We start from the raw sequence: 144,179 nt of genomic DNA, 5'->3' as shown, positions 1-144,179 counted from the left end.
GGGCAAGCTGCTCAACTTAGAAACCTCAGTATCTAAAATGCAGGAGATAGTGATAGTACCTTACCTTTTAGGGTCAGTGCAGGACTTAAATGAGATATTTCATATAGCGCTCTTAGCTCAGCACCTGGTCCAAGAAACAAGGCTTATAAATTATTACTAATACTACAGCAAGTCTTATTTTAAGGAAACTATGGCAACTCACTAGTTTCTTCATTTACAGCCTTATAAAGAATCATTTTGTGAAGGAAAAGATTTGTTTTACAAACAAGAAAATTGTGCCCTTATTAATTGTACATATGGATTGGGGATGGGGTGGGACAAAGGATGACTTCATTGTTTTATTAGTAAGTTTTACCTAAGATATTTGTGTGTGCGCGCGCACACACACACACACGTACTATACACACATCAGTATTGTATGTGTGTACATATATATCTATATATATATATACACAATTTTTTCTTTATATTGAATCAAATATCAGTGCTTCACAAGTTGGAAGATCTACTGAGGACACATACCAATGTTTTTCTCTTCTCCAAAGATCCCAAGAGGGGAAATCCACTTACTTACTAATTCATAACGTCCTGTACTGCAACACTCCAGGCTCACTTCCAGAAGATGAAGTTTAGTGACTCGTATGTGTCACCATTACTCTTTCCACAGCCTCAGCTTGTAACTACCTCAACAGACAGTCACTGTGGGCACAAGCCTTCCAAGTCTACCAGCAGGGCTGCGTGGAGTTCCAGCCTCCCCTACATGCTCAGAGCATAAATCATCATTATGTTGACTTGAACTGATTCACACTGAGCAGGACTTCTCCCTTATTGAGTAGTAGTCCTTCAAAAGATCAATAAGGTTCTTTATTTCTCTCTTCTTCTCTCCTCTCCCTTGGGTCCTGCAATACCTCCAAACATCATACATCTTCCATTTCTCCATTTCATTCTATTCTAACCAGACCCCATCAAACTGTGTTCTAACGGAGAGCTTTTTTTTTTTTTTCTTTTCAACAACAACACAACAACAAATGTGGAGAAACAGAAACTACAGACAGGACAACATAACATTCTATCTAATATGCTTTTCCCTCTCTGGTTAGGATTCGTAAAGGCTTGGTCATTGGGATTTTGGGGTAAGAACCAATTTCAGCTGACGTATATTATATATCCACATTGATGTGGACCCTGTCTCATCTGTGAGTAGAGATTTGATTCAGGAACTGCCATCATTGGGTTCAACATGAAAACTGAAATGGTTGCTCTTCTTCCTCCAGTTCAGGATCCACTTAAGCTTCAGAAGAAAGAAGAGAATGGAAGAGAAACGGAAGGGAAAGAAAACAGAGAGGTAGATAGGAGGAGAAGCAGTTTTCCTGTCGAATTAAGGCAAAATTAAAGATAGTAAAGGAATCGAAGCCCTGCCTAGTCCCAACTTCAAACCTTATCTAAAACGGTCCCCACCTGCCTTCTAAACCATTCACTTTGACTGAGCACACTCACCCATTGCCTGATAGGCTATTATTAATTAAATAGAGAATGTTTCGTCTTGAATATAAATTTGTCCATACATTTCATTCATCCTTGGTTCATTCGTCCTTTGAATAAAATCCTTCTTGTCCATTAAGTTCAGTAGGCTACAATAGCCTTCTCAGTGTCTTGAATTTCCCTTCCTGTGGATGCTGGCTCCCAGTCTTTGAAATAACAATTAAAAGCCGTTAATTTAATTGTAAAAATAACAATGAAAAGCACTCATGTCTTGTTATTTGGGCCCTTAGCAACAGCGATCCCCTGGCTTGTGTAAGGGTGGGAAAGGCTAGGGAAAGGAGAAGAGAAAGCAGAAACCCACTGGGCGTTATTCTAATCAGGGTTCTCTGGTTGGCAGCAAGCACAGACCAGCTCCTGTTTTGCAGGGCCGTTATCCCCAGGGTGCTGGAGAGGAGAATAGCAAGGCAGAGCAGGTGCCGAGCCCTCCCTCCTCACCATTCAGGAAGGTTTCCTTTGCTCTGTGCCAGGAAGTTGGTAGGCCACTAATGAAACTCTGAACTTGCTATGGGTCATGTTCAAGTAGTAAAGCCAATGGGCTGTCAGTGCCTCCAGATCGGGCTGAGGGTAGTAACCTGAGAAAAAGCTCAAAGAAACAAGAATCTTGGTCTGGAGAATAGAATGGCTATTTAGTCAGTAGCTGGCTGAGGAATGACTTTCCCTCCCTCAGCCAACCTCATGAGTTTGGAGGCATATCTCCAAATGGATGATACCAGAGAGCAGAGATATGTGTATGGAAATGGACATTCATCAATCACAATATGGCAGGCTATCAACGGCTCCGCTGAGGGCCTGGTTCTCACAGAAGGATTCCCAAATCCTTGCCACAAAGGAGCAATCTGAACGTGACCTTCTTTCTCTACATGACGTGAAAAGAGCCTCCTTGCATGAAAGCACAGAGGGAAGTTTCACAGGACCTTTTTTTTTTCTTTTTGGTCAAAGGTCTACTCTTGCTAGAAGAGGGGAAATCTGTTGCTTCATGAGGATCATGAAATTAGTGTGATAGCATGGAAAAAGTGGAAAGGGTACATGGAATGGGAATCAGGAGACCTGGAATCTTGTCATAGCCTCAGAGGACACATCATGTAATCTCAAGAGATCTGTTTTCTCAACTTCAAAATATGACAGTTAGATCTGATTGGCCCAAGACTCCTGCCATTGTGAGATTTTGTGCCTTATGACACTTTGTTGTCAGATACTGACACTTTCTGCAATAGAGCTGTACTGGACATCACACTTGGATGGACAGATTGTGGGCCCAGATTCTCTGAGGTTTCTCTCCTTCATCTGGAACAATAGTCAATGCAATAAAACAAGCAAACAAACAAAAACAAAGAAAAGGAAGTCGAATTAACTGCCATTAGTTAGTAGCTCTTAGTTGAATTGTTCATGTTTTCATAAAATGATAGTCTGAGAGGGAAAATTAAGACATCCATATAAACAGAATTAACAGAGAGCATTAAACAAATTTGTTATTAAACAATAACAAATAAAACTTATAATTAATAGTGTATGAAGGCAAAGGATTAGCAAGAAGTGGTTAATGGGAAAAGGGTGGCAAGATGGCAGGCATCTGATATAGGACTTACTGGCAAAGTAGAGAGAATGATATAAACCAACTGGAAAGCTTAACAGAAAATCTTGCTTTAAAAGTTACTAACTGGTTGCAGTAACTTTGAAGGGTACTGAGTCTGCACCTCAGTTCTGTGGAGTCAGTATCTTCTCAATAGTAACCATATTGGGATGCCATATTGGGAACTTAGAGACACTTAGTCACTTTCCCTCCATCTGGAAAGCCGGGTCAGGTTCACTGAGCAAGAACCCCTAGAGGTCCACTGGACTAAGTGTAGATACTGGGTGGAAAGCTGCCCGTTTGAATTTCACCTCTTTCCACACCTGCCTTGTCCTCTGTTATATCCTAGTACTTAGCACAGTGCTGACACACACAGGACACTCAGCAAAATTTATTGAATACATTTGGAAACTAAACAGGTGTGTAATCATCCCTTTATCTTTTTAATTTTTGTCAGTTATTTGCTACTCATTTATTCAAAAGTGATGAATCAACTCCACTAGTAGCTGAGGATAAGATGTTATCTAAGCAGACATCCTTTCTCTTTACGGTGGGCTGTAGAAGAGGTTGACATTAGCCAGACAACCACCCCAAAATGCCATGTGTAAATACAAATGACAATACTTACCATAAAGGAAAAGGTAGAGCAATGAAAAAAAGAGCCCCGACTTGGTCCTGGTCAAGGATGAGAAGGCCTGTTCCAGAAGCTTCCATGCAGCAGTGACTGTTGAACTAATGTCTGAAAGGTGGGTAGTAGCCAACCAGGCAAATATGGAAAAGAGCAATTTGGACACAGGGAACAGTGTGAGGTAGAAACGAGCATGGCAGTTTGGAAGGATTTTGACAGAAGATTGTGGTAGCAGAGCACAGAAAGTGAGAAGGCGCCAGTGCTGGTGTGGCATCCTGCAGGCCCTTAGTAACCACATTAAGAGTTATCATTGCTGAGCAGATACTTTGTGTAGGATACTCTTCTATGAGGTGAGTCCACCAAGAAGGTAAGGCTCTATCCCTTGCCCCACTCAAATAGAACTCTAGTTTATGAAAATACAATGTTTTTTACATGATAAAAAAGTTAACAAGTATCTCCTGCCGCGATCCAAGAGAATGGGTGACAGACGTTCAAAGGAGAGAGAGCTCTCTGCACTTGGGAAGTTGAGAGATGCAGGGAGTCAACTCAGACGAAGAAGAACTTGAAAGAACTGAAGAGCAGGACAAATTACATAGAATTTTCAAGGATGAAGACCAGGGGAGGAAATTTACAAGAATGCTTGGGGAGACATCCTAAGATGCCTCCAACATGACTTGATAGTGTAAACTCAAATGAAAAGAGGAGCGTCGGACAAATCTTCACATAAACACCCACATGAATGCCTGTGTGAATGATTTCAACTGAGTTTTTCCCCTGAATTCCATCAAAACAGAGAGTAGATGACATACACCAATTTGTCTGCTTTGTGTATGTATTCCACAAAGATTAGTTTAGCAAAGACAAAGTCTGCATGTAAATTTTTCCATTTGCAGCAGAAGGAAAATGTATCTGTTCCTACCAACTTAACCCAAGACTAAAGAGAATGAACCAGCAGAGAAGGGAAATGTGCTTAGACATTGGTACTGTGTCTCCAGGAATCAATGAAGCACACGTCCCTATACTTAGATGTTTGTCTTTCAAACCAGTTTCAATTGCTTCCTTACTACACAATAATGTTAGTGTGTTTCTGGAAGATTTTAAGAACTTTACATGTATGAACTCATTTTATCTTCACAACTACCTGAATGCAGTTAGTACTGTTATTAATCTGCATTTCACATTTGAGGAAACCGAGGCACAGGGGGGTAGCTGACTTAACCAAGGCCATAGATGGTCAAGAGGGGATTAAGATTTGAACCCAAGACATCTGGATTCAGATCTACACTCTTACCCTTTACATTAAACTGCTTCCCTAATATACATAAACCTGGGGCCAGCAAACATTTTCTAGAAAGGCCCAGATAGCAAATGTTTTCAGCTTTGCAGGCTGTACACCATCTACGACTCTAGTATTTCACTGTTGCAGTGCAAAGGCAGTCACAGACAATATGTAAACAAATGAGCATGGCTGGATTTGACCCATGGCAGGCCTGACCAACCCTTGACATAAGCTGTCATTGCAAATAAAAAAAGGATCGCATTTCATAAATTACACAGTATGAAACAGATTTCACTTATTGGTCTTTTTAGTTTCAATTTGTACATATTCATTTATTCAACCAAAATATATTGAGTGCATACTCTGTGCTAAGCACTTCTTAGTCTTAAAGAGACATTAGCTAGACAGATAGTGTCTGCCCTCCTGGAACTATGCTCTGGTGGAAGAGACAAGACAATATATAATCAATAAAGATATGCTGGACATCTATAGAATGTCATGCGATGATAAATGTAATGAAGAGGAACAACGTAGGACAAGGACCTAGGGACTGACCTTGGCAGCTACTGCTGAGATTGTGTTCAGGGAAAGTCGCCCTGATGGAAAGATTTGTGTACAAGCAGTCCTTGAAGTCTGGAGGCTGAGATCACATAGAAAGTACGTACAGCTTGAAAAGAAAAGATGTCCAAGGACCAAGCTCTGCAGTCCCCCAACTTTTGAAAGCTAAGAAGTGAGGGATTCAGCAAATACTGAGAAGGGGTGGCCAGTGGGGTAGGAAGAACTTGGGACACTGATATCAAGAATGCAAGTAAGGAGGGGCGCCTGGGTGGCTCAGTCAGCTAAGCTTCTGAATCTTGATTTCAACTCAGGTCATGATCTCGCTGTTGGTGACCTCAAGCCCTACATCAGACTCTGACAGCACAGAGTCTGCTTGATTTTCTCTCTCTCTCTCTGTCTCTGTCTCTCTCTCTCTCAAAATAAATAAGTTTAAAAGAAAAAAGAAGCCAAGTAAGGAAAGCACTTCAATAAGGAGAGTGAAGCCAAGTATAGCAAGTGCTATTTCCATTCACCTGGAAGAGGTCTGAGAGGTGTCCATCAGTTTCGGCAATGAGCATGTTCTTGGTGACTTTGACAATAGCATTTCCAGAAGAGAGAAGAATGCTTTATTGAAGGGAATGTAAAAGCAAGTAAAGAAAGGGAAGGAAGATGTTTCCTGATTGTGGAAAAACTCTTTCCAGGAATTTTGTTATAAGGAAAAGAGATACAACAAGGTAGACATAGGATGTACAACATAAAGAAAGGGTGAATCTCTAAGTAAGAAGATAAAATACATTTTCATCCTAATAGAAATAATCTATTGGAGAAAGAAAAATTGACCAAGTGAAACAAACAATAAATACACTTGCATTTGAAACTGATATCCATCTATTTAACAAACTTTAGTATACTTTAATTGATTTGTGTAATGATCTCAATCTCATGTAATGTTGATGTCCATCTCCAAGGTACACAGGCACAGTTCAGACGTCATTTCCATGTAACAGCTCAGTGAATGCAACACACAAGTGGGGCTGATATCTAACCAACCTGCACCAGTGCAAACATACCTGTTGTGTGTGGTCACAATTCTGACTGATGTAATTCTAGTAGTTAAACATTTTGATGACCATCCCTGCTCAGGACCTTTCATTATAATCATAATTTTTACATGTAGTCTTTTTATACATAATCAAAATTTCCTAAGAATTTTTGCTTTTCTATAGAGGTCACCAGCAATGAAATTTAAAAAGAGTCAAATGTATAAATATATAATATACATATTATATATATTAGATTTAGAACACTAAGCATAGGTTAGCAATTTTCTGATAATTAGTTGATTTTAGATAAAACACTCACCTCTCTTACTCTATCTGCATTCTGGGTAGTCATTCAGAGTTACTTGATATGGACATTTTTACAAATATTAGGGTACTCCAAGTAGAATGATAATTTCACTCCCAAAACATTTTGCTGGTGGATTTTCTTAACTAACCTGTGGGCGATGCAGGTACAGAGCAGATGTGTGTGGACTTACTGAAAGCCCTGAATGTGCCCAACCACAGCAAGGATTTCTGCAGGGTTTATGACATTAGACCTGCTGGAAGGGCAGCCACAACTAGCTACATTCCTGAGATGCACAAATGCCTTTGAAGGAAAGGTATCTTGTTTGGAGGAAATGCCAGAATCATTTTCAAATTCCCAGGTATGGAGACAAAATTAAAAATTAAGTAACACCATAACACCATCAAATTCCTATTGAGAATACATGATGCATGATGCCAAACTTCCTGTAAGATATTTTTCATTCAGCATTTTCTTATTTTATTTTGTGCTATAGAACACATAAACTTGGTGTTAAGGAGGGGGAAAGTTGGAGTAGATTCCTGAGCTCTTTCAAGGCAATCCCTTTGACCTTTTTGTGTCCCACCAAATGGTACTTAGGCACATATTTGATGGATGAATGGATAAATGAATGAGCAAACACTAACTGAAAGCCCAACTTTGCATCGTACCTTATCTCTCGTACACTGTTTTTGTGCTTTCTATTGCATGATTTATTTATGTCTGCCATGTTTTTCATACCTAAGTAACTAAAGCCCAATTTCTCAATCCAGATTTAGTTAACAAAGCCTTTAATGATACCTTAATTATTTATAATCCAGTACTAGAGATGTATTTGGGGTATTTTTTAAAAATTGTTTTAATGTTTTTATTTATTTCTAAGAGAGAGAGAGAGAGAGACAGCGTGAGCAGGGGAGGGTCAGAGAGAGAGGGAGTCACAGACTCTGAAACAGGCTCCAGGCTCTGAGCTGGCAGTCAGCACANGAGGGTCAGAGAGAGAGGGAGACACAGACTCTGAAATAGGCTCCAGGCTCTGAGCTGGCAGTCAGCACAGAGCCCGACGCGGGGCTCGAACCCATGAACCGTGAGATCATGACCCAAGCGAAAGTCGGACGCTCAACCGACTAAGCCACCCAGGCGCCCCTTATTTGGGGTATTTTTTATTGTGCTATTCATTTTTTTATTGTGTTCCTTTTCTTTCTTTTTTTCCTTTCATTTTTTATTTCTTAGAGAGAGAGATTGCATGCAAGTTGGGGAAAGGGGTAGAGGGAGAGAAAGAAAGAATCTTAGGTTCCACATTCAGCATGGAACCCAACGCAAGCCTATATCCCAGGACACTGGGATCATGAACTGGAGCTGAAATCAAGAGTCAAACACTCAAAGACTGAGGCACCCAGACACCCCATCTTTCTTTCTTTTTTACTAAAGATCGAGACTAGCCTCGCCACCACTCTCTTATCAGGGCATTGATTCATTCAACACACATTCACTAATATGAGGTTGACCAGTGTCCTAAATGCTGGAGACACTCAGTGAAAGATGGTGCCAGACTTCTGTGAACTCACTGGCTAGAGGCCATTGACAAAGCCTGGGGTTATTTTAACTACAGCTACTTCCTCCATCACCACCCTCCTTGATGTCTCCAACACTCATCCTTGAATCATCCAGGTCAAGTCAGTGTCTGAATCCTCCTTGTTTACCTTTGGAAATATCTCTTCAATGATCATTAGCAAATGAATTTCCCACTAGCTGTTGCATTATCGTATAACCCTCCTGAGGGCAAGTCCCAGGTTCCTTAATAGTCTTCAGCCTTTATTCATAGATGATAGTAGCTATATGTTGTCTTTGGAAGATTTCTATTCCTGGTCCTGACTGCTGGAGGGGCAGGAGGGTTTATAAAGTTAGGACTCCTCTAAACTTCAGTCTCCTTGAATATAAAATAAGATTGGTGGAGTTGATAGTCTTAAGATCTTTCTAACCTCCAAGGACTGTGATTATTTAATACTAAAGAAATGTTCATTACTCAGTTAGAAGGAATCTCTGGCACCTAAAAGTATATTTTGAAGGAAGTGTAGTTTAGTAGTGAAATTTGACCTCTGAAGTACCTTGAAGAATCAGAGACATGCTTTCAGATGCAGATATCCACTTTAATGCAAGTGACATAAAATTAAGAGCTCTTAAAGAGTTGCAGCTAAATAAAAAGGAAACTACTTTTACTGAACATTGCACCCAATTTTCTCAAGCCAGGGGCAAACAAGTACTTAAATCTGCTCAGAGACTTATTATTTTTAATCTGATCTTCCTTTTCTGGGAAAACCAAGGCAGCAAGTAGTAGGAAATGAGCCCCGGACTCAGAGCACAAAGACTTGACACCCAGCATCTGTTCTAACAGCAATAACTGATGGTAGAAGACACCTCCCTGTTTTCTTGTCCATGAAATTGAATGGTCATATCCAGAGATGACGAACATCTTATGCAGTTCTGTCATAACATGGTTTTAGGTAGTCTGTAACATTAGCATGGTTATATAGTAATATTTCAGAAGTCTTATACAGCATCAGTGTAGCAACATGAGGTACACAATGATCCAAAAACCTGTAATTGTAATTTTAGTTTAAATTGCAACAAACTCATAGTTTCTTGCACTCAAGGAAATCCAGGAAACACAGTTTGATTCCATTGATAATTAAGCACCTACATACAATTGGACCTTGCTGGACACTATAGGAGACATAGATGAATATATCATAGGCTTTGTCCCCAGGAAACACAAGAAGGACATGTAAGGTACATACCAGTCATTCATTACTTTACAATTGTTCAAGCTCAAAAGTAACAAAGCCAGATACTTTCTGCTCCAGGTTCCTTGGGAATATAGTAGTGAAAGAGATAAAGTAAAGCATGAAGCAGTTAGCATTCAGAGGAGGGAGGAAGCATGGCACTTTATTAGGCTTAAGAAAGTTAGCAGGTGAGTATGATTCAAGAAGATGAAATGTGAAGGGAAGATTAGACAATGGGCAGCGGTCTGACAATAAGAGGTAGAGAGAAGAGTATCAACAATTAGGCAGACTGCAGGGTGCATGGCTTTTCCAGTGCCACGGGCTGACTGGAGATTAGAATATGGAAGAAGCTAAGAAGAAGACTTGAAAATAGACTGGACCAGAGAAGGAAGGACTTGCATGTCCCTGTTCTTATTCAGTCTTATCCCACAAGGTATTACATGAATGCATGGACATTCACCGTGAAATGGTAGAGCACGTCACTGCTTTAGAAACCTTCCAAAACATGCCAAAAGGAAGCACAATTCCTTCCTCTTGGGACCATCTTGCGTGACAATGTGTGCTTCAGGAATTAAAATAGAAGCCTTTGTTTATTATAAATGAAAAACTGGCCAAAAGGAAATGATGCCTTTATACAGTGACTTTCTGACTTTTCTGGATCATAAAATGTTCTTCATTATTCATTACTACAAGACAGAGGCATTTCTGTTGTTTGCATTGAAGATTTATGTAGCTATCATCCAAAATACATTATTGACCTTCATTTACCCAAAGGAGGAAGTCTATTACGTTCCAGCTATTGTTTCAAATTCTCCTTTTTCAAGATCCTATCCCTCTATCCTTGCTCCTCTCCATGTCAATATATATTGCAAAGGCAGAAAGGACTATCACCTAGGATATCAAGTAATAAAATAAATCCATTAACAAGTGTTTAAACAAGAGCCCATATGTACATATAAGCCCCTGTAGGCAAATATTCAGAGGAATTATTTACTGCATGGTTAAATTCTGCTTCCTTGAGTCAACAGATAAAGAAACTTATAGAAAAAGAAACCAGAAAAATTATCAGTGGTACAATAGCAGTTAGGCCATTGAAGAACCAAGAACAGAATACAGGAGCCCTCCCTGCTCATTCTATTTCATTATTTCTCCACGCTGTCCCCTTTAGAGCAAAGATAACACCCAACCTTTCTTGGAAAGCACCACATTTTTCAGGCTATGTTTCTTTTGGAGTTGTTCTGGAGACAACAACATCATTAAAATTTGAGGCGAAGGACAGACATAATGTCTATCTGGATGCTATTAGTGTTTTGGAAACTCCAAATGAAATGCTTCTTTCTAGTTAGCAACTAGAGGTGTTGATCAAACAATAGTTTCCCAGCCAACCTAAAAACTGGATGTACTCAGATGACTTTGCACTCAAACATTGGGATTTTGAGGGCATATGGGTAAAGCTTGATTAATGACCGTACTGACCGTAGTAAAGCCATAGAAGACTTTGGTTTAAGGTGCTAAGTAACATGACGTATGTACGACAAAAAACTCAGATACTGACTTAATGGCATGCCAGAAACAGTCACATCACATGACAATACCAACTTCACAATCTAAAGCAACTTTGTTCCAATGCCCTAACCCATCAGAGTCAGTGGTACTCAATTGACTAATTAAATCATAGCCACTCTAGAGCTCCATTTTATAAACTGAGAATATACTTAGGCATGAAGATACGGGAAAGCATTCAGATATGGATTGCTGAAATAACTACAAGGAAATCTCACTGCACACATACAAGTTATGTTGACATGGAAGAATATCTCCCCATCAGTCTGAGTAAACTATTACATAACAGCTAAGCTATAATAAAATCCTGATTCCAAATCAAATAAGTCTCCCAGACTTCTAAAATGAGTCACCAACAGCTTTATAAACATACAAAATACTTGACAAGGAAATCTCTGATAATTTTTTAGTAATTATGTCTGCAAATTGTTCCTTGCTGACATCACCATTAGAAATGGTTTCCCATAAGTTCGCATTGCCTCTTCACATCTGTTCATTAATCACTAATGCTTTGAATATTTCTATCATTATTAGGTAATTCACAGGATTTACATGATTCCACAGCACTCTCCTCAGTGGAATTTTTAATTAGTGGAATCAGTGTGATCAAAGCCTTTATGATCATGGTCTCATGTTTCCTGCAGTATTTAGTGCAGGTTCACAATATTGACATACCTTTATCCTAATGTCATATTTCACAAAGATGACACAACTTCTAAACATCTCAAAAAAAAAAAAAAAGGCAGAAGAAAGAAGGGAGCAGAGCTCATGGGGGATGTAGGGGGTGGTCACTGACTTGACATATTTCGTGTTTAAAAACATTTCAAAGTACTGGCGTCATCTTTCTTTGTGTTGGACATGAAATTTAAAGTTCTGTTCTGACATGTGATTTACAAACCAGCCCTGAGCCAAATATGAGTGTCCGACACCGGGTTCTTCATACTGTATTGTCTGGCAACGGGTCTAGGAGAGAGGAAGAGCTATGAGAGTAAGTAAGCACTGCTGATCTGGAGTAAAGAAAGAGCAGTCACAGCCTGGGCTCCAGGGTGGGTTCATCCTGGGAAGGAGGGCGACATTACTGAAAGTTTCAGTCTAAGACGAAGGGAAAGTGGTTGGGAACAGGAGGACTCTTTGGCCTAAACTAGGCCATTATAATGGATGTGACCCAGAATAAACTAAGTCCTTGATCTCTCTGTAACTGTACTCATCCAGTGATAAACACTGGCTCCCTGGAAGCCTGAGAAAGTACAATATTTAGAGGAGTTCAAAATGTGTCTAAATGGAATTTGGATTTCTCCCTAAATGACCTGTGCAGTTGGCATGCCAGAAGCTTGCCGCTGGAATGCCACTGGAATGAAGATGGTTGAACAAGCAAAGGAATAAGCACAGTACTTCCTGTTGAAAACAAAATTGCTATCTTCACCAGGCCTGAAGCCTTCAGTTTAATATGCAGAATAAACACATGGGAAAGATGTTTTCTATTGGAAAATGGTAGTTGTGAGGGTAAGTTTTAGCTTAAGGCAAAAGAAAAGCTTTTTATCATTAAAGCTATCCAACATAATAATGGATTAACTAGTAAAGTAGTATATCAGAACATGAAGCACTCAGGTAGAAGTTGTATTTAAGTGGCATAGAAGTGATTCATTCATTAATTTAGTCACTTATGCCATGGTATTTATGGAGTTACTATTGAACATAGGAGCTGACAATGTTATTAGAGACTAATAAGATAGAGCCCCTAACATTCAGGAATTCACAGAATACTGCATAAGCCACACTTAGAAACAGAGCAGCAAAATACAATTTAGTCAATGATGAGCTGACAACATGGCCCAACTTTGGTCCATACATAGAACATCACTTTATAAGGACCTAAAGGAAATAAATATTCTTCCACCAGACTTGTGATTGGTGGATTTTCTGTGCTTACAAAACAAAACCTTCAGATCTATCCTTTATATTACTGGAAAAGAAAATAAGCCTACTCCTTTAATTTAAAGAGAAACAGTAAGTTGGAATAATACAGAGAGACTAGTAGAACAAGCAGTACTGCCAAAAGAAGTGAATCAGTAGGGGGAAAAGATAAAGGAAAAAGAAAATGATATCAGTAGACCCTTGGAAATCATGCTTTCTATGGCAAAAACTTGTTCTCTCTCTTCTCTGATCCAAGAAGCAAATGTCTTCTCATCACCCTAGTTATGAGACCCTTCTGATTTCAGAAACTGCCCTGATGGGAAAATTCTCTCTCTCTTCTCAAGCTTATTTAATTCAATAAGTTAATGTTAAAAATTAATAGTCATGGAACCTATGCCAGAACGTTTGAAAATGTAGGAAAGAATGAATGCTGAAAAAAAAAAAAAAAAAAAGGAATGAAGAAAGCCCATTCCCTATTTTATAGAAGATTCCTGCGATCAGGAAACCAAAAGATGAGAGCCATGAGCCATGGCCAATTATTTTGAAGAACTCTGAGGAACATGAAAAGTGACAGAAGCCTGGGGAGAGAAAAATGTGGTTCTGGACCAAGCTCGCTCTGGGTTCACTGAATTAAGCAAGAAGTATTAACTTATTTCCTGTTCTGACAGCTGAGAACTTTGACCATCTGGGGAGGACATTTGACAAGGTGAGTCATGATGTCCCAATGGGGAAAATGAAGAAATGTGAACCGAAATGATTAGCTGGTTGGTGACTTTATAACTGTCTAAATGACCGTAACCCAAATGAGGTGACCATGGAGGGCACCTAACCTGGAAAGAATATCCTCATAGCAAGCAATGAATGCCCTAAACTTATTTCTCACTTAATTCAGTGAGGACACTGCTGATGTGTTGATTGCCTATACAGACAACATGAACCAGAAAGGGATACTTGATTAATTAGTTGAGAGAATTCTGTTCCAAAAAGATTTTACTTGTCGGGAACAATGAGCGAACTAGCAAGGAGAAATGTAAGAAGTTTAAATGGAAAATTCTGTAGGTAATCTAAAAAATCCAGTTTCGAAAGTAAAAAATAGAGAAATATAGTTTAAGAGAAGAAAACTTAAAAACAACCAGAATACATCATGATATGCTGCTACTGCTGAAAGCCAATGTGACATTTCAGTAGTACTAAAAGTATGATTGTGAAGGTAGGACACAGACTACAGGTAAAACTTGAAAGCGTGCATATTTCAGTGTAAAACAGAAGAAATTTCTAATGCTTACACTGTTGAGAAATATATTGGCTTTCTGGAGGAAGGTTGGAGGTTATTGGAGTGATTTTTTTCCTTTGTGACTGTACAGATCTGTGCCGTCCAATGTAGTGGCCACTAACTGCATGTGAGTATTGAGCATGTAAAGTGTACCTCGTCCAAGTTAAGGTGTGCTTGAAAATGTCAAATACACTGAATTTCGAAGACTTGGTATAAAAATCTTGAATGTGAAATATCTCAGCAATGTTTGTATGATTACATGCTCAACTGAAAATATCTGGGGCATATTAAGCTAAATAAGATGTAGTGTTAAAATTGATTTCACCTGTTTCTTTTTACTTTTTAATGTGACCACTAGAATATTTAAAATTACTTATGTGGCTTTATTTTTGGTTCACATTCTATCTTTAGTGGATGGTGCTGGTGTGTGAAGAGGCTGGACATTCACAGAAAATATGGGTGGAGTTTACACATTGCATGAGGATTGGGCCTAGATCTCTCAGACTCCAAATTTCATGCTATGGGCTGAAAAACCACCAGTAAAAACTGAAAAACAATTAATTTGAAAAAGTTCCAGTAAAAACCAAAGAAAAATTAATTTGAAAAATGCTTTTCTAGAAACTACCATTTGTTGATTTACGAGTCCTCGTTAGGTTAAGACCATTTGTGGAAGAAGCTAAATGGCAGTGATTCATCACACAAGGGATTGGGATTCTCGGCATGTTGTAACGGAATCATCATGTTGATCAGCCATCCTGGTGGTATCTGTGGTCATAGAATCTTAAACTAACGTTCATTGTCCTTTATGAAAGGCAATTTTATTGATCATATTCAAGAATTTTCTAATTCTCATTTCCTACAGCATCTTATAGATAGGATGTTTAGCAGTTTAACAAATGAGTAGGGGAAAAAAGATTCAGAAAAGAGCACAACGATTCTTGTAAAAGAAATCTGTGAAAGGCAGACAGAGGCTTGCTGCATGGACAGATTGCAGTATGGCTCGTTATTTGGGGAGCCTAGTTGATTTTCAGAGAGGCGTGGAATTTTCCGACAAGCCCAGAAGGCAATATAGGAATTGATTCTGTTTCAGATCACTGTAAACTAACCCCCATCAACCCCTTCCAGAAATCAATATGGCTTTCAAAAAGTTTATAATCTAGTCAAGGAGATCACCATCAGGGATCATAGGATTTTAGAGCCGGAAGGGCCAATCCTGAAATCTACATCTCCTAATTCTAGTCTTGACCTCTTATATTCTGCCTGTATGTTACTGTCTAGGTATCTTGTATGATTGTAGGGCCTTAAAGGTTTATGTCAGGGGAGAAGTAGTGGTTACTTTAATGATAATCCTGGACTCAAAATGCTCCGCTTTTCAGTGGCCTTGATAAAATAATGATCTAAAATTTCCAACCAAATTTCAGGATCCCAAGGGCTCTGCATAGACTGTTTATGTAATTGTTATTCATATTGTTTTACAAGCATTTGGCTCAGTTGAAAGCTTATGATGGGCACTTAGAAGTCAAATGACAAAAGTCATTAAAATAGCCATGAAGGATGATGTAAAGGCATCTCTGTTTCAGGCTGGGAAGAGCACAGAAATGCTCTACCTACTGGATCATAGATAAAAATAGCTTCCATCTACTGGTGCCAGGTACTTTACACGATTCTCTCAGTTTATCCTCACAGCCACTTTATGAGGTGGGTGCTATAATATTCCCAGTTAATACATGAGGAATTTAAAACAATGATAGCTTTTGCTCCTTGCTACTTTTGTTACCAGTGACGTTACAGGCACTGGGATTAGAGCTCCATCTTACACTGATCTGATTCCATTGATCTGGTGTCTGAAGCCTGCTACCTGTAGAGAGGCCAGACTGCCCTTCCCATCTGGGAGCCGAGATTGTCTCAGATGAGTCCCCCTGAAACCTTCATAGACTGTGACTAGTTGTTTCCTCTGAGGTGAGAGAGGTGCTCCTGAGAGCAGGAGAGGGGGTAGGTGAATTGGCAAGACACAACATGTACCCTTGGGGGAGGTTGTGCCTAGACAGTCTTTGATAATAAAGGACCTCACTCCAAAGATTCTAGAGATCTCGTAGCTCCATGCCTCACTCAGGAAGGTACCTAGAACAAACAAAAACAAAATCAAAAACAAAAACAAAAATTATTAGGTCCAAGTAATATTGGCAGCTGAATTTCACTAACAGTTAACTCTTTAACTGCCACCAGAAAGAGGTAAACCAATGCCCCCTATTTCCCATTGAGACTTGCCTCTTATTAAGGAGGGCACTCTTCAGGATGAGCACTGGGTGCTATATGTAAGAGATGTGAATCACTGTGTTCTACTCCTGAAGCCAAGGCTATACTCTATGTTAACTAACTTGAGAATAAGAAAGAAAGAGAGAGAGAGAGAGAGAGAAAGAAAGAAAGAAAGAAAGAAAGAAAGAAAGAAAGAACAGAAGGAAGGAAGAAAGAAAGAAAAAGAATGGAAGGAAGGAAGGAAGGAAGGAAGGAAGGAAGGAAGGAAGGAAGGAAGGAAGGAAGGAAGGAAGGGCGGACAAACAGAAGGAAGGAAGAAACTTGCCTCTTTTGTACCCTTCAACGTTATGGTGCTCCAGAGGAGTTTTGTGCAAATTAAAATCCCTTATGAACTTGCTATCTCTGTTTTCTGATCCAAATTTAGCCCCCCAAAAGTGAAGGACTCCAGTCATAATCAGAGGCCAAGGAAAAAAAAAAACATATAAACCCATTACCATTAAACCTCAGAGTTCTTACCCTAACAACTTTGAGTCAGAAATGTTATCTGGGAGTAAAAGAAACCAAGCAAAAGAGAAATGATGGCATCTCTCTCAAGGAGCACGCAGGAAATGATCAGAAATGTGAGATGACCTACATCACTGCCTGTGTAAACAGTGCCAGCACCAGGTCAAGTCCTGAAGGCATCCTGAGAAAAGGAGGTGGGAAAAAGGAAGGAGGGCAATGGCCACCTCCTGCCAGAAGAAAGTTGGAAGAAGACCGTGGCAGAACTGAAGGAGCTCAAGAAAAACAAGAGCTGGGTGAAGGAAATGTCAGCGAGGGTGAATCTCAGTTTTGCACTTTCCTAGGTCCAATATCTGACCAAATTTAGAAGCAAACAACAGCTGGGAAGGAAGAGGAAGAAAAGAAAGAAGAGGCACATTTGTCCAGGTGCAGTGAAATGTGAGGGGGCGTCGGCTATGCAGGAACGTGGCATCCAATGTCGATGAGAGAACAGAGCGTCAGTGAGGAGCCCCAAAAGCCAGGGACAGCCAAGTGCCACGTGGGAAAATGCCGGCAGATGGCTCCCCAGCCAAAGAGATGTTGGCCTTTATGGGCAAAACACAGTTCTAGGCCCTTGTAAGGGAAAAGTGTCAGGAAAGGAGTCAGGAGAGAAGGAAGGTGGGGGAAAGGAGGCAGAAAGCCTGCATGGACAGACAGTTGGAAGCGAAGAAAACATACTTCCTGACCTTGAAGAGTTTATCTTCACATAACCTTTACAGCCTAGCTTATTTGTAACCACCGGATCCTCAAAGTTATAATAAATATGAAAATATTTTCCATGGCTCATGTGGCCAGTTAAGGTTAAAGGGGAGGGAAGGTGAAAGAATGTGGATCCCTCCACCCAAGTTCAGCCTTAAAAGGATAACTCAAATCACAGAGCCTAGAAGAGAGCACTCCGAATAAGAGAAACTTGCTGGAGAAGAACAGCAATGTGGTCAGGGCAGTCAATGATCAGTACAATGCAAGTGACAGATATTTTAATCATCTAGTTAATGGAGTCAAAGTTCGTGTTTGCCCTTGCTGGTAAGAAACAACAATCTAGCACTAGAACCAGTTGGTGACAAAGTACTATTTAGAAAAAGAAAACAGTCCCATATTTAATGTCATGTAAAGGTAATGGCCCCATAAATGTGCATCCAAATGATACATCATCGTGCCATTATTATTATTATTATTTATTAACAAGAGTGGTTTGGAGCCCAATTTCCCAGTGGCTGAGGTCAGCCCCAAATGGATGACTCACACACATGGCTGATCTACATAAATAGCATGTGCTAAGATTACCATCTGGTATAACAATCTACATCACAAGACTCCACATTTCCTGTTACCCAGGGTAAGTAAATTTCAAGCATGAGGGAAAATTTTAGCAAGTTTCTCCAAGTACCTTCACTGAGAGACTAATGTGGCTTGCACAGAGAGGAGGGGAAGGGAAATTATGAGGTAAAGGTTATTCTCTCTTTCATCTCCCCCTGACTTCCCCTCACAGGAGAGACACACCACCTTTGCCATTCTGGTTCACACCATTTAGAAAATCAAATTTGCCGAATTAATGTCTAACAAAGACACTTCAGGCGTTATGTGAGACGAGCAGTTGAAAAACAACGATGGGTAGTATACATTTGAAAATAGTTCACTTCTCCTTTCTCTCCATATCCCTTTTTTTTTTTTCCTGAAATGAAGATAACAACATGTGTCATGAAAAAGACAGACAAGGAAAGCCGTGACCCATGAAGATTACTTTCATATTTTGTATTTCTAATAAATACATCCATATCTGAAATCATTCTCAGACAAAACTTTGATTCATTTTTAAGACTTTTCTATCTATAAAGATGTGATTAATGTCATCACAAGCACTGCCAGGCTTTCCATGTGAAGCACGTGAGGAACCTCCCACTTGCGCACTTGCAGTTGGCTCCCGGGTGCATCTTCTCAAAACCCGTCTCTTCTCCTGAGCCCACCAATCACAGAAGCTCCCCACGGACTTTGGGGAACATAAGACACAAGCCAGTTTAGTTCTTAGGTTCTTTTTTGTCAACTTTCTCTTATTTTCCTTACACGTTCACAAATTTGGAGGTTGGCAATTTTGCAATTTGGTTGTTAAAATTAAGGTTATAATTCAGCGAGGGGCACCTGGGTGGCTCAGTTGGTTAAGTGTCCGACTCTTGGTTTCGGCTCATGTCACCCAGTCTTGTGAGTTCAAGCCCTGTATTGGGCTCTGTGACCACAGTGTGGAGCCTGCTTGAGATTCTGTCACTCCTTCTCTCTGCCCCTCCTCTACACACGCTGTCTCTGTCTCTTGTAAAAATAAATAAATAAATAAGCTTTAAGAAAAATATAATTACAATTCAGCTAGGTAACAGATTTCTTTATCTCTTTGCTATTTGTTACAGCGTTGTGTTATACAAATTAAAGTACAAACAAAGAAATGTAATATAACTAAGAAAAAGCAAATAGTTTATAGCAAACTTTGCATGTTTATTATTAATAATACAAAACCCTTTGCACTCTGCTTATTATTAATAATACAAAACCCTTAGCAGGGATTGACAAGTTTTTTCTGGAATCAGGTAGTAAGTATTTTAGGTTTGTGGAAGCAGAATAGAGGATATTTTGTAGGTATTTAGGTAACAAAAGAGAAGACAAATTGTCACAAATTTTTATTAATAAAATTCAAAATATAATAATAATAATAAGATTAAGTATAATTTTTCATAACATGGGCCTACTAATAAGAAGATAGAAATTATTGGGAGGGGTAACATTTTTCATAGTTGGAGTTTAGACTTGATGTTCCCTATCAGTAAAGTGGGGCGAATACTCATCTGTATCGCTCTTGGCTTACTGGCTGTGTGAAAGCAGGCAATGGGCTAAATTTGACCTAAGGGGCCATCGTCTGCCAAACTCTGCTTTATACTCTAGGTGCTTTCACGTGAGTAGAGGTTCTCACACCTATTATTTTATTTGTGCTTCACAACACTTCTATGAGAAGTCTAGATAGATACATCATTCCCATATTATAGATAAGGTTCCTAAAACTTCCACAAATGCTGAGGAAAAAGCTAGTAAATGCCAGGCCCCAGGCTTAACCTTGAACCTCCTCACTTCTCATACATTCCAATTTAGGGCATATAGAGGAAGTCTTTGCTTCCTCTCACTTGCCAACATAAACAGTCAAGTTAAATGCTAATAATATTCCTAGATGGTATTAATGTTACCCCCAAAGATTCTTGTAATCCCATATTTGTAATTTCTACCAGAATATCTTCAATGGCAGCACTTCTTCTTCCTTAGACAATGATTTGACTTTTGGAAAGAGCCCCAAATCCTTTGATGCCAAGTTTCATAACACAAGCTCGGTTTGAGTCACAAACAAGGGTTAGCTGTAATGTAATGAGAGTTTCTCTCTGGACTGACCTCAAAAAGTCAATTGTGAAGACAATGTCCAGGCAGAAATCCCTACCATCCCCCGAAAGCAAAGAAATCTTCACTGGGTAAATGAATAGCCTCCCAGTTGACTAATCTTTATAACATTCTAGAATTAGAAGGAACTTTGAAGATAAAATGTTTCCAATTTTCATCATTTACAGAAGAAAAAGGAAAAAAAAAGACTCAGAAAAATTACTTTGCAGAATAGCATTTATTTGGATTGTAAAATCTAATATTTAGTTTTGAGACCCCTTGTTCAGCAATAGCAAACATTGAAGGAATTCTCTCTGCAATATAGCTTATAAATAACACTGGGTATAGTGACATTCAACTACTAAGGGTATGATTTCTCCCCTAAAAAGATTGGGAAGTTTGATCTTTTTAAGGCCAGGTACTGGTTCAGATGACATCTCGAAATTTTTTCCAGCCTCCAAACTCCCTGATACTGTGTAAAATCATCTGGAGTTAAAGTCCCATTTTGTAGGTCGTAGTGACCATTTATTGAGTGCTTCCTATGTCTTGCAGAGTGCATAGCTCTTAGCTCATATAATCCTCACAACAATCCTATAGGATAGCTAGTATTATCCCCATTTTATAGATGAGGAAAGCTGCATGGAGAGGTTTCCTATGATCACATTTATAGCTAGAGGCAGATATTGGAATCCAACTTAATCAGTTAATTAGAATTCAATCCAAGAAGCAAAGTCACGAAGAACAATATATACTTGACCTCACACAATCATAGGAACTGGCTAAACAGTTTCAGTACTGCTGGACCTGAAGTCAAAAGGGCAGGGTTTCAGGAACTGAAAGATGGACACAAAGTAGGGGAAGGCGTGGAGAGTCCATGGGAACAACCCAACAAACCCAGGAGGATAGGCTGGAATCTTTGAGGCTAAACTGAAACCAAAGTGAGGCTCTCACTGCCTCCAAGTCTCCAATCCCAACGATGCATACATCATTGTACAGAAGAGCTGTACCCTCTGCCACAGTACTACATGGAAACCTCTCCAGGTTCTTCACTTCCGGTTTAATAAAACCACTGCTGTTTCCATTTTCTTGAGAACTAAGACCTCTAGACCAACAGAGAATGGTCAAGAAGAAAAAATTCCACTAGTTTATCACTAGGGGTGAGAATAAGAGTAACCACATTTCTATCCCTATCTGTGAGATAGATACATCCTATCTAAGAGAGAAAGAGGACCATATATTGCTCACTAGTTGAGAGTAGATAAAGCATTGTGGAGGCTATTACCTCAGTCACCCATGCTATCCACATCCAGATGACCACGTAACAATTCACCGGAAAGCCATGCTACCATTCTATCAGGCCAGATGTTTCAGGGTGATGGGGAAACCAGTCAGACACTGAATTACATGAGTATGAGCCCACTGCAGCATTTAATTCCCTGTATAATAAAGTTCTTTATCAAAAGCAATCTTCTATGGTGGTCATGTCATTCTGTAAATCCATAGACAGTACTGTTAGCAGAAGAACTGCAGAAAGGTAGGGCGAAATCTACTTCTAGGGTAAATTCTATTCCAATGAGAAGAAAATGCTGGTGTCCCTTACATGAAGGAATTGACCCAATGCAATCAACCTGCCACCAGATGTTTCAGTTAAACTCACCAGGGCATGGGACCATGTTAGGGGCTCAGTGCTGCTCTCTGCTGTTGGCAAGAGAGATCTTCAACAGTGGCTGACCAGCCTTAGTGAGCATAAGACTATGCGTAACCTCCACTCCCACTTCCATGACCATTTTTTTCATAGAACCCTTTGGGCAAGGACTGGGACAAGTGGGGAGAGAAACTGACTTCTGTCACTAAGACAAGTCATACCTGATTACCAAGACCCTCCACTGCAGAGTTTGCTCTGATGTACATTCTGAGAGATCCATCCACATACTTCTTCCCCAGATCTTTTTGTCACTAATTTTCCAGTTGAGCTCCTTCCAATTCTCTGGCCATCTAGAAAAACCAATAGCCACAGCCCATGAATCGTTGTACATCTACATCTCTTACGCTCTCCTTCTAGGCAAAATGAACAACTAATTACACTGCTTAAAGTTTTGCACACTAATAGGCTTTTCCTTACTACTGTCTTTAGGGCCACCGCAGAGTGGAGCCATAAGTCTGTAACTATTTTCTCTGGGGTAGTGCCAGGATGTCATCCAGAAGCATCCACAAACAAGGCATAAATGATTCTTTTCTCAGTCAGTTGATAACAGGAAACCCCCATGAGGCCATGGAAGAATAAAGTAGCCAGAGGATGTCCCATGAGCACCTCTGTCTTTGCACATGCAGCTTACTTTTGCCTTCAGGAACTGCTTCAACCTAATCTCATCGATACCACTTGCACGTAATACTGGCACACTTCCATACATACACATTTTGTTGATCCAAATACATGTGTCTCCAAAAGCCATGATCTTGGCTATTGTGTTCTATTGCTGTTGATTCATAACAAACAGGAGTTATTATATTTGATATAGAAGGAGACATCAGGTAACCATCAATCTTTCCAACATCACTGCAGACATTACTTGTGTTAACACTGCTGATTTCAAATATAAAGCCGACTTAATGGAAGAGCTGTCACCCAAGCAGCCCTTGAGAAAATAATAATGGAGGATGCTTGCTTTACATTCTTGGAGATAATTACCTGTAACCAGTAACTCTACAGGAGAAAAGATCTCCCAAATTATATATAATTTAAGTTCCAAATACCTTTGTAAGTAAATAGATGCTTCCAATTTTTTATTGTTGCTGGTAATGATGCATTCCCATTGCAAAGAAGAAAGTATTCAGCCTCCTATAAATTTTTTAAAATTTTCATATATTTATTCTTAAAATGTTTTTAATCTTTATTTATTCTTGAAGGACAGAGAGAGAGAGAGAGAGAGAGAGAGAGAGAGAGACAGAGCACGAAGGGGAGAGGGGCAGAGAAAGAGGGAGACACAGAATCTGAAGCAGGCTCCAGGCTCTGAGCTGTCAGCACAGAGCCCAAAGTGGGGCTCAGATGCACAAACCATGAGATCATGACTTGAGCTGAAGTCAGACGCTTAACTGACTGAGCCACCCAAGTGCCCCATCATATACTTATTTTTAAATTTTATTTTAGAGAGTGAGAGGGTGAAAGAGAGGGAGAAGGGCAGAGAGAAAGGGAGAGAGAGTTTCAAGCAGTCTCCATGCTCAGTGTGGAATCCAACATGTGGCTCAATCCCACAACACTGGGATCATGACCTGAGCTGAATTCAAGAGCCAAACGCCCAACCCACTGAGCCACCCAGGCACCCCATTCAGCTTCCTTTAAATTCTAATTTTCTTCTCAGGTTTTCTAAAATAAAAGAGTATACAATTATGATAATTGCTCAAAAATATAACATTATTCCATCATCAACCTTAAAGTATTTTGCATCCACATTTTTACAAATGTTATACACCATAACTGATTAATAAGCCTGGCTGTCCCTTTGGGAGGTTCTAATTTGATTCAGGCAGGTTTGATTCACTTACTCCACAAAAGGGGAGAAGGTAAAAGGAAAAAGAAGCACTTCCTTTGTGAAGCATGATGGGGGAATTATCTTAGGAAACAGAATTCAAATATGATATTATACAAGCACAGTTTTGATGTCAATATTACTACTTCACTCATCATAAACTAAAGGAAGACTTCATGTAAGCTGAAAGATGGTGCACCTATGAATAAAGAAATGCTAGTTTATCAACATTTTACAAATAGTAATAAGATTGGATGATTTTCTTCCAAAGAGTTCACCAAATATTTCATTTCCAATGATTACAGTTAAAAGCAGAGTGAGAAATCCCCAGAAATTTGAGCAAGAATTTTCCTTCTAGTCTTTGGGTGACTTTTACTTTGGGCTCCACAATGGTGGCTGAGGCCTCCAAATGCCAACATTCTTGCCTAAGCTTTTGGCACCCCGGGAATTTGTCTAGTTTTGCTTGCGGTGATTGTCCCACCCTGGCTACTCTTTGACATAAATGAGAAATGAGGTTGAAAATGCAGTCACTGTCAAGGCTTAAACAAAAAGGGGGAGGGGAGGAGGAGTAAGTGGTGAGAAGGATAATCCAAGAACTGCAGTTACTGTCAAGTGCAAGCAGAATCTAAGAATTGCACTTACGCCAAAGAGCATTAATGCTTGGCTTTGGGATGGATCATCAAATTTAGGAAGCCTTCTTGTTGAACTTTAACAAATACTAAAATGAGTCTATGCCCTGGGGATATCCATCAACTCAGAGTTCTGGGAGGCCAGCCTGCATTTAACATTTTTCTTCAGCTGAGGTATAAAGTGGACACTCCACATAGATTAATGGAGAATTGGTTTTGTATGTGGAGTGGTAAGAAATGCCAGCGAGGTAAAGAAATGGAAGAGGAAGAGAAGGAGCCAGGAGGAAGCACATTTCACATGTATCCAGGCCCACACTGCCATCAACCTGATCCGAAATTCTATACACCCCATACGGAAGAAGATACTTACAACTGTCATGGGTCACAACACGAAAGCCTTTATTCCCACGGCAAATAGCATTGGAAAATGGAAAATGATGCTCTGTGCAATTAAGGTTGGTTGGGCTTTTTTTTTTCTTCTCTTCACATATGGCAATATTTATCTTCAAAGTTTTCCTCTTTGGCTCAGGGGCTCCTTTGTAGAGCAGCTGGTCTTGTGTGGCCTAATTGTAAGATGATTTGTTGTGTGATTCAGTAGCATTGTTTATTTGTACAGTGGTTCAGTGGAATTTATAAACTGCATAATATTGTTCTAGACTGTTTTCTTTTTATTAAGACGCCACATTTTCTCCAGCATTCATGACTGGGATTATAATTAGGTGGAGCATTCAAGATATTTTCATCCCAACTTCCTCTGTTAATTAATGACATTAAACAAGAAATGCTTGCATTTCAATGAAAAGATGGAGGCTGGCATGGAGAGAGGACCGGAGGGATGAATCAAGTTGAAATCAATCTTTGTTTTGCATACAAGAGCTTGTTAACAAATACTCAGATGTAACGAATACAAGCTGCAAGTTATTTCTAATTAGTCCTAGCTGTTCTCAGGAAAACCAAGTCAAATCATGGAGTCTTTTAGAAAAGATCCCTTTTGCTATTCTTGGTCTGTCCCTGAGAAACCCTCAGTAAATGGTCCCAGTGACTTGTCACACGTTCTTTAATGATGAAATGTTTCCAGTGCTGCCAGGCCTATAAAAAGTTCTAAGAGCAATTTGACCTTCCCACTTCGTTTCCTTTATTAAAAAGAAGCCGCATGTGGGGGGCGGCGGGGGGGGGGTTGTTTTCTCTTTTTCCAATCAGAATATTTCTAAATAAAGTATAAATGGAATTTTCAAGGGGCTTTGGGGATTAAAAAAAAAAGTGGTAATTCCAGATTCGAGAATGGGACTTAATATTTTATAATGCTAAGATATGTTGGAGCTGGAAAGAAAGACTTGAGGCAAAATAGGGATGTCAAAGGGAAAAGCCAGCTAGCTATTGGTCAAACAGTTTCCAACATAGCATTGCTTTGGTGAATGAGTCATAGACCAGAGTCTGGCCCCTGCCTTTTCAGTCAGCAACTGGACCTTATCAATAATCCCAGACATCGTCAGAATCCTGGGGAGAGACTCACACAGACTCACATGCTCAGTTCACAGGAGACGAATGTGTAAACCAATGGTCGACTTACTAATTTATTATGAGGGATATCTATGTCCAGTGTCCTAAATGTTTGCCCTTCCCATCTAAGACACCCCTTACCATGGACTGAGTAGCTAGAAGCCTGGGCTATTAATCTGAATGTTGCTTGGTTGGCCTGGAACTGAAACCAATGGGTGGGGAATGTCTTGAGGATCATGTCTTCTAAGCAAAGATAAGGTTTAATGAAACTACCATCATCTCGGAAACACTATACAGATATCTATGTCTCCCAACGTCAGTCATTTCTATCCTCCAGCTAAGACTGAACATAAATCAGTAATTCTGTTCTTCCTTCTGTTTCTGTGCTGCATGTCTTCATTTAAAAGTGTTAAGACTGGAGTGGTGGCTCAGTCAGTTAAGCATCCAACTTCGGCTCAGGCCATGATCTCACAGTTCATGAGTTTGAGCCCCGTATCAGATTCTGTGCTGACAGCATGGAGCCTGCTTGGGATTCTGTCTATCCCTTTCTCTGCTCCTCTCTCTCTTCTCTTTCTCTTTTTAACAAACAAATAAACTTAAAAAATAAAAATAAAGAGTGTTAAGATTATTATTAACCAATAATCAAATGGCAATTCCTGTGGATACCAGAAAGTATGCTGTCTACTTCCATTATAGGCGTGTTTAATGTCTCTCAATCTCTAAGAACATTTTTTTTAACCCATCTCTATGTTTCTTGGAGAATCCTTGCCATCATCCCAATGTATCAACTTCAAGATTCAAGTATCTACTGAAGATAGGTTCATTTATCTGGAATGTATTGAGTAAATGCTAAGTGCAGAGGACTGGGTTGGGTACACAGTCAAAGGCATAACAGGCAAAAGGTATGAGCCCTTCTGTCAGGAAACCTGAAATCCAGTTAGGAAGATGAGTTCTCCGCACATGAATTCTGAAGAACAATGCAGTGCAGTACATGGCGTAAGTGCCAAACGGCCTAGTGGAGTTCAGAAGAAGGAGCAAATAGGGTGGTGCAGAGAAAGTTCCACGGGAAAAGTGGAAATTAGGAGGAAACCTGGAAATTGACTTCAAGTTAAGCCCGGGTTTCTCAGTCTAGGTGCTGTTGACGCTGTGTGGGGACCTGGGCTATGCATTGTAGGATGTATAGCAACATCCCTGGCCTCAGTCCAACTGGCTGGTAGCATCTGCCCACCAGGTATGACGGCCAAAAAATCATCACACACTGTCAAGTATACCCCGGGGGGGCAAAATCACCTCTGTTGAAAACCATGGAGTTAAGGTGGCCACTCACCTAAGTGAATTATTCACCTGACCCTTAGAGATGGGTGACCAGTGCCTAGGAGAGAGTTTAACGCTACAGATCCAGAGTGAGAGCTCACAACACAAGGGAGTGGACAGGTACCATCAGGGAGGCAGGGTTAGTGGGGAGAATCTAAGAGATGGGGCCTGGGACTGCAGATAGCATAATGCATAACTGTAGTTACGGAATTTATGTTTTGTACTTAAACTGATGTTTCGAAAATGTTTACAATGTCCCCGCCTTTATTCTGAATTGGTGCTTTTTTTTTTTTGATATATGATTCATCTTTAAAAAAAAATCCTCAAATAAAAAGAAGCATGGGCTATATGCAACTAATTATTTTAGGAGACATTTAAATAACCTATAGGAACAGATATGATTATAGGCATGACATCAGAACAAGAAATTTTTTAGGAGCAGAGAGCTCCCTCCTTACTATACACGATTTTGCTTGAGAACATGAAATCTAAACTGAGTGCTGAAATACATTATTATTCCAGGACACATTTCAAAATAACAATCACCACAAGCAATGTCATTATAATCTATTATATAATCCCTTTCTGGGGGCTTCCATTCCATTAAGGCTACACGTGAGCAAAATTCTCAATTATCAGCAGCCACTAGTTTTCCCGAAATGCCTAATGTAACAAGCCAGCTTGGATGGAAAAACATTGTTACCTATGCACAGTGTGACTTTGCTGGTGACCCTGAAAGGGAACCCAGGAAAGGCCCCCTGGCAGAGGGGCACCCGATACTATGCCACGAAGTCTTCCTCAGGTTCACGGTGTTCTGAACTCATTTTGTAATCATTCTAGCAGGAAGTGAGAAGGTGCAGCAAGTCGTGCAGAATACACCTTTTAAAAAAACAAAAGCCTAGGGGCGCCTGGGTGGCTTAGTCGGTTAAACGTCCGACTTTCCCTTGGGTCATCATCTCCCGGTTCGTGGGTTCGAGCCCCGCATCGGGCTCTGTGCTGACTGCCAGCTCGGAGCCTGGAGCCTATTTCAGAGTCTGTATCTCCCTCTCTCTCTGACCCTCCCCTGCTCACACTGTCTCTCTCTCCTAGAAATTAAAAAAAAAAAAAAAAAAAAAAAAAAAAAAGCCTAGTTGACCTTTCCAACTTGTGCAGATATACACCTTTTAAAAATTTTTGCATGTCTTTAACTCCCCCCAAACCAGGGACTGTGTTGGTCAGAGGTGATCCGTTGGGGCGGAAGGTGGTGACCGGGAGCCTACAGAGGCACAGAGAGGGGCAATCAAATGAGAGAGGAGACTGGGATCTCTTGGAAGCCTCCACCAGCCTAGTTAAGTCCGCTTCCATTCTTTTTCTTCCACTCTGCCTGGATGCTTGCACCTCAGGAGCAGCAGGACAGAAATGACGCTGATTCAGAAAGTCTGGTGGCCAGACTTTCCGTCAGAAACCGAAAGACGAAAAGGATTCTGTGCTGGGAGGGCAAGCTGGCCATGGGAAGGCCTTCATCCTCGCCTGCAGAGGAAACAACCAGACTCTCTGGAGTCCAAAAACTCCGACTGGAAAGCAGCCTTAATTTTTTTTAAAGTGCTCACTTTCTTCTGATTTCCAGTTTCTGGATTGGGTTCCATTGGAAATGCCACAGTGGGCGAAGTTCTCACCCAATTTCTCGTTCCTCTCCACTCCCAGATAAAATCATTTCTATGCAATGATTCTTTTAAGCTCTAGAGAAAGGTTCAGGATAATTTTTACTTTGTCCCAAGAAATTCATCTCTCCTTTCAGTCCTCTCCTTCCCCATCCATTCCTGTTTCCTTCCTTGTAAAAAAAAAAAAGAAAAAGAAAAAGAAAGAAAGAAAGAAAGAAAGAAAGAAAGAAAGAAAGAAAGAAAGAAAGAAGAAAGCACTCACATTATGACATAGACTAGAATAGCTCCAAGACCTATTCTTAGATTGATATATAAGGAATTTACTCACCACTCCCTTCAGGATTAAGGAGCATTAACCTTTGGAACACAGTCGTTATATGCATGTCAGGGTATTTTTAAGAATGGGAAAACCCAGGATACAGATAAACAACACGGGCTCCAAATGGGGGTTATTTTTAGACCTGAGATTCCAAAGTGTATAAAGCTACAGATACCAAAATGGTTCTCATCCTCACGGACATGCCCTCCTGTCACCTTCACAGACCACCCTCCCCTTGGTCTGGCGCACTGTCTGTACATTTGCAAACACACACACACACACACACACACACACACACACACACACCCCCCTCAGACCTCTTCTTAAAACCCCACTGCCACAATCTCTAGTTTTGACCATAACCCAAACCATGATGAGGAGTAGATCTACAGAACTGTCATTTCCTGCAGATAAAAGGCCATTCCTACTAAGCCTCCCTCCTGAAACCTTTCTTAGAAATCCTGGGGTGGCTCTGAGTTTTTCTATCAGCATTTAAATGGTAGGTATTCCTACAAATTAGGCTTGAACATGTGAGGGTGTAATGGGAAAATACTAGGGATGCTCTCCTTCCTGCAGTTTCTACCCACAACCAGCCTCTGAGAAATGAACAGAGGGACCATTGAAACGAATGGAAAAAGCTCCCCTACGTGATATGGCTTATAAAATCTGCAATGGAAAACAAAGTAATAACACTTGAAAGTTTCACTCATTTGTGCTGATCTGCAGCACTCCTTGGAGGTTTCATAGTGAACACACAAAATCCCACACTTATTCCCAAATTGTGAATCTGTCTAAAATACAGAGCACCCTTTAAAGGATCTTTTGTCTTCCACTAATCTAGGACACATGTCATCCCCTGCAGGGCCAATGGGATCTGAGGATAATGTGAACTGTTTGCCTGATTCTTTTGGAAAGAACAGCAGCTGTATGGTCCTGGCACCTGGAGGGAATAGACTTTTCTAGTTGGCTTTACCCAAATTGTCCGAGTCTGTTTGTGTTCTAGGGAAGGAAAAATCTTTATGCTAATGATCTTTATAATCATAGTCAACTGATACAGTATCTGGGATTTATTTCAAAATAGTCCAGAAGAGAGTGAGTGAAAATGTAAAGACCCTTGTACGTGAGGGTTTATTGTACTGTTCATGCTACTTTTGTGTATGTTTGAAATTCTCTATAATAAAAAGCTTTTTAAAATTTTATGTAGCCACTCATTTATTTTCATCCTCAACTCTTTGAGCGACTCTTTCAAAAAAGCACATTTTCCCAGTTTAATTTACACGGCCCAAGCATCCCTATAGCTAGCAACCTAGTTTGGGGCCTTATGAAGCCATGCCAACAATATGACAGCCAGAAGCTCAAATCCTGGTTTCACTACTTACTAAGAGAAATTTCAGGCAAAAGTACCCAAATTCAATAATTTCACATCTGAATTGTAGACAGTAATGCCTACATTATCATAGAATCACTGGGAAGTTTGAAGAAGGTAATATATTGAAAAGGGTCTTGACACAATAGGTAATTAATAAATGTCAGTTTTATTTTTCACCAAAACCGGTAATGGAATATAAAATGCTGCATTTATTACAAGCTCCAAAGAAATAGAATGAGTGTTCCTTTAAGCATGTATTTGACCTACATATATCAAGCATGTTTTGAACTGCACTGGACCCCACACTGAATAACATAGGGTCATAGATTTCGAGGACTCCATAGCCCAGTAGTAGACAGATATGTACATTTATACAACCAGTTGGGGGAAAGTCAGAATGAGGCCATGCATAAGCAACTCCTGGAGCTCTGGAGAAGACATTGTGATCTCGGCCCACAAGGGGTCACTGAGTGGTTAATCAGGCACTCAATTAGGGCATCCTACTGACCACTAAGCCCTGCTCCGCAGCCTCTCAGGGAATCCATCCAAACTCCCAGCCAATCCATTGCCTCCCCTGTCCATATCCTAGGTAACCAACAGACAGCCACGGAAACGGAGCATACACAGTGGAAGGAAACCAGAACAAATAACCTCTGGCATTTCCACTCATTTCAGGACAGTACATCTGAATTGTTAATAAACAGAGAACAGAATCGTTGGAAGGAACGCTAGTCCATTGGAGGGTCCAGCGTGAGGGGCTGGGGCAAGGGCTTGGGAGGCCAGATACAATGGGGACACTTGAGTACTTGAGAGGTTGTGAGCGGTCAGTTGCAAAGCCCCCCGGGCATCAGAAGTCAGTCTCTTGGAGGCTCTGCCTTTGGTCAGGGGACAAAGAAGATTTGAAAACTGACAAAGAGAGAAATTGCTGGGTGGTAGTGCACAGAAAGAGGCAATGTCCAAATAACTTGCCCCTCCTATTTTCTATTGGCACTATAAATATCATTCTAAAATGTTACCGTAACTTAATGAGTCTCTTTTAGGAAGCATTTGGTAGTGAGTCATCTCAAAAGTATGTATGAAGCTAAACACCCTGCTCTGATTCTGTGAAGCTCCTCAACTGGCTTTTACTGGGTCTGGTTTGAAATCCCATTTCAGTGGCAAGGAAAGACCTGGGCAGTGTGCAGATAAGGTCACCTTTGCGGCCACGGTATCACAAACTGCATTCACTTCTGTCTCGTCCCGGGGAGGGGCTGGGGGGTTCCAGGAGAGGAGAGGGAGAGAGTTCAGAAACCTTTCTTTTAGTAAGGGAAGGCAGGGCTTGATTTTAATGAATAAAAGGTTTTTGGAACAAGATCCTTTTCAGATGACATGCTACAGACAAAAGAGAACTAGACCGATGGTTCAACACAAGGAGTTTAGAGAGACTGGACCCTGTCCCCCAGCATCCTAGATCCCCTTCCCTCTGGTATCATTGCTGCAGTGCTGGCCAAGCCGCCATTTTGGCCTGCTGCCTAAGTAAGCTCCACACGCTTTCTTTTCAGACCTTGTCCTCCCCACCTCATGGCTTCTCAGAAAGTGAGTGAAAAAAATCATGGGCCTGCCTTGGACAGCAATCTTAGCAAAACTGTTACATTACCTTCCAAAGTGAGGGCCTTGCACGTTACATCTAATCCTTACTGCACTCTGCAAAATAGGCAGTGCTTATGAGCTCGAGGTTTTCGGTGCTGTTTAACAGTTCTGCCTTTTGATTTAGAATGATTTGTCAGTGTGATAGTAATATATGTTTTACTATATGAAGATTATAAGGTGAAAAAACAACACAGAGAGATAAGAACTATTCTCTCTCTCCTGGGACATAAGAATGATGAGCATTTGGGTACATTTCTCTGCTGCACTGCACAGGGCTTAAGGGCACAGACGTGGAGACAGTCACCTGCTTTTATATTAGAGCCTCCACTTGAGGCCTAGGTGACTTTGGCCATCCTATTTGACCTCTCATTGTCCCATGTGCCTCATCTGAAAAATGGGGACTATGACAGAATCAACCATAAGATCGTCGTAAAGACTAATCTTCAGAAATCATGTGCTACAGTGAAGAAAGACACAACAAATAGGGGTTCAGTAATCAAGAGCAGAGAGGAAGGAGGGGAAAATTTTTCCTGGCAACCTGTGCAAACTAACTCCTGGGATTGATTATAAAATTTAGCTCTGAGTTCGCTGGCAGACAAAATAAAAATAGATCATTGATGCATCGTGTTCTCTTATAATCTCATTAAAGCAAGCTTCCTGTTATATCTGGAAAGACATGTATTCTATTAGCAGTTGACTATAAGAGGAATTATTGTATGGTCTTTTATATGTGGGACCAGAAAGACATAGTCGGGATTATACTTTAAATATTTATCAAAATATAGATGTTTCTGGCAATCATCTTTCATCTTCTCTTCATGCTCTCCAAGTACATAATTACTTGCTTTAAAAATTAAATAATACCTGGAAAAACAAACTTAAATCACCTCACGTACAACCTTGATTTAGCCGTTTTTACTTGGTTTATCATAAGTCTGTGTGGTTTAACATTGTATTTTATTTTACTGCTATATTAAAAAATTTTTTTCTAACATTTATTCATTTTTGAGAGACAGAGTATGAGTGGGGGAGGGGCAGCGAGGGAGGGAGACACAGAATCCGAAGCAGGCTCCAGGCTGAGCTGTCAGCACAGAGCCCCATGTGGGGCTCAAACTCGCGAACCACGAGATCATGACCTGAGCCGAAGTTGGATGCTTAACCAACTGAGCCACCCAGGTGCCCCTATTTTACTGCTATATTTAATTCCTACTTACAGTTTCTGGATAGAAATATTGAACAAAATTCAGCTGAGTAAAATTGAAAGATCTTATTGGCTTTATCTAATGATTCATGAATTGGGGAGCACCTCACAGAACAGAGCCCCAAAGAGTTGTACAATTCAAGAGGTTTTTATAGAGCAGAAACAAGGAAGTTATTTGGCACAGAAGCAAACTGGTTACTATTGTAAGATGACCTTACAATAGTAAGGAGCCTGTCTGGTAGCTTGTGCAGGCAAGCATGGATTGATTGACCTAAGCCTTCCTTTTCTGGGAAAGCCAAGGACAGGAATGCAGGTAAGCTTTGGTTTGCTGATATGGGGCTTAGCATGAGGGATTTCCATCTTGGGCTCAGTCTGAGATAATGTGTGAACTTTGTTCCCCTTGAGAAGAGAACATGAGTTAAAAAACAGAGCCCATTTTGTATGTTGATTATGGCACCAAAACCAATATTTTTTTTACAAAGCTAGAAAAAATGAATGAAAAACAAGATTGCACTGAGTTTATTAAACATGCTCGAGAATAATTTAAAGCTCTTCATAAGTTGTTTACATACCAAAAACCGACAACAACTAAAAATAGCACTTCTGAGTTTATCTGTATTGTCCTTGTATGAAGTCCCCTCCAACCTCTATTGTATAACATTTTCCTTCTCCCAGAACTTTGAACTGGGACCGAAAGTTTGCATACTTGACAACACCAATGTTGCATTTTTAAGTGACATCTCACAATTAGACTTTCGATCAATTCAAATGGCACAATTAATGCATCTCTATAATTAAAGCTATGTAGATCCCGACAGGTTAAAAATAGCTCAGTGATCAGAACCAGGCCCCTAGAACTTTAGAAATTTCCAAAACCATCCATGGAACAGGCTTCCTTTTTGAACAGCTGGTTTGTGTTGCAAAAGATCACAGAAAGCTCAAGATAGCATTTTCTTTGTATATAAGACTTGTGAGTAAGAGTTAACAAGATCCGTAGTTAGGAAATTACATCACAACTTTTCAAGGGGGGGTGGGGTGTGTGGATTTATTTTGTAATTTGTGCACTGACTGGGTTTCTGATAATGATTGTCTGGTCCTGGAGGTGGGAAGAGGGGGGTACTTTTCATACCACCCGCAGTGCACTCCTAGGATGTGAGGCCTGCTTTTGGGGTCACTGTGATGGCATTGGAGGTGACAGAAAGTTCTAAACTACTCAACTCTTCAGAAGTGGTCTCTGAGCCTTGCAGGTTGAGCACCAGCCGGCCATGTCCAAGTATCAGCCACATCACATAGCACCCAACACACCCAGCCCGAGGTGGGGCCTGAAATTTAGGCAAGAGAAATGGTGACATAGTAAAAGAGCCCAGCATACAAGTTGAGGAAGAAATTTCTGCTCTAAGGCTCCATGCAGGACTCCAATTGGTTCCCTTTATTGGTAAAGTTTTTCTTTGTGGGTTTTCTTTCTGGTCTGTTGAGGACTTGACCAATAGCCCATGGAATGTGTCAGCTCTAATTGCCTGTGTGGATTGGCACAAGTCATGCCTCAAAATTGGAATGCTGTCACATATAACATAGCCTGCAGAGGAATAAATGCGGCCTGGAAAATGTTTTATCCAAACATTCCTTAAAAGCAATTGTGTTCTGCCATGGTAAGGGGGCAGACGACCTTTACAGAACCAGCTGAGTGAATTGCCAGGAAGCCAGAGTCTCAACACATGTCAGGACACTGCTACCTCCCCTGGCCCCTAAAAAAGCCGATTTCCTCTTCCCCCCAAGGACATCAAACAATGGCCAATTGCACTCTGGGGTACCCCAGCACAGTCGTAGTCAGGGCAGCTTTCCAAAAGAAGTGGGTAATTGGAGAGCTGTGAAGACAGACAAGGCATCCGTGGACCCGGGCTGGCAAGGAGGGTGAGCTTCCTAATTGATCTGCGACTTACACAAGTGTTTCCTGATGGGCAGGTAATAGCTGTCAAGCAAACCTCATTGGAACAAGTTTGAAGAAAGCACAGAAGCTGTCTTCAGGGGGAGATTTGTCACCAAGAAAGATGCCATGAGCTAAGGATATAACGTGATTAGAGAGATGAAGGAAGAACACCAGAAGCTATGCCACATCTCATCGGTGCCACTGTGAGCTGGCATTTTTACCAATAATATATGAGGACTCTGAAGGTCAAGCACTCACATTTTCTTGCAAAGGCTGTTTCCTTTGGAAATAACTGCAGTGATCTGGTTCCTGTGAACCAATTAAGCAGTAAATATTGGGGTACGTAGACAGATTGGTTCTTTGCTTATTCACTGTACTTCCCCCCTACCCCCCGCACCTGGCAGACAGGTGCTGGATGGAAAAAACAAGTACTTGAACCACATACTACCACATAGTTGGGAAAACATTCATTCCCTATGCCACAGGCCCAGGGATTATTCCTCTGGCCTCAGAAATATACCTCATTAAAGGCACATAGGCAGACACCAAAGCATTGTTGAAAATAAAAACCCCAGTTATTTGGGCTCTGTAAACCTAATCAACTAGTTGACTGACTTAAGTTTTTGAAAAATTAGAAAAACTGACTTGCTCTTTTTGTCATAAGAGACTGAGTTGATTGGAGACTAGCCGCAAAGCCAGGACTCCACATCCGTTGGAGAGAGACCGTCAAGAGCTGCCACCAGGGAAGGACTCTGTACAAGAGAAACTCTCCAGAAAGTTCCCATAGAAAAACTCAGACCCACAGGAAATGTCTAGTTGAGATGATGGATCACAGACCACCCCACTTGCCAAACTTCCATTTCAACCTCTTGCAGCCACCATCACGTGAAGAAGCAATTCTCCTTTCTGTCCTGGGATACATCTTTTCTTGGGAAATGACAAACTGTGGTCTTCTAAACATTTCATGTTTGATATGTGACATTTTCCCAAGAGACTGAACCCTATCCTCACCGTGCAATGGAATGCTTCTTTTTTTAGGGGCGCCTGGGTGGCTCCGGCGGTTAAGCGGCCAACTCTTGATTTTATCTTATGTCAAGATCTCATGGTTCGTGAGACTGAGCCCCATGTAGGGCTCCACACTGACAGCACAGAGCCCACTCAGGATTCCCTCTCTCTCTCCCTCTCTCTGACCATCCCCCCACTCAAGCGTGTGAGTGCTTGAATTATGCTTCTTTTATTAGAGAAGGACGACGCTGCTTCCAGAAGGTTAAACAGAGAAGCAAGCATCGTCTAGCAGAGAATAAGACCAAGACCATCAAGATTTCTGGAGACATGAAATTATCAATACTATCTTCAAATTTTTTTTTTAATGTTTTATTTATTTCTAGGAGAGAGAGAGAGAGACAGCATGAGCAGGGGAGGGTCCGAGAGAGAGGGAGATACAGACTCTGAAACAGGCTCCAGGCTCTGAGCTGGCAGTCAGCACAGAGCCCGACGCGGGCCCGAACCCACAAACCGCGAGATCATGACCTAAGCGAAAGTCGGACGCTTAACCGACTAAGCCACCCAGGCGCCCCTATCAATACTATCTTCAGACTGATAGTCTTTCAAATGGTTGTCTTGTCTGGAAACTATCTCTTCCTGAAATGGTTCTGTTTTTATGAACACTTTCTCATAAACCATCTCCTTGGCTAGACAGTAATTGACAAATGCTGGTATTAGATGCTGCATCAGATTTATCTGGAATATTTTTTTAAAAAAACCTATAAAATCCCCTTCCCATTCCCCAAAATAATTTGATTCAGTAGGTCAGGGATGCACCTATGAATCTTTAATTTTAAAAGCTCTCCAGATGCCCCTGCTGTGTGCCCTAGCTTGGGACCTTTGAAGGCAGGTGGAATGCCCATCCACATGGATGTTTGAGAGTCTTACTCTACCCCACAATTGTAGATTTTTCTCTTTTTTCCCCAGTTTATTTATTTATCTTAGACAGAGCAAGCAGGGGAGGGGTAGAGGGAGGGAGAGAGAGAATCCCAAGCAGGCTCTGCACTGTCAGCAGGGAGCTCAGTGCGGGACTTGAACTCATGAACCATGAGATCCTGACCTGAGCCAAAATCAAGAGCTGGACACTCAACCGACTGAGCCACCCAGGCACCCCCGATTTTTGAAATGGGCTTCAAAGTGGACCTGGCAATTGGTCTGATTGGTCCAAATCTTTATTATTGGTAGAAATATCCAGCCATTAGTAGAATGGTAAGGCCTGTTTTGTATACAGTTTATTATTCTTTGAATGTTCTCAGGCATAAAGTAGTCATTCTCCTCTGTGCTTCTGAGTTAAACTGCTATTGGTTGAATTGTGTTCCCCCCCAAAATATACATGGGAATCCTAATTCCCAGTACCTCAGAATGTGACTTTATTTGGAGACAGGGTCTTTACAGAATTAATTAAGTTAAAATGAAGCCATTAGGGTGAGTCTTAATCCATTATGACTGGCGTCTTTGTTAAGAGGGGAAATTCAGACACAGACACAGACGCGGGTAGAGGAAAGATGATGTGAAGAGATGGGGAAAAGAGGGCTGTCCGTAAACCAGTGAGAGAGGCCTAGAATAGATCCTTCCCTAACAGCCCTCAGAAGGAACCAGCCCTGCTGACACTTTCTGATTTTGAACTTCTAGCCTCCAGAGCTGTGAGCAAATAAATGTATGTTGTCAAGCCACCTCATTTGTGCTGCTTTGTTACAGCAGCCCTAGGAAGCAAGCACACACACAGCAATCAATACTTGGTGGCCCAGCCTCCAGCCCCCTTCTTAATCAATGTAACATTTCCCCTGTGTAATTATGTTTTCCTAGTACAAGTAGTCTTGTTGGAAGGGTAACTCCCTTTTGCTACCCCACTGTGGAAGCCAAGGGAACCAGGTCCTAGTAAATTCCCACGTTCTAGCAAAGGAACTGGCCGATGACTTAAGCTCAGCGAATTGGATGCTCTCTTTTGGAACTTTCCATCTTGAGGGAGGGAAGCACAGATGGAGGGAATGGGGGGCTCAGTAGCATCTCTGCTGGAAGTTCCTGCAACAGGAAGTCGGTTTCTCCTTCCTGCCTCCTGTGCTTCCAGACCTTCCTTGGTCCCTGCTAATCCCCAAGTCTGATCTACCCGAATCTTGTTTCTCTGACCATCATATGAAATTATCAACAGTCAATCTTTTTATGACCTACAAAAAAAAAGTTTCATATGGTTCAACCTAATATCTTTGCCAGGGTAATTTTCTGCTGTTTGTTGCTAAGAACCTCAATACACTTCGAATGCATTTCCAACATACATTATTATAACCCACGGATACAATTTCCAGGTGTCTGTCTTTCCAACATCACTACATTCCCAATACCTGTAGAGTGCGTATTGCATTCTAGGGACTCAATAAATGTTTCATGATTTGTTTGTTTTGACTTTCAGATTGTGTTTTAGTTATTTACAAATCTGTCTCTTACAGGAGACTGTGAGAGCCTTGTGGCCAGAGGTTGTCTGAATCTCTGAATCTCTGAATCTCCAGAAACTTATTCAGTTCCTGGTAACATAAGAAGTTGTTGAATGACTGAACTTGGTAAGAAAATATATTTTTTAAGAGAAAAGGATCCATGCAAATCATCTAATTATTTTTTTTACTTACAAAGACTTTTTGTTGTATCAATAACTTAAAAGTCATGCAGCTAACTTCTTAATTTCAAAGACAAAAAGAGAAATTGTCCCTGTTATCATTGCCGTATAATCAATCACCTTAAATTGATGGCTTAAAGTGGCAGTAATTATTTTTATTACCTTTCCTGGTCCTGAGTACTGACTCAGCTCAGCTGAGCGATACTTGCCTGAGATTCTTTGTGCAGAAAAAGTCAATGGCTGTGCCTGGAACCATCCGAAGCTTTCTTTACTCACATGTATGACCGTTGATGTTGACTGTCAGCTAGGATCTCAGCTGAGGCTGTTGGCTAGAACACTTAAACATGGTCTGTCCATGTGGTTTCAATTTCCCCATGGCATGGTAAGCAGTTTCCAAGAACAAGTGCCTGAAGAGAACCAGATAAAAGTTACACCACCTTTTATGATCAAGCCTTGGATATCATGTAGTATCACCTCCATTACAGTCCCAAGCCCAGTCAGATCCAAGGCGACAAGACATGAACCCCACAAGGAATGGGAAGATTGTCCACATCATAATGTAAGATGGGCCTATCGGATGGGATCTATTGTGCACCCAACCCCTCCTTCAAAACTTCCATGTCTCATGCCATAAACTTGAAGTCTAGGATTTTGTCACTTAAATAAGATCCAAATATGGAAAAGGCCAAGGTGAAAGTCCTTAAGTACATCGCCCTGAGTAGTGTTTCTCTTGTTCTAAAGATCTATAAACTAACTGTCCAATATAAAATGGGAAGCATGTTTTCTTTCCTCAGAGGAGATGAGAGGTTCACAACTAAGTAGGAATGAAATTGGAGGCAACTTGATTTGGATGCAAAAGAAGAGAAGAGGACCGTGATCCTGTAAACTTCATCAGGTTTGAGGAGCATCCATGTCCCCATTTTCCCAGCCAGCCAGCCTCATGGAGTAGCCAAACATGGAACCTAAACTGTGGAAAACAATCACTGAAGGAGGTGTTTGAAAGGATGAACCTAAGGCAGCATCAGCCTTAGCTGATGGATCCTTAGCCTTAGGATCAGCCTATGAACTTAGCAAGGATCCAAAGAAAAAACAGGCAAGAGTTTCCAACCCCTCTGAAAAAGGCACAGAAGTGTGGAAGGGGCAGCCAGTGACTAGAAACAAGGGAGTAGGATATGGACAATGTGAAGCATATCTTCCCGACAACAAAGAGGCCACAGCAAGTCCTCTGACATCAGGGTCATGTAAAGCAAACACAGAAAGTACGGTGGTTGGCTGGGGCCTGTTTGCCATGACACCCATTCCTCATTATTCTACTCTGTCCGCCATCATGGGGAAGCTGCCCCTTACAGACTGCATTTCTGTGATTCCCATCTCACCTGGTGAGTTTAACCAGGGGAGATGAAGGCAGGACATGGGGCAAGAGGAAGAAGGAATCGAGGAAACTTCTCTCCCATATTGCTTCAGACAACATTTCCAGCAAACACTGGGTGTACTTCAAGACTTCGGCTCCCAACAGGGAGGCCACTCTGATGCAGCCCCTGAACTCTGATGATACTGCTTCCTCTCTTATCCCTCTGCCTTAGGGGTACTAGCAGCTTCCTGCCCTTGCTAACCTTTGGGTCACCCTAAAAGTCCCCTATGTGGTTTCTCAGCTCTTCCATCACCTGGTAACCAGTTCTGCACATAAGATTTCTTTTTTTTTAATGTTTTTTTAAAATTTATTTCTGAGAGAGAGAGAGAGAGCGCGAGCATGATCAGGGGAGGGTCAGAGAGAGAGGGAGATACAGAATCTGAAGCAAGTTCCAGGCTCTGAGCTAGCTGTCAGCACAGAGCCTGTTGCGGAACTTGAACCCATGAGCCATGAGATCATGACCTGAGCCAAAGTCGGATGCTTAACTGACTGAGCCACTCAGGTGCCCCAAAATTTCTATTTCAAAACCAATGGTCTTCATTTTTCTGTTTTGACCCTATCTGATCTATAAGGTTGTGTCCAAGATCTGATGGGTTCTGATACACCCCAGGGATCAGTGAAGAGAAAACAGTACCACAGACCAAATATGTACCTTCTATAGGCCCCATAAGCCTCCACCGGGACCCACATGTTACTTAGGGCACAGGGCAAAAGGAGGCGTGAGCAGAGCAAATCCAATACTGAAAAATTAGCCAAAAGAAACAGCTTTTAAGCTGCAGTGATCATTATTTTCACTTGGCAGTCTTTATTGTTCCGCTACCTAAACGAAATGAGAGGCTTATAAGTTAAGGGGATTCAGGATAAAAATATACAATTCCTTTCTTCACATCTGAATACACAGTCTTAAAACAAATATCTGCCATGTTAAGGATTTTAAACTTGCCCTCTAAGCAATGGCAATGCTCTGAGGGCTTTTAAACAGAGGCTGACATATTTGATCATTGCTTGAGAAAGATCCTCTTGCTGAACTGTGAAGAATGTTTTAGAGGGGACAAGATAAGAGACAGACAGACCTATTTGGTTTTTTATAACAGCATAAATTGAGGGATCTAGAAGTGACCTTATTTAAGGATTTGAGCGATGTGGTCATATTTTATGTACCCTCCAGTAAGTGTTCCTATTGATAAAGATGGCAATACAGCTCCCTTTCCTTCACTGTCAAGTACAGATCCCAAAACAAATTTCTTTAAAGACTTTGAGGAAAATACCATAAACACAAACCCAAAAACTAAAACATTAAAGCCTACTTTTCCAGACTTCTGAGCACATGGGCAATGATATCACATTGCAAATGAAGTTGTGATTGGAACCTTTAAAATAGTCACAAATTAATGCAAAATTTGCTTCAAGAGACCCTCTGGTTGAAATAAATTTTGGAAATATTTTCCCATTTGCTACTATGCAACCAGAGGGTCATTTCAGAGACGCGTTGCAATTATTCACACTATTTAATAATTCTTCACCATCTTGGGGCACCTGGGTGGCTCTGTTGGTTAAGTATCTGACGTCAGCTCAGGTCATAATCTCATGGTTTTTGATTTCGAGCCCTGCTTCGGTCTCTGTGCTGACAGATCAGAGCCTGGAGCCTGTTTTAGATTCTGTGTCTCCCTCTCTCTCTGTTCCTCCCCAACTCGTGCTCTGTCTCTCTGTCTCTCTCTCAAGATTAAATAAACATTTAAAAAAAGTAAGTAAATAAAATTATAATTCTTCACTGTCTCATGAAACACTTTGTAATTAACCAATGGCGAGGAAGTTTTTTCTGGATCAGAGTTTCTCAATGACAGCAATATTGACATTTTTTTGGCCATATAATTCTTTACTGAAGGAAGCTATCCTGTACATCGTAGGATGTTTAGTTGCATCCTTGACCTTTAACCACCAGATGCCAGTAGCACTTCCTGAATTGTAGCAACGCAAAGTGTCTAGATCTTGTCATATCCCAGAGGCAAGGGAGCAAAAGTGCTCCTGGCTCAGAGTCCGCGGTTTAGATGGAACAAGTCACCCATGGGATATAAATCAGTATACACACACTTGTAAGCTTCACTGATGATTTTGTAGATGTGGCATGCCTGGCAACGAAACTAATAATAATGATAATTTGGCTCATTGTTTCTTTCACTGTAAGCTGTGGGCTCTTGGGGGGCAGAACCAGTTACTGTTGATTCTCAAGGATTATGTGTAGTGGAATGAACATCAGAAGCTCTATTTGCCGGTCTTCCATCTGCAGAGAAAACAGAGTTCCAGTCTTCCTTCATTATGAAAAGCAGTTTACCAATTGTCTTGCGTGAATTTGCAGAGTAGGGTTATCTCATACAGGGGTGTATATTCCAGCCTTATCTCTGACTGGCAAATGAAAGGCTTTGCCCATTGACAGGCATTTTGGGAAGTAGAGGCTCTTCTTTCTCCCGTACCTATCAAGTAAAGCCAAAGTGGCTGCCAATTCTGCCTCTATCAGGGATGGAAACCACGTCTCAGTGCTGGCCAGATGGAAGGTGCAGTGTGAAGGCAGATTCTAGCACCTTTCAGGTTTTCACCAAGTGAAATCCCTGCTCAAGCAGAATGTACTGAGGGCAGAGTTTACTGATTTAGCCTGTTTTGTTCACTTTTGTGAGCCTAAAACCTAAACAAAATCTGGCACACAGGATAAGCTCAGTAACTATTTGTTGAGTGAATGATCATTCCTACTCACTGGTACAATCATAGAAAAACACAGGAAGGGCACCCTATGAACCAGAAAAAAAAATTAATGCTTTTGTTTCATTGAGGACATACTGAGAACCTTCCCAGACAGTGCTTCAGTAGTAGAGTTGGGACTATAACTCTGTTCTAGAACTTTCCTCAATTTAACAAACACTTATTAGATTTCCATGAGCTAAATTGTGCACCGGGTGCTTTTAGTCACATCATTTATGGAAGCATCAGGTTGGCTTTTAAAGACTCCTAGTCAGAGACAAGAGCACCGTGGGATTCCTGCTTTGAATCTGCCACTTGAAGTGAAGTCCTGTTGACCAATTTGTTCTGTATGTCTCACTATGCTTGTTTGGTTGCTTTCTTATCACATACAGACATCAAACCCTTTGGCTAAATGTGAACTGGCTGCAAAGGTGCTCACGGTCTCTCACCTCCCGTGCCCTCCACACACACTTCCCTCCCGGTCCCTTTCCCTGTGTCCCCTCCTTTCTTTCACTTCCACTGTGCCCTGAAGTGTCCATGGATCTCACTATTCCAGATCCCTGATGAAGACGAAATAAACCAGAGGCGATCCCAGCACCTCTAAGTTAGAATTGGTTCTTGTGCTACACCACTGGCAAAACTGAAACACACACACACACACACACACACACACACACACACACACACACACACTTCAGGAAAGTCCCACAGGAATAATTCCTCACTGTTGACTATCAGAGGCTGTAACAAGTAGGCATATTGAGGGGATGGCCAGACCCCCGCTGGGGCTCCATGATGCCTACCACAGCAGCTTCCGTGGACTCCACCTCTGTAGGGCTCTGAACGCAGCCAGTGGTTTCTCGGAACACCAGGATGTGAGCAGGGGAAGATGCCCACATGCACGTGGCAACGTGAAAGTTGATATTTCGCAAAATGAACCACCACCACGTGATTTAAAGGTCTCAGTTTTCCGTACTGTTTAATTTTGTTTCAAATGAAGAAATTAGTGTTACGCCCATATTTGAGGACAAGCCAAAGTGCATGACTTCATATCGCCTTCAGAGAGGTGTTGGATTACATAACTTCTTAGCTTGTTTGCTCCCAACATCCTGAGATTCGGAACTTTCTATATGATTCAGAATGGAGATGTGGGCCCGAGGAGACGGTTTCCATCTCTGGGGCTGGCCAGACCTTCATGATGTCACCTGAACAACACATCTGCGTTCTCTCAGTCGGGTTGGCATCTGGAGGAGAGAAAAATCCTACTTTGGGGGAAAAGCCCGAGAGATTATATTGGGTCTTTTTCTTTACCACTAATTTCTTGCCTTGCTCTTTAATTATGTCTGCTCTCTCGGGCTGACTGGTTCCCTAGTTTTGATCACACAGTACAGAGCCTCCCTCAGTACATTCTGTTCCTTTCACTAGGTCTCTGCCCAATTACAGGAACACACTCAGCTCTTCTCCAAACAGCCATTACTTGCTGAAATCAAGAAACCAACTCAAAGTATTTCAGGGAAATAAAGACACAATCAGGAAAAAAACCTGAAGCAATTCTTTCATTTAAAAGAAAGTCATTAAAAGGTATTCTTTTTATACTTTCAGGAAATAGCTTTAATAAGTTATTCATACCTATGGATATAAGTGTCAAATATGTATATTAACAATTTCTCCAATCTCATAAGATCTTGTTTGATGTTTCAAAAGAGATAGAAAAATAGCATTTCCTTTATTATCTCTGAGCTGGAATATTATAAAACCAGGATCTTATTTTCCTTTGTTATCAGCTCATAAAATGTGGTTGAGAGACAAGGAGAGGGCAGACAATAAGGCAACTGATTGAAAGCAGATATTTAGCAGATTAACAATAAAGAGATGAAACTCTGTTTTAGCTAGAATTACAAGATAAATAGTTTTTGATAGAAACAAAAGTATGTGTCAGCTTAAAGCCCAGAGGCAGGTTTGCAGTGAAGCTCTTATTTTTTTTTTTTAAATATTTTTATTTATTTCTAGGAGAGAGAGAGAAAGACAGCATGAGCAGGGGAGGGTCAGAGAGAGGGAGATACAGACTCTGAAATAGGCTCCAGGCTCTGAGCTGGCAGTCAGCACAGAGCCCGACGCGGGGCACGAACCCATGAACCGCGAGATCATGACCTAAGCGAAAGTCGGACGCTTAACCGACTAAGCCACCCAGGCGCCCGCAGTGAAGCTCTTAAAATTTACAGTATCCTGACTTTTCATTTCTGTGGGCCCTTTCTGAATCAAATTTTGTATTTGTAATTTAGATTCCTTTAAAAAAAAAAAAGGGCAAAAACACAACTCCTCCCTTATGTAAGTTTCCAGAATCAAAAGCCTGGATGCACCCATCTAAGGCCTATAAGCCAAGGAGGCTCCACACACCTTATTTACAGATAGAAAGGCAATGTCTTCTCAAGACCAGTAACTCAAATGAGCACAATGGGTGTTTTGACTTTTCACCTCTTAGACAGAGTAGAAAAAATTGTCACAGGTATATCGATGAAGATTTCTATGGACAGAAAACATTTCATACAATAGTCCAGCCACTCTAGAATTAGGTTATACTGTCCCACTTAGTAGCTTTGCTGGTATTTAACCATCAGTTTTATCAAGAATTTTGTCAGTGGGGCTTGTATAGCATTCGTATTTTCATTACCACATTAGTCAACCAGTGCCAGCTGCTGGGTTGAACCCTAAAGAATTGCCAATATGCAACAAATCATGACCTACAAAGCTAGTTTCATAGGGTTTAGCTTAATAGTGTTCTACCATATGTTCATTACAAAAGCAAAAGCTGGTAATATAGCTTATGAGAGTGGTTTAGCCTTTGTTTCTAAAGAGAGCAGCTTCCAAATTCTATGCTAGAGCTGTCTAATAGAAATAGAACTTCCAGTTCCTGGTTCTGCATGTAAAGAGCTTGGAAGTGGTCACTTCACCTTAACAACTGGTACACAGCTGAACAGTCTGAAAAATCAGTAAGTCCCTTTGGATCTGTAAGAGAGGAGAAAGCTGCTATCTCCAGAACTGGAGAAACAGACAGGCAAATTCAGCCCATCACTGCTTACAAGACTGCAGACTCACAGGGCATCTGGTGGTTCATTTGGTTAAGTGTCTGACTTCAACTCAGGTCATGATCTTGAGGTTCATTGGTTCAAGGCCCGTGGTGGGCTCTGTGCTGACATTTCAGAGCCTGGAGCCTGCTTTGGATTCTGTGTCTCCCTCTTTACCTCTGTCCCTCCCCTGTTCATGTGCTCTCTTTCTCTCAAAAATAAAACATTAAAAAAAAAAAAAAAAAAAAAAAAGACCAGCGACTCACAAGCAGGAACCAGTGTAGGAAACAATTCCAGGGTAGGAAAAACTGAACCATAATGGATGAATTGCAGAAGACTCAGTGCAAACAACTCTGAGAGAGAAAAACTCTGGAGGGACTCAGTCACGGGGGGACCCCAAAATTTTGTTAAGATTTACCTCCAGGAGCTCTATTCCCACAGTAAACACTGGAGAATAATTCCATAGTACATCCAGCAGGGAGAGCAGAAAAGTAGCCATTCTGAAATATACCCAAGCCCTCTGTTCTGAAATGGCTCACCCTTGGGCACAACTAATTAACCAAAGGCTAACTAGCCAGAGTATCAGAGCCTAACTGACCTAGAAAAGGGAAATACCAACGTCAGCCCACTCTAGCCATCCTGTGCCACCTAATGGTGGTGGAGAAAAAACTGAACAACTCTTGTGAAGTTCAGAGTCCAGAGGCAGAGGCTCCATAAAAGACTGACATCTCAGCAATAGACTCAGAATGTTTCCCCTCCAGCCTCAACACTAAGCTAGTAAGACCCATTTATAGCAGTTTATTTTCCCCAATGTCATGTGTAGCTAGCAAGAAAAAATTACAAGGCATACTAAAAGGTAAAAACGCAATTTGAAGAGCCAGAGCAAGCATCAGAATGAGACATGGCAAGGAGGTTGCAATTATCAGATTGGGAATTTAAAACAATTTTGACTAACGTGTTAAGGGCTGTAACGGATAAAGTAGACAGACAGCATGAAAGAACAGACAGATGGATAGATGGACAATGTAAGTGAAAAAAGATGGTAATCCTAAAAAAGAACAAAAAGGAATGCTAGAGACACAGAACACAGGGTACAATCATGAGCCACGTATGCAATTTTAAAGTTTACAGTAATTGTGTTAAAAAAGAAACAGGTGAAATTAATTTCAATAATATACTTTATTTAATCCCACATATCCAAAATAGTATTATTTAGACATGTAATCAATATCAAAAATTAGTGAAACATTTCACATTCTTTCTTTTTGTACTATCTTCGAAATGTGATGTGTCTATTACACTTTGTTATATCTCTGTTCAGATTAGACATAGTTCAACTGCTCAAAAACTACATATGCCTAGTCAGTGTACTGAAATTCTAGACCCTTCTCTTACAAACTGGGGGATCTCGGACACATGATTTAACCATTCTGCATTTGCTCACTTCCCTGTAAAATGGAGTTATATATATATATAACCTACATCATAAGGTAATATGTGAGGTTAAATAGGTTAACAGAGAACAGTACCCGGTAGATCCTCAGCAAACTGCTGTTATAGTATCATCTTAGGAAATGGATCATTCAACCAGCCATTTTGTCTCTTTCACTTTGAAATTGAGTTGGTAGACATAAGCAAAGACTCCCATGAACTTTCCCCCTAGTATTTTTTAACAATTTCTGGTCAGACACGTAACCAAAAATTTAACAAATAGAATTACAGGATAGTCTCAGAAACAAGTAAGATGGCTTGATTTACTTATGAGATGAGAGTCTAGAGGGCTTCCACATTCACTCTCAAGATGGGGGAGTATGGGCCCAGGTTACATTCTGAATATATAAAGCTCATTACAGTGGAATTGCTAAGAAGCCAAAAATGGAACAACTTGAGAAATATTGTTAAGGCTACCATTTCCTGATAAGCAACTACAGGCCGAACACCAAGGGGGATTCCTTACATGTGTAGATTCACTTGACAACAAGGAAACAAAAACAAACTTGCATAACCCTGTAAAGCAGGGATTCTCATCCTCTTTTTAAAAATAAAGAAAACAAGGCTTAGAGTGGCTGACAAGCTTGCCAAAGTTGATATGGCCACTAGGTGATTCTCTTCTTTACCCCCATACCCTCTTTTCTTACTGACCACGTAAAGGTGATGTGGGCTGGGGTGATAAGATAGGCCTGGTACTGGCCACTCTGCGGGGAAGCATGAAATAATTGTGCTAAAGTGAAACACTTCCTTTATCTAGGAGTTGAGTATAAAGATGAAACACAGGTGATCACAGAAAAGGGACTCTCTCTTATTCTGCCTAAACACTTGCACTGATGGTTTGTTTCCATGTGAGGTTTAGACAATGGGCACAAACTGGTGTTTTTCATTAGATCAAGCAAGACAACCAGATTGAGCCACAACTACTTTTCTGTTAGTTCCATGTATTAAGAGACTGGCAACGCACTTGCGAAGTCTGGTCTTGTAGGAAACAGCCAAAGCACTTTGCGGGAATAGGGGTTCTTTGGTGCGGTGGTCCCAACGAAACAAGAGTGGCTGCTCCCAACACCCATCGGAAAGAGCACGTGGCTCTTGTTCTATCTGGCTGGCTCAGCGACCATCCAAGTTAAGGGGCTACAGGGGATTCTGTCTAGACTGGGTCTTTTGGCCCTGGGGTTGGCAGAACACGGAACCAGAAAGCCACGGCATCGTTCAAACATCTCTCTGTATTTTTTTCTGGTAGACAGTCAAGCTGGGTGGAAACTAAATCTCCAACAATTACCAAATAGCAATAACCAAGAGAATGAAAAGGCTGCACCGGGCTTTCTTTAGTCCTTGGTAGATACGCCCTGGCTCACGGGCTAGAAAACATGACATTTCTGAAGTGAATATCCTTGAGAATAAGAGCACAGTCTTAAAGATGCATGACTTTTCCAGCTTGAGATGATTCTCATCGCAGGAGAGGTGTCCTCTAGTCCCAATGATAACACCATGATAGGAAAAACACATCAACATATAATTGAAATAATTTATTTACCACTAGAGCACCACAAAACAGACATACATCATGTTAAAATACAGCGTTATCAGTCATCAAAATACAAAACAGCTAATCTTATAGTCCATTTCTTTTTAAACCATAAAATTGTACTGCTGCTTAACATATAAAAACTGCAGCCCCACCCCCACCCGTACACTACCTTCTTCCCTTTCCCACCCACCCGCCTCCCTGCCCGTGGCAATATTTACTTATGGGAAACGAAGACCTTACAGAACCCCCAAACTTTAAAAAAAAAAAAAAAGATTCAAGAGATCTTAAAATAGAGCATTTAAAATATTATCAGTGCATTCATGAGGAAAGACAAAATAATACAAAACAAAACGTCATTCTATCTGAGAGGAATATACCTGCAGAAATAAAAGTGATTTACATAGAATTCATCGAAAACGGAAGGAAAAAAAAAATCAAACGCACTCATTTCTGGGATTGGGTTACACCCGGCACAGGCCCGTTTACTCGGAGGGCGTCCCTCCCCCCTCGCTCTTCCAGTTTTCAAACTTGCGAATCCAATTTGTCATTTCATTAACGGCCAGGAAATGTCAAACATCTGGAAGTACAGGCTATTAGACAACTCCACTTGGATTCGCACCTCGCCATCCTGCCCTTTAGGCGACGCTGCAAATATTCCATTGTTTTACCTATTAATTTTTATCTTGCAGCTAAATAAGGGACAATCGGCAAAATGACATCTCCTACAAACCCTGGCGGAAGGATCCCTTCCCTGCAACGATGTGGCAAATCATTCATTTATTAAAGCAAGGTAAATTCTAGCCTCAGATCTAGAGAACTCTCATTCAGAGGAAAAAAAGAACTTTTTGATCATGGGAGGATTTGACTTATCTCTTTACAACCTTCAAAGAACACACATGGAAACCTTATCTTCCGTGAAAGAAACTGAGTGACTTAGGCTGACCAGGGCAGTTTTTTCTCCCTTAAAAAAGAAATCAAGGAAAATGTAAATCTTTCCATTTCCCCCCCTGAACACAGAAACCTGATTAAAGGAAAGATGTTTCCTATGAACTGTCTGATCTCTACTTGTTAACAATAGAATTCTGTGAGCATATCCATTAAACCAAGTTGGAGAAGCCTTTCTTAACTCAGCCACAAAGATTCTGAGTTTCAGTAAGATCCTGAGGCCCGTGCTAAAACTAAATATTTCAGCTCAATCATCTATACATCTATAATATTCCCCAGTTTTCCTAAAATAGAAGATTGTTAACATCTGAATTGATTAGTAAGGATGCTTAGAAAACGGAGGCAGACTCCTGAACTTGAATCTGTCCTTTTTATAAAAGAAAATCTACAGGACAGGTGGACTCAGGTAGCTTATGTCATAATAATGGACAATGCACAAAGCACAGTGGAGGAAACACTACCAAACACGTATTTGTAGTGCAAGTCAAACTATAGGGGCTTTGCTCGAAAGTACTGGCCAGCTAAAGGAAACACACAGTTCTGAGCGATCATTAAAAATAGAGCCCCAATTTAAGTCCAATCTAAATCATAGTTGACATTATTACAGAACGTTAAAAATATGGTAAAAATTTACACATTGCATGTGAAATAGTTAATGTTTTGATTTAATAGTTTGCAAAAAGAGATCTGCAGATGTGTTTCCAATTATACTGGCTTCTATACCCATCTATTATAATAATATAGGTACGGTTACATATATCTGAAATGAAGGAAAAACCAACAGCATAGCTATACGGCAATACTTTCAGGTCTGAAGTTTGACCAGTATGTATCAAAAACATTTCAACATTTCGCTAGTTTAACTAAACTGACAAAGAACCATTTACAATTAAAAAGAAAAAAAATCTTCCAGACTTATGCTGACTGAAAGTTTCCTTTATTAACAGGCTTTTCAGTTTTGAACCTTACAAGAAGCTTCCTTAGCAGTTGGTACATAGCACGTGTTTTCAGGGTCTTTATCTTAATGCAGGCTTGCTTGGTCATATAATATCTCGCTTGGGTTTTCATCCCGTTAATATGACCCCTTTTTTTTTCTGGCTCATTTGAGTTCAAGTTTCTTAAGCCATCCATGAGTTTCTGGCAAAGTATTTGGTCTCCACTTTATACACCTGTTTTATTTTCCAAGGGCAATGAAATGTTCATTATATAGTAACACACAATAAATAACTCACTGTTAACTCTAAAGGTAAGAATGGGAAGGGTCCCTATTGCATAGCAATACAGAAAATCAAGTGAGGCATGGGATAGGAACGGTATGCACAGCAACTCCACTTAATGGGATTTTCCTGTTTGTTTGTTTTTTTTCCTTTCACATAATGAACACTAACAAATTCTTCCAGTGTTTATTTTTTTCTTAAAAAAAAAAGGTTTTGCTTCTTGTCTCTCTCACTTACAGAGTAGATGAAATGTAGAATAAAGCCTTCAATTTTTTGTTTTGTTTTGTTTCAGACGCCAGTTTTAACAAACAGAACACAAACTTTCAAAGTGTTTGAACTAGTACCGCTTTTTTCAAAATTTTTTTTAACACTGTTGAAGCAAGGCTCTCTCACGTTTTCTCGTTAACAAACATAGTCATTGTTCTCGTCGTCCGCACCATCTCCACCTGTGAGTAGCATCTTGCCACATTCCCAAGAACCTTAGCTGCATTTGCAAGACTTTACAATCATGTTTGAAAGCTGTTCGATCTTGGGTGTTTTGCCGATGTAGTAGAGAATGGTTAGGGGTTCTAAATCCTGGGACACACAGCAAGGAGATGCGGATGCTTCTGGATTTATGGTGTTATATAAGCTCAGAACCTGAAAAGACACAGAAGAAAGAAGCCATAGGAAAAGACCGAAAAAAAGAGGAGGGGAAGGAGCAATTACTTTAAAAAGAACCATTCCGTAGTGTAGTGTTATCAGCCAGAGTACTCGGTAGACAATTTAAATTGTTTTGGGTTTACAATTTCTTTCTCTTAACCCCCAACTATGGTCAACTTGACATGTGTTCCTAGTAATCACTGAATTCATCCTTCTACAGAACCCTTTCCTCATACATCATAAACGGATGATTTTTGTAAAAGCTCAAATTGCACAAAATTGTTCATTCAACAGATTTTACAGTTTCCCCAATAATCCTCTACTTCGATCGCTACCTTGCAGCACACGCTCGCCTGGCCTTTGAAAAAGGTGGTCCTCTGAGTATTTGCTCTTCTGTCTACGCTTCTTTGTAACCTAGTGTTTATTTCCAGTTCCCACCTAGATTAGAGTTCCCGTGCAGTCAGAGACTCTATGGACTTTCTTTTGACCTGATGGCCCTGGTAAGTCTTCTCCGGATGAAACGAGACTCCTGCGGTCGGTGAAGAAGTGAATATATGGAGATGTGGAAGAATCACATGTTTCAGTAAAACTGCCACCAGAGCTTTGATCTACCCTTAGGCATAAAAAAAGACACCTGTCTGCAATGTGAACCCTCTCTGTGCTATGTCTTCTCAGGCCAATTGACTATCACCTACATTTTCATTTAAAAGAAAAAAAGATGAAAGTCTTTTCATTTACTATTGCTTCATAAATACGATCGAGAGTTAAGCAACTAAGCGTTAATTAAGAATGGTATTAAAAGCAATCTATAGTTTTACTTATTCACTTTCTTGCATTTTGCTTCAAACAACAATAGTAGTAGTAATCCACCCTCCGTTTAGATTTCATGTGGTAAACTGTAGTGCCTAAGTTGGACGGCAGATAGCCAGTCCTAAGACGGAATGAAGAGAAGGTTCTATAGGTAGTTCTGTGCCCTTCACTCCATTTTATATCAAAGGGGTATGCGATTTTTACGAATGGAAGTCTTTAGGTTCTACAGTGATGATAAAGAGACATTTCCAAGGATGCCATTAATGTGTTAAGCAAACAGCAAGTGACCTTTTCCTCGAGATTCACTGCCATTTTTTCAGCCTAAGACAGAAGATCTGTTCAGTGCAGCAACACTGACTACTTTATTAAGCTACCTCTGGCTCCTTGGGTAACTGTCCAAACCACATATTTGTGACCATGACAGTTATTCTTCCTCTCTCCTTGAAAAACAAGCACGGTCTCAGCCTTCACACACTCCCTCTGTGTATCAGGGAGGGGAATTATGTTTCTACTTGGCAATTGGGCCTTGCCCACATTACAGCTACTGTTGCCACAGCCCAGTTGAAGCAGCCTGGCCAGAGAGCTCAGACAAAGGGACAGACATGAGCAAGCTTTCCTCACATGGCCAAGCACATGGTCAGCCTGGAGTGCCAAAATCTACAGGGGAGTTGGGAAAGCAGCTGAAGGAAGGAGAGTCCTATTTGTCAATTTAAAGTCGAGCATATGTAGGCATTTATAAATAAACAGACTTCATGTTCTGCTAACACATGATTTTTCACATGCATTAAAGAGAAATTTTATAATGCAGATTGTCTACAATAATTGATAACCCCAAAACTCTTGAATTCAGCTGAATGCATTATGTGATCCTTCTGGCAGCAGATTCATTTTCCTACCCTGCAGTGAAGGCAATTTTTCCTATGCCTCTTTAATAAGGAGATTTACAGAAGCATAACCCCAATGTGTAGCCACATTTCAGGAATTAAACTCAGTAAGACAGAGCGAACGGAGGCCTGCTTATAAAGCCAGGAAGCCTGCCTTCCAAATGCCTTCCAAGTTTTTGGTTTGTCACCAACTGTTTGATCCCGGGCAAGTAATCTACACGATTTAGACCCTGATTTCTTTGGAAAAATGAGATGCAAGATAACTTTCCATCTCTAAGACCCTACATTATGAGGTACCAGGAAAAAGCACTTGGACAAGCATCGTTATTACATAGTAAATAACTCTTTGCTGATCTGGACTACTAACCCATGACGTATAATCCAGGACTTGCCCTCCAAATTAGCTTTCTATCCTCACTAACGTAAACTGATAGAATATTGAGATTCTTGTTCACTTTGGGTTATAAAGACTTGGAGATCCTAATTTTCAAATTGTTTTCACTTATTTCATTGTTTTGCTCTTTGCATCTATTCTTGAGTTTGGCGTTGTTATTTTAAAGATCATTTTTAACATAACGTTTCTTGTTACTGATAAGAAATTGGGGCTTAGAGAAGTTAAATGAGTTTTTTTTAATCTTTATTTTTTAAAATATAATTTACTGTCAATTAGCTAACATACAGTGTATACAGTGAGCTCTTGGCTTCAGGAGTAGGTTCCCATGAGTCATCACTTACATACAACACCCAGTGCTCATCCCAACAAGTGCCCTCCTCAATGCCCACCACCCATTTTCCCATCCCCTTGTCCCCATCAACCCTCAGTTTGTTCTCTGTGTTTAAGAGTCTCTTATGGTTTGCCTCCCTCTCTGTTTGTAACTATTTTTTCCCTTCCCTTCTTCATGGTCTTCTGTCAAGTTTCTCAATTTCCACATATGAGTGAAAATATATGATATCTGTCTTCCTCTGATTGACTTGTTTCACTTAGCATAATACTCTCCAGTTCCATCCATGTTGCTGCAAATGGCCAGATCTTATTCTTTCTCATTGTCAAGTTTTATTCCATTGCATACATATATACCACATCTTCTTTATCCATTCATCAGCTGATGGACATTTGGGCTCTTTCCATAATTTGGCTATAAAAAAGACTTTTTAATTGCCAAACGCTGGTGAGTTACCATGCCAAACCATCAGCTGAGGTCCTCAAATTTTTCCTTACTATGACAGTCCCTGATGCAGGTGGTAACAGGTCCTTTTTTAGGTGTGGATCTGAATCCCTTCACATCCTAGCTGTGTATGTGACACTAAGTGATATACTGAATTCTTTACAGCTACCAATCACTTACAGGTGTTGAGAATATAAGATAAAAAGAAAGCAATTAAACAACACTGTCTTCTGGTTGCCTATAATTTTATCGGGAAGGTAAAACCTACTCTTCTAATTGATCGTTGTTACTTCTGATTTCACCTACAGCCAACATTCTTCCCCATCACTCAAAAGGATTTCTCCAGCACCCATTCATGTGTGTTGATGAATGGGCACCACACTCGTTAGAATTCACTGGACATACTCTCAGCGGGTACACATTAGCAACCCAAGAATAGAAGAGACACAAGCCAAATACTTACCCTACTGTGCTGAGTGTCTGAACTCCACAAATACGGGCATGCTCCCGCACAGAAGTTGGCATTGTACCCTTTAGGTTCGTGAATCCATTTCCACCCAAGATCCCTCTTGAAATCAATATAAAGTGGACGCAGGCAGCAATTATCCTGCACATTTCTGTTAGAAGAAAGAGCAGTGGAGATTTTAAAGCTGATTTCTCCTACCCCTCATTCCAAGCCAGAAAAAATGACTCATTCACTCATTCAAACAGCATCCAATGAGCAAATTTCACGGGCCAGGTTTGAATGATTTTATAGTAATTCAAATGATTTTCATGATGGAGTGTTATGGTGACTTGCTGGACTACTTTCTCTTATGAATTCTATACCTTGAGCCTTTTGGCCATGACCTTGAACATCAAACCTTTCCTTTGAATGACTATGTATAAGCAGAGAGGTGGCAGAAGAGATCAGTTTTGCCAACCAGCCTCGACTGCTCTTTCAAATATAAAATGAATGAAGTACAACAGCTGTTTTCAAAGAACCATCTAAGGCATTTTCCTCTGAGAATCAGGAAATCCTTTATTTCATCTCATGTTCCTTGATCCAGGAATGAAACAGAGATCAAGAAACGTGGAGCCTTGCTCACTGCAACCACCATCTCTGGCGAGCAAAAGCCATTTTACTCATGAACTCTTAAAGCACCTTTTCAGTGAGAACCCCTCACTGCCCCCCAGCTCTCAGGAAAAAACAAACAAACAAAAACAAAAACCAAAAAAACTTCCTCCTATGAGGCTTGATAAGAAACCACAGGAGAACGCTCACACTCTGCCCACCATGAACTCTTCAAGGAATGAGAAGTAAATTTGAGTTGCTCTCACTCCCTCATATTCTGTAGCTAACAACACAATGAATAGCATTCTGCCTCTATTTCTCTCATCTCTGTTACAGTGAAAAAAGGTATGATCATGGGCACTCTAGAATGGGGGTTGGTAAGGGCTTTCCAGTATAGACAGTGAGTCTTTTCAAGTAAGGACCCATCACCATACCCCTCAAATAAACTTATATTTGCTCTGGGGAGCAAGAAGCTCAATTCCTCTTTCAGCCCCACAGTGCTTCAGAGGGATTTGGGATACAACTTCAGGGGTTAATTTTCTGACCTCACCTTTCATTCCAAGGGACTGATGAATACAACACAGAAAAACTGCTGTAGCCTCTGGGAAGCATGACCTTAGGAGATATGATGGCTGTACCACACCGTACCCAGGCTTAAGCAATGAGTACAGTTTAGGTCAATGCATAAGAAAAAACAAAGGCGGTACAAGGTTAACAGACATAATCGCTTCATCTTATTTTTATCTCCTTTACCTAAAACAATAGGCTGCATCCAAAGCACGCTTCTTCCGCCGGTTGGACTGTTGTGACTCAAGTCTGTAGGAGGGTAACAACATTAGCAGAAGATGTGGGGTCTTGCCACTGTTTTTTTTCCTAGTGGACTTTATTGTTTTCTGATCACCACTGGTATATGTGGAGGTGCCATCAATACCTTGAAAAAATGCATTTGGGTAACAAACATTTAGCTTTACCTTCATCAAATATAACCAGTCATTTTTCTTCCCTTTGTATATTGTCACAAACAGCAGTGACGACCACAACGGCATCATCACCTGGCTACCGTCATTCCCCACGGAAATAGATATGGCACAATAAGACAATTTCAGGTGACAAGAAACGCTTCTAGCTACACCTCTTGTCAAGGGGTAATTGTCTTATTGTGCCATTACTATTCAGTGTCCAAGGCGGGGCTTGTTGGTTATGAAGGTCACTGCAGAAGAAGCCTTTGACCATAGTCCAAGGGCAACCAAGGTCATTTATTTTAGTCAACCCTCAGTTGAGGCTATGTTCAGCCCCTCAATGACTGAACACACAGCAAAAGAACATGCCGTGTCACCCACAGTCCCGTCTCTTCCTAAGGCTACTAAACTCAGAAGACTTTCCTAATGAATTTAACCCGAGACTCACACTAAATTGCAATGAGTTAGGTTCAAGTGAAACAGAAGTCACCCTTACCTAATGCTATTCTGGGAAGCTGTGAAGAAAGGGCTTTTTCACTCATTTTATGGCATCCTCTACACTTTCCTGATGCCATCTGAGATTTAGAAATGCGAGCTCCCCGAAGCATGCTCAAGAGACTGCCAGTTTACTCATTTAATCTTCACACTCTAGAGAATCATGGCTAGGTTGGAGACTGAAATAAATCTCTAGACTTCTGGGTGTATTTTTCCATGAGTAAGGGCCACTGTAGCCTTCCACAAGTGGATGAGGGTCCCGGGTGGTGGTGGTTAGGAAGGGAACTCAGCTCCCAGATGTGGTGGTGTGGAATCAGTGCGGCACTAGCCCTCAGCGGACTTCCCTCTTAGCTCTCATCTCCAAACTGGTTATTTAATAAGGGAAGTGTCTCGAATCCTTAGTTTCTCCTCACTCTCCTTGACCTTTGGCTAATCACTAAGAGGTAAGTGAGAATAGAGAAAAATTAAAGACTTGTGATGTGTTTATAAACAATTATAAAAGTCTGAAAAGGAAGCCATTTGAAATATTGGGCACCAGCTAGGAAAGGTGTAGTGTTCTGATACACGTAAGGTTAGTTAGAAAGGCTGCGGTGTGAAGAAATTATCGTCTGTGAAATACGGGTGTAAGCTCCTGACATTGGATTTGGGGCATTATCAATGGATTTCCTTGCATGTATGCTATCTTCTTCTATAATATTACCATACATGGAAAGTTGGTTTGCTTAAGTGAGGACAAAAGGGGTTAACTGACTAATAATTTGGGGAGTTGATGAATCAGTTAGTACTATTGCCAAGTCATCACTGGGCACTGAGTAATTTAAGCAGGGAACCAATTCCTTTGTCCCAATCCTTTCTGTCTTTATACATCTCTTTTCAACCATTTCTTTATCTAAACAATTAAAACTCCCAGGGCTCACCAAACAATCCCAATTTCACATGCAAACTAATTTCATCACCCATGAGATGATCAATACAGGCCCTTCCATCCCCCACCTCAAATGACCAAGTTTCAGTTACCTGCAAATCTTGCTTCTAGCTCTTCACTTTTATTTGGAATGATGTAATTATTAGATGGTACAAAGGTGCAGCAGGGACAGTGTAAACTTATTTTAAATCCCAGGTTTCTGTCTGGAAAACATTAAGTCAAGGAGGTCATTTGGATGTGTGACAATACCCTTAAATCAGCAATCAACTTACAAGAACTTAAGGTCACTGAACATCTAGGGATGAACACAGAGGGTGGTTGTAAACCTTTATGGTGGAGCCACTCTTGAACGGCGTCAGTCACATCGAAGGAAAGCCATTCGCCTTCTGCCCTTGTCTTCACGACTTTGCTGTCAATGTAGCGCTGGGTTGGAGATGTTAAATCTTTGGATTTGAGAATCTGGAGAAGGAAAGGAGAGAGAAAAGAAATGGCTCAGTTGGCATATGGACAGCATGACTAACCCAAAACCATTAACACTATTCCAATTCATTATCTACACTTAGCTCTGCTCTGATATCCCCACGTACTGTCATCTAATAGCATGGCCATGTGCATAAAAACATAATACCAGGCCATTTGCCATGAAAAATAGAGCTACTAAGTCAGCGGTGTGGTATGATCAAGGTGAGAGGAGCCATAAAGCCAAGTGTCTAAAAGAAAGTGACAGTAATTATTTGGCTTTGCTGACATAAGCTTTGCAAGATTTCAGCCATAAATTAAGTTATGCTCTTAAGTTAATGGTTTTGTTGTTCTACTTCTCCTTTTTTTTTTTTTTTTTTTTTTAATTTGGGGAGCTGGGAGGCAGGGAGGGACAGAAGGAGTGGGCCAGTTCAGAGGATCCATTCTCACCCCCTGGAAGGCCCTGAATTATAAATCTCCTTCTAATAAAGAGAAAAAGGTCCTCACCCTGGTTTCTAAATCCACCAGCATTAATATATGTGGCATGCCTCAGCTTTTGAGGTAAATCTCTAGCTGGGATTTTTACGCTCAATGTGAGTTGCTATGATTTATAAAGATATTCCATATTCCACAGACCAAGAATGATTTTGGGCAGGAGCAGTCTGGCAGTGTGTACTGAGAGCCTGAAAGCAAATCAGCCTGAACACTGAGACTTTAGAAGGATTCATTTATTTCAAACATGTAAAGAGCAACTATAGTATGTTCTTGGGTTTCTATAGGAAGTGAACATTTTAGGTGGTTTTTAAAAATTTTGTCTGTCTTTAAATGATAGTGTTTTATGGACCAGTCAAACCAAGATCCCAGGTCTTCTACAGCTTTATTAAATCCCTGCCCAAACCCGTATCTTGCCTTTCCTTAGTACCTGGGGGCTTGAGCCTTATTATTTGATACCTGCCTCTCCTGATATTGAGTCTAACTACTCCATGCTCATTTCATACATGTGGGTTTAGTCTCTCCAACAAGTTCATAAGCTTTCCCAGGGCAGTGATCACGTCTTCGATTTGATGCCATTTCAAAGGACAGCACTCAATTTAATTAGTGTCTATTACATGACTGTCTCACTACGCAGAAGACTTATTTACTCCCCTTTAAACCTAGCAAAATAAAAATGCATAATCTTCTTGCTGATTTCAAACTGCACTTTTCTTCCCTGTGTGTACATGATTTGTTTCAGGTACTTTTGCAACAAATGCTTCCTAAAATATTTGGCATTATGGTAGACTTTTTTCTGGATTAAGTACGTTTAGAAAAGGAAGGAGAGTCATACGGTTGGACTCTGGGGGGCCTTCAAGGAATTTTAGACAAAACTTACTCTACAGTCTTGCCCCTGAGGTTCAACAAACCCCCACTAACTGAAGATGATCTAGAGGCAATCACAATTCTACCACGGGCAAGAGATGTTCTTTGTAAATTAAAGGAAGCAAGTAAACATGGCTTGAGGGCTGCGCTTACTGGGCTCTGGGCTTGGCACCCATGATTTCATTTCACTTAATCCTCAAAACATTCCTGTAAAATAGATTAAGAAAACAGAGACCCGAGGAGGTTAAGGAGCTCATGCAGGGCCTCGTGGTGAACATGTATTGAGAGAAGATTGAAAACAATCCCCCTAATTTTCCTGCTTCAGTGCTGGCTTTTGAAGGCCAAAGAGTTATGGGGGGCAGTTTTGAATCATGATTCATGCTTTACCCCTTTCCAGATAACAAAAAACATTCAGTGATAGAAGCATAGATTTTTTTTTAAATAAGATTATAATGAATGTGGGTATAAGATGGAAACCTAACGTGCGGAGTGTACACACAGTTAATGCTGTCATAATCCTAACTTTATTTTTTTTTCTTTTATAGTTTATCGTCAAGTTGGTTTCCATACAACACCCAGTGCTCATCCCAGCAAGTGCCCTCAAACCTATAACTTTAAAGGTACTGTTTAACAGCAGCCCAATCCGCTGTAAATCAAACCATGTTTTGAAAACACTTCCAAGTGGGCAAATAAGGCACCACGCATCCAGTTCATAATGAATGGTGTGATTAATCTAACCTAGGATGACAAGGATATAACAATGATTGATAAGTTTTCAGCATTTGCCTCTGCCTCACTGCTTAAATATTATTAGTAGGAAATCCTGGGGCACCTGGGAGGCTCAGTCAGTTAGGCGTCCAGCTTCGGCTCAGGTCATGATCTCATGGTTTGTGGGATCTAGATCTGCACTGGGTTCTCTGCTGTCAATGCGGGGCCTGCTGTCCCCCTCTCTCTCTGCCCCTCCCCCACTTGTGCACATGCTCTCTCTCAAAAATAAGCATTAAAAAAAGATTTTAAAAAATTAGTAGCAAATCCAGAACTCATTTTTCTGATTATAAATTTCTTCCCCTAGTTGACCTCCTATAATGATGCATTGTTTCATAATGCTTTTATATTTGCTTTGCTCCTAATCAGCACAGTGTATGTCTCATCCATCTTCGTGTCCCAAACACTTAGATGCAATGTCTAGAACAAAACATTGCTTTCATTGTTGTTTCAATTACATATTTTATATACACAAAATATATCCAATGTCTTTTTTCTAAGAATAGGCACAGCCTCTCTCTTCCTTGTTTATCTTCCATTCATCATCACAGTGTATATATATACACATATGTAACATATATTATTATATGTTGGTTATTAAACCACCCAAGAATGACAGCTAGTTAGCTGTACAATTCGGAAACAGAGAGGTGGCTTTGGTCTTGTGGGTTTGCCGCCTCAAACTTTATGGCCAAGGAGGTCTTAAACTGACTTGTTGCAGTGTAACTGTATTCGTTCTTACCGAGTCCCAGTGGAAACAAGAAACAGCTGCTCTCCGTCACTCAGACTATCCCTCATATTCTTGGAGACTATTATTAAGTCCCCCTCAGCATGCCTGCTCTCTCTCTCTCTCTCTAAGCTAAATAAACCCTGTTCCGTTAGCCCATATTTAGAGGGGCGATTTCCCAAACCTTTAATCACCTGGGTCACTAACTAGGATGAATGATACTATATAAAAATACTCCCCCTACAGCTTCATGGTGCTGTTTCAAAAGTGGCTAGAAACCCTTCTAATCATGTCTCAAAGTCTCAAATCTTAACTTGAAAGGTATCTTTTTTCTAAGAATAGGCACAGCCTCCTCTATTCCCTGTTTATCTTCCATTCATCACCCACACAAAATTAAACCGGAAGGGAAGAAAATCAACCCACTGCTATTATCGATTAGTACTTTCTTAAATTCAAGAGTTGATACAAAAACGACTAGATCAGTCAAATTCCCACTCTATTTCAGCTTTTGCTGTCTGTCTCTCTCCACTCTCCCAACAAGTGTATTGACTGTGAACACTCTTGGGTTTGCAGCTGTTGTTTTTTTTCTAGAGCCAAAGTCGCTTCTAAATTCCTTTATAGATATTGGATCATGACAAAGATAGTTTAGTTGAGTAGTAGAAGCTTTCTTGGCTGTCCTCCTCTTAGCTGGCCAGATTCACCAGTATCTTCCATTTGTTCTATAATATATATTGGCTTGTGTTGGGGTTCATTTGCTGGAAAGCTACTCTCTAGTATGTTCCCAGCACTTGTGATCTTACCCATGGAGTCATATGCTTAGCAAGTATCAATTGTACATGTTTCTAATAAACCTGTTTATGATAGCTGGACTTGATATTATAATTATACAGGTGAAGTAAATGGTCACGAAATGGTGAAATACAGAACCAAAAGTGAAGCGAGTTGTTGCTTCCGTGAGAACCAAGTTGAATGCTGTGGAAAATCTACACACATACACATTGCTTTAAAAGAGTTTTTTTTTTTTTTTAAACAGTTTGGTGGTTCCTCAACAAGGTCAACATAGAATTACCATTTGACTCCGTGATTCCACTCCTAATAAATATATACCTCAAAGAACTGAAAGCAGGGAATCAAACAGATACTTGTACCCCAATGTTCATAGTAATGTTACTCACAATAGCTGAAAGGTGAAAACAACCCGTGTTTGTCAATAAATATACAATCTAAATAAAATGTAGTACATAGACTGAACAGAACATTATTCAGCCATAAAAATGAATGAAATTCTGACACATATTACAACATGGATGAATCTTGAAAACATTATGCTAAGGAACGCCTGGGAGGCTCGGTTGGTTAAGCGTCCCACTTTTGATTTTGGCTCAGGTCATGATCTTATGGTTCAAGAGATTGAGCCCCATGACAGGCTCTGTGCTGACAGTGTGGAGCCTGCTTGGGATTCTCTGTCTCCCTCATACACACACACTCTCTCTTTCAAAATAAACATAAAAAAAAAAAAAAACTTAAAAAAAGAAAGCATTATGTGAAGTAAAATAAGCCAGACACAAAAAGACAAATACTACATGATTTCATTTACATCAGGCACCTAGAAGAGACAAATTCATAGAGATAGAAAGTAGAAGAGAAGTTACCAGGAACTGATGGTAGGTAAACAGGGAGTTAATATTTAAGTTTCTGTTTGGGATGATGGAAAATGTCTGGAAATAGCTGTATGACATTGAGAATGTACTTAATGCCACTGAATCAAATACTTAAAAAAATGATTGCGAGGTAAATTTTATGTATATTTTACCACCACAAAATTGTTTTCTAATTTTAGATGTCAGAGAGACAGCTATAGAAGAAATGACAAAAGGAATAATCTGATAAAAACCTAGAAGGATCCTGCACTTGCGTCACTCAGCAAATTGTCCTGAAACTTCTTTCTTATTCAAAGAAATCGAAAACTCCAAATAGTAGATGATGCCCAAAGGATGTTTTCGTTGCAAAAAATGCAACATGGGTTGGCAATAGGAAGAGCCAGAGTCAAAGAAAGTCTGTGACCTTTTATTAAGAAAGGGAAAACAACACATATATGGTTGAAGTTAAGATTTTATCCCCCACAGTCACTCACTTCTGTTTCTATTATCTCCCACTTTGACTTGTTTTCAAGTAACAGACTAACAACTGTTTCTGACTGAATTAGAAAAGAGAGCTTCTAGTACACTGAAAAAAAGATCTAGCTGTCTCTCACTTAGCTACCACCCACAGTGGTATGAATGTTACCTTCACTACATTATTGATATACACACATTATCTATAATACAGGCAAAATACCCACATACTGCCTTTGGCAAGGCTCTAACTCTTCACTGAATTACAAAACTCCCTACACAAAAGGATCCATTCATTTCTCTCTGCCGCTGGAAAGCAGCCAATCAGGAGTGGATGGAGGGAAAAGTCACTGATGTTACCCAATCATTCGGGGGCCAAAAAAAAAAAAAAAAGAAAGAAATAGAAGACTAGATGCAAAATTACAGCCAGAGGAAATCTTACTCTTAAAGGTATAAGGTTGTAAATCAACTCAGGATTTGGCTTAGACACCAAGGGCGATTCCCGTTGTTTTCACAGGAGAGGCTGCAAGGAGGTATAGAAAGCATTAGGACCTTTATTCTACTTTGCATATGCAAACACCAAGGGACCCACCAGAGAAAGAGGGGGCCCATTCAACCACACTTCTAATGGAAAGGGAAATTTAATGAAGGGCTGTAGAGAAAAACTCGACCCTAGTTAACCAGTTGTTGTTTTTAAATGCCTTTAATGGTTTTACTGTACTTAACATTTAAGTGTATTTAAATATTTGCGGTTGCTTGCACAAAGTGATTAGCAAATGCTGAATTAAGCGTTTCCTCCAGTTTACTCCGCTGGCCACATTCTCTCAGATCTGCCCGACCTCACATTCTTTAACTTTACTATCTTGAAGTATCAGTGTTATAAAGCCACTTGGGGCCCATCTGTTCCAACCCATATGATTCATTCTCGAACAGTTTGGTGTCTGTCTGAAGACTGCTCATGAAAGTGGGCTCGCTACTTCTTGAGAAAGGTCATCTTGCTTCTGGGTAATTTGTATGCTGTCATTTTTCCTTATCTTGGATTTTAAATCTCGGGGCACCCAGGTGGCTCATTTGGTTGAGCGTCTGACTTCAGCTCAGATGATAATCTCGTGTTAGTGAGTTCGAGACCCACGTCGGCACAGAGCCCTCTTTGGATTCTCTGTCGCCCTCTCTTTGCCCCTCCCAGGCTTGTGCTCTCTCTCTTTCTCTCAAAAATAAATAAATATTAAAAAAAATTTTTAACAAAATCTCCATCAAATAGTCTTCCTTAATAATAGCACCACTGCATCACATTCATACAATCATTTGCATTTATTCAAATATTTGAATACTGTCTGTTTTTTAGTCTTCAAAAGAACCCTGTGAGGTGGACATCATGGCCTTTATTATCTACGGTCTTCAGCTAATGGAAAGAGGCTGAAGTACTTACTTGGGTTACCGACACCCTGTAGGGTAAGTCTGGACTGACATCTTGCCCTCTTAGTTTCAGCAGAGAGGGCTCCCCCATGTTATATTTTGCTTTCCGGAATAGATGTAAAATTCTCTTCCATGTCAGGCACCACTCATAGGAGATGGCTTCTCTCCACTGCCTCCTTCAGGACGAGGTCTGAACATGTTTGTCACGCCCCTTTTCAATGTTCCTCTTACAATTACTTCCTCAACACACTCAGATGCAATCTAGCAGAATGTGGAGAATATTGCCGAATGTGCCACATGGGGAAGAGAGGGGCTCTTGCTTTCCTTGTTCTGGTCACTATTTTTAAGGCAGACTATTTACTTTTGGCAGCAACCACACCACACCGTTGAGTCATAGTAAACTTTGTATAAAATAAAACTTTTGTCCTGACACAAACTGTTAGGTCAGATTTTCCACCCCAAATCCTTTCTGGAATGGCATGGAATAAAGAGAAAGAAATGAAAGAAGGCAAAGAGGGAAGGGAAAGTTGGTTTGCCTAGGCCCATGGTTCTCTAACTTCAGCCTGCATTAGAAACATCTGAGGGGCTTATTACAACACAGAATGCCGGACCCCCACCCCCAGGTTCTGACCTAATAGGAATTTGCATTTCTAACATATTCCTCGGTGATGCCCAGACTGCGGGTTCCCTCTGAGAACCAATGGTAACGTCTATGTTTATGCAGTTCATTCTTGAACCTAAATGCAAATTACACATTCTCTCGGTTATTTTGAACTTCTTATTTGACTCTGGCCTTCTGGGATCTCTCTGAATTTTGTTTGCTACTCAACATATATGCTATTCTTCTTAGCCACACAGGATCAGCAATTGTGTACTTCATCAGGGTGATGAGAACAATGTTAAGTTACCTAGAGCTAGGGGCGCCTCGGTGGCTTAGTCGGTTAAGCGTCCGACTTTCGCTTAGGTCACGATCTCGCGGTTCGTGGGTTCGTGCCCCGCGTCGGGCTCTGTGCTGACTGCCAGCTCGGAGCCTGTAGCCTGTTTCAGTCTGTGACTCCCTCTCTCTCTGACCCTCCCCTGTTCACGCTGTCTGTCTCTCTCTCTCCTAGAAATAAATAAAACATTTAAAAAAAAAAAAAAGTTACCTAGAGCCAGGACCATACCCCGTTGCTGGATCCTTGGGTACTTCTTTCCTGGTTGGCCCTGTTTCTTTGGTCAACACTCTGTGGTTATATTGCATATGGCAGAAAAAAGTAGAACATCACTAGTGTGAAGTGTGAGGCCCAGTTGAGGACAAGAGTCTTGACCATCTTCGCCAACTAACAATTCAGTCCTGTGGTCCCTTAGGTTTTCTTTGAAGAACCCGGAGGGTTTGCCAAGTGCCTTTGGAAATCATTAATGCAGTGAAAAGTTTCATAGGCTTTGAAGTCAGGCAAACGTAAACTATCACTTATTGGATCTGTGATTTTCTTATTTATGAAATGGGTTAATAAAATGCCACCTTCTTTAAGAGAATTAAATAACACACAAGCAGAGAAAGCACCTATCACATTGCTGGTATTCAATAAATGGGAATTATAGTGATAATTATGTCCCTTATTTGGTCAAAATCTTCCAGAGGCTTCTACTGTCTAGTGAGTAAGCTTCAGATTCCATAGTTTAGTATTTAAGACACAACTTGCCACCAATCCGTCATCCTAGATTCACCTCCCATCCCTAGAAACCAAATCTAAACAGTAACCCTAAGACATATATTCCAGGTCTCAACTCTGTTTTTAGACCAGTATCCCTAACAGAATACCTTCCCCACTCCTTCCATTTTTACTTAAAAACAAAAACCAGCTAAACAATAACAAAAACCTTCCTATTCTTCAGCCTGGCTTTTCAATGAAATGGCTACTTTCACTCTGAGGTCAGTTTTCTTGTGCTAGGCCCCCAGCAATTACTGGGGCGCCTAGTAGTCAGCCCTTTGCCCACAGTGGCCTCGAGGGTAATCCTGCATGTGTGTAAGTGTCTGCTTTTTCAACGGGATAGTAAGCGTCTCAAAGATAGAGGGAACCAGGCACTTATTTCCAGCTCCATAATCCTTGCATTCCAGTTTGTTGACACTGAAGGCCTCAAGAATAACATTCACTGGGGCGCCTGGTTAGTTCAGTCGGATTAGAATCTGACTTCGGCTCAGGTTATGATTTCGTGGTTTGTGAGTTCAAGCCTCCTGTCATGCTCTCTGCTGACAGCTCAGAGCTTGGTGCCTGCTTCAGATTCTGTGTTTCTCTCTCTCTGCCCTTCCTCCACTCATGCTCTGTCTCTCCCTCAAAAATAAATAAACATTAAAAATTTTTAAAAAATACACATTCACTGATAGAATTTTGGAGATTCGACTCTCTGGGTCGAAATCTTGCTAATACCAACATTTATTCTCATGCAAAGAAACACTCGGTGCACTCATGAAAGCGTTTCTTGGCTTTTTCACAGGAGGTATAATGGGTTCTCGGGCATGCCGCCTGCACTGACTGTGGAGAGCCTTTGGCCCACATGACAAAAGCCAAAAGCCAAACCAACCCACATGTTCTAAAATATTTAATACGATCAGTTAATTAGTTTAGTTATTCATTCATTCGTTGAAAAACTGCTGGGCATCGTATATGTGCCTGAGTCCTCATTTATTCTTTGTTTCAATTTCTTTTAGAGCTGACTCCCTCCAGTTTAGTTCAACAGATATTAAGCTCTTGCTGTGAGTAAGGCATCACCTTCTGTCCAGGACAATAAGATGGTCCCTGTTATTAAGAGTCCACACGCTAGTAAGGGAACGCAGACCTCTCGACAACAATTGAAAGCGATGTGTTCACAAGGCAGAATGAGGTCACTGAATCAGGGCACTCTTTCTGGAGTAAGGAGATGGCGATCACCGAGGTAAGTAGGGTAACTGCTAACATCTGAAAGTCTGGCAAGAATACAGGGCACTGCGAGAACACAGTCCCGGCCACAGAGATGTGCTGGCTCATTACAAAACAGAACAAATAACTGCATTTTCTTTTCTCTGCTGGACTCCTTCATCCATCCTAGGCATTATAAGCTTGAACTTAGGGAGAGTTTGCTCAGTAGCCTTGTTAGACTGCTGGGGCTGCCTTAACAAAGAGGCTTAAACAAGCAGCAATTCACTCTACCATGGTCTGGGGGCAAGAAGTCAGAAATCAAGGTATTGGCCATGATTCTTGGGAAGGCTTCATGGGGGGGTGGGGGTGGGGGGACAGTGTCCTTGCTTACCTCTCCCGGCATCTGGTGTTTTACCAATAATCTTTGGCATTCATTGGTTTGAAGCTACCTAACTTCAATCGCTGCCCTTTGTCTTCACATGGCATTGTCCCTGCGTGTCTCTGTCTCTCCACAGTCATCTTCTAAGGACGCTGATCACACAGAATTAGGGGTCTACCCCTACTGCAAGCAGGACCTCATTTTGACTTAACTGCTTGCATCTACAATGACTCTATTTCCAAATGAGGTCACGTTCTGGGGTACTGGGGGGTTAGGACTTCCACATATCTTTGTTGAGCGAACATAATGCAAACAGTAGGTATTCATAGGTTATACTGGGTTGAGTCTGTTCTAAATGTTCTATGAAGTCCTTTGGAGCAAGGGACATTCTGGCTCTTATTGCACAGTCTTTTCCACTGAATTTGCATGGTCCCTTCTAGGTAAATCCTGATTGACTCATTAGAAAGATGCACACAACCAGGTGACAAATAAGCCCTTGCACAGGCAGTCTTTTATACCGATAGAAACTACTTCTTGGAATTTGGGGTGCCTGGTTGGTGCAGTCAGTTGAGCATCCAACTTCGGCTTATGAGTTCAAGCCCCGCATGGGGCTCACTGCTGTCAGGGCAGAGCCCGCTTCAGATCCTCCGTCTCCCTCCCTCTCTCTTTCTCTCTCAAAAACAAAATAAAAAATTAAAAAAATAAACTACTCCTTGGAATTTTATGCACACACATCACAGATTATGTATGCATGTTGTGTGTATATGTGTATATATATCTATGTGTGTATGTATATGTATACATATATATCATATATGTGTCCATCTTGAGGACAGAAAGAATCATAGTGTAAGCAATTTTTTACTGCATTTTACCCTTCCTATTTCATATATTTCATTGTGGAATGAATATAAGGGAGAAAAAGCAAGAAAAAGAATCGGCACGTAACAGAAAGAAGGGCCTTACAAAAGAATCAGAAGTAGGTGAAATGGCTTTTCTTCCACTGAGGCATAAATGGAACTCTCTGCTCCTGCTGAGCCGTGGCCCCCTTGAACAATGCTCGGTCGCTCTGGGGGTGCTTGAGAAACTGACACATGGCTGATTATCCTTCAGAAGTGGCTGAGCAGATCCGATCTTTATCTTGCTGCTGCCATCGCCCTGTCTTGTAATTGCCATGGCTCCTTTGAAATTGCATCCCTCTAAGGCTGTAGTAATGTATACCTCACAAGAGCTTCGAGAGAGTCTGCACAGTAGACTCCCATGGAGTACAGATCAGCTTCAAAAGAAAGACACATGAAAATAGTCTCTCTGGAGCTCAGATATCTGCATTACTATGTCACTGCCTTAAGTCTTTCTCCATATAGCGTAGAGTTCCTGTATTTCCTAGACTTACGTGCAATTACAATAAAGAATGGCATGTACAGATCTTTAGTGGCCTTTATGGAAATGTCACCAGTTATGTCTTCAAGCTACACACACACACACACACACACACACACCCCACAAACAGGAAAGCCTTTCCTCTGTGATGAAAGCACCTTATAATTCTCTATTGTTTCCTTCACTTCTTAAAAGTTCTCTACAGATGGGCCTTTGTGCCGACTGCACATATGCATAAACAAGGAAATTCATTTCCACAGGTCTGAGGGCCAAAGGAGTCCTCTGTGTGAACAGAAAGTCTCTCAGATGTCACAGCTCAACAGCATTCAGAAGACCATCACATATAAATCACACAGCAGAGAAAAGCATTCGGCTGGGTGACAGTCACAGCAGTGCAGACACAGAGAGAGAGATGTGCAGGACAACCTTCAATGAAAGCATCCGAAAGGCAACTATGTCAAGACGTTAAGTTCTGTCAGTTCTTGAGGCTGGACCACACAGTCTAGTGTGGGTTCTGATTGTTCCAGCTGTTTCCTGCTCTGAGGGGAAGGAGTCTCCCGACAAGCCTGCAAGCTCCCTGCGGTCAGGACTGATTTTCTGACCTGATCAACCTTCCGGTTCCACTTGGACTTGATACCAACATACACATACTTGAAAGTCACACTTGCAACACCCTTCCCTACTTCTGGCTAACAATAACATATCTGGCCTACATTATAACCGAAGTCCCTTCTTATATTCAGCTGAGAACTTTAATTCAGGGGGTGTGATTATTAAGCAATCAGTCAAAAAAAAATAATGAGCCTGGTTTTTCTGCAAACAGGGAGAGTTTATGGGTTCCCTAAGAATATCAGTTTCATTAATCTCTTATGTAATTTTTTTACCTACATGGTTATTATCCACTTAACCAGCATGAGCTCTGAATAAATAACAAAAAAATGGATAGATATTTGCTTCTTTCTTTATCAATAATTAGATATCTTTAAAGCAAATGTAGCAGAATTTCAAAATCCAAATAAATGGAAAATGTTTCTCAAAGGAGTCCCGTTGTGATCTTACATACTTATTTCACAACATTTCCTTGCACTTGTATCTTATTTTGAAATATTTCTTAAATTCCTTGGAAAATGTTTGTTGAGCACCCACTACGCACCAGGCACCGTGTTCCAGGAATTTGTCCCTCGGGGTGGAGATGACCATAAGCCAGACAGAGACGGAGGAGAAGATCAAGTACAGCAAAACGAGAAGGGGAGGGGTAGGGTGCAGTGGAGGGGGGAGGCAGGAAGTGTTGGGGAGAGGAGTCCTAAGATGTTAGGGTGACCACGAGGCCTCTCTAAGCGGGTGACATCCGAGGAAGCACCTAAGGGAATGAAGAGAGCAGGAAGGAGAATGTGGGAGGAAGGGACAGCGGCCATAGGCTTCAGGAGGGAGTGAGCTCAGGTATCTGAGGTGCAGCAAGGAGGCCAGTATGGGGGAGGTGCCCGAGTGAGGGAAGTCAGGCTGGGACAGGTCTGGACACAGAAAGGACTCTGGCTCCTAGGCGAAGTGAGGTGAGAAGCCATTGCAGGGCTTTCAACAGGGGATTTAGATCTGACCACATCCTAACGAATCACTCTTAACTGCAGTGCTAAACACAAGCTCTAAGGAGGCCAAGGGTGAGAGCCATGGGGGGTGAGAATCAAGCAGGCCAGCCAGGAGGCCATTACAGTAATAAGAGACAAAACTCGCTTAGACAGGTGAGTAGCAACGGTCATAGTCTGAGAAGCAGCTGGATTTCAGATCTGTTTTTAAAAACTGTTATCACATAGGAAAATTAATTACTTTCTATCTTCCTCTTCAGTAGAACTTTGGCAGTTTTCAGAAATTAACACTACCTTTCAGAAGTCTGGATTTGTCTCCACTGAAGGAATTCCCAATTCTGTATTTGTAGGCTCTGAGCACAGCTCTAGAACAGCAGGTTCAAAACCAATTCTGAGCACTGTTGGTATCAAGAAATAAACACCTATCTTCCTTCAGGACAATCTTTGCTCCAATGGAGGTTGTAGGGCAGTTGGCATATATTAACAATATTTTTTTAAAATGGAGCCTTTTTAAAGTCATTCTAGGAAGTATATGTCATGCCTATTTGTGTGGTGGTGAAGCAAGAAGAGGTAGGTAATAAAGACACCCCACTGGGGTCAGTCACTCTATAATCATGCTTCAAAAAGCTTTCTTCAGAAGAAAAGCAAGACACATCATGGCCCCAGCCCACCAATGGTGCCCTTAGAGTTTTGATAAAGCAAATACACGGGGAGCTAAACCCATGGCTGCTTCCCGCAGCCCTGAACTGCCCCAGTGGTAAGAGCAAATTGGTCACAAGAGACCTGGTCCAACCAGAGACGACTGACAGAATCACAAGCCATCTCTAGGGGAAATATACACCATGTTCTGGATGACATGCGATAATGCGTTCCTTATACATCCAATGTGCCAGGCACTTTACAGGGATTCTCCTCACGGTAACTCATTAGACAAGAACCATTATCACCATTTTATGATGAAACACTGAGGTTCAGAGACATGAGTAATCTGTAAGAGCGAAAAGCTAATACATAAAAAGAGGTGGAAGAGGAACCCGGCGCCCACCGGCTGTGAAGACTCTCTTCTCTCCCATGCGGAGCTGCTCATCAGGAACTGAATGAGACTACCGTGAGCAGAATGAGTTGAAAATAGTATTTCAGGAGGCTCTGCAGCAAACTCCAGGGACAGCCACTGAGACTCTGACCCTGCGGCAATAGAGGCCGGGGTGAGTTTTCATTTTTAAGAGATTCTGAGCAGATCGTAAGCTTAAGAGACTGTTTCTAATAAAATTTCAAACTTTAGAAACTATAGGAGTAATAATGATAGTAGTAATAATGATAGTGGCCATTGAGTACACCTACATTGTGTTAGGAGTTTTCATGCATTCGCTTTTTGCTTTTACAAATCCTGGCCAAGTAGGTGTTTTTACCCACATTTAACTGATGTGGAAATCGTCTCATTGACATGAACTCACACCGGTCCAACTCCAGAGCCTACATTCTTCTACTAGTACGGTAAAGTGGTCCAGAGCGTGGCCTCTGGCACTCGACTGCCTGGGTTCAAACACTGCTTCTGCATAGCTTGAGCAAGTTACTTAACTTCTCTGCGCCTCAGTTTCCTCATTTATAAAGCAGAGAACCCACCTCATAGGGTTATTATAAGGATTAAACGACCCTCTTTAAAGCACTTCAAATAGTGCCGAGCCTACAGTAAGCACTGTGTTCGTGATAATTATCAATATTGTTACCGAAGTCTCTGACACAACACGAACATGGAATTATTAATTACTATTGCATGATTATCAACATTTCTTTGAATACAGTGGAGAAGGTCTACTAGTCACACCACTTTCTGGGGTCCTGTCTGTTCACAAGGTTAACAGACATCTGGAAATGTCGTAACAAAGCAAATGACAACAATCCATTTTCTTACGAGGCAAGCATGTCATTTGATCGGTCTGAAAAAAACTTGAGATATTAATAGCCTTGTGTAAACAAAGTGTTTATTATACATACCTCGTGGCTTAAATGTTTTATTTATTTCTGACAGAGAGAGAGAGAGAGAGAGAGACAGTATGAACAAGGGAAGATCAGAGAGAGAAGGAGACGCAGAATCAGAAGCAGGCTCCAGGCTCTGAGCTGTCAGCACAGAGCCCGACATGGGGCTCGAACTCACGAACCGTGTGATCATGACCTGAGCCGAAGTTGGACGCTTAACCGACTGAGCCACCCAGGCGCCCCCCTTGTGGCTTTTTTAAAAAGTGGGTTACTATACTGTATGTGTCTCCAAAGTTAGAATCAGCACTACAGGGATTGCTTGCTGTAAAATTCTGTGCAACAGGAGCAAAGTATAACTTGTTTGGATTTTTTTTTTTCCAGCAGCACTTTTTGGAAGTCTAATTGAACAGTCAGTTTCTTTGGCTGTGTTTGGGGTTAGGAAAAGGGGAGCATTTTATTAACCTCATTAGTGCTACGCTCCCCACTATAATAGGAACCTCACCCCACGTTCTGCAACATTAGAGTCCCTTCAGAAGCAGGCCTTGGCCATCAACCTTGAATGTTCACTGTAACGCCTCACGAGTATGCATAATTTAAAATCTTTTGCAGACATTATATACTTATATATATAAAATGTTTATTAAGAGTGGCTGGTGATTCACTCCTCCCTACGGAAATTTTGTGTACTGATTTCACTTCACAAACATCAATTCATTCTTTCACCCCCAAATAAGAAAAATCATTTAATATTTCCTGAATAGCTTGAAGCCGAAAGTAAACAGATACATGAGTTAGGATTCAGTCACTGTTTTCTATATCCTTGCAGTCATCTCCTAAAATGTGACTTCCTCACCTTCGACGAACTGGTTACTGTCTAAATTCAAATTCAACCACGCACTAAAATCCAAGTATTAGAGCGCTTAGGTGGCCCAGTCGGTTAAACATCTGACTCTTGATCTCCGCTCAGGTTATGATCCCACGATTTGTGGGGTCAAGCCCCACATTGGGCTCTGTGTCAGGCTCTGTGCTGACAGCGCAGTCAGTGCCTGCTTGGGATTCCCACTCTCCTTCTCTCTCTGTCCCTTCCTCTCTGTCTCTCTCTCAAAATAAACATTTCTTAAAAAAACAAAAATAAAATCCAAGCATTAAAGAAAAAATTCAGAGAAAGCCGGAGGGGGGATTTCACTGTACTCTTCTTTGTCAAAGTCTGACAGAGTATTCCGTAAAGAGGGGATTTCCTGTATCAGAGCAAAAGTGACTGAAGCGGGTGCTCTCCCTCTATGAACGAGAGGTAGAATTGCTTCTTCTAAGGCCACGGATGGGAACTCTAAGATTCCTCTGAAATCCACGGAGCTCATTTCATCTCAGCACATTTATCTTCTACTGACGAACAGGGAGCCCTCAGCAGATTGTATTCTACCCCGCTGTCTGGCACTCATGCCAGCGCCCTGCGTAAAGGTGACATTTTTCTCCTGATGCTCTGATGTATGATATAGTACATCACACTGTCTCCCAAAGAGTTATGCTGCACGATTTTGTTACTGGTCTGAAGCTAATAAATTAATCTTAAAAATAATTTGGCAACTGTCTTCGGCAGATAATTCTGCAGAGGGCTCTTCCTTTTGGAGGAATCAAAGACGTAGAAGCCAAAATCTAAGAGATGACATGGAAGGCAGTAAACTCTCATATGTGGAGCTTCCATTCTCCCTCTGGCAGTTAGAAACATTGTTTCATTTCATCCTTACAATAAACACCAAGCAAATCCGGATCATTACAGAAACTAAGGTCACATGTTGCCTCACAAAAGGTGAACCGAGAGCACAGATGCAGTCTTCCAATTCCAGGATGTCGGCGCACACGTGGAAACACAATCAAAGGAGTTCCAACATGAATAAAAGAAAATTACGTGCATATCACTTAACCAAACCTGCTCCCATCTCAATCCGGTTTATTCAGATTTCCCTGTGTAAATATTGTTGGGCTCAAAGGAATTTCTTGATTGAGATAGGCGACTCCACCCAAGGAGACCACCCAAGACATCAGGCTGCCCCCCGAATTCTCGCAGCTCCCTTTCTGGAAGGAATGAGTCCTGAGACATTTCTCTGGATCCTCCAGCTTTCGTTTTAAGAGCACCTTGGGTGTATCTCTAGTAGGGGGAAAACTGTCCTTTTGGGATGCAGTGTCAAATAACCGACTGCTGTGTGAGGCCACGAAATTTTGGGGTACCTTGTTATTCAGTGAATAGATTGCCAAAACAGTCACACAGGTGCAAGGTGGTATCCCAGAGGTGGTCAAGTTTGAAATGAGCAGTTAGTGTGAAAAGGGTGTGAGTTAGCAAGCTAGAAATGTCTGAAAGTTCCAAGGTCCTCTGACGTCAGGATAGCGATCCTTGGTGGTCCCATGGGGCCATGATGTCATGAATGCCCTTAAACAAGTTATAAATTTCTCAGGGACTCATCTCTTCACTTGTAAAATCGGGGATTTACCCCAGTCCAAGATGGTAGGTACCCTTGCTTTTGTTGGTGATAGTCAATTGAAGAATATTTCTCCACCCTATTTTCTCTCTCTCATAACTCTGGGCGTGATTTTAATCATAAATATAGGAGCAAGTTAATCAAAGAAAGATGTGTTCAACTTTCCAAATGAGCTGAGAGCTCTTCTAAATATTGTAGGTTCGAAGGCACTCCCAGAGCACTGGGGCTTTATCTGATCGTGTTCCAATAAAGGCTGCCTTTGGCATAAAGCTTTAAAAACATGGTAAGGGTCATTCCCATTTGGAAAAAGTTCAGTTTTTATCCCTTTTTTTTTTCCCCTTTTCTTTTTCTTCATCTATCAAAGGGCTTTACCCCCTTATTCCCTCCAATACTGGTGTATATTTGAAGTCATACCGTGATCATACCAGTATATGCTATTTAGAGTCTGTCGACGTAACAGAAGTCAGAGAGAGCGGGAGGACAGTAAGGCTTTATTTTACCACCATTCATCAAAAGTTCTGGCAGGCTGTTCTGTAGGACAGGAGAGCAGTGACAACCCCGAGATCCTTTGCCAAGCTAAATACGACTTCCATGGCAGCTCGGGTGTCCTCACCCTCCCAGGCAAGGAGAATCAACAGATGCACAGCCTTGGACAAGGCGAGATCTGAACTCACTCACAGAAAGGCTACCTTAGGCCCTTCTAGACTGGTATTCTGACTCTAGAGAGAATGCCTATACACATTTTATGAGACAGCATGACCCCAAAACCCGTACTGAAATCTGTGATTCCCAGTGGAGGACGATCATATCCAAACAACTATGAGAGCCCTTTCAAAGCACATCTGTCCAGAAGCAATCCTTTTTTTTTTTTTTTTTTTCTCCAGGGAGAATCAGAGTCTCCAGAAAGGGACTGTGGACAGTCCTTGCAAAAGCTCCCCCAGGACTTTCATGTTTGGGGGAGTGCTGCTCACACACATGAACTTGCATGTGAACCCTAATAAATGACCCATTCAACCATCTGAACAGCCTGCAAACCTACTCACAGTCATCCTACCTTTCTTCATTTAGGGAGTAGAATGTCAATATGTGTCAAGGAATATGGTCATCAAAGAGATTCTAGAAACTTTAGAGGCTTTGTTCTTCTGAATAGTTGAGCTTTCCAAAGAGATAAAGATCTCCGCATGTAAGCACCATGTCTTTTTTTTTTTTTTCCAAAATAACATTTCAAAAATTTTGGACATAAAACTCTCTGAAATTTTATTGCCATGTATTTCGTTTTCTGAATATAATTTAGCCTCACCTTCATAATTCAAGGCTCTTATCATAAGAACGATTTCCATATTGGGGCTGGAAGAGGGACTTTATTCATGAAAGCTGCAAAGACCGCCAAATGGCTGCTAAAGGCAAGTGGGAAGTTGGAGAACAAGCCAGAAATGGGGCTCCACATAAAGACAGCACAGCAGACATCAGAAGCCAGATGGGACACCATTGCTATAAGGACTGGCTGGGTGAGCTATAAACAGGGTGAGATTTAGAAAAAGAGTCCACAACAAGCATTGCATTCATTCTGTGACCTGATTTTCTGGGCCAGCATCACCAAGGCGCATGGGCAAAAATCTCAAGTCGAAAGCATGATATGCTCCCATCAAAGTATTTCCCTCCGGCCCTCCCCTTCTAATTTCCTGTGGTTCTAGAGATAACCAGTCTGGTCACAAGTGAATAAAGGGCCAAAGGCTGCCTTTCTGGTAACTCGGCTGTGTATGTATTTTGTATCTCCTATTAGGGTGATAGGAATCTCTGACTTACTTCCTAGACGTTGGCTGTGTTTCAGGAGGTTAGATCGCTGCCCCGCTGAGCTCCAGATAGACAAGGAATTGGTTTCTTCTTCACTTTTCCTCTAAAATTATCTCCTTTCAGGTGCCTGTGTTCAGTGACAGTGAACATGCCCCACACTCACCCTCTTCATATAACACGCTTCCATCTTGGGCTGTACCTCTTCCACTGGCAGACTCCAATCTGTGCAGATCTGGTGGCTCACTGGCTGGGGCAGCCAGGGCTGCAGTCACCTCTAAGAAGGTACACATCCTCTAAGAAGTCACTAAGGACCTCTAAACTACCAGCCTCAAGGGACACATCCCTTCCTGGAGGTGAGATGGCCTCTGTGTGCAAGGCAAGTGGTCAGTAATTCTACTATCAGAGGCCACTCCTTGGAGCACAGGGCCAGGGGCCTAATAATCACAGCTTATGTTACAGGCAACAAAACATAAGAGATCTTGCCTTCAATTTACTGAAGGCAGGCAAGTGAAACAGGGCCAGAGAACAATCCATGCTGCTACTGTCCATACAGAGAGATGTTTGCAAGCGATTTAATCAGAAAAGAAGAAAAAAGAACAAGTAATCATATTCTTGTTTTTTAATTACCTTGCAATCTATCTGGCTTTCTTTGATCTAGCTTCTTTTTCCAAGAACCCAGTGTTTGCTTTCCTTTCAAGTATCAATCCACCTTCTAGCTGGCCTTATTTTTCTTCTATTTACTATTTCTTCTATTCTTTTCTCTTGTTTTTCTTCTATTCTAGCTGATACTGAGGCAAAGAGCAAGGGAAAGCGCAGTACGTGGTGAGGCGTGAGCATCTGGGAGTCACAGCTGGATTGATATCGCAACGCTGTCACTTTCTAGCTGTGTGATCCTGGCCAAGTGCCTTACTTTCTCTGTGACTCAGCGTCTTCCTCTGTGAAGAGGAGAAAGAGCACAGTAATAGAAAGAATACCTTAAATGGGTGAATGTTGGGTGAAAAGGCACAAACTTCCAGTTACAAGACAGCAAAGTCCTGGGGGTTTAATGTCCAGCATGGTGACTATCTAACAACGCTGTAGTGTAGATTTGGAAGCTGGTAAGAGAGTACATCTTAAAACTTCTCACCACAGGGAAAAAATTGCATGACTTTGTGACATGATAGACACTAACTAAACTTATGGTGGTAAATGCTTTGCCATATATACATCTATCAAATCATTATGTTGTACACCTTAAGCTAATATAAATGTTATATTGCAATTCTACTTCAATAATTTCTGGAAAAGAAAAGAATGCCTCATCATGCCAGCTTCACAGTACAGCTGTGACTATTCACGGAGACACGATTTGGAACATGCTGAGCTCTGTTACCCAGGAAGCTGACCCTGACCCTATTCTGGGCTGTCCTCATGGTGGTCTCAGGGCAGGCGTTAAGATTTGAAGTTCTCCAAAAAGATGTCTTTGGGGATTCATTTTAATAAATAAGAATTATTTTTCATGAACACACATGTTAACTAGTACCTGAAGGCTCTTTTTAAAACTTTAAAACTTACTGTCTGTGGATCACCTGGTGGCTTGGTTGGTTAAGCATTGGACTCTTGGTTTCTGCTCAGGTCATGATCTCACGGTTCATGGCTTTGAGCCCCGAACGGTGTGATGGTGTGGAGCTTGCCTGGGATTCTCTCTCTCTCTCTCTCTTCCTCAATCTCTCTCTCTCTTTCTCCCATCCTCTGTTCACATGCTCTCTCATTCTCTATCTCTCAAATTAAATAAATACAATTTAAAAAAAAACTTATTCTCTGCAATCTCATACAAAACATTTGTTACTAATTTGTTGTAATTCCCCATTTTCCCAATAAACACAAAGAAAATGCTCATCCAAATATTGAAATTTCCAAAATGCTTAGAATCCAGAACAACTAGTAGGCTTCTGCAATCAGACATCAATTCCTTTCTTTTCCACGAGTAAGCCCCCTTGTTAGTCATACAGTCGTACTTGCGTCCCCCTTAGCGCCGTGGGTCTATCAGTTCTTAGCTCTTTTTGGTTTTCCTCCATACGCTTTCTTTCCCTGGAGGTCAAGCTTCTCCCGGTGTCTCCTCTCCTCTCCTGAGCACCATTAATGCGGTGCCCTCAACAGGCCCCTTCCAGACTCTGATCTTGCACAGGTCGCTCCTCCGTCAAGAATGATCATCCCTCAACCTGTGTTGACAGATACGTCTCAAGGCCCCTGCTCTAGTGTCCACTCCCTGCTGACATCCTCCAACTCTGCTCTCTCCACACACTGTTCCTATGACACCATGACACACTCAAGTTCCCCACGCACAGGTCTGCCTCCGTCCCCAGACTCTGGGCTTTCAGACCAGTGCTTTATCGTACGTACAAGTCAGCCAAAGACCCTGTGAAACATGTAGGTTCTGCTCCACATTTTGCGTATTCTGGTTTAAGTGAGTCTGGGACGGGGCCTGAGACCCTGCATCTCCCAAAGCTTCTAGATAATGCTGATCTACTGCGCTGTAACCCACTTGGAAAGCTTTTAAGAACCTTTCTGAAGTGTCAGTAACTTGGCACTTCTCCATCATCATCATCATCATCACCATCATCACCATCATCACCATCATCACCATCATCACCATCATCACCATCATCATCTTTTAACTCAGCTGCCCAGCAACTGTATTTAAGGAAATGAAAGAGATGTCAGAGCGGCCTGAAATAATGCAGGCGAGGGGCAGACAGAGAATGGGGACGGGGATGCCCTGGAGAGAGTGGGTACAATCAGAAAAGGAAAGGAGACAGAATGAGGTTAGCGAAGAGGCAGGAGACAGCAAAGAGAGGAAGAAAAGGGAATGAGAAAATAACAGGAAGAGAGAAGTAGCAGGAAGGAAGGGAAAAGGAAAGAAAGGAGAAAGGGATGTCCATGAGAGGAGATAAAGAAGACGATGCCTGGGTGGCTCTGTGCGTTGAACATCCAACTCTTGGTTTCCTTCAGGTCATGATCTCAGGGTTGATGAGCTCCAGCCCCACATCAGGCTCTGTGCTGTCAGAGCTTGGGGTTCTCTCTCTCTCCCTCTCCTCTCTGCCCTTCCCCCTCTCATGCTCTCTCTCTCCCTCTCAAAATAAATAAATGAGCAAACATTTTTTAAAAAAGAAGAAAGAAAAGGAAGGCCAGCTGACTTTCCTCCTTCAGGTGGAATTGAATCTACACTGCCTGACTTTCCAGATTGAAGGGTGGACTTCTGGACGCCATCCCTCCCAAGGGTGGGTACTCCAGCCATTTGTGCCCCTGAAGACGCATGCTCAGACCTCCGCCACCTCCTTCTAAAGGTTCTTCCTTCCAGACCAATGGAGAAATGAGCGACAGCCGGCAGAGTAATAACAAATGAGAGCCTCTATCAGGATTGTGAATGTGCAGAGTGGTTTATGTCAGCTCAGAAAATCTGTGACAGTAGAAAGCATTTTACTTGAAGACTTCAAACTGATCTTCTCACCAAAGTAACACCCACAAAAGTTACCTGATACAGTTCAATGCGTTGTTCGGGCACTCTGGCCTTTGGGTTCTGTAAACGAAAGACCCTGAACTCTGCTTTCACCAAATTGGATGCGTTCTTCTCCATCGCTGAGACGTCAAATCGGACAATTCTGAAGTAAGGTCTGTAGAAAGTGGGCGGGATGGCATCTGTAAAAAGTTAAGGCAATCAATGAAAACGATAAAATCCATTGTTCTCTCCAAAAGACTATGCAGCATGAGATAATCTCAAGAAAACATAAGGGATATATCTACAGAACGATTTAGTTTCCAATGGCCAATTTAATACCGTTAACAATTTAACCAGAAAAAAAAAATAAACATGTGCATTTGGTTACAGGGGCAGCAGATTAATAGAGATTAACAAACCACTTCCAACTTCATTTGAGGGCATGCAGTTAACCCTATCCTTTGAAAGTTGACAGAGCAGTGGAAAATCCTAGATGGTTCTGGACTGGATCAAGTTCTTGACAGTTGATGCCTGGAGAGAGCTGTCGGGCTTGCATACACTGTAATCAGATGTGCCAAGAAAATAGCTCCTAATGGCAAGCAGTTTGCCCATGTATTTTTTTTTTCTTGAAGTCTTGGCATCCAAATACTCTCCTCTATCCAGGTTCATGTATTGCCTCTTTTCTGGCTTCAATATTTTGTTTTTTCCCACACATATGACCAAATACACCCTCTGGTTAAGTCAGGATGAGAAAAATTGAATTAACGAAAACTATACCCATGTACTGGCTATATCGGGTCCAGTCTTAAAATTCTTTAATCAAGATAATGTCCCTTGGTGGAAGGGAATCCCGGCTAATGAAGAGAAAGAAGCAGCCCCCTTCCTTCACTTCTGAGCCATGGAAACCACAGCGATGCAGATGGTACACAACAATTTCACGTTCATGGGTTGCTAGAGTTTCACTATTGTTTTGGAGTAATCTGCCATTGCCTTTGAACATGCCACTGGGCTGCAGCAACGAACCAATGGAGGTCCTAATTCTCTCCACGTGCTTCATACATGGCACCCACTTACTGAGCATGTACACTGGGCAGCCCACTTGTTACAGATGTTTCTACGATCTTCTTCTACAATCTTCTACAAACTTTCTCTCATTATTCCGGAATGCTCCATCCAAATCTTGGAGCTCCATTACTTTCTACCCCACTTCTCAACTATGGAGCTTCACTATAACATAATAACTCACAGTTGTTTATGGCTTTTTACAAGTGCTTTTATTACTTTTGTGTTATGTTTGTTTGTTTTCTTTCGCCCCAGGAAATTTCAAGAATCTTGAGGGCAGAGACCATATTTGTCAGCTCTTCCTTATTCCACACGCCTAGGGCAGGGCCCTGGACACACGGAATTCACCAGCAACACACTGTTTGTATAGCTGGTCATCAATGGGAGTCTTGAAAGACTCAGGCATCTGGCTACTGGCAAGGCTAACTTCTTATTAAATCAATGAGCCATCTTGCCAATCTTAAAATAGAAATAAATACCTTTGGTCACTTCTTGGGAAATCCATGGCCTGACGATTACACTGAAGAAAAAAAAAAACCGCTAGGAACACGCTGACATTTGCTGATCTTAAGAGCTCAGTGCTTTTTTCCCTCCAAGGGGCTTTCCCTCATCCCCTTCCCCACGTCCTGTGACTCTCAGAAAGCTGCTCACGGAGAAGCAGTGAATTCCGAGCCACGCTCTGCCGGAGGACTGCTTCACCAACGCCTACATGAATCGAAGCTTTGTAGCTCGTGAGCCTGGAGCTCCAGAAACAAACAAACAAACAAAATAAAAACCCCAAAAATCTAAAGCATCCCGGTGTCAGAGAAAAGAAAGTATTCATGCAGATGCAGTGATGGCCCACTGCGTTACTACTGTGAGTTAGTTGGTGGACAGTGTTCAGGCCGACAAACATTCGGACAGGCAGCCAGGTTTCTGGGGGCCCCCTAGCACTGCAGTCTGGCAAGGTGGCTGCTGGGAAGAAATCGATCTTTCTCTCCTCTGGAGCATGCCCACCCCAGGTGACTGGTACTGGCCTGACCAGCTCAGCTGAAAACAGGCCAGATGCCCAGCAGGGTAGCTGGGGCGAGGCTGGAGCCAGGCATTCTGGCTTTCTACACCCTCTAGTTTGGCCAGAACCTTCTGGAGGCCTAATGGCAGCATTCTGCCTCCCCATTAGACGGCAGAAGCTTCAAACATGCTTTGAAAGAGCATCCTGAAAGAGCAAAGCTAATTCAGTGCATTTCCTGTCATTAGGAAGAGTAAACATCGCGGGTGTTTCCCCCTCCTCATCCAGGGGCACCCCTCAGGCCCTTTCTCCTTCCCCCAACGCCCATCTTTCACACCCACCCGCCCCAATCTTATCCTTCCATCAAGTTTGTAAATAAGTGCTCTTGAGATTTATTTTTATTCTCTTTGGTGTTTATTAAACTTTGAACCACTTTCTTCCCTTTCTGGTCTTCTGCCCAAACTCACTCTTTCTTTTTATGGCTGCTTCGGACCACGAGGTCAATTTTGTTTCTTCTTCTTCTAAGCAAATTGTCCAATGATCCTGTCCTAGGCTTTTGAGCTTTGAAGGGGCGTTTGCAAATATTTACAGGAGTAGCTTGATAGTTAAGTGCAGCTGTTCTTCTCTGCTCCCTATATGTTGGCAAACAGCCTTCCTCTCTGGCTATTCTAACCAGTTCAGTTATTTGTATTCCAAATGCCTGGTAATACCTATCCGCTTTTTTTTTTTTTTTTTTGGGGGGGGGCTGCTTGAGAAGGAGTCAAAGCGCAAGGTGACATAACCGCTCAGGACCCCCACCAACGACTGTGCTTTGCTCTTGCAACCACAGTGAAGGAACCAGGCCCGGAGGCAGCTGCAGCCTGCCCCACACCCCCTGCTCCAGCGCGTGAGAGCACGAGATCACTCGATAAACACTGTTGACCAAAGAGCTGACTACAGCTTCCAAGGGCCGCCTGCAGCTGTCTCCTGCTGTCATCTGCTGTGGGTCACCAGCCCCCTGCCCGACGGAGGAACTTGAGTGACTTGGCACATGTTTCTACAATTGGAAAAAAAAAAAAAAAAAAAGGCACAGCAAATTGCTTTGGCCTCGTCTGTGAACCTACCCTTACCTCATAAAAGCTTTTGGATGCATGGTGTGGGGAGAGCAGACAGTGGGCCATCCACGCCCAGCCGGGAGGCAGCAGGCTCTCTCCCTGGGCTCAGGGCGCCAGAGCGACAGGGTAGGTATTTAATGTCTTGTGCAGCCCTGATCCACCCACTTAGCCTTGGAGGGATGGAGCTTTTTCCTCTGCATCCTCCAAGAACTCATTTCCCCCTCTGGAATGGGAGTTCTCCCCAAAGTCCTCTGTAATTCCAATCCCAGTTCCTATTCCAATGCCAGGTGGTCAGGTACTTGGGCTTGACCTTTGCCAACTTACCCACACTCACATCCTGCTTGGCTCTTCCCTCGCAATTTCTGACCCACTTTTTTTTTTTTTTTTTTTCAATCAAATCGATTTTCCTGCAACCCTTTGGATCAGACCACCAGGCTGATTCTGCCCCTCCTCCCGTGCCTGCCTCTCCTGTGTGCCTGACTCTCAGGGAAAATCTTACGCATGGGAGATTCCAGAATGACATCGAGCAAGTGGTGTTCCCCTCACCTCAACCCTAGCCACATATCTCTGCGAAACAAATTTTGGGGAATGGATAGCCGGGGGGAAAAATGAGGAAATCTAACTAGTTCTTAATTTACAAAGTAACAGTGTACTGAAAGCCTAATTCAAGCCTTAATCACAAGCTACTTTTATAAACATTGTACATTGGCCTGTTATCTCTTCCTAATAATTTATTATTAGCTTGTTGTATATTATCTTCTCCCTAAGTAACCAGCTCAAGTTCAGGAATGCTTACTTATGGTTCTTTGGCTCTCCACAGCGCAGGGCTGGCTTCATGGATGTGTGACCATACAGTTACACAGAGGCCCCACGCTCGGAAAAGCCTCATACGGGAGTTTAATGCTCGAGGGTCACCATCATGACCTTAATAATTTCATCTTTGAATTTCGGTTTTAGAAGTCAAGTCTGATGGGATAGTGAAGCAGGTGCAGGGGGCATAAGACTTTGGCCCATATGCTATCGCATCTCCCTCCCATGACCTGCAAGCCTCCTTAAGATTGGTCCTTGGCCCCCCACCACTCACCCTCTGGCACCCCCGGCCTCACCTGGGAGAGTCAGGGTTTAGGTACATACAACCGAACATGCCCCCAGGCTGGCAGCTGCCCCACCTGAGGCTGGCAGTGTTGCAGCGCATTCAGAGGACAGCTCTTGCCCACTCTTGATGCAGGTCCCAAGCACACCGCAGACTTTGCAATGCTATGGTTGGAAGTGGTGGTCCCGTGGGAAGGGAGATGCCAGGCTCAACCTCAACGTGGTTTTGGTCCGGTGGTTGGAAGCGGGGGGGGGCGGGGAGCAGGGAGGAGGAAGGGGGTTGGACCCAGCTGTACAAACCAGGGTAAAGGCAGGGCCCCTCATGCCTGTGAATCTACTCCCACTCTGGCAGCATCCCAAACCCAGGGGAGCACGACATCAAAGAGCACATGAAGGTGCACCTGGGTGGCTCAGTCGGTTAAGTGTCCAACTTTGGCTCAGGTCATGATCTCACAGTTTGTGAGTTCGACCGCATCGGCTCTGTCCTGACAGCTCAGAGCCTAGACCCTGCTTCGGATTCTGTGTCTCCCTCTCTCTGCCCTCCCCTGCTCATGTTCTGTCTCTGTCTCTCAAAAATAAATAAACATTAAAAAAAAAAAAAAAAAAGCACATGAAGAGTGCTTCGGTGGTGCAGTAGGTTAAGTGTCTGACTTTGGCTCAGGTCATGACCTCACAGCTCATGGATTCGAGCCCCACGCCAAGCTCTATGCTGACAGCTTAGAGCCTGAAGCCTGCTTTGAATTCTGTGTCTTCTTCTCTCCCTGCCTCTCCCCTGCTTGTGCTCTATCTCTCTCTCAAAAATAAATAAACATTAAAAAAATTTTAAGAAGAAGAGCACATGAAAACCCCACAACAGGTCAAGAGACAGGAGAAAGAGAGACCATGGAACAAAGGGAAAAGTTCTACATTTTTTGAACCTTCAACGGTACATTTTCCCTGCTTTGTAAACAAGAGGCTCCCCATTTTCATTTTGAAGAGTGCCCCACACGGTTTATAGCGAGCCCCACCACAGTGAGATACAGATACAGGATCTTAGTGCAATGAGGGACCTTTAAGGTCATCTGAATTTCCATCCCAAATCGTCCAGTGCAGGCTGTATGGCAACAAGGATGTTACTTGGCTTTTCTGGATCCGTTTCTTCATCTATACGATTTGAGTAACTGCCTAGATCATACGCATTGAATCGTGTGGTTGGGATTAAGTAAGTAAGCGGATGGAACATCTGAGCACTGGCCTCGCACTAATTTCACCTCAGAAAGGTCCCTTCCTGCCCCCTTCCTCTGCTGCAGCCGAGCTGCCCAGTGGTCCTTGAGCCTTCCCTGAATATCCTCAGGGAGGCTAATTTAATGAGAAGAGAAAAGATGGGACTGGAAGGGAAGGGAAGGGAAGGGAAGGGAAGGGAAGGGAAGGGAAGAAGCGGAAGCCGCTAAGAGTACTGGGGCAGTTTATCAACAACTCTACCTATCGGTCCCCCAAAGCTCCCTCAGACTCTCCACCACCGGCCTTGAGCATTCCACCTGTTCTACTGGACTTGATATCAGGAAGGTGACAAGAGATTCTTTCTTCTTGTGGAAACCAACTTGACAATAAACTATTAAAAAAAAGAGAGAGAGAGAGTCTTTCTTCTCACCAGACTTCTCGCCTCAAGCTGTTCCACCGCCCACCACAATGCTCATAACAGGACTACTTAAAAAAAAAATGTCAGCGGAAAACAAAACCTGAGGAAAGTCTTCCAATATCACCAGCGTGTGATGAGCTCTGACAAAGAGTGTGGACTTGGGGCCTGAAAGAAGTACCCCCAAGAATGTCCAGAGCTCAGCCAGTAGGGAAGCAAAGCCCCACTCATCCAACTGTTTTTATTTCCAGCTAGTTTTGTCTTCTTGCCTGCGACAGTCACCATTTACCTGAGCCTTAAAAACCTCTCAGAAGAGAGGCAGCAAGAGGCTCACAGAGCAGTCGGGCCCCCGATGAGGAGAGGCTGTGGAGCCTCCGTAGTCCTCAGAGCCTGGGCAGTGGCGCCATCAAACTCCTTGGGCTCCGCTAATGCTCCCTCAAGTTTACGAACCACTGAAATGAAGGACAGAAGAAGAGAAATCCACACAGAAAGACAAAGGAGCACCTATGATAGGGATTTTTTTTGAAAGCATGATCATCTTCCAACATACTTCTAAAATTAAAAATACTAATTATTTAATTAGTCTCTTGTTCTTTGTTAATTTTTTAGTGTTTTATTTCTTTTTGAGAGAGAGACAGAGCATGAGTGGGGGAAGGGCAGAGAGACAGGGAGACACAGAATCCGAAACGGGCTCCAGGCTCGGAGCTGTGAGCACAGAGCCCAACGTGAGGCTCGAACTCGAGAACCGCGAGATCATGACCTGAGCCGAAGAAGGACGCTTAACAGACTGAGCCACCCAGGAGCCCAATTAGCCTATTGCTGTTGTTGTTGTTGTTGTCTATCTCCTGCTGCTAGAATATAAACTCCATAGAGCAATCTTTGTTTCATACGATGAAGTACGCAAAGCACCTGGGAAAGCACATAGAACACAGTTCAATAAATAGTTTAGAATGCTTTAAAAAAAAAAAAAAAGACAAAAGAGTATCTAGACTTTTTTTTAAGAAAAAAAGTTATTTATTTGGAGCATCTAAACTTTTGGTCAGGCCTGACACAGAGAAAAAAGAGAACAGAAAACAGGCAAAATTGCAGCAACATGAGGCTCTTATTATAGAAAAACAAAATTCCCTCATGGTCTGCACTAATTGTCTACCTTGACTACATATTTCAAGCTAAAGAACTTGAAAAGATGAATGCCTGGGTCCCGGCCTGAGAGACTGTTTAATTAATTAGACTCAGAGTGACTTTTCTCAGCTCCTCAGATATTCCCAGAGACAGGAGAGAGAGCCCAATCCTTAAAAGGCTCCTCCTTAAAATGAACCGATAATACTTAGCTTGAAGCAGAGACAACTTAGAAGATTCCAAGGACCTCAGGGGCTTGCGTATGGGAAGTTCTTGCTTTCCAAAATGGGCAGGGAAGTCATAGTTTGGCTCAACATATACAGAATTTTTCTAATAATTTAGAAGAGTTTTTAAAAAATGCACTGCCTTCCAGGTTGGGGGCACTTCCCTCACTGGAAGAATCCATTTGGTTGCAAGATGAAAGATGGGGGGGGGGATGTCTGGTGGCAAGGTGAACTAGGTGAACTAGAGGGCCACCCAGGTCACTTGCTGTTGCCATCACATCATTCTTATGCGGAGGTTCTCCATTCGTGAAACCTCCAAAAGTGGTTTTCCTCCCCTAAATTCTTCCTTAGATGATTGTCACTCACCAACGGAGTCGGAATTACCTGGGTTGGTGGGGGATTTATTAATATGCTTATTGTCTGGCTCTATCCCAGACCTACCACTATTTCAGATGGCTCTGTTTTACACTCAGGTTTTTTGCTTTTTTGTTTTTGTTTTTCAGAGGGAGAGTGCGTGCGCACATGCGTACAGAATGGGGGTGAGGGGGCAGAAAGAGAATCTTAAGCAGGCTCCACACTCAGCAAGTTGCCAGACATGGGGCTCTATCTCACGACCGTGAGATCATGACCTGAGCCAAATCAAGAGTCAAATGCTTAACTGACTGAGCCACCCAGGTGCCCCTCGGATGGTATTTTTAATCCCCATTTCACAGAGAAAGAAATTAGAAACAAGGAGAGTGAAATAGCTCTTGGCTAAGGCCAAGGCGAGCCTGGCCCTTCAGTCAATATCGAAGGCTTTTCATTATAATGCCTGCCTTTTGTGCAAAGGAGCCCCTTGCCTGGAAGGCATGAATACTACCCGGGCAGAAATCCCCACACCCGCATTGGAGCACTGTGGCAAAACCAAAGACAAAGAGGCTCCTTTCCAGCTAGAGATCAGCTTGACCTTGCCTGAAAGCTTAAGAAAGTTCCATGCAAGATCAAAGATTTTCACTGATACTCCTTAAAAGAATGCCTCCAATTTGGAGATCTGGGGCCTTGCTCATTGTGAATGTTTCCCCATGAGACGCGCTTTGCTAAAACCAGGATTGTCCAGAATCTTACGGACTCTCGTACAGATGTGTCTGGCGGCCCCAGCCCCGCTGCCATCCACGGGCTTGTGCCCCAAGCTCTGGAGTGAACAGGATTAAGTCCTCATCTCCCTCTCCAGAAATGACCACTTTTCCTGCAGTCCAATAGTAATTGGCATGGACTTCTGACACGCTTAATGAGTGTAGCAGCCCCTCATTCCTGACCTCCCCAGCTCTGAGGGAAGCAGTTTGGGGTTCACTGGACATCCCCCAGAGTGCGGCAAGACAAGCAACCCACTGAACGGCTGGAGGGCGATAAACTTGCTTCTATTCGTGTGTGCGGAGACACAGCCAGCCAGAAGCCAAGACAATTGTGTTTTGGGGTTTTCTGAAATTTGTCTTGGCTCACTGGCTACGGGTTTTATTTCACTACCACATCCCAAACACTGCTGACATTCAAGTCACAGCAATTTAACACAAAATGACTGAGAAATAAACAGCGCATCAGCGGTGGTTTCTGATTTTCTCTCTGGCCATCCGTCCTATTAAATGTAACACAGCACCAGAGCATCTGCCATTGAAAGGGGGGAGGGGGCACATCTCCAAGACAGGGACAGTGTCGAACTTGACATGCTGTTGGCATCTGCAAGGCTAATTGTGTCAGCATCGGCTTATGTGACTTGGCCTTCACCTAACTGCTATTTGAGATCGTGCATACTGTCGGCCTGAGTGTTTGGGCCCCTTCTTCCCCATGGCAAATGTGGTAAAATCACAGTGGGGCCGGCCCACGGTGGCCACTTTTCTTGAATTGTGACAGACACGGGGTTTCTAAGTGTCTGCTTCCAAGTTTCCATCAGGCTCATAAAACCACACCTACACGGAAACACCTATTCTGTTTCAATTCCTCCATGTTTCTCACTCATCATGTGTGTAGGGCGTGCTGGGCGTTAGTGGTAAAATCCACGGCTGTGGAAGGGGACAGGCCAAGTGTCACTGCTGAGGTTGGGAGGGCCATTGATGGCGCTCTTCTCTGCCATTGTCTCATTCTTTAACACATATGGAGCTCTCTTGGTTTGGGTTCCTTCTTTCCTTCCCTCCTTCCTCCTCTCTCTCTCCATTTTTACCGTCTCTCCTTCCTTTGCTCCATGTTCTCTCTCTGCTCTTGCTTCCTTCTCTTCAACTTGTGCTTTGTTTCTCTCTACAATATCTAGGAGGCAAAAGAGTCATGATTTTGGTTCCTTAATGGCATTTAGAGAAGCCAATGATCCCACGGCCTAGTTCTCCACACACCTATTCTAGAATTCAGCAACTGTTCCCAACAAGGTCAACTGAAAAACTAACTAACAAACTAAACTCGGAAGTTTAGTATGTCATCCTTAATCTTTTCATGGATTAGAGGCACACTTTTAATCTTTTTACAGACTGAGAAACCGAGGAGTAAAATCTTTCCAGGATTACACCACTCATTGGCAAAATATGGATTAAAATGCACAGTCTTAGCCATGTTTGTCCATCCCTGCAAAGGGAGCATTCTTATCCCCAAACTTGAACATCCCCCTTTCCAGAAGCTCCTGCACTTTCCCTGCAGCCCTATAATGCTTCGTGTGGATTTTCGACGTGCCATTTAATGGGTGTAGCGGCTCTTTCTTAGGCTGCGAATCTTTCTCTGATCTTTCTAAAAGTACGGCGTGATGCATACTATGGCCAGTGCATGTCTGGTACGGCGGGCTTCTGCCTGTGTTTGCTGTAAGCTTCTTGCTTGTGGCCTCACTCCTTTGTCAGGCAATTGCCTAATTACTTTGAGGCGCTGTGCTGGTCTGTTCCTGCTCGGCCCTAAAGCTGAGCTAATAAACCGCGAGGCACACCCAGCTAGGATTGCAAGCTATTTACCAACCTCACCAAAGTAACATGGGCTATTATTATGAACGTATTAAATTCATGACTTGGGAGTGAGTAAATATAAGGAGGAATTGATGGTCTGGATTATCCAGTTTGGGAGAAGGAAAACAAACACGGCCAACATTCTGTCTCTCTGAAACTTACCACTGCACTTACAAACGAAGTGCAATGCCCGGCACCGGTCAGGACTTCTCTTGCTGTTGTTGGTACCTAGTTCCTCTTACCGCAGTGTGCTCCCTGAGATAAGACCAGACTGTCTCTTCCAGAATTCCTCGGTGACAGAGAACTCAAGCTTCAGGCGGATGGCCCCCTCCGATCTCTGGCGGCTCCAGTCACACCAAATCCCTCCCCTCTGCTGGGCTGAGATCTGCGGGCTTGTGGCTCTTCCCAATGCATCCAGTTCTGCTGCACGAGATGACTGACTTCCTTTCTGCTTGACTGCTCAGAAATTTGGAAGCCAGTTCTGAAGTCTCCCCACCTGTATTTCTTTCCTTTTCCAAGCAGACATCCTCACTTCCTTTCATTATTTTGCGTGAAAGCCTTTTACTTTTGTGGATGTTCTCCTCTTTGTTCCAATCTTAAAATCATATCCTTAGATCTGCACATAATTCTCAAGGCAGAACAGAGTAGAACTCTCACCTCCCTTACTATGGGAGTTACACTTTTATTAATGCATCCCAACAATAAATTATTCTCACTCTCTTTTGTTTTAACCTTTGCACTCATATTTTCTATGTGTTTTGAATGCATAATAAATTATAAGTGTTAGGTCTTCTCCATACAAACTATTTTACAGACGCTATTATCTTATGTCTTATACCCTGAGGCGCACACGTTTGTGTGTGTGTGTGTGCGTGTGTGTGCAAATTTTACAATTATTCCACCTCTCTTCAAATACCCCTGCTTATCTGACTTGCTTCCTCATTTCAGGTATGCTGAGATGGACTTGAAATCTGATTTGGCAAGCCTGTGCATTCGTTTGCTCAATGACATTGCAGAGGACAGAATCTTAACATCAGAAAGCTGCTTGGTATATATTTCATTCAATCCTCTAGAGCCACAGATCATGAACAAAGTTTCTAAAATTTGTTTGGGTGAATAGAGACCTGAGTCTGTACTAGAACTTCTTCCTTTGAGGTGTTTCCACTATGGCAGGCACCCCCGCTGTGCTGCTCACCTCTGTGGGGACAGCCAGGTCCACAGGAAGGGGCCCCTGGTGCCGCGCAGTCACACACTAGGGCCACAGTGAGGTGTGCCCAGTGGCACACGTTGTCCAAGGCAGATCAGCAGGCCAGCTGTGTCCTGCTGCAAATCACCAAGCAAAATGGTTCTGGAACCCGCCTCACCCCAGAATGCCTATCCTCTGTGAGTCAGCACTCTGAGATTAGTCTCCAAAGCTGCATGGAAGGTCTGCATTGTTCTTCGTGCTGAATGCTAGCCCTGAATCTCAAATATAACGAGGGTAGGGAGTAAGAATTGCTTTGAAGAGGTGTTTAGTTATCAGATATTCTTACGAGCATATTCTGAAGATGGTCATTCAGTACCTTGCAAAAAAGGATGGTGCTTTCCTTGGGCTGGCAGATGTACTCAGTAAGGGTGTGTACTCTTCCCGAATCTGTTTGCATTGGCAATGCCACTATGGGCAATTAAGATATGGGGCCATACAGGGATTATAGGAACCCAGATTAACTGTGGCATGAAAGCGTTCTGGAATGGAGCCGCGGGCGTTACGCTTGTTTAAAGAAATCGTGTTCCTTTGAGTGCTAAGCAACTTTCTCTTCCAGGTGGGGCCACCGTTTTGTGAGAGGAGACGAAACCTTCTTTACACTAGGAAATCTCCATTGCGGAACCAGCCGCAGCTGATTACTGTGTGTTTGAGGGTGCTTGTTTTTATCTGAGTGTCTGAGAGCAGGCCCGATGGTTTAGCCTCCATGTCATGATGTGGGGGGACAGAGGCTATAAAATATATGAAATGTAATCTGCTCTTAGGGACTTGAAACTGATGAAACTGCAAGAGCCAGGACCTGCAAAGAGTTCATCCAACACATCGCACTTGCTTTTGGACCCCTGCAAGACGGAAGATGCTGCAATTTTGAGAAGAGACAGAGAATTCTCAAGGGGGGACAAAAAGAGGTTCTCCTCTTTAGGAAGCCCTAAGCTCTGTCTTACAGGTAACTGTTGTTTTGGGTTTTTTTTTCCAGAAAACTCCAGACATCTTTCTGACAAAGGGTCAGAACTCAGGTGGTTTCTGCTCTATTGTCTCTGGGCTTTCTCTGCTCTATTATCTCACAGGCCATCGTGCACACGGCACAGGACAGATGCTTTTCCTTAGTCCCCAGTCAGTGGCTCTCCCGTACTTCTTCAAAAGCATTTACTAAGTCTCCCTTAAAGAAGAGCTCTTTGAATAACGCCAGTGCTTCTTAAACGTGTTAAGATGAAAGCAAACAGAAGTCCCAGCGAAGCAGCATGGCATGTTCTTAACCAGAATAAAAGAAGAGCACACCAAGGTAAAGAGATGGGAATTTACACAAAGGCAACAGAGGGCTATATACGTACATCCAAATGTACCTTAAAGTCAGTGGAATAACTTTTGCCATGTTAGGGGGAGTGGGTTACGCCGTTTTGGATGCCTATTTCTTGCCATTTTGCATTGAGGTCATTAAACGGCTTTTGAAATTGAGATATAACTGACATATAACATTATATTAGTTTCAGCTGTAACTTTAGACTATTTTAAAAGGCTAGACTACGTATCGGAAAGATCTCTCGGTGTCGGGGCACCTGGGTGGCTCAGTTGGTTAAGCATCCGACTTCAGCTCAGGTCACGATCTCACAGTTCATGGGTTTTGAAAGTGTCAAAGTCTGTGTCAATGTCTGTGCTGACAGCTAAGAGCCTGGAGCCTGCTTCCGATTCTGTGTCTCCCTCTCTCTCTGCCCCTCCCCTGCTTGTGCTCTGTCTCTCTCTGTCTCTGAAAAATAAATAAAAGTTAAAAAAAAAAAAAAAAGACTTCCCTGTGTCACAAAAGTGATAAGATAGCCACTTCTATCATCTCATCTGAATAAATTAATTTAGCCTTTGTGTGTGCAAGTGAATGAAAAGTTACCAATGAAGAGTTTGCACACTGCACAGCAGAGCACCATGGGATACTGGCCCGAGCACATTTACGGCCAGAGGAGTGTCAACAAGAAAACCTCAGTCGTTCCTCTTAATTCCTTGCAAGGGCTCTTAAACACCTTGAGAATTCTCTTTAGCAGGGAGTGAGCTATGTCATTGCATCTCTGTAGCCCTAGACCAGAGATCGCTGAGGGCCGGCAAGAGGTCTGCACACATCTATCAAGGAGCCCACTGGGGAGTTCCCTTTTAGACCTTACTGACCCGGATGCACGCTGGACCAGCACTGGGAGCCCCGACATTAGCACACTGGGGGGACGGGCACTGAGAACACAGACTCTGTACTGGGGGAGGAGTCTTTGTAACTTTCACAAGCACAGAGGCTAAGTCTGCTGCGTTCCCACTCTTGCGTCCTAGCTCTAGACCCAGGACAAGACCACGACTAGCACCTAACTGGTGCTCGCTATCGCAAAGCAGAAGGAAATGGAGCCTTTTCTCAATAAGCTAAGTCCCACGATGATACTGAATGCTAATCACACCTGCACAGGACCTGGTGCTTCACGATACACTTTCACCTGGATTACTTCCTTGGAACCTGTCAACCTGTCAGCGAGGTGGGGTTATCTCCATTATACTGCTGAGGAAACCACAATTCAGAGGCTGAATGGTTTTATTGAAAGGGTTCTCAGGGCTTCCTAGTGCTAATCCAATGCTCATCTTCTGACACCAGGCTCAGGAACTGCCTCCCCCCCACCATAAGATAAAAAGCAGCCACGGCTACTAAAGCAGGCTGGGAGGACAGACTTTGAGACCTCTGCCGCATTCCATCTTGAAGAGATACGGCAACATTGAAATAAACTCGCTGTCCTTTCAGCTGCTCTGATGCTCTGGGAAGAGCGGTTTGTCTCAGTTGTTACTGTGAATGGCAATTTCTAGTGCCCAAAGCACAATCGTCTTCCTCTAAAAGCACAGCAGCCTGAGGGTGACAGTGCAGAGAAGGGGCCCGGAAGGAGAAAGGGACTGATGTCCATTTCAGGCAGCCACCCCGGGGACCATGATGTATCAAGACCTCTGTTAACTGGTACTCTGGCAATGACCTAAAAATGAGACAGAGAGAAGCAGGAAGAGAGCCAGGCTCCCCAGTTTTAGCACAAGATGCACAACGTCTTTAGAACCCTCTGCTCTCTTCCACGGTGGGGGAGGGAGGAGACTGGACCACAGGCAGCAGCCACAGTGACCTTAACAAAGACTTAGAGGTACTTGTTGACCATCAGCCTCAATGACAAAATCATCTCTGAGAGTTCAAAGGGAGTCTGGGAGTGTGTGTGTGTGTGTGTGTGTGTGTGTGTCTGTATACGTTTTTTAAATGTGTGTTAATTTTGAGAGAGAGAGCAGGGGAGGGGCAGAGAGAGAGCAAGAGAGAGAGAATCCTAAGCAGGCTCCACATTGTCAGCACAGAGCCCGATGTGGAGCTCGATCCCATGAACCATGGGATCAAGACCTGAGCTGAAATCAAGAGTTGGACGCTTTACTGACCAAGACTCCCAGGCGCCCCTGTCACACTTTAAAATTTTCCCTCCGGATGTGGAGAGCAAGCTGTGAGTTCAATTCCCCAAGATGGCCTCACAGAGGCCACTCTGCTTAGACAGGCAATCAGTGCAGCCCAAACACAGATGGACTTCTGCAAACTCCAACTGATCCCTTTGCTATTTTTTTTTAAACCGATGACCATACATTATGGTTTTACTGTAGGAAGGAAGCTAGGGGACTCAAAACGGCAAATATGGCTTCTCTAGAACACTACTAGAACTATACCCTGTGTCTAATCTCCCACCCAGTGCTCTGTGGGTGCACTGGGTCTTCTAACTATGGGTTCTATTCTTGCAGAAGACGCAGATGTGTGGCTCTGTCCTTGGTGGGCCTTCCAGGCTGCATTCATTTTTTTTTTTTTTTTAAGTTTGTTTACTCATTTTGAAAGAGACAGAAAGTGTGAGTGGGGAAGAGTGAGAGAATGAGAGAGAGAGAGAGAGAGAGAGAGAGAGAGAGAGAATGAATCACAAGCAGGCTCCATGCTATCAGCACCGAGCCGGACGTGGGGGTCAAAACTTTCAAACTCTGGAGGGGTGAGATCATGACCTGAGGCTAAGTTGGACCCCTAAACAGCCGATGAGCCCCAGGCTGCATTTTTCTATGAAGAATAACACTGATCAGCTGGGTGAATAAGGGGCTGGGGTAACAGGAACTTCATGGTACGTTCGGCACCCTTAAATATCTTGGAGAAAGATGCCAGAACACTAAAAGTACTTGAGAGAGAGAGAGAGAGAGCGAGCGAGAGAGAGAGAGAGAGCAAGAGCACGCCAGCATGGAGTCAGTACTATTTTCCCAGCCTTTAATCAGACCACCTTTTCTCCCAAGTCCAGGGCGGGTAAAGGGACGTGAAAAGGTCAGTGGGAATGGGTCTCAAGCAGTGCCCACTTAGGCTGTGAAGGGGTTTAAGGTGCATGATGAGGGAGTGGCTTCCAGAAACGAGACCAAAGAGGACGCAGTACAGTTTCTCCGCAGACCTCTCTGTGGCGCATCGGCAAACCCCCCGGGGCTCAGGTCCCCCGCGCCAAAGTGGACGTTGGGCTTGGATTCCAGGCTTCCATCTAAGGCCGGGAGAACCCCCACCTCCCACTGAGGTTACGGGGCTTAGCTTAGAGAGCTCGCACTCTGCTACAGCTTGGCTCGCCTCTTCTGGCAGGTCAGGCACACGGGGCTAAGCACACTGGCCTCCATTCCTTACCATCCCCCCTCTCAGTCTCCAACCGCCCAAGTCTTCACAGTACCTTCCCATCACCTCAAAGAGAGCTTCCTGGCATGTCTGGCTTTGTACCCGGTGATGCCAGCGTACCTTCCCAGCTTCACGGGCACTCTGCCATCCGTCCCCCCACCCCCTCCCCGCTCCGCCCCTGCCACAGTAGACTCTGCCCTAAATGCACCTGTTACTTCCAAATCTGCCAGATGCCGACACCCCCCCACCCCCACGCCCCTGCCGTGCTACTCCTTCTCCCAGAAACCCTTTACCTTTGGCAAATGCTACTCATTCTGGAAGGCCCAACCCCGGTGCCAGCTCTTTCAGTGCAAAATCGATTTCTCCCTTCTTTGCGCCCCCACGGCACTGATCATATCGTATGTCATAGTCACCTCTTCACTTTTGTTTACCCGGTAAGATGTGAGCAGCATGAGAGCACGGACCCGGGCTCACTTCTGTTTTCAGTGTGCTCATGCCAACTCTTGCCTCTTAGAACTGCGGTGAAAGTTTAGTAGATAAAATAATGAATAGGAGCATAACAAGTAGCCAAGAAATGCAAGGCTGTGTTCTAAATGGCCATCCGGAGTGCAAGGAGGAAACCTGTATCCACCCTTGGAGACTGGTGTCAACAAGACTCTTCCAACCAGGAACAAAGAAGAGGTCCCATATGTCACATCTGCAGCCCTATCACAAACCCTGGGGCTGGGAGCCATGCTTGTCTCTGCCTTCCAGAATCAAAACACACATGCTCCGCGCAGTCCTCGGATCTGCTCTTGCTGTTCAGTTTACAATGGTGAGAATCAGAGACCTGTGGGCACAGGGGAGCCTGATTCAGCAGGATGTGTCTTAGAAGGCCACTCTCGGATTCACCAGATTTGCCGACCCCCTGGCTTACTCCCATGTAACCCAGGTGTAGACAGAGACTCCTAGTGACTCTGCTATCGAAAGTGTCCACATTCACGTATCCCTTACAAAACGCGTTCTTGCACATTACCTTTTGAAAGCTAGTGACATCTCAGGTAAGTGCCGTCTTGCTGACCGTGTCTGCTCTGTGCTAGATCATTCCCACCCCTTGCAGCTCCCAGGGTATAAATGAAAGGACCGAGGTGTATGGCAGACAAGTCACTTATGCAGACAGCCAGAACCGAGAAGGGGCTAGAGACCACAAACCAAGTCTTTCTGTCCCCAAGTCCACACTCTTTCCGTGGTCCTACGTCGGTTTCCGATAAAGGTCTGCTCCGTCGTCCTTTAAGGACCAAGGGGTGGACAGTCCCAGAACAGCCCAAGCTCAGTCAAGGCTTCTCTGGGTCGGAGCCACCCACAGGAAAAGCTGGTAACTTGGGAGGAGTCTTATGACAAGATTCAAGGAGAGATGGCAGAACCAGGTGGCCTTTCAATGGCAACCACCCTGGTGACTTGGACACTGTGCTGAAGCTTAGCAAACAAGCCTGGTACTAGCAGTTTGAATGTTCAGTTTTCCTAAAGAGGACAGAGGGAGAGTCAGACATACCAAGAGTTCAGGGACTGAACTCATAAACAGCCTCATTTAGATTTTGAAGGAGTCGCTCTGAGGTCTGTGTCCCTGCCCCTGGTCACCAGCAGAGGACCCATTTTGTGTGTGATGGGTAAGCTCCTGATCCAATGGAGCCTCTTGTAACTAAGTGGGGAGACTCTGATCTTCGTCTCGACATAGGGTTTTATCAAAACACTTCAGTAAAAACTCCTAAACCATATGGGGAAGAGGATGGGTGGTTTATGCCAAGGACTATCACTTCTTAGTAAGAATTCCCATTTGCTTCTGAAGCTGTGTTGCCCTGGGGACGACCCCATAGCCTCTCTGTGCCTGCTGCACTTGTGACTAGTTCACGGGGCTCCAGTTAGGCTCCAATATGATGATGATTGCGCAAGTGTTTTGTCCAATGCAAAGCGACAAATAAGCGTAAGGTGGCACAGCTGTACCTAAACTTATTTTCCACTGTCCCTGAAGAACAGGCTATCCACACACAAGGAAGTCATTCACAGATAACAAGCATTTGCTTATATCACCTTATCGAGTCCCCTGGAAACAACTTTTGAGATAGATCTCTCGATTTGCAGATAAGGAAACTGAGGCCCAGAGCTTGAAACCGGAAAGTACTAATAAGCAATTATCAAACCCAGATCCTGACTCCCAATGGGTGTCCGTCCCACTCACCACATCACATGGGAAGGGTTCGTGCAGATTTCAATGAAGAGAACTCAAGCCACCCCCAGGATGGTTATGCGCGATCCCTGTGACAGCAGTCACACTTGGCATAGGGCTCGGCCTGCACCTGGGCAGCCTCGATGCACCTGCAGCTAACTACTGTCTGTTCTCCCAGCTTCACTGACTGGCCTGTATTACAGGTCACCCTCGCAGGTCACAGGTCAACCTAAGCATCCATTCTCAACAGAATTGAGTTTTTCCTCTTGTCCCTTTTTGAGCAGACCCTAGGTATGGGACTATCCATGGCCCTTGAGCTTAAGGAGGGAGGAGGTGAAGGGGCACCTGGGTGGCTCAGTCAGGTAAGCATCTGACTCTGGACTTCAGCTCAGTTCATGATCTCATGGTTCGTGGGATAGAGCCCCATATCAGGCTCTGTGCTAATAATGTGGAGCCTGCCTGAGATTCTCTCTCTGCCTCCCCTCCTCTCTCTTTCTCTCAAAATAAATAAAATAAAACTTAAAAAAGAAAAGAAAAAGGAGGTAGGAGGTGAGGTGAAGCAGACACATGGTAAGTCCACTGCCTGCAAAGTCAGCCTCTCAACACGGAAAGGGCCAATAATAATTCCAGCAGCTGGTACTCTCTCCGTTAAGCCTCACAAGGAATCTACCAGGTATATACCAGGTATCTATTTTCATTCCTATTTGCAGATGAGGACATTAAGGCTTAGATGGATTAAATACTGTGTCCCTGGTCACACAAGTAGTCAGTGGCGGAGGCAAAGAAGCGTCTGACAACAGACTTCTGGTAGAGCGTTACTTCGGAAGGTAACACCAGCCCGTGTTACACATCATCCGGCTCACAACAAATAATGGGGTATTTAACGACTTTGCTTTTCTCAGCTTTTCAAATACCCCACATACCTGCAACGCTTTTCCATGTCAAGTTTTTCTAATTCTGTTCTAACACACATAAGGTATGTTGATTATCTACATGAAAAGGTAACTTTTAATCCTATAAACCAATGAATAACAAGATACTATCATTAAAACTAAGAAAAATACCCAACGATATTTCATTCCTTTTCTCTTATATTCTTCTGCTTCTTCTTTTTAAGAATTAAGATGTTCTAGAAGAGGAAGAGGGGAAACCCCAGCAAATTAGTTTATAGGACTTAAAAAACTTTCTCTAGATCTCATCTCTACGCAACTGAAACAGCACCACAGAATTGTCACGTGTGGCAAAACACCATGAAGCCAAAATGAAGGAAAGGGCAGAGGAAAGACATTCTTGGTCATTTCACAATTTTCGGGATGCTCCAGAATGTGGTACTTTTTTGTCAGTACGTGTTGACTCTCTACCTTTTCAGGTGGAGAAATCCAAAGGCAATACTTTTCATTTAAAAATGCCTTTCACAGAAAGTTCTTCAGAAGCCTGTGGTTAGTTCTGTTGCAATTTCTAATTCCTTGAAACCTGACTCATGAAACACCACCAAACTTTGTGAGTCCTCTGACATGCAGTTTTGTTCAAAGTCATCAGTAAAAATCTCCCAAGCATCACAGTTAGAGGGATGAGTGGTTTCTGCAGGATTTCCGAGTTGCCTCTGAAGCCAATAAGAGCCTGCGACTCCCCTTCCTGCATGTCACCTGCTTTCCCACCAAAAAGAAAAGGGACCTCCGAAGGACAAATTAACACTCCTGTCATTGCATTTCAGGATGTTCTTGTGTTTTTGTTCATGCAGATTTATATTTACAGTGGATGATATGCTTTCTAGCCTTGCATTCTGAAGCCTTCTAAAGATCATGTTTAATCCCAGGATTAAACAGGGAAAAACCAGGGATTTCAGATTCTGTCTAAATGTGAGGTTCTTTTGCGCTCACAGTGTTCCAATTAAACCCGTGTTTACATCATAAATCCAGTTCTGCAGCTTTCCTGGAATATCCACAGGCAGAATCCAACGGTTTAAGACTCCTTCATAGTTTTCCTTCCTCCTGGTTGAGAATTGCCTTTCCGTTCGCTTTTCACTCTTTGCCGCAACCCTTCTGTAACATCTAATGTTTAATGTAAAGCCCAATCATTTCCAAGAAGACTCTAAAAGCAACTTACAGTAGGTTTGTGTCATATTACAACTTCCTCACCCCCATAAGCATTTATTTCCAAAAACTGAGAGAGTGACCGAAAGACAGACACATGTCACACCTCTACACACCCCCAGTGCTCAGAAAGGAATGTTCATGAAGATGGGAGCTCTCCCAGATACTAGAGGTAGCCGTTTGACATTGGTCTCGGCATGGTTTGGGGAGCCGGGGCGGATAACTCTAGTCCTCCTCTACCTAATCCCGACTCCCTTATCGCTGGCTGCTTTGCTACAGACATGTCACTCCAGTCTCTCTTACTCAACAATGGATTCAGTTTCCTGTGTCCAGATGTTCAACAGGACTCAGTGGTACTGTGAAGCCAGGAGAGAAGAAAAGCTGACTTGCTTCCGAGAAAAAACCTGACTACCTACTTTGATTTGGAAGTGAACCCAGGTGCTCACAGCCAGTCCCTGGATCAGTCCGGCATTGGCAAGAATGAGACCTCTGACGTTTCAAGTTCTGTCTCCAAGTGCACGTTCCCTGTGCTGGGGTGGGGGTGGGGACGTGGTTCCTCCACAGACAACACTACCTAGGGAACTTCATTTCACACCTTTACTTTTATAATTTTTCCATCTTCGGCTAAAAATACTGCTTTTTGAGTGAGATTCGACCAAAGCAGAATCCCCCAAAGCAACAGGCACAGTGGCGGAATAAAGGCTCTTGCAAGGAGCCTCAGGGCCTTCTTGGCTCTTCTGTTTATATTTCCAGCCTCACTGGAAGACAGCCCTGAGCACTTTGGAGTGGGCGTGAGGGTGGGGGTGAGGGGCTGCTTCTCCGGCCTTGGCTCAATTTACAGACGCTGCACCACCCCCCCCCCCACCTCTGCCAAATTACAGCTATGTTGAGGGTCCCAATGGCCGAAATGCCCATCTGGTAAAGGCAGAAAGAACTAGAGCCAGCTTTCACCATCTCCTTTTGCTGACCTTGGGGATCCTGTCCCCATCTGCTCATCAGACGAAGTGATAGTGAAACTAAAACATGGAACGTTATACACGTATTTCTCTGGGAACAATGCTGCTCCCTTGATTTGACAATAATGGTCCTCCGCTCCAGCCTGCAGCTCCCTACTGGTGCACACGTGTACACACACACACACACACACACACACACACACACACCCCTAATAACAGTATCTCATTTACCAGCTCTGTTTACTGACATACAGGGTTTAGGATGGGCTGTCTGCCTCAAGCCCCTTCGCTTTTCGGAATGTCACAGAATGCTGTGCCTGCCCAGAGCTTTGGGGTTTGGTTTTGTTCACAACCTTGGCGCCGACGCCTAAAGAACTTTCTTGCTTTATCACAAGGAGACTGAGGTTTTGTGATTCAGCAGGCCCCGGAGTTGGCTCCTGGCTTTGCCACTGAAACGCTGGCCTTGGGAAAAATCTCTTAACTTTGTTAGGCCTCAGTTTCCTCAATTGTAAAATGTGACAAACACCCATGTTGAAGGGTCGTTGGGAAGGTCAACGGAGGGGCTCGTCTGACCCTGCTGGGCTGCTCTTATGTTCTTAACCAGTTTCAATGGGAGTCAAAACATGGACAGACCTTGGAACAGAACCTGGCAGAATCCACTGCACCCTGGAAACTGCACTCTCCCATCTGTGAAATGGACATGACACGGCGTCTCCCTCAGAGCCAGGAGGGGGAAGCAGGATTGTGAACCGAGCCCGGCACACGGCCAGCACCCCACCACGTGGGCTGGGCCTCTATCACTTTTTTCCTGGACTCCAAGCGCGCCAGCAGAATGGCTGTCTCTGGCAAATGTTTGCTCACCTTCCCGGCTACCTACTCATTCAGAGGTTCCCCTGGACGCCCAGCTCCCTTCCCGGCGGCCTGCCCCACCTCCACTCTGCTCAGCTCCCCTCCTCATCTCCAGACGAAGCAAAAATCTGGTAAATATTACACTTACAAGGTAACAGGTCTGGAATGCTTGGCATCCCGGCCCGAGTGCTGTTGCTTGTCGGCCCCAGACACGTATATGCTGCAGCCCAGGGCCAAACGACATTTGGCTGCTTTGTGCAATTCAAATAAAGATATTAAAAATCCTCCAAGTCTATAAACATTTGTACCGTTTGCTAATCAAAGGGCTTCGTTTCTTTCTTTCTTTTTCTTAAAGCCATCTGAAGAGCACTTGGCATGCGGAATGCTCTGCTTAGAATGCAAGGGACACTGCGTATATGCGTGCCCCATAGGTTTACAAAATATATGCATGATTTATATATTCTAGTCCAGGTGGAAGTTACTTCCAGAGTGGACTGCCTGTCCCCCAAACAACAGTCCGAAGCAATTTTCATTCCGGAGTTGGTCACAGACAAAGCCACCGCTTTTGGGTCACATGATCTGAGCTTCTAATTCATGGAGGTAACAGCTATGGGGGTATGTGTCCTGTCCTGTCCTTACCACTTAACTACTATTGATCTTGGGCAAGTTATTTAATCTCTCTCTGTGCCTTGATTTCCTCCTATGTTTAATAGAGACAATAATAGTACCTATCTATTATTGCCAGGAACAAATGAACCAGTATCTCTGAAATGCTTAGAGAAGTCCCTGTAGTATAAGAGGCACTACATAAATATATGTAATAACTATTACTGTCATTGCCGCTGCTGTTATTATTGACCAAATACCAAGCGTAAATAAAAGGCAGAAGATAAAGGTCCTAGCAAAGGGTAACCTGTTCCTTAAGTCAAAGAAGTTAAATGCAGTTGGACTTAGTAGGGCCTCCTTTCTCCACTAACACCAAGTAGAGGAAAGTAGTCACATTAGATTATATCATAGCGAGTGACTTAAATTTGGACTTTACCAATTCAGATGTCAGAACTGAACTTCTCTTGGTCATAAAAACAGAAAACAATACCATTTTCTTTCTTACTTTTCAGTTTCTTATTTATTTATTTTTGAGAAAGAGAGAGAGAGAGAAAGGGAGGGAGGGAGAGGCAGAGAGAGAGGGGGACAGAGAATCCCAAGCAGGCTCTGTGCTGTCAGCACAGAGCCCAACGTGAGGCTCCAACTCACAAACCGTGAGATGATGACCTGAGATGAAACCAAGAGTCAGACACTTAACCAGCTGAGCCACCCAGGTGCCCCTAACCTCAAAACTTTTATTTTTATTTTTATTTTTTGTTTTATTTATTTCTAGGAGAGAGAGAGAGAGAGAGCGAGCGTGAGCAGGGGAGGGTCAGAGAGAGAGAGGGAGTCACAGACTGAAACAGGCTCCAGGCTCTGAGCTGGCAGTCAGCACAGAGCCTGACGCGGGGCTCGAACCCACGAACCGCGAGATCATGACCTAAGCGAAAGTCGGACACTTAACCGACTAAGCCACCCAGGCGCCCCCCTAACCTCAGAACTTTTAAATAAAACCTCCTCCCAGATGGCCACCTTGAGAAAGCACATGAGAGGTAGCTTTGAGGCGTAGGTAGGAAGAAACGGGCAACATCTTCCTAAGGATAAAGCAAATGCCGCACACTCTCTTGATCTGCTTTTACAATTAAGGTAAGAGTGAGGCCCTGCTTCCCCTGTGGGTGACAGAGGTCATGTTTCAAGGACAGCTCCAGCCAGCTGGCAGACACCCCTCTGGCTCACTGGCCCTGGAAGGTGCTGCTTGAGCGGGTGACGGCCACAGGCCCAAACAGCAAGCAGGTGAGGGTAACCTCTGCAGCCCTTTCTGCACCTGCTTCTCTCTTACCCTTCTCGTCCCCTGCTGACCCCCAGTACATCCCTCCTAGTACATCCACAACTCTTGCTGTTCGTTCAGGTCCCTCCTGTGTAAGAAAGAGAAGAGAAAAGCACTACAACATACACAATGAATTAGAACTAAGGAGATGGTGGCTAACGGGGGGCCTTATATCAGGATTCAGGTTACCGCGGGAACAGGAAGAAGCCAGTTATAGTCAGAGAGACGGAAAGAAGGTCTGGGACCTCAGACCGCATCTTTTGGAGGCATCTATCTTGCATCCCCATGATGTGGGGCAGACTCTCTCTCTGGCCACAGCCAGCCAAGGTAGAGGAGAGGCCTGGGCCGCCGAGGGTCAGCGGGGCCAAGCTATGCCACAAAGGTGCAGGCACCGAGCACCAGAACAGGACTTCTGTTCTTTGTACTTGAAGAAGCCTAGGTCTCTCTCCATATAAAGCATATTAGGGGGAGGAGCACTGAGCTGAATGAATCACAGCACTGATCTGGGGGTGGGGTTGGTGGGGAGGGACGTCCTTGTGGTTAACCGCATTTTACTGGGGTTTTTATTGATTGCAGTTGTATTGAAAGAGACATGACTCAGACATACCATATCCGAAGCCACGTATAGCACTCGGTTCTAATGGAATTTCAGTGTATGAGAACGTCCCGAACTTGCACTATGAAACCTGAAAAGCTTTGCTATCAACATAGACCTTGTTTGCTTCCGTCCTTTAACAGCTGAGGAATAGGCTGATGTTTTTCTATTTCCCTTCTCACTGTAAGGCTGCGGCTATTCTGCTCAGGTGCACACACTCTTCTGTGTACAAGTACCGATGGCTTCTCTTAAAAGGTGGTTTCGTTAACCAACCACCTTGCCTCTGGGCTTCCGTTGTCCTTTGCTCATAAATATTATTCAGCAATTCTCTATTATTCGGCTTTGCAGAGGGCTGTCAGGTTTCAGATTACAAGCTCGCTGAGGGCAGATATAATACAACAATAACACTTAAAAAAATTACAACGATAAAAGTAACATGGCTTGTCTTGAGGGGCATACCATCTGTCATGTACCCCGCCGGGATTATCCCATTTTGGTGGAAGATGAGAAACTGAGGTTTAAAGAGGAAACATGCCCAACTCAACGCAGGGAACTAGAAAGAGTGCCACCTCGACTGTACCCGGCTTATGTGACCCCCGCGTTTTCCTCTGGGCCCCGTGCACTGCCTCTTGCAGGAGGGACCCATCCTTTTTTTTTTTAAATATTTTTATTTATTTCTAGGAGAGAGAGACAGAGACAGCGTGAGCAGGGGAGGGTCAGAGAGAGAGAGAGAGATACAGCCTCTGAAACAGGCTCCAGGCTCTGAGCTGGCAGTCAGCACAGAGCCCGACGCGGGGCTCGAACCCACGAACCGCGAGATCATGACCTAAGCGACAGTCGGACGCTCAACCGACTAAGCCACCCAGGCGCCCCAGGAGGGACCCATCCTTACACATCTCACTTTTTATCCACCTGTGTGTTTCAGGCACCGAGCCCTGGAAGCAATATATGCTCAGTAAATATTTACCGAATTAAACTGTATAAAACAAAATTTTCCACCTCAGTCTTTCCAGGAACAAGCCAGGAAGGGATGAAAGAGACACAACAAGGAAGGCAGATGTACCCACTTGGTGGGAGAAATAGGTACCGACACACATAGTCATTTCAGGCAAGTTTTGAGCGCTTCACCCCTTCCAGGGAAGACAAAGAATGTCACCCTGCCTTATTTACTTCCATCAATTTTTAAACAATGTCTCTGATATTATTTCCTCTTACAAAAGTTGCTAGCACTTTTTAAAATTCTTTTCATTGACTTTTTAAAAAATGCTTCTTGCCTTTCTCAATGTATGGAAATTGGGTATTAAAAACATGGGCTGGAATTTATGGTTTCCTGATAGTTCTCCGGATACAAAAGCTAGAAAGTGACGATTTCACTGATGACCCTGAAATGAATGAAGGGATGCATGAATGAAGATGGTCTATTTAGCCCCTACCCTGTGCAAGTTATTTTTAGGTATGATTTTCTTTTTTTGAAGTACCATTAAGAAGGAGATTTTTAAAAATTAGTTCTCCATTTAGAGAAAAGAAAGATGAGGCTCAGAGAAGGTAGCTGACTTGCCCAGTATTACACAGTTAGGATTTTATCCGGGTCTCTTTTATGCAAAGCCTGTATTTTCTTTCTATTGTATCACAGACTAAGTGTCACACTCAAGAGTCATCTTTGGCTCATGTATGAGTCACTTTCTTGGCTTTATCAACCATAGGTTAGGATCAAAAAACCAAAGGCTGACATCTTCACAAGTTTAAAGGAAGGGACCACCGTCTGTTACAACAAAGCAAAAGAAACAGAGAGGCCCATTATACGAACCCGTCTGTCTAGACAGATGACTAAACAGGGGTCCCTCCAGGGTTAGACTTGAATTTCCTCCGTTCAGCCTGTTGGATATTTAGCAATAAAAAAAAGGAAAAAAAAAAAAAAAAAAAGAAAGGAGAAAGAAAAAAAGGCACCGCTTAAAGGCTGCAGTGCTAATCCGTCCCCTAAATACGCTACCCGGAGAGCAGTTTAAAAGTCATTCCCGGCAGCGTGCATGTGTTAAAGTTTCAAGCAGAAATCAGATTGAGACAAGAAGAGCCCTAAAAAGACTCGTGCTGTCTGGCTAAAGACCCAAGAACACAGGCCTCGCTGTCCCTTTATAACTCCAGTGACAGCAGTTAGAACTCGCAGAGGGACCAGGGCGCAATCCAGGTGCCCTTGGAGGACTATCACGGCAAGACTGCACCGAGGTGGGGCTTCTCCTCTTTCACACGGGCTGGCTGGCAGCTGCTCTGCCCTGACGTGCTGTGTCCTGGGGACTCTGCACTTTTTCTAACTTAGAATATGAAAAATGCTACTGCCAGCTGAAGCGTCTGGATCCTTTCATCAAGGCCAAGGGAGATAAGCAGAGGCTGCTGATGTTTTTACGCCTATTAATGTTGCCATGCTTTGTGTACAGAAAGGTCTCCCAGGTAGGCAATTAGGAGCTGGCTACCAGACTATGCGGCCCCAGGCAGACACTGGAAGCTTACCACTTAACGAAGCCCTTTCTCATCTCCCAAGCAAACCTTCGCAACACGCAAGGCGCTATTTCAACCATGGCCCATATTTGCAAAATAATTTCACTCCCTCATTTAACAACTATTTACTGGGTGCCTCAGCCTACAACACCCTTTCATACGTGTGGGGACAGATAGGACTGCCAAGAACAGGTGACTGGATGTCTAGGGCCTTAGTCTGGTACCATTCTGGACTTTTAACAGGCATGGAAGGCTAAACGCAGTAGTGTACGTAAGTACTCAGATTTCCCAGCCTGCAGAAAAACAACGCCGATAGCCACAAAGAGGTTTGTTCTAACCAAGGAACAAAATGAGAAAAGCCCAGACTTTGTATGACACACTCCAGTGATTCCACGGTGTGAAGAGTGGAACTCCACGGAGGCACCACACTCCGTGGGAGTTCACGTCAGAAGAAACCCTTTCCGTTCCTCAAATGGGGAACACAGAACACAGACGAGCCCAACTCAGAAGTCACCACCTAATTCCCACTTCCATGTTCAAGCCCTGGGGTTCAGCTGCCTGCCTTGAGCTTTCCTAGGTTTTTAGGAGTGAAAGACTGTATTTAAGGGAAAAGAAGAAAGACATCCAAACATATCGGTTTTTTCTTTTTTTCAGAAAAGAACAATTTCTGAATAACATAGACACATATTATTCTCAGTGAATGCTCCTTTTCTGACATCTCATCCCTTCATCCAAAATTTTATATGTAAGTGTGTCATCTCAGGGGCCTGACTGATAGCATGAGCTTTGGAATCAGATAGACCAAGTTCAAGTGCTGGCTCTGTCACTCATTAGCTGAGTGACTGTTGGGAAATTCCATGATGCCTCTAAGCCTCGGTTTCCTTACCTATCAAATGGAGAAGGATAATTGTGTTTATCTAATAAGGCCAATATGGAGATTAGCATGGTGCGTAATGTAGCTATTCGAGAACTGATGGCCAGTGTTACCATTATTTTTCACCTTATTGTTACTAAAGACAGAATCTGCCCTCTCCCTCTACCAATACGCCTACTCAAAATATATGCCTTTTCTTCATGCAGAAATTCACTCAGACAGAAAATCATAGCTTTAACAAAAGCTATGGAAAGCCCCAAAACAGAGGTTCTGCACTCTAGCTGAACATTAGAAACACCTGTGGTTCTTTGGAAAACTGAAGATTCCAGTTCCTGCCCCACCCCCACGCACCAAGTCAGAACTTCCGAGGTGGCCCCCCGGCATGTTAAGCGGCCCCCAGGTGACTCAGTACACAGCGACGCCAAGAACCTCGGAGCTAGAGCCCACGGACAGCGACAATCAATGCTTCCAGTGAAAGGTCTGAGCACGGCGCTATCTGAAGTCCATGGCCAAGTCCCTGCCACTGCATCAGCGAACTTGTAGGCTAGCTGTCCTTGGTGCCCCCCTGACTCCCTTCTGCAAAGACTGCCCTCTCCCGCACACTCACACTCAAGTCAACAAGCGCCGAAGCCCCGTGGCCACAGTGCCAGAGAAGCCCCCCTCCCGCCCGTGGCCGGTGGACGAGGTGAGCAGCAGTCTGGCAAAAACAAGCCCCACTGACCAGGAACCCAGAGACGCGAGCCCTGCTGCCGGCGCAAACGCACACGAGTCAGCTCCCCTGCAGAGCAAAGGTACGATCCAACTGAATATTAGAAAAACGTGGCCTGACCATTTCGATTTCAGAGGATCCAAGCCCAATTTTGACTCGCGTCAGCGGACAAAGTTCACATTCGGCAAAACAGCCCCGGCAGCTGCACCGCGCACACAGCGGCCCGATTCAGCGACACAGATGTCCAGCCGCGCGCAAAACAATGCTGTCATTTTTTGTGCTCTTTCCCACCACTGACCTCGAGGGCAGGCTGGAAAAGCTCGTCATCTGCCGCTACGAGGGAGAGGACGTGGAGGTGATTGTGAGCTCACGGGATCAGGCCACCGAGCTCGCTCAGGGGTGGTGAGCAGGGATGGGCGGCCGTCCCTGTGTAGAGAGCCACATGAGGGACTCCCCGTGCCAGCGGGGTCACTCTCCACTTGCTCACTGAACAAGCGGGAAGGAGCAGGAGTCTAAGCAGCCTACCTGCTAGGTCACTGTCAGGAGACCAAGGTTCAGGTTGGACAGGATTCTAGGGAACCACGCGGCACGTGACGTTTAAATTGTTAAACTGGCATGGGACTCACGCGAGAGGAAAGAAATAGAAAACTCATGCTCCCTCCAGCAAACAGTTACACATCTTGTGACTTATCCTCTCCTGGAACGTAGCCCGGGTCTTAGAGAGGACAACGTCTATCAGATACTGCTGGGCATGTCAGGACCGCGGTGGCAGTCTGAAACCCTGAGGCTACGGGATGTCACGACAGGTCTGGGAGGTAAGCTCGAGTGTTAGGGATTTTCGGACATACATAAACGTCACATAACACATCAGGGCTTCCCTCATAAACCCCATACTACTGACTGTGCTGTTTACACCCGATAAAAGTGGAGAATGACATTTATGTCTGTCTTATAAAGTCAACCTACTAATTACTCAGTAAATATCCATGATAAAAGTCCCCATAAATCCACAGAGAAAGCAAGACTGTGAATCCAATCATGTCACATACACGATACAGACAGTTTTTAACATGAATGAAATCTTTCTTCTTTCCCCAACTCCTCCACCTACACTGTGGTAAATGGTATCATTTGTTCCAAATGTCTGCCCTCTCCCCTGGGCCCACGGCCCCCCAGGCCCCCACCTTTGTTCTCCCTTCCTGTGCTATAGAAATCAGGTGTGGCCAAAGGGACATGGGCAGGGGAAAATGGCCACATCTCCTGGTCCAGCCAGGATGTCACCATGCCCAGGTTGAGAGGCTGCTCCCTTAAACGGTCCCAGAAGGAAGATGTCATCGAGCAGAGTCACAGTCAACCCACAAATCCTTAGAATATGAGCGAGAGATCAATTTTGGGGGTATGCCATTGAGAGGAAGAAGAAAGCTCTAGATAGTGACCTTGAGCCTCTAAAATAATGCCGTATTCCACAGAGTCCCATTATACCACAGCACATCACAGTATAATGGCTTTTATACGCAACAGCAAATGATGTCTTCTGAATGTATCACCTTTGGATAAGAAATACTGGATATAAAAATCTTAGCCCCCAGGCTCAGTATTTCCAAGTGGGTCTCCTTAAGGAATACATCAATTTTTTCAAAGACCATACCACGTGCTCCGCTATTCTGTGATGCATTAAGACGGTGGTCATGCAAACTCAGAGAGGAAGAAATAACACAAAACGGCAAACCTTTCCTTCCAGAAAGCATACACAGCTTCCTATTGCTGCTTGAGGACTGCCAAACGGCAATTTCAAAGGCTGTCTCTCAAGCAGCAGACATCACCTCCTGCAGGAAGAAATCTGTCACCTTTCCAGGACAAGCTAAGCAATCCTTGTGACCCATCAGGCCCCTTAGAATCAACCAAAATCTACTTGGTTTTGTTGGGTTGGCTTGGTCTGCCTGACTTCCTCAGTCAGTTCCAGGCTTCCTGAGGACAGGCCCCACGTGCATTCCTCCATCTGTTGGCTGGCCTCGCATAACACCTGGCCCACGGCAGACTCCATAGATCGTTCTCGTACAGATGGATGAAGGAATAAGATCGACACTCCAGTCTTACTGTTCAAAACTTAGAAGTTAGAAAGCAAACTCTGGCCCAGCAGAAATGCTTTTCGACGAATAAGAGACATAGTTTTGCAAATTCCCTGGCTTATGACCTCATTTCAAAGTTTAGGCAAAAGCGCGAGGCACATCTGGACAGATCCAAATATGCTTCTAAGCCCGACTTTCTCGTTTACACAGGGAAAGGTAGTTTGTCATTCCTTCGGGCCAATACTTCATCACCAATGAGTTCCGTGCCCCGAGTCCCTGGCCACTGAGTCAAAGACGCATGTGAAGAGGCATCACAGGAAGCATGAACTCTAATTCTGCCCTTCCACACTTGTCAGCACAGATGGGAGACCTGAGAGGTTCTCCGAAAACACAGATCGCTTCTTCCCAGAAAGGAAGGGCAGGTGAGTTGATGATAACTCGGGAATATTCATTTAAAACATTAAAACCAGACCACATGTTGCATACAGAACTCATGGTAGCCTGCCTATCAGATTATTTTTAAAGAAAGAATTTTCAAAGAATTTCCTTGAAATTCTGGGTATAGTGCAGTTTCACGTGGAAATGCAGCCGCCAGATGCCATTGAGATGAATTACGCAGACCTCCTCTCTGGACTTCACGCTCCTACGTCAGTCGCTCTGTGGACTATTCTCAACTTAACAGCCACCAGGACAACCCTGACTAAAACCACCCTCCTCCCTCTTTTACTCAGAGGAAAAGCCACGGGCTTTATGAGGGCCTCCCGGGCGCTACGTGACCTGTCTGACACCATCTCTCTAATCTCCTCTCCTAGGACACTTTCGATAATCCTTGAACATGACCAGAGCGGCACTGGCTGTCCTCTTTGCACCCTTAAGCAGGTGACTTCGGCTTAAATGCTACCCTCTTCATGAACCCTTCCCTGCCGAGCTGAAATTCCAACTCCCTTCTCCATCCCCAGCCCTGTTCCACGTTTTCCCTTCCAACATTTTCAAATTGTGCCATTCTTATTTAACTTTCTAAATTAATTATGTGTCTTCCTCGAAAATGGAGACTTTTCTAAGGAAAAGCTTTTCTTGCTGTTTTATTCACTGATAGTATCTATATACCTAGATCGGTGCCTGACCCACGGCAGACACTCAGGAAATACTGTGGAATGAACTAATGTATTCTAAGAATGTCCTGTTTTTACCTGTGTCTTCCCACAATCTCTGCATGCATGTGACATTTACCTTAAAACTGTACCTGTATTTGTAATTAACGTAGAGATCTTTTAATTAAAGGCTTTGGGGGAAGTAGTATTAATACTATGAGTCATTCTTTTCATACTTCAAAAGCGTGGAATGGTTAGTGATACAGGCCACACAGAACTGGACATTTCTCTAAATAGTTTGATAGTCAAACATCCTACCGTAGTTACAGGATATCCATAATGTGGGGCTGGATTCAAAATACTCCCGGTTCCAAAATAACATCAGAACACCAGGAGGTCTAGAACTGCACAAATACAAACTATCTTCTCACTAACTTTTCTTTTCAATAGCCGATCAGATTTGCACCTGTTCTAATACCTCTGGTTGAGGAAAAACAGCATTTGGAAAGAGCAAACTGCTGTTACTCAAAGCTGAATTTGGCTGAGGGAGTAGAGTTTACATTCCATTGTCGGCTAGATCCTTACCCCATGGAATGTCTGAGAACAGAATTCGGGCCACGAAGAGGTCGGCAGTGCTTTGACCAAACACAACCTCAGGAAATTAAACATTATACATTGACTTCTACACTATAGATGTCACTTGCACATAATATAGGAGTTTTCAAAATGCTCCTCCCACTCACAGTCGCCCAGTTGAAGGCACTTGAGTGGAAAAATTCACCCCCCATGCATAACTTCCAAACGAGGCATCCATTATCCCATGTGTCTAATTTAGTTCCTCACACACTCAGTGCCCCCTCCGTGGTGAAGAGGGAGCGAGGGAAATGTGTTACACTACTGACAACAGCCCTGCCTCGGCATCCGTGTGCGAGGATGGAAACAAGCCCACGATTCTGCTGTGCGGCGGGTCAAGGGTCCCACATCTGCAGCACCAACTGATCAAACAGAGGCCCTACGGGGTCTGAGTCCTTCCACGCCGAAGGGCTGTGAGTGCCAAGACCTGAATAAGCAGAGCATCCGCAGCGCTAGTGAGGTGAGAACAGCCCTTGGTGCCTGGCTAAATGTGCACCCGTGTCTGCTCTGCCCGCCCCCACGGGCACTCACTGGGCAGGTCTGACACGGGGCCAGGGAATCTGCTTTCTCTGACACCTCAGGAGACACAAACACAGGCCACGCTTTGAGAACCACCGCCTTTAAACCTTAACGGAGCTACTTAAAAGCCTCTCACTCAGTAAATTCCCGAAAACAAAACAAAAACGAAACAACCAAAAATTAAAGCAAAACCAAAAACCACCTGAAGCTGCTTCGCCACTTTCAATCCATGTATTCACAGAGAGCCTGCTTCAGTTGCGTGTCTTCTGGGTTTTTCTATCGGCTTAGGAAAAGCTTCAGGCAGGCTAACCTGATCTCCACCAAGATTTTGGGGGGCGAGGAATTTAAAAAGAGAAAAGTGATTCAGCAGCCACATGGGCCGTGAGGAGCAAGGACCATTTCGTCCTCCAGAGGATTTTATTTCAAGCTGATGAAGCGTCGGCGCTGCCAGTGCAATCGTGGGTGTCAGAACACGGAGTTATCAACTACACCCAGGTTCGAGGGTGAGAACAGCAAGAGGCGCCACAGGCCGGCTCCCTCCAGCCGCTCCCAACATCTCCTTGGAATGGAGAGGCGGTTCACACAAGGTGACAGGGATGGCCCTGGAGCTGCTTGGCACAGGCCGGCCTCCACTTAACGAGGGCTCAGAATCACACTCAGCATGGAGAAATTCACCCTGACCCTGGACACTTGCCCCCTGGCATCCGCTCACTTACATTTTTACTCAATTACTATTTCTAAGAACAGAGACAAAAAAAAAAAAGCAGAGCCCACTGCTCCGCCGTCCTCTATGGAGGGTCTGAAAGGGGTCCCCACGGTTGTTCCACAGGCCTGGAGGCCGGGTGGGGTGGAAGAGCCTCCCTCCGTATGGGAATCGACCCGGAGCTGGTGCTCGATCTCTCCTTTCCATGCCCTTGGAGACATTCCTGGTTTTCCCAGACTCACTGAAGAGCAGGGTGGATTTCCAGTGTTTTTTTTTTTCTTTCACCAAAGAAAGAAGGAGGCTTGCAGCAAATGAATGACCGAAAATAACCCCAAGTGAGGAGTGTCTGAGAGGAAAAACCACACAAGGAAGCAGAGTGGGCCTCTCAACTTGTTTACTAGGGGAAGAAAAGATGAAAAGGAAATTAATCCAAAGTAGTCACTAAGAAAATGATTAAAAAAAAAAAAAATTAAAGGGACAGGATTCCAAAGGGAAAGTGAAAAAGAAAGAAGCGAGAAAGTTTGGGATGTCTGTGGTCCCATGGAGGGCACGGGGGCCAGACCTGAATTCAGGCTCTGGATTTGCCACGCACTAGTGCGTGCTGGGACCGAGGACAAGGGATTTCCGTCTCCAAACCATGGTCTCCTGACACATGGGGGTCATCATCCCGGCTGCCCCCTACCCACCGCCATGGGGTGGGGGTGGGGGGGTTCAGGAAGATGGGTCTTAAGTGCCAGGGACATAGGAGGGATTCAACAAATGTTTTCCTTCTCTCATTCCATCTTCCCTTTCCGTTTCCAAAAAGCTAGTGGGAAAAACACCAGATAATTAACTCCTTGGTTTAGATAGTGAAATAAAACACGAACTATGGATTGAAAACAAAATATAATCTGTTTCACAAAAGGGAAATGTAAAAGCAGGGATTAAACTTTTCACTCTTTTCACATGACAGCTCTTAGCCACTTCCGTTCATGACAATGAATGTACGTTCTCAGTAGAATCAGTTCTTTGTGAGGAAACCCAGCTTAGACCATTGTAATTAAACTACTTTAATCCTTCAGTCCTTGATTCCTAAGAAGCAAGGTTAGGTAGGCATGGTAAGTTGCAGAGTAAGACATCAGCGAATCAGATATCTACCAGGGTAATAAAAACATACTGTTTGTCCCTGTCTGGGACCTCTGCCCACAGTTAGCTTCAATATAATCCAAACCTTCTTGGGGTCTCAAACATGCATGTAAACCAATGCCAGGATTGCGAGTTCAAGTCATTTCTTCCTCAACATGGACCAGGGACAACTTCAAACCCCTGAGTTCTTGAATATCTCAAGATCATCTAAGTCCTATTCTTTGCTGTGGTCTCCCTGTTCAGCATACAGTAGGCACTCAATAAAGGCTGACCGAATTGATTAATGTTTCAAATCAGAAAGCACTGAGACCTCTGGCTTCAGTGCCCCTCGGCCTGGCACGAGGCGCTGGCTCTGAGGGGTGTGCACTTGTGCTGAGGGTCAGGGCTGGGTGGCCAGCTCCCACGTCCAGTCAGCCAATGGCCTGACCCATGACAATCCATTCTCATGCAACCCAGAAATGACACTATGAAGGTAATGGCAATTCTCCCATAGGCTTCCCTATGAAGAGGAAAAGCTCCTTCTTCCCCTTCAGTTGAGTACAAGAAACATTAATTGAGCAACTACTGTATGCCAGGCATAAGAACATAGATGCATAAATGGTAACAAACAAAGGGCACTTGATATCTTGGCCATGCTGTTCAACCCCTCAGAGAGCATCCTGCATGGGTGGGTCTGCAGACCCGTATTTCAGATCACTATGTCACCCCTGGGACACATATGTCATATACCCACAATCCATTCTTTCACATACAACAATCAAGTCATCATTTACCACAAAGCTATTCATAACTTTTTCTCACATAAACTGTGACTGACAATTTGGGGCACCTTGGCGACTATGCAGCTACAAAGCTGCACTTCAGAATTCTATGCTGCCTCTGACAAGTTCCCCACGGGAGACACACGCTAAAGATGGACTTGATATCACTACGTCAAATGAGGTATAAAGCAGACAAGTGTACTCACCAAGGTACCCACAGAGCACCTGGGAATGTCTGGAACACAAGCTGCCCACAGAGCCAGAAGGTGTTGTAACAACTGGGCAGACAGCTAGGAGTTTTAAAAAGCACAGTCATTAGCTATTTTACTGAGGAGACGCCTTGCACAGAGCTATACAAAGATTCAAAGTCGATGGGGGCTCTCTGAACATACTTATTCCCCCACATGTATAATGTCCCTGCTATTCAGGGACCAAGGAGCTACAGAGGATTCTGGATTCTGGTCCAGATTTAATGCATCTCTTAACCACCAGCCACTCCTGAATTCCGTTTTCCCCTTAACACTTAGCTCTAGCGTCAAAATAACAATGTACAATTTACACACATAAATGGTAAAACAAATACCGTGACTTACATTAAAGATGAACAGGAAGGGCCTTGACCTCCTTTGGCAAAAGACAGCCTTCCTATTATGAATGAAACTGAATGTTTCATTTGGTTGGCCTACATTTCAGTTTTCTTAAATACCCCCATCATCATTTCTAGCCCACGTGTTAAAACTCCTCAAATAAGTAAAAAATACAAGTGGATCTTGGTTTGGGGCTACTGAGCTATAGTTCAGAAATCTAGGGCCTGGGATGGATTAAACACACCTGCCATGATAGTTATCCCATATCCCAATGAAACTGTGAACTTTTCTTTCTCTAACTTACATCTTGTATATCGCCCAGCATATTCTTATAAAAGAAAATACACCAAAGAGTACCTCTAATTGAAGAGAAAACACTCTTGAGTGTTCTGTCTGGGGTGGAGTCAATGACAAATGGAGTTTTGGATAAGAACATGTGGACTGAAGGGCGCCTGAGTAGCTCAGTCAGTTAAGCATCTGACTTCAGCTCAGGTCATGATCTTGCAGTTCGTGAGTTCAAGCCCCAGGTCAGGCTCTGTGCTGACAGCTCAGAGCCTGGAGACTGCTTTGTATTCTGTCTCCCTCTCTCTCTGCTCATCCCCCTCTTGTGCTCTGTGTGTGTGTGTCTCTCTTTCAAAAATCAATAAACATTAAAAAAAAAAAAAACCCTGTAGACTGAAACCTTTGCTCTGTCACACCGTGCTAGTTTCCTGTGAAACTCTGAACAAATCCCTGGATTTACCCAAACTTCCATTTCTGTAAAATGAAGCAAACCCCTGAGGGGTTTTAGAAGATCACAAGACACTGGCAAATAAAAGGTGATCAAGGGATGTAATAATATTAGTTATCTATCCCATCTGATAGATGAATCCCCGACTGGCTTCTAGGCCTGGTGTGACTACACTTCTTCCCTAGCTCCTCACACAGATGTAAAATCCATGTACCTTCCATTCATCTGAGGCACGTCTTCCAAAAGTAGTAGCACTGCCACTCTTCAGACCTGACTTGAAAACTTGTGACAAGAGACAAAAGCCTTGTGGGTAGATTCCTCTCCCAATCTTTCTTTTCTTTTCTTTTTTCTTCTCTTTTCTTTTCTTTTCTTTCCTTCTTTCTTTCTTTCCTTTCTTTCTTTCCTTCCTTCCTTCTTTCTTTCCTTCTTTCCTTCCTTCCTTCCTTCCTTCCTTCCTTCCTTCCTTCCTTCCTTTCCTTCCTTCCTTCCTCTCTCTTTTTCTCTCTCTTTCCTTCCTTCTTTTTCTCTCTCTTTCTTTCCTTCTTTCTTTCTCTCTCACTCTTTCTTTCTTTCTTTCTTTCTTTCTTTCTTTCTTTCTTTCTCTCTTTCTTTTTCTTTCTTTCTTTTCTTTCCTTCTTTCTGCCAGATTTGTGCCTATTTTCTCTCTCAGTTTGAAAATGGATGAGGAAGAGGAAGGCTTTTTTCCAAACCCTGTAACTTACTGTCTCTAACACTCAGCTCACTCACAAGGCCCCGACGCCATGCTTTCACATTTCTGGGGGTTACACCTTCCAGTCAGAGCCCTCTGTCATGCAGACTACCAGGCTCTGGGTGCCCTGGCTAGCATGGAAGACGAAGGCCCAACAGCCAGGTTTCTGCAACACGTGGCTATCATGTTGGCACCATATGCCGTTACCAGCTGACGTCTGCTCACATATGTTCTCACCAATAAGCAACCATGTTGTTTATTTTTAGAGCCTCTCCCCAGCCTGAACAGGGAGAAAATTCCCTCAAATAGCCCTTCAGCAAAGACAGGAAGCCACACTGGGTATAAACTGTTTGTCACAAGATTAGCAAGTCAAACAAAATCCTCATTCATAGCTGACCTCTAACAAGAGATGCTGAAAGTTATCTTAAATAAAAATCTCCAAGACCATAACCAGAGAAAAGCAGACTATGCAGAGGAAGTCGCTTGGTTAAGCAATACTTTTTCTTCCAGCTATGGCCCTGTGCATTTCTTGGGGGGATTTAACTCCTTTTCCTGGGAAACAGCACCTTCTTCAGGCCAGTGGATGTCGTGGTGCCGAAGAGGGACAGTTCGGAACAGAATCCATATCCCTAGAACGCCCCAGGTCACCCAGGTCAGAGGAAGTCTGGGCGGGACCAAGGCAAGGTAACTACTCACATGTGCAATTTCCAGCTAGTAGTCCTCAAGTATGCACCTTTGGTTTACTTTTACTCTGCTATAAAGCTGCAGTATTAAATCCTTTCTTTCCTTATTTTCCTGCTTCGTTTTGTTTGTTTTTAAGCAAGGCCAAAAGACAAGGCGCTCTGGTGCTGATCCATTATGCAGAAGTACAGATAGGAAATTGGATAAAGATTGACGTGATGCTAGTAGTGATTATTTAGGTCAAATAAAGCAACTCTTGGGTTTTTTTTTTTTAAATGCTTTTTAAAAAATGTTTTATTTATTTCTGAGAGAGAGAGACAGCACAGCAGGAGAGGGTCAGAGTGAGAGGGAGACACAGAATCTGAAGCAGGCTCCAGGCTCCGAGCCATCAGCACAGAGCCCAATGCAGGGCTCGAACCCACGAATCGTGAGATCATGACCTGAGTCAAAGTTGGACGCTTAACCAACTGAGCGACCCAGGCGCCCCTAGCTTTGTTTTGTTTTTTTTTTAATCAATCTCAACAATCCATATAACTACAGTGGCACTGTGATAGGAATATGTTTTTATAGATCAATGAGGCCTTGGATATATGCGAAATGCTTTATAAAGTGTGAAAACCTATGAACATCTGAGACATGAATTAGTTTTAGAGAAATAATCCTTTTAAAAAGTTCTTGGGCATTCACTGACTGATAGTGGAGGATTACCACTCACAGAAGTTGGAAAATAGAAATGGTCCTGAATTAAAATTTTGCATGGGTAATTTACAAAATGTCTAAAAGATTATGATATTAACTATGTAAGTTTTAAGGTTCATTTTGCCTGTGATGGCACAGCTAAGGAATAAAGCTAAGAAAGAAAACCAAAATACAGTGTTTCCAGAGTGTCTTTCTGAGCTCCTGCCTAAGGATCACCTGGCTTTCTTTTCAAAGGGCAGTTTCTGGAGCCCCCCCCTTAAAACTGCTGAACCCCAATCTAGATGCAGGGTAGGAGACAAAGGTTTGGGAAGCTGCATGTATAATAAGCACTACTCCTGAAACAGGATTCTTCTGCATGGTAAAGTTTGAGAAACTTGGGTATAGGCTTTTGTGACTTATAGTTCAAAAAGGACTCTTACAAAATCTCATTTGACCTTGAGGCAATCCAACCAGGTGGGTGAGGGAAAAATTAGCCCCTCATAAAGTTTACTTGTTCTGGGTAAGTTGTGGTTTTTTTGTAGTGTGAAAGCATCTATGAAGAGAACACATTTCTCGCTGCAAGATAGCTTAAGCATAATTAAATGCCATTACAAAGGCTCCAGTAAACTCGGTGTCTAATTAGTGCTCACCTCAATCCCTCCAAACCTGCCCAACAGACATCTTTCTCACGACTGCAGCAGTTTCCTATGTGCGCACTATCATTTCTCCCCAACGCTTACTGCAGTAACTTTCTACTTAGAGAATTCCCAGCAAATGTTACTGAGGGAGGGCAAACTGCCGATTCCAAATGTATAATGACTCGGGGTCAGCTAGGCTCAAGACCCTCTTTCTAGAATGTGGATACGAGTGCCAAAGAATTAATGAAATTAGACATGACTCTCTACACATAGCTTCATTGTTGGTGGTGATATTTTGTGACAGTAGTATTCTTCTGAAATATGTTTCTCTCCAGGACAATCTAGCACCAGTCACCTTATTCTATGGGGGAGAAAAGCACAAGTTTAGTGAGTGGGTGAAACAGTGGCAGTTCGGGATTTAGCTCACAGGTTTGACCAGTAACTTCCATTAACCAGTAACTTCCATGAACTTCCATTAACATACTTAACTAAGGTTTTATACTATGAGGAGGTACAAATGAATGACTAATCGTTCAAATCAACATGATTTTTTAACAGGCTTGCTTATTTATTTATTTATTTATCTATCTATCTATTTATTTTTGAGAAAGAGAGAGTATATGAGGCGGGGAGGGACAGAGAGAGGGGGACAGAGAATTCAAAGCAGGCTCTGTGCCAACAGCACCCAGCCCGATGCGGGGCTCGAACTCATGAACTGCGAGATCATGACCTGCGCTGAAGTTGGATGTTCAACCAACTGAGACACTTAGGTGCCCCGTAGACATATCTAAAGGTGAGAACAGATGCTTCGGGACTGTAGGAGCTGACCAAACTTTAGCTTTGCCTCTGCTCAGCTACTTCCGGTTAAAGCTAGGGACTCTGGCTCCCTCCCACCTCTGTTCCTGTCCCACTAACATCCAGAGCCCCAGATGCCAACGTATGCCTGGGATGCGGAAACACTTCCCCTCAGAAAGCCCAAACAGACCTCTGAAGGGACAGTTCCCTTACCAAGTAACTTACTTCTAAGCCAGTAACTTCCAAGAGTTTATCATAAAGCAGGTAGTAACAACTCCAATGGTACTGTCATTAAGATGCCAAAGTAGAAGTGAAAATGAGGTTAAGTTAACGGATGGTTAAATAAATGACCAAATAAGAACTAAACTCCCAAATGGAAAAGCCACTAGCTCATCTGGTCTAGAGACAATAACCTCTGGTCAATTTGGTCTAAAAAAGCATTGAATTACCACCAATACTAAAATGGGTCCAAAAGTCAAAAATTAAATTATATTTTCCCAAAATTCCCATTGATGTTTTGAAAACCATAAATATTTCAGTGCGCTTAAAAGAGATTAAAAAGTGCTTCCAGGGGCGCCTGGGTGGCTTAGTCGGTTGAGCGTCCAACTTTCGCTTGGGTCATGATCTCGCGGTTCGTGGGTTCGAGCCCCGCGTCAGGCTCTGTGCTGACTGCCAGCTCAGAGCCTGGAGCCTATTTCAGAGTCTGTGTCTCCCTCTCTCTCTGACCCTCCCCTGCTCACACTGTCTCTCTCTCTCTCTCTCCTAGAAATAAATTAAAAAAAAAAAAAAGTGCTTCCATATAGATTTGCAAAGGCCACTGGACTTGTGGTCTTTCTCGAAACCCAACTTTGCGTTCCTATTCACAAGATGAAGTAACAAATAAGGATTCTTACAACAGCCTAAAGTTATGAATGAGTAGTTATTTGTGAACTAGCTTGTCAAGACAGATGTGGTATTTGTCAGCGTGGTGTGGGTCAGATAGGGAAAGCCAAATGAGCAGAGCCAAGGTCTAAGTCACAAACATTTTTCTTTTTTTTGCAGGAGACTGGAAAGATGCTACAGTATTTCCTGAAACAAACAACATCTCCAAAAAAAAAAAAAAAAAATCAATCGTATTTTCAAACAGACACTTTCAGAAAGCCAGTGTCTCTGCTTTAGGAATAGCTCGCTCCCCGATTACCAACGTGTAGGCAGCAAGAAAGGCCTGACTGAGAGTGGTGCTCTCGCTGAGAAAGGCGTGGAACGTGCCAGTAAGGGGAAACAGCTGCAGGGGGAGCTCGGAAATGCACTCGAACTATTTTCAGAAGATTCAGGCTTCACAACCTCCAGAAAGCATTTTCTGTTTGCCTTAAATTCCTCAATCCCAGTGGTTAAAGGAGTATCTAAGCCCCACGTTTCCAGCTTGTTAGGTGATAACACATGCAGGGCTCCTGTGAGAGGATGAAGGGATGGTCCTGGACCACAAATGATAGCTTTCTCAGCTACTGAGGAGCCTAACAGAGTATATATCCAGTAAATGCCACTCCTCTTGGGTGGCAGTGTTTCCTCACAGCAGTGAAATGGCTTCACCCAGCTGCCCGGGGAAGCAGAAGGCTACCTCACACAGAGAACATCTTGCACTGTTAACAACCACCCAGGGCCTGGCGCGGCCTCTCCTCTCTGGTATCACCTCCCAAGCTTCCATTTCCTCCTCAAACCCTTTGTGGTAACATTTGACCACCCTCTCTCCTTCTTGTCATCTGTCTTCCTCTTTGAGACCTCCCCTCCCTAATGTCATTTCCTTGCTAAGGCCTGTTTACAAATGAATCCCCTGACAGCTAAGAAGCTCTTGTGGCTGGTGCTTGGTCATGGAGGTGCAACGAGGTCCACCACAGTCTAACTCTGGCTGCCTGACCTGGCTCAGCCTGGACTCCAAGTGGCCTGGTTCCTTCTCAGCAGACTCTCACTTGGTGAGGCAGGGACAGAAAACCTGGGAAGAAGAGCTGAACCAGGTCCACAAGCCCATTACACAGAAGCACCCTCCTAATATGAGCCTTTCAGAAACAATATCCCCTCCTTCCTTCACTTGATTTCAAACTTTCTGACCAAGAGAAAGGTAGAGGGGTGAACGCTACGGGAGCCATATGCATCGGCAGAGAGATCAGTTAAAATACTTCAGACGTGTTTTCCCTAAACATGTATATACCTCTTGAAACAGCTGGTAACATCTTGAGATGTCAAAAAAAGATTCAAAACTGGAAATTAATGTACTGAACATGCACCACGGGATGCCTGGCTGGGGGTGGGCCTCCCGCTTTTCATTCCGGAGGTAGATCTCAGCAGTCGGTGGCTCTTCTAGTTTACTAAACAGAAACTTTATCATGCCTCCACTTAATTTCATGTTCTAAGAGCCTAGCACATCACTCTGTGCTATGTGCACATGGGCTTCTTTTTTAACCCATGACAATTTATGTGACTTCACATATTCACCATGGCTTAATATGGCAGAAATACAGATTCTCTCTTATAATCAATGGTAGGTTTAATTGATTGGCAATGATATGTCTCTCCTGGTGGCATAGGAAGAAAAGCGTATCTGGAAAATGCATGGGGCTTGAGATTCAATGCAAAGCAAGCCCTACTAGGTGCCCGGAGCAGCTGCGCTCAGTAGGTTTTTACACATATCCTTATCAGTCCTTTGTGACACTAGAGGACGCATGTTATTGTCTTTATCTTTTTTTTTTAAGTTTATTTCTTTTGAGAGAGAGAGAGGAGGAGTATGGGGTAGGGGCAGAGAGAGAGAAAGAGAGATAGAAAGAGAGCGAGAATCCCAAGCAGGCTCTGTGCCGTCGGAGCAGAGCTGAATGTGGGGCTCGAACATACTAACTGCGAGATCATGACCTGAGCCAAGGGTCAGATGTAACTCCCTGAACCACCCAGGTGCCCCTTTAACTGCAGTCAGGTTAAACAAGGGGCTACGAAGCCTCTAATGGCAGAGCTAAGATTGGAATTCAGCAGGAAGAGGCTTAAATGTTCTTCAGGCAGTTTGGATAACAACACTGAACCAGCTAAGTTGCTAACCAGCTAACTAAAACAAGACCATGTCTTAACAATTGCCATCAGCCTTGTCTTTGATGCTACCCCCATGCCCATGGCCACACTGACCCGCCTTCCCAAATACATTAATTCTCTGAAAGAGACAGTATGACTCCTCTTTCCACAAAACCTATCAACACTTTGGTGAAGAAATGGCTGCAGTTCAAGACCAAAACCAGGGACTTGATAAATCATCATTTTTGCATCAACCAAATACAGAGACACAAGTTGAATGTGTTAAAGGCAGAGAAAAGGACCAAGGGTTATAGCCGTGGCTTCGAGGGTATATTGCCTTTTGTAGGGAAAGAGTTTAGAGCTTAACAATATAATTCGTGATAGGAGAAGAGAGGCCCAAGAGCCTTACTTTCAGTAAGTCACATCCCTGACAGAAATAGCCATCTCCTGGGGCGCCTGGGTGGCTCAGTGGGTTAAGCGTCTGACTTTGGCTCAGGTCATGATCACACAGTTTGTGGGTTTGAACCCCGCGTGGGGCTCTGTGCTGACGGCTAGCTCAGGGCCTGGAGCCTGCTTCAGATTCTGTGCCTCCCTCTCTCTCTGATCCTCCCATGCTCACACTCTCTGTCTCTCTCTCTCTCTCAGAAATAAATAAAAAACATTTAAAAATTTTAAAAAAAAGGAAAAAGAAATAGCTATCTCCATATCCTCATATGTCCCAGGGAAAATCCTAGTGCGGATTTGTAGGGTTACTTGTGAGGATCTAATGAGGAAATGCATGTAAAATATTTAAGACTGTGCTCAACACATCGTCAGTGTCCAGCGAAGTTATCTGCCATCGTTAGCATTCTCACCATGATGCTCTCTATTATCTGTAAAACTGGAAACAGGAAATGTATAGGTATAAGAAACCCAGTGTTGCCTTTCCCACAGTGAAGTGATTCATCGGACAGATTCTCCCTGATAATGATGGGGAGCAGATTTCATCTCTCTGCATCTCCCGATGCTTGGGAGCCATAAATCCTTCATCTGGTGGGTCAATCTTATTCTCTAAAGGGAAATGCTCATTCATGTATGAGGCATGTAGTGAGCAAACACAATGCACTAGTTTCTATGAGAGTTAGCTCCTATTCTGAGGCAATTTCCCAACCAGCGAAGAAGACAGATGGAATATAGCTACATTTTCCCAACGGCAAAAGAGAAGAGGCCGCTGTAGAGATGAGTTATCCGTCTTGTGAGGCTGCAGGGGATGAACTAATTCACAAATCAAAGGGTTTGACATCTGACTATAGCTCAAAAGCTGTTGAAAGGTGTTAAAAGATGGATCTCCAAGTGGAAGAAACAGCATAGACAAAGGCCCGGAGGCACAAAAATAAATGGCCCATTTGGGTAAAGGCAAAGAGGGTGCTGTGGCTGGAGTACACTTTTCATGCAGGGATTTAGCAAGACATGGGACTGAGCAAGGAGGGGCCAGACCCTGAAAGGTCTTGGATTCTATCTAAGAAATCCGAAATCTTGCCTAAGAAGCCTAAATTCTTAAGGCGTTCCTATCTGAAGACAGATAGCACTAGACATGGTGGATTACCAGCCCTTCCGGTCTTTGTTCCCCAGTCCCTTACGCAACAGAGGTCACCTAAAGACCGATCCAAGTGAACAAGGGACATCCATCCATGGAGTGGAACTTACACAAAGAAAAGAATGAAGGGAAGGTACCAGGCTGGCGGGAGGAGTTCCCAGAGCCTCACTTTTAATCACATTTTAATCTCTCTAAAATATCTCACAATTAATGGCATGTTAGAATTAACTGTCTGTGGTATTTCTTTCTTGGGGCCGCACAAAATAATGGCGCTTCTTAAAATCAATGTTGTTTGTGGGGCGCCTGGATGGCTTAGTCGGTTATGCGACCGACTTTTGCTTAGGTCATGATCTCGCGGTTCGTAGGTTCGAGCCCCGCGTCGGGCTCTGTGCTGACTGCCAGCTCAGAGCCTGGAGCCTCTTTCAGTCTATGACTCCCTCTCTCTGACCCTCCCCTGCTCACACTGTCTCTCTCTCTCCTAGAAATAAATAAAACATTAAAAAAATTATAAAATCAATGATGTTTGAGATTCAGTGAATTCAGAGCTGCTAAGAGGGCCTACTAAGTGCCGCACGCAGAGCTGGGCGCCTCCGTTCGCCCGTCGCCCTCCAACTTTAACAACCCCGGCACAGGTTCCTCTTCGTCAGTGAAGAAAGTGAGGCCTGGCAAAGTGAAGGCAACGGCCACACGCGCAGATATTCCAGAACAGCTTTAGAAGAAGGTAATGCAGGGACTGCGGAAAAGAGGTCAAAGGGCAGTTCTTTGCAGAGCCAAGGGCACCAGTCTGACCCAGGGCGCAAGGCGGCGACCACAGGGCATGCACTTCAACACCCGCTTCCGGATCTCAGACCAGATCTCAGACCTTGGAAAGGAAACAGACGACTCCCACCCCTCAAGGTGGATGTTGCAGCAGGATGCGAATTTCTCCTAAACAATTGACGAGGCTCGGCTTTCAGGCTCAGCAAACCCATCCAAGGATCTTCAGCGAGTTATGAAATTAAAAAATACCTGGAGAACGCTGAATTCCTAGGTTTGAAACTATCTTTGTTTAAAGAATATTAAAAAACAAAAGCGCACCATATGGTTTCAAAATGACAATGGAAACATTTGTTTATCTGGGCCAGAGGCACATTTCATCATGCTGTTCCAAATCTGCAAAGAGGAATACACCCTGAAGGAGAAAGGCTGCCTGCGCAGAGCGAGCACATCTGGCAAATCCAGATCCTCTCTCCAGGATCCGTCAGGACCGGAAATGCTACATCAAGACAGCTGAAGGGGCTGTTTTCAGAACTCCTTCTCGAAGCCTCTCGGCCCTTAGGCTCCTCACCTTGCAGCAGAGAGCGGGAAGGGGAGGGGGAGGGGCGGCGGGGGCGGAGTCAGACAGAGCCGCATCCGGGGGTCTCCCCGCACAACCCCCCAGGCCCGGGCTCCTCCACTGTTTCCCTAACCTTCTAAAAATGCAGCCTGAAGTGTGTTGTAATCTCTGGGCGAAGGCCTAAGAGTCAGTGACCTCCTCGGTGCTAACCCAGATTTGATGTGAGATCAACAGTGAGTCATTAGCCCTTTTTTTCGCGTCTCAGTTTCCTCTAGGAAAAATGACCTGTCATTCTTTCATATCTTCATATGAAAGATGCTCCGCCGACTAGGTTACATCAGCGTCTTCTCGCCAGGGGAAAGGCAGAATTTAGACAGTGCAGCTCCGTGAGTAGACCCCAGGGGTCGCTGTGGAGACACTGAGGGCTCCGGGTCCCTGGGCCAGGTTTAGAGGTCCCCACCTGTCCCTCTAGCTTAGCAAAGCCCGGCCTCCACGGGATGGGGGCGCCTCGGGAGAAGCTTGCAGAGAGCTGGTCTCACTTGGCAACAAGGACCGCCTAACTGCTTCAGCTATAAACAGCATCTTTCTTCCAGTCTTTGAAAAGTAAAAGAAGGAAAGGAGAGGAAATCCTGAAAGAATGTGACCTAAGTTAAATGGAACCACAAGTTAGGCACTACAGTTAACACAGGCAATCGTACAATTAAAGCTGCAGAAATTAAAGTTTGGTCAATCGTGTATTAATAACTCAATCGTGGTAGAAGTCAAAGGGTCAAATCTGCCTGTCTTTGATTTTTCTCTTTCTTTCTCACACCTCTGCACACACAGAATCCTAAAAAGTAAACTCCCTGAATATAAAGCAGAAATACTACTATGTTCCAGCAATTGCTAATATTGTCTTTCATTGGGCAACTGGGCAATAGTCCAGCAATCTGTATCGAGAAAGACGTGTCCATGAATAGAATCTTAAGTCCAAATTCACCAAAACCATAGGGCTCTTGGTATTCATTCTACATTCCATGATTTCACTTGGAAAATTACGGGGGGAAATAGACAAAGTGATTGTTTGTTATTAAATGTTCAACATTTGTGGGAAACAATCACAAAGGAAACCTCACTGTGATGTCTCGGGCTGTCGATTTGAGTTTATCTAATTCAGTACGATAGAATAAACCAACACAATTATTTACTTTCTTCAGTTGCCTCGGTTGGAGAATCTACTCTTCATGAGCATGAACTGCTGGTCTTCCTTGCAAGGAAAATCCGAGACACTTCCTCACTTCTTTTTGCTCTGTTTGGACTAACATCACATTTGCTGCTGCCTGAAGTTACTGATAGGTGGGGCAACATCATTATTTAGGCTAAATGAATGGGGAGTTTTGACGTCTTCAATTCAGGTGCTTGAAGATCATAATAATAGTGTGTATACCACACAAACTGGTCCAATACATACTCCCGCTTAATTAAGAGAGCTTTCTGATTATCTTTCTATTCAATGCTCTCATGTTAATGTCCTTTTGATCATTCAGTTATTTTATTTTTAGGATATTACTTTTAAAATGGTACTCCTAGCAGAACTGAATAACCCAAAATAACTAGCAGGCTTACTAGGGCTTCTCAACATGCACATTATTGACATTTGGGCCTGGACAATTGTTTGATGTGTGTGTGGTGGTGGTGGTGGTTGGGGGGACTCCGTCCTGAACATTTTAGGGTGGTTAGTTAGCAACAATCCCTGGCCTCTACCCAGTGAGTGCCAGAAGCACCCCTTCCCTACCAGTCATGACAACCCAAACTGTCTCTACACATTGCCGCAGGTGCCCGGGGAGGTGGGGGGAGGGCAAAATCACCCCCTGTTAGGACCCCAACACTGCCTAATTTGTGATGATGAAAAAAGTAAGAGGAAAGATAGAAAATGAAACTCTCTCCTTCTTTTCTTGATTGCCCAAGCCTCTACAGATTTTAACTGTCAATCACTTGGATTCTTATCCTAGTTAATGGAATCACCCCCCAAATTTCTAAAGCTTTGTGCAGTGTCTTTCAAGTCGATGTGCCCTGAACTTCAAATGGATTGTCAAGAGGACTAGATGTCCACTAATTCCCACTGGGTAAACTATCGGTAAACCTTAGCATAACTCCACTTTGAGCCTTAAACTAACAGCATGTGAGAAGATCAATATGAATAAATTCAAAACTAATCAGACCCCTTCTTTAAATGTTGACACAGTATTATTTATATCCCATAAATACCTTCTTGACTAAAATTCATACTAGGAGATTGGCACCTGGCCAGTTCTATTCATATTTACTATATTTATACAGTATGCTGGGCCAAGGATAATATTTAAAACAAAATATGCCTGAGGGCATATACAATATCTCTTATATTTTTACTTTTAAATCTCCACATTGCTAAAAATATTTAGTCTGAACTGTATAAAATGTCCCACAAAGGGCTATCAGCAATCTGTAATGATATATAGCTCATTGAGTATAATTAGAGCATATTTGTAATATTTGAGATGAAATCACTCCCTGAACACTACTAAGTTGGTGGTAAAAAAATGAACCAGTGATCTTTCCCATGCCTTCATCTCTGGGGCTTATGACCCTTGCCGGATTCGCTGCAAGAAATGACAGGCACACTCCTCCCCACAGCGACTTCGGTGACGCCCGAGTTAAAAGCTGGGTGGAAAGTCCTAAAGAGGGAAAGCTGGTATAGAAGCCAATGCTGTACTTTCAATTTGCTCTTTAAAAATATGGTGGAGTGATTTCTTCTTTTCTTCCTTTTTTTTGGAAGGCTTCACCATATTCCAGTATAACTAGAAAGTGCTGGAAAATCAGTTAACCTACTTTCTATAAAATTATTCACAGCCCTTGCACAGTAGTATCGAATCTGCTCTTAATATGGGTTTCTGCTCCGAAACGTCCACAGAAGGCTGTATTCTTTGTATGAAAACTGATAGGGGATTTATTTATTTATTTATACATACTGGACTTATCAGAGCTTTTAGTCTATTTGGTGGCCATAGGGGGGATGGAGAAGACAAGCCACAGATCTTCAGTGACATCCTCTGAAATCCCATCAAGCTGAGAATTTTTCCAATTTGGTGATCGTCATCATTCTGGATTGGATCATCTCCGCAATTCAGACTGAGATGTGCCAGAAAGCACAAAGAATCAGCACCCTCGGAGGTAACTTGCCCTCTCCATACCTGTCTGATGAGGCGGTGGAGATCTCCTGTCTGTTATAACAGGGCTGGCAATTCATTTGAACTTTCGCAGGGAAATACGGTTCAGAGTCTCTATAACCTCCCTACCCGCCTGCCCAAATACCAGCAGAACAGATAACACGTGCTCGAGAAAGCTCACTGACTCAACTTTCTGTTTGGTCTCAAGCGTTCTGGACCAATTACAGTGAACTTTCTTTCCTAATACCTCCTTGGCTCCACCCCAGGTAGAAAGCTTTACTTCCTGAGGGGAATAACCAGGGCGTAGGGATTTATCACCGAGGTCGGTGCCTAAGTACAATAATAAAACCATCCCACATCTGCTCTGCTCTTGAACAAGAAGTGGAGAAGCCGCAGCCCAAGAAAGGGGCCCAGGAAGGCTGGGGTTAGATACACGGGCTGACATTCTGAGACCCCAAGTACAAGACACGGGAAAAGTCGCAGAACTAGGACTTGTCAGACTAAAAAGAGATATTTATAGAGGGAAAGGACCACCCTGCGATTAGAGCCTCTAGGACAAAACTACTAAGATGGCCATATTATCTATTTAGGCAAGACACAGAGACTTTGTGAAGGCAGCCAGCAAGTATATAGGGCATGGAAAGGGGAGGAGAGAAATGGGCAACCAATGAAAAGTTTATGACTGGGGATTTGGAATACGAAAATGTAGAAGCTTTTTTTCTTTTTCTTCTTCCTGGTATTTAACCCTCTCAGGTATCACTGGAGGATGATGCTTCCTCTTTTTTTCTTTTTTTTCTCTTTCTTTCTTTCTTTTTTTTTTTTTCCTTAAGAACTTGGATATCACTCGCAGCTAACTGTCCTCATCCCTACCCAACCCCCCCCCCCAGGGCCTGCACGATCAATCACTTCCCTCCTGCTGCTACTGTATGCCAGCTGCCCTCCGAGAAGCCAGTTTAAAAAAAAAAAATCGGCTGTCTTCTGCTCTATGTGAGATGCAGGAACGCACCAGGGTTACTGCGAGGAAGCCCATGAGAGGGCAGGGAGCCGGGGGCTCGAGGGTTGGAAAGATCAAGGGTAAAGCCGGGAGGAAAACGACCTGCCCCACCAGCGGCCGGTCTGCAGACAGGTCTGAGTGGATTCTGGAAACTAACGCGGAGTAAAACCCTTTTCAACACCGTCAGAAACGAAGTCGTCCTTTCTACCCCTCCAGGTGAAACCAAAAGGACTCCCCTCGGGGGGCCTGTAAACACCCAGCTGCGGCCAACAGATGCAAGAGCCGAGGGCTCCGGGGTGTTTTTCGAGGGGTCTCCCAAATCGGGTTCTGTGTTGGCGATGCTGACATTTTTAGGGGCGTTAGAGACAATAGCGAAGGCTTGGGGGGGGAACCCGCTGATAGGTCGGCCCGGAAAGGGGCGCCTTCCGGAGAGGCTAGCTGTGAGCCACTTTTTTTTTTAACCCTTCGTGCGCCGGATCGGCGGGCTCCACGCCACCCGGAGCCAAAGAAAACAAGCCCACCGAGACCTCCCCGTTTAACCGTGCCCTGGGGAGCGCCTCCCGTTTGACTGGGAAGGGGGGGGGGGGGCTGACTCCTGGCTGGTGGCCGAGGAGAGACTTTCGGGGGCCAGAAGGGCAGAATCGCGCCTCGTTACAGGACCGAGGCGTTGGAGGGGGGGTGGGGAGGGAGAAATGGAGAAAATTAAGTCGAAAGTCGCCGACTGCAAGTCTAGCGTTCTCAGGCACACACGACTGGCAAGGAGGTGGGTGGGACGAAGGACGGGCGAGGGGGGAGCGCAGACGGGGACCCGGAGCGGGAAGGGCGAACCCTGGAGTCGTGGCGGCCCCGGGAGCCTCGGGCAGCGCTAAGCCTCGGGGAATGGAAGCGAAAAGCAGTACTTACTTTCCGAGGGGAAGAAGGGCGGCATGTCTATTTTGTACACCTCCTTGGCGTAGTACTCCTCGTCGCTCCGCTCGCGCTCGCAGGCGGCCGCCCTGCGGCTCGCCTTCTCCTGGAGCAAGTCCCTGGTGCTGTTGTAGATGGAGATCACCTCCGGGGGGACCTCCTCGGGCTCGGGATAGTCTTCCGGGGGGCTGGTGAGCTTCAGCTTGCTGAGGATCTGCCCGCGGATCGCCTCGATCCTCTTGCGCATGAACTGGTCCATGTCGAGCGTGCTGCAGGTAGACAGGCTGAGCGCGGCCGTGACCAGATGCAGGATCAGAAAAGCGCTCAGCACACAGTAGTGCATTTTTTTAAAGGTGGAAAAAGTAAAAAAAAAAAAAAAAAAAAAAAAGTAAAAAAATAAAAACCGAAGGGAGGAAAAAAAAAGAAACCGACAACTCTCAAGTACAGATCAGGTAGTTTTGTTTTTTTTTTTAATGCGAAACTTTTGCAAACAATCGAGAGTCAACGTCCAATAGAAAAAGGTATCTTGCTTGAGTTCCTTTAAAAAGAAAATGCAGGTCGTTCCAAAAGTGGAAATATTAACACACGGTGGGCAGGGAGAACCCTAACTTGGGGGAGTAAGAAAAAGTTTTCTTGGAGCGACGAAATGGGGGGTGGAAAAAAGACGAGTGGCTATTAGGCAGGAATAAATTTAAGAGGAGGCAACGGAGTTCAGTGTGTCAGTTTCGGGCGCGGAGTGGCGGATCTGAACTCGGCTCCTGCGGCCAAAAGGGAAGAGATGAAAAGGCCCCGGGGCTGGCAGCCGGCGCGCTGGCGGGAGGGGCGCCGGGAGCGCGGTGCGGGGGGCCGCCGAGGCCGGCCGGGCGGTGATTTAGGTATTTAAAGAAGGAGCGGTCGGGCCCTGCCTTCCACTGCGGCGCTGAGAGCAGGAGCGGCCGCGGCTCCGGAGCGGAGAGCGCACACGTGTGTGAGTGTGTGAGTGTGTGAGCGAGAGTGTGCGCGCGCGCGCGTGTGCGCGCGCTGGGGGCGAGCCCGGCGCGCCGCGGGCAGGCGGGTGCGCTCCGCACGGCGCTCGGCGCCCGGCCGGGTCCTGCGCGGGCGGCGGCGGTCCTGCTCCGGGGCTGCTCCCGGAGCTGCGCGCGGTGGCCGACACCCCGGCCGGCGCGCGCCGACCCGCCCGGCTACTCCACGTCGTGCGGCCGCTCGCAGACGCGTCCGGCGTCCGGCGTCCGGCGCGCTCCTTCGCCCGCTCCGCCTTCTCCTCTCGCGGCGGACGCCGACCCCCCGCCGCCGCCGGCAGCTCCGGGGGCGCGCTGACTAGGGGGTGTTATTCCTTACGGGGGCTGCGCGGGGAGGGGGGGGGTCCCTTGGACTCCCTCCCTTCCCCACCCTCTCCTGGGTGCTCGCCCTCTCGGACTCTCTCGCTGCGGGTAGGTGGGCCCTTGGCACCCTGAAATAGACCCTGCGCTTCTCCGTTGTGCAGCCAGGCAGCTGCTCACTGTCCCGAAGGGCTCCCTGGACCGTTATACTACGTCCTCCATCCCTGTCCCCATGTCTCCGTCACTGCGCTCCCGCTCTTCTCTCGATTCCTCTCTGTGCCCCTCGCTCTCCGTCTCTGCTTCTCTCTCCCTCTGCCTCTCTCTGCCTCTCTCTGTCTCTCTCTCTCTCGGTCTCCCTCGTCGGGAGCTTCGGGAGCTCCCCTCGGAGCGAACCTTCTGCTGCCAGCAGATAACATCACGATCTTGCCTGGGAGGAGAGATTTATAAGTTCTCCCTGAACCACGTGTTTGCCTTCAACAAAGTGACGTGCTAGGATTACAGTCAGAAGTCCGCTCGTTTACGGAGACCACGAGCTCTCCCCGCAGCGTTGAGGGGGTGTGGAAATGAGGACGGCTGTGGGCAGGGGAGGGAGGAGGTGGAGTGTGCGCACCGACAACAGTGATTTATGGTATTTACTTTATATAGTCATTTTTGGACCCGTCTGTTGAAGGACAAGCTATCAAGCCTCTCGTTTTTACTCAGCGTGGCTCACTCACAGCCTCCCAAAGCGAATCACTTGCTCCAGAATGGCTCACCTCCCATATTGTGTACACACACACACACACACACACACACACACACACACACACACATTCTCTCTCAGCAAATGAGCATCGGTTTACTCCGGATTCACCCAGCCCTGAGACCTGCTTCCAATCTAAGATTCACTTCCTCTTATTTTAGTGGAATTATTTTCTGAGATTCCACCCGACTATTGTTAGTGCCTCTATCCTAAAGCTTATCTTATTATGGTTTGCTGTTTACTGTGTAGTCCTTCATTTGACAGTTAATTGCTGAAAGCATGAAAACAGAGCTCCATCTTTTAAATCTAGAGAATGAAGTCCATTTACTTGTTTCATTCTTTAAATGAATGGATGTGTATCTTCTTACTTGGCTGCCCCCACCACCTCTCGCCATGGCTCAGTCTTCACCATCTTCCAGCTAGACATGAATAACCACCTTCATTCTTTCCATAGCAGACACCCAGGAAGCTGGAATCGTAAAGTGTTTGATGTCTACTGATACGCACTACACATAACTTGACATTTTCTACTTCAGTCTAGTCTCAGATGAGTCCAAGAACGATTCTTGCCACTGTTCACTTTTCCCTTTGTCTTTTATTTTATCTTTAGTTACTCAAAGTCAACATTTTCATTTCATCATGACTGTGGCCATACTGCCTAGCAGATGATTTCAACTGGAAACTCTGTTGGGTTTTCCCCCAAACTTAAATCCCTCGTTCAGATGTTTCTTTCATAATAGAGAGGTCACAAGGAAGTTTAACTTCAGGAATTTACATGGGGATGGGGCCCATATCATGTGTAAATAAAGCTTTGAATAAATAGTCATAATAATAGCGGGCACGTACTACCCTTAGATAGGGAGATGTGTATATATGGTCATTTAATCTTTACAACAACCCTAGAAAGTAAGTATTATAATTGTCTTTATTTTGCAAATGAGGGTACTGGGGTACAGAGAGATTAAGTACCTGGTTCAAGAGCATAGTAGTATGTGGTCCAGGTCGATTTTACAGCCAGGATCCATTGTTTACGTCCTTACCCACTGTAGACTTCTAAGATGCCCTGGGTAGATGGGTACCAGGGTATGTCTGACAAACAAGGATTCCATAGTGAAGTCAGTTTGGGAGATACGTGGGTCCCCACTGCCTCTTGCAGATTCACCAGCCCCATCATCATGTTTAAGGTTCTGAGAATCTTGCAAGGGGAAAAAAAAAAAAACCAAGAAACCCCAAAACTGTTGTGCTCTTTTAATCTAGCATATTTTGAACTCCTTTGAACATGGAATTATTTACCTATGAGGACACATCGGAAAACTCTGAAATAAAGAGACCGTTCCAATCCACTTCTAAACACTTCTGAAAATTATGTATAAATCAGCATTAGCAGTTTCCTCTCCTTGAGGCCAGTTTCAAATCGAAGCAGCTTGAAAAGACTTGGACAACCAGCTGCCATTCCAATAGCCCAAGCAAAATATAATCCAGAGGAGCTACCGTGGGGCTAGCTGCTCGCCCCTTGAGTTCAGTTTGAGAACAGCAATAGTCTAGCTGTACACGAAGGGGGAAAGTGAAAATTCACATATTGAGGCAATTCTATTTTTTTAATGTTTTATTTATTTCTGAGAGAGAGAGAGAGAGAGAGAGAGAGAGAGAGAGACTGCCTGAGCTGGGGAGGTAAGAGAGAGAGGGAGACACAGAATCTGAAGCAGGCTCCAGGCTCTGAGCTAGCTGTCAGCACAGAGCCTGACACAGGGCTTGAACCCACAAACCATGAGATCATGGTCTGAGCTGAAGTCAAAGTCAGCAGCTTAACTGACTGAGCCCCCCAGAGGCCCCTATTGAGGCAATTCTAGAAAGTAGAGCAGGCCTTGCAAACAGTTATAAGAGACTGAAGACGTTGCCTTGGGGTATGGCTGCTTACCTCCTTCACTCATACTTCCCCTGCAAATCAGGGAGACTACCTTCTTGGTATAGACACAAACTCACCAGAGGTTAAGTGGATTCAGATTAGAGTGTGGTTGGATTAGCAAAAGTCCACCTACATTACTTCTAGGAAGACAATGTACGCCATAAATACTTCTGACAGCCCTTCCCAACAAAAACATACACATTTAGGTCCACAGTACCTTGTTGAGCACTTATTGCTAACTTAAAAACGCTTTGGACCGCTGGCCTATTCATAATAGACTACTTTTAATTTCCGCCAAAACCCAGGAAGGTAGTAATTTCCATGCCCATGGTGACATGTGGAATGGAGAAGTGTAGCATCTTGAGGTATCAGGAGACCAATCCCTCTCTCAGGTAGAAACCCTTTGAAGATGTAACAGGTTAACTAACACTGTAAGAGATGCCTCCCTGAGAACCATCAGTGGCTCCTTTCTTCTATTAAATAACTCATTTGGAGCCTTTTCATCTCTATATTCAAGAAGTAAACATTCACTAAATTTACTGAGCTCTTATTATGTGGTAGGGACCTTAGTCTTCACGGTTAAAAGAGTGTTTAACCCATCTAGATCATCTTGATTACCTCAAAATGGCATTTAACCTACATAAACGGGTAGGCTCCAGAGTCAAGTTTTCACGAGTTCACGTTTCTGCCACTTTCTAGTTTTGTGATCCTGGCCAAGTTACCCAGATACTGGGTTAGTTTCTTCATCTGTGAAATGGGGAGAATGCATAGGACCCACAGGATTACTGAGGATTAAGTTCCACAAGGTACACAAAAGAGTTCCAGCAAACCTGGCACTTAGTATGTGTTCATTAAATGACCCACCATTTCCATATCCTGTCACATCTTCATTTTTATCCGAGAGTGTCTAATAAAACACGTGTGGCCTCTACTCTTTCTCAGATATATATAGAATGAAAAAGCCAGGGAAGACGCTAGCAAGACTTTGCTTCATGGTTACGCCTCTGAGGAGTTTTGGTAAATCCATTCCCACCCAGGTGTTTTAAACATTATGGTATTTTGCTCCCATTAATCTTAGGAAGAAAGGACAAGAAAATACACTTCAGGTGAATAGAACTCTTAACTTACTGAAGTCCAGTTAGGTTGAAATTCAAGATTAAGGTCTCTTATTATTTACCAACCTAAAATGGACTCCTTTGTTTTCCAGAACAGAGGGGCTGTCTCAACCACTAGCCCTTCTCTGCTCATTAATGGGTCCATTTACTTATGTCATGTGGAATTCCTACAAGATGCTAAACAAATGTTTGATATCAAAACTACTCATCTCTGTCCAGGGTTTTACCCTGTGGGATCAGAGGCAAGAGTTTATGATGTCATAGGTCCTTCCTGACTCTAATGAAAGAATAGCTTCATTGGCAACAACTTAGAAAACTTCCCACAAAGGTTTCAAGTATTAAAAACCAGGAGATAGAGAAAAGAAATCTACAGAACTACTGTGATTGATTACATTTTCTTCCAAATAGTGATACCGGCCAAATGCAAAATAACCCTGGAGTGTGAAAATATTAAGCCCTTTTTGGTTCTTCTAATTTTATATTCGATGCAATTCAGAAACACTGGTCTGTAAAAGTCTTTGTCTAGTGTTCCGTGTGCATTTCTAGAAGTAAACCAATTTCTGCTCTCAGAATAACGAAGTGGAAAGGTTAGTGATTTCCCCAATTTTTATCTCCATGTTGTAGCTGCAGGTTAATCTAAGACAAAGTGATAAGGGCAAAGGAGGGAACACTGGGCAGCAAGAAGAAAGACTGAAAGCGAAGATCAGAGGTGGTAAGAGATAAAGGGATAAACTCAAGAGATAGGGGCGAGACAAAAACAGCACAGCAGAGATAAACACCCTTTAATGATACACTGTGGGAACATTTGTCTTACCCTCCGGAATTATGGTTAGTTGATGGATTACTGCATTGGCTTTTGGACACTTGTATCTCTATAGGTCACCCCATTTCTGCTCTGTGACAGCTCCAGCAGAAGTCTCTCTCAGGGAGGCTGTCTCTCAGTGGCCTGGGCTTTGTCAGCCCCAAGGTCTACTGAAATCTGGTTTGTTTCTGGTGAAGTTCATCCACTAAAATAGCAGTTAGGGACTGATAGAAAGAAATGGACGTTCCGGGACACTTGTCACAGAGCACAGAATGGATACCTGCTCAATAAACTGCTAGTGTTGTTACAAAGAAGCCAGCAGTGAGATTGTCCTTAAGGCTGCGTTTGCTACTGAAGCTTACAGAGTGTCCACGACTCCCCTCACCCACCACCCTACTGGGGAGAGAGGCAGAGAGAGAAGTATTTCAACAAAGCACAAATAAAAACGAAAGAGGAGTAGGGAAAAAAAGCAGGCACACGATGCAGACGAGATTAAGTTCTCATAATTAAAAAACATGAGTATCACAATGTAAAGTGGAATTTCTATTTTCCAAGATATGTCCTCTTCTTAATGAATTTGTCATCATCTCGGAGGGTATCACCGTGTGAAATTCTGAATGTGTATGTTTTCATGAGCAAAGTTACCAACCTATGTCTCAGACAACCTCATCTTTCTGTTGCCTCGATTATCCTGCTACTAAAAAATGAAAACAACAGTAAAAAATCAACAAAGCAGAGTGGTTGCACATAAAAAGAAAACCTGGAGGCAGCTTTCATGTTAGAAGGGAAAACTAGTGAATAATTATTTTAAGAAGCAAATGATAAGTATACTCAACAAATATTTTAGAAAGCAACATTATGTGAGTGGCTACAATCTGTAAAACTGAAGACTCATGGCTACAAACTTCCCCTGATGTTTGAGTCTCAGAAGAGAGCTCCTCCAATGGGGGTGACTGAATCATTTATAACACAAGGCTGAGCACTTTATCAAGAGTGAAGAGGACACTATTCCTAAGTACATGAAGACAAACAGGGTAAACCAGAACCATACCAGAGAGTCACTCGATTTTGAAATGAAGCCACTTGAAAATCTGAATCTGTAACATCAGCTAGACATTCACCGGTTACAGCAGTGATCTATTGTGCACATTTCCAAGTCTTTTAGTTTATATCTGTGCTTCAGATTCCAATCATCACTATCAGAGCTTAAATTTGAAAAGGCTTCCTTGCACAGCTTTAGCACTTATATAAGCCTGCACCACCCTGGACTTCAGCCCCTAAGAGGTGTGTGGTCAAGATGCTTTCAAGCTCCATGAAAGCCAGTCTCCCAATGGAAAGGAAGAAGACAGTAATAATTGGGATTAAGGAGCATTTCATGTATTCTGTCCAAAAATTGGTTTTTGAATTTTGGAAAATGAACAATCCATAAAAGAATTTGAAAAGGGAAAATGAATTCTGTCCTCTTAGTTTAGTGTGTGGAAAAAAAGAACAGAATGTTTCTGCTTGTTATCTGGTGCTTCTGGGTCACCTAAAACTTTTTTACATGTTGATCTCCCATGTTTTAATAAACACTAATAGCTTCATAAAAACAGGATTTCACTTAATTAAAAGAGTGGTTTCCTGTGAACTTGAAAATTTTTGTGATGGAAATTCCTACAATTTCTGCTTTCTCCTTAGACTATTTCAGTTATGCCTATGCGCCCCTTTAAGTACAAAGGCAGTATCTCTACAGCTTCTATCAATGGCAAGGTACTTACCATAAACCAAAGAAATACATTTCGACAATGGGTATGTGTTATGACTTTATAATACACAGAGTGGACCTTAGTTGCCTGGTCAGTACAGATAAGGTTTTCAGTCTTGCTTCTTTCAGAAGCCATCATCTTTTAATGTTCATTAAGGTTATTAAAGAACAATTGCAATTTGAGGAGTTGTAAAAAATAAATCTAATCAATGCCACGGTTGTATCCACTGTTCAGAAACTAGCCACTCATCTGGTTGTAGGGAAAAAGAAATGTGTATCAATCAGTTAATTCAATGATAGCCTAAATCATGCCACCTAGAGGAGAGCAGTGATATTTCTCATAATTTACTATTTGGAGAAAATCAACAGGCTCAATCTTGAGTGTTTTCATCACAGCTTGTTAAACAATCATACAATTATCATTTTTCTGTAACATCTTTTAAAGAAACCTGTCAACGGTTTCCCCTCAAGAATATTTCCCACTGATTTGTTGTTTCATTTCCACAGGGAAAACACTACATACGAAAACTACAGCACAAAAAACTGAAAGTCACAACTTGACATATTGAAAATATACATGTTTAGAAAAGATCCTGGGTCATTAACAACGGAACTTCCTTAATTCTAGTTACCTCCCAGCCGGTGATATTCTCAGCTTAAACCTAGTCTTCATTTATAAAGCATAATTTAAATATCTACATTCGTAAGAGCAAAAATGTCAGCACTTACATTTTTATGAATCATCGAGTGTCATTAAGTAATAAACAGAAGCATCTGGGCCATCTACTGTATCTTGGTAATGAAAGGAGCAGCCGTCATGTACTAAAAGACAAAACTTCTGGATGGTAATCCATTAGTAACAGCAGTTCCATTTTGCAGGATCTGGGTAATTAAAACGTTTCAATTACCAGATATACTCAAGACCTAAAGTAAATGATCCAATAGTACATTGTATGGTTAACTGGTGAACCGACAAAATGAAGCTTGAGAGGACAGGTGTTACTGTCAACTCTAAATTGCCACTTCCAGGAAGATTTTCACTTTTTTTTTTCTTTCTTAAGATTTTCACTTTTTGATACTTGTTATCCACTTGCTACCCTCTTCAGGCCAAAGGTTTGAGTCCTAAGTAAATGAGACTAAAAAATACAACATGTCTATTTAGTTTTTCGGAGCAAAGTTGGATTTCTAGAATCTCACTGTCTATGGGACACTAATACCATCTAAAATGTGAAGAATCACTGTCGTGGACAGCACCTCTGTTGATTCGAGTGTGGACTTGACTGTATTTATTGGCTGTGTGACCTTCCCTGTTCCCTCAGCTGTTTATTGGGGACAGTAACAGCACCTAAAGGCATTATAAAACACTCAGTCGCATCAGGCATATGATAATTTTTGTATAAATGTTTGTTATTGTTTATTCTGTTCCAACCTAAACTTGAAGGATGGAACTATCAAAATAAAATGGTTGAGCGTGAAGAGGCAACATTTCAAAATAAATCAAGGAAATATTCTCATTTCAAAATAAATTTTTATTAATCAAGAGACACAAAGTGACACATGAGGCGACAAGAATCACATTTTTTTATGTTCAAAGCCAGGTAACTATTAAAATTCAAAAGAAAAAACAGGATTCTAGCAAGCAGGACTCTTGATATAGTCATCTTTGCACTTCTCCCTATCAACCCTTAGAAGGTCCTGGATAAGACGGTATTTTTATGTTTCAGTTCTGGAACAGGCTAAGTAGGCAAAAAATGTTTTAATATCTCATTAAACATCAGGATCTTTTTACTCCGTGGGAGACTTGTCTTTCAAACTGTCAAAATTATCTTTACAAAAGATGTATTCTTATATTCATCTAATGAAATTTTGGCATTAGAAAAAACTTACTTATCCTACCCATGTTTTTAATCTTACCTTTTCAGTTACCGTATTACTGATGCATGTGTTTTCATCGGTGTTCAGAGACATCATTCTAAATGGTAGCAGAAACGGAGAAGTACCAAAACGTATGTACATGATCTCTTATCACTGAACCTGTGTGGGTTGTCCAAAATTTCTTGCCATTTAAAACAATGCTATAGGGGTTGCCTGGGTGGCTGAGTCAGTTAAGCATTCAACTCCTGGCTTTGGCTCAGGTCATGATCTTGCAGTTTGTGAATCTGAGAGCCACATCGGGCATATTGGGCTTTGTGCTGACAGTGCAGAGTCTGCTTGGGATTCTGGCTCCTCAGCCCCTCTCTGCTCCTCTGCTGCTTGCTTGCTCCCGCTCTCAAAGTAAATAAACTGAAAAAAAAAATTAAAAAAATAACAATGCTGTAATACTGTTCACACACCATTTTTATCATCAGGATTTTTTCCTGAGTAGGGTTTCTAGAAGTAGAATTAGGATTCCTGAGTCTCAATATGTATCTCCTATCTGGGGACTCTTTATCTAGAAGAGAAGCATTTACAATTACATAGATCAGAAATGAATGACAAGTCTACATGCACATAACAGACCCTCCCTACTCCCCAGCAGGCACTGTGCTACGTACGTTATTCCAATCCTCGTATGAACAAGTGTCTCCCAATGGCTTTTATATGCTAGTGATATATCATTTCACCTATCAAGTGTCCTTGTTAGAACCAAAATATGGCAGTCGGGTGTCACATGATCTAGTTATTACTAATGCTTGTAGAGATAGTATCACCTTGAATCTTTTGACCTATGAGCTTGTGAATCAATGATACATTTAAGAGAGCCCAGTGCTCTTGGACAAAGACAAATATTATATAGAAATGGCCCTGATGTTAGGCTTGGTGCTATGCAGTATTTGGGGGGACTGCTGTGTCTGGCTGCCTTGCTGGTGTTTTGAGAGCGGAGGTCAATCCACTGTTTATGTCCACTCCATGGGAGGGGACACATTTTAACCTCAGATTGAAGTCTGGTTCTGTGAGCGCAAAGAAGCAACTGTCTGGTCGCCTGAGGGTGAATCAACAGCTGCGAGGCCACCCACGCTAAGGACACAGCTCTCAGCTGTCTCTCCATTCAGAGTCCCAGTTGATCCTGACCCCATACAGATCTGGTGCTCTTGCTTTGATGTTTATGAACCGATTGCATTTAAAATGCAGGATAATGATTCAGGGGTTAGAGAAACTGTTATTTATACAAATGTGGTTAACACCTCATCATTTTAAACTGGCCGTGCTAATAATGCTCATTGCGCTCTGTTTTCTGTTTTTCTGCCCAAATCTGCAATCTGCATTTGCTCTGGCAGGATGTCGGGTGTGTGCTGGGAGAGACTGGAACCAGACGAGTCCAGGGCCCTGCACGTCGTCAGGGAGCTTCCTCGCCGAGAAGTTATCTGGGACCTGTGGATCCGGCCGGCCTCCAGATGTCCCTTCTCCTGTAGCAGACACCTATTCTCTTAGAGAAGCAATATGATTTAATTGGTGTACTCATTCCGAAAGCTGCAGATGATTACACTAAAAAAACAGTCAAACGCTGTTTGTTATTAACAGTGGCCTCACATCTGTGGACAATACTTACCTGAGAAATAGTGCAATTGTAAAGCAACTTAAAATATCTTCTTCAGGGGCGCCTGGGTGGCTTAGTCGGTTAAGTGTCCGACTTTCGCTTAGGTCATGATCTCGCGGTTCGTGGGTTC

The 144,179-nt window shown here is 43.3% G+C and overlaps 1 protein-coding gene across 2 annotated transcripts; it reads right to left on the bottom strand.

The window, feature by feature from the left end:
* Nucleotides 1-49,993: 49,993 nt before the first annotated feature.
* Nucleotides 49,994-134,617, bottom strand: TGFB2 (transforming growth factor beta 2). Of its 2 annotated transcripts, XM_039219299.1 has the most exons (8): nt 132,902-134,617; nt 117,284-117,367; nt 81,481-81,644; nt 58,993-59,125; nt 58,759-58,869; nt 57,041-57,218; nt 55,697-55,850; nt 49,994-52,370 (listed from the first exon to the last, which is right to left on the bottom strand). In XM_039219299.1, exons 1-8 carry the CDS (start codon nt 133,245-133,247, stop codon nt 52,212-52,214), a joined length of 1,329 nt encoding a protein of 442 aa, XP_039075230.1. In that variant the 5' UTR covers nt 133,248-134,617; the 3' UTR covers nt 49,994-52,211. The 2 variants fall into 2 exon arrangements, with proteins under 2 accessions (XP_039075230.1, XP_039075231.1); XM_039219300.1 differs by lacking the exon at nt 117,284-117,367.
* Between the last annotated feature and the right edge of the window lie 9,562 nt (nt 134,618-144,179).

The sequence above is a fragment of the Hyaena hyaena genome, unplaced genomic scaffold (genome assembly GCF_003009895.1).
Source record: "Hyaena hyaena isolate Hyena2069 unplaced genomic scaffold, ASM300989v1 scaffold_805, whole genome shotgun sequence".
In the NCBI taxonomy this organism is placed as follows: domain Eukaryota; kingdom Metazoa; phylum Chordata; class Mammalia; order Carnivora; family Hyaenidae; genus Hyaena; species Hyaena hyaena.
Note: the sequence above shows the minus strand (reverse complement) of the source record. Positions and strands in the feature narration are given on the sequence as shown.

Bases quoted from the DNA above. Each gene is read 5' to 3' on its own strand.
- TGFB2 (XM_039219299.1), bottom strand. From the start codon at position 133,247: ATGCACTACTGTGTGCTGAGCGCTTTTCTGATCCTGCATCTGGTCACG. The intron at 59,126-81,480 runs GTAACTTTTGTG...TTCCTTCTCCAG, and splicing joins AACGCATTGAACTGTATCAG to ATTCTCAAATCCAAAGATTT. The intron at 52,371-55,696 runs GTAAGTATTTGG...GTGTCTTTTCAG, and splicing joins CAGACACTCAGCACAGTAGG to GTTCTGAGCTTATATAACAC.